The sequence below is a fragment of the Somniosus microcephalus genome, chromosome 24 (genome assembly GCF_052327205.1).
Source record: "Somniosus microcephalus isolate GS21.2 chromosome 24, FLI_Smic_1.0, whole genome shotgun sequence".
NCBI lineage: Eukaryota > Metazoa > Chordata > Chondrichthyes > Squaliformes > Somniosidae > Somniosus > Somniosus microcephalus.
The window spans coordinates 48,599,318-48,743,496 of record NC_141010.1 but is presented as its reverse complement, the minus strand read 5'-3'; the positions used below and the strand labels follow the sequence as shown (position 1 = coordinate 48,743,496).

General features: G+C 49.2%; 2 protein-coding genes across 2 annotated transcripts in view; both read right to left on the bottom strand.

The window, feature by feature from the left end:
- mettl2a (methyltransferase 2A, methylcytidine) overlaps positions 1-10,589 on the bottom strand; it is a 34,784-nt gene extending 24,195 nt beyond the window's left edge. Inside the window, exons 1-3 of the mRNA XM_085966613.1 lie at positions 10,448-10,589; positions 8,086-8,177; positions 6,212-6,651 (exon numbers count right to left, since the gene is read on the bottom strand). Of these exons, the coding sequence (XP_085822739.1) occupies positions 6,212-6,651; positions 8,086-8,177; positions 10,448-10,563 (648 nt within the window). The 5' untranslated portion in view covers positions 10,564-10,589. The remainder of the gene's footprint in view (positions 1-6,211; positions 6,652-8,085; positions 8,178-10,447) is intronic.
- A 12,257-nt stretch (positions 10,590-22,846) lies between these two features.
- On the bottom strand, positions 22,847-143,501 carry LOC147101474 (integrin beta-3-like). Its single transcript, XM_085966612.1, has 15 exons — positions 143,295-143,501; positions 129,987-130,072; positions 107,100-107,301; positions 81,799-82,051; positions 74,539-74,701; positions 70,225-70,386; positions 69,078-69,173; positions 61,348-61,437; positions 60,664-60,798; positions 51,227-51,659; positions 42,904-43,123; positions 41,780-41,880; positions 29,738-29,857; positions 27,768-27,934; positions 22,847-26,382 (listed from the first exon to the last, which is right to left on the bottom strand). Exons 1-15 carry the CDS (start codon positions 143,362-143,364, stop codon positions 26,311-26,313), a joined length of 2,370 nt encoding a protein of 789 aa, XP_085822738.1. The 5' UTR covers positions 143,365-143,501; the 3' UTR covers positions 22,847-26,310.
- Positions 143,502-144,179: the final 678 nt, after the last annotated feature.

Sequence of the window (144,179 nt, the reverse complement as noted above, 5' to 3'; positions counted from 1 at the left end):
GAATTAAAAATCTGCCTGAAGTACTGGCTCAGTTGAGGAAACTCAGACTGTGCTAACGTTATTATAAAAAGACACAACTATTTTGTTAGGAAGGAGATCGAGAGCCATCGGGACAAATACAGGCAAAGATAATCAGACTGAGGGGAGCTGCTGGGTCCTTCAAGTTGAAGGAGGACGACTGTTCATGGACAAACATTGCAGGATGGAAGGTGATGGGGATTTGCTGGATCTACCTTTAGGGTCAGTCGTGAGAAAACTTAGGGAACCTTTGCCCAGGAGATTAAATTGGCTAGGTAGCGTCTGTGATAAAGCAGATTGCGTGTGAAATGTGCGTTTGATGGGCTGAATGGCCTTATCTATTTGCATGCTTTCGTCCAGCTCCTCAGGGTGTAGGGATGAGGCACAGGAGAAGCTCGTCGCACTTTGGGATTTTTTTTTGTGTGACCATTTTTCCTCAGAAAAGATTTGGAAAAGAATCAACGAATGAGGCGTTGAAGTTGTTTCCCCAAAGACTGTAAACAAGAAGCAATTTATTGTATTGGGAGGTCCCTGATCCTGGACGCCAGATAGGGCTTGTCTGGCATAGGCCCCATAGGTCTTTAGGATGTGAACACAGTGAGATAAAGAGAGAGATAGAGACACACGCAGTCAGTCAAGTTTTTAAACAGGAGGGTGTAAGGGTATCTTTCACCAGCTCAGAACGTTAGAACACTGGAGGGTACTAGCAGTTATTTTGTTCAAGTAAAGAAAGATGACCCACTGATGTGTTCACTATTTTGTATTATTAAATAAAGACATATTCTAATGACTGCACCGAGTCCAATCTTTAATGTTGCTCTCTATGTTTATTTACCATGAAATAAAGCAGCTTAATGATTCCTATCTGGCCTCATGGTTTTCCTTCAAAAAGATTGGACAGGCGTTATGTGGTGACAGGCATGAATGGCACAGATATCTGGTTTATGTCACAAGGGGCTACTAATGTTACACCCCGGCTTACACTATCGTATGGTTAAGCACTGGGTAGTATGGGCACACCTCAGACTGCTAACGAGAGCGGGCACACCTCAGACTGCTAACAGGAGCGGGCACAACTTAGACTGCTAACGAGAGCGGGCACACCTTAGACTGCTAACGGGAGCGGGCACACCTTAGACTAACGGGAGCGGGCACACCTTAGACTAACGGGAGCGGGCACACCTCAGACTAACGGGAGCGGGCACACCTCAGACTAACGGGAGCGGGCACACCTTAGACTGCTAACGGGAGCGGGCACACCTTAGACTAACGGGAGCGGGCACAACTTAGACTAACGGGAGCGGGCACACCTCAGACTAACGGGAGCGGGCACACCTTAGACTGCTAACGGGAGCGGGCACACCTTAGACTAACGGGAGCGGGCACACCTTAGACTAACGGGAGCGGGCACACCTCAGACTAACGGGAGCGGGCACACCTCAGACTGCTAACGGGAGTGACCACTGCTGGAACTCAGTGCATATTTGAGGCAATCCCAAAGCGGTGTGGCTGTGCCTTTACTGAAACGTACACACTGCATTAGGGAAAAGGAAGAGATGAGAGGGAGTAGATGCCAAAAGCACATTTGATTTGGATAAACATGATGGTCAAAGACCAAACCTCCGTCAGGAGCAGGGACATCCAGAAGGTTAAAGGTCAAGATGGGGACACTCGAACTGCTCTGCATCTCTTTAAATGGTGCCCTGCAATTTTTACTGTCCATCAGAAGCAAGCTGGCCATGGTGGAGAGGAGCAGGGAGTGCTCCTAGTGTACTGCCCAACATTCCTCCCCCAACCAACACCACCTCGACACATTAACCAGTCATTCATCTTATTGCCGTTTCTAGGATCTTACTGTGTGCAAAATGGTTGCCGACAGTGATCACAGTTCAAAAAGCAATTAAGCGTTTGGAAATAACAACAGAAAATGCTGGAAAAACTCAGCAGGCCAGGCAACATCCGTGGAGAGAGAAACAGAGTCAACGGCCCCGATTTTCGGCTTGTGTGGGAAATGGTCGGATTTCCCCGAATGTGGGGTTTCTGGCACACATAAAAAAGTGTCAGCCAGCCCCATGCAATTTTCCCTCAATTGGCCAATTAATTCCCAGTATGTGGGAAGCCTTGCTAATTGTCTAAATCGAGTCAGAAATCCCCACAGTATGATATCATCATTCGTGGTGCTTTCAAGGTTCATGGCAAGCATTGCATCCTCTGAAGGCTTCCAAATGAACCATACAGGATGGCAGAGGAGCCTGCAGCAGCTGTGGGCAGTGCCAGACCCCGAGCTGCCTTCAAATTCGACGATGCTTCACTGCAAGCATTATTGGATGGGGTTAGGGCCCACAGGGAGGTCCTCTTCCCTAGGTCAGGGAGGAAGAGGCCTCCCACTGAGACCAATGCTGCATGGATGCAGGTGTCAGCAGATGCCAACTCGCTGGGAGTCACCAGAGGAACCTTGGCATTACATCTGTAACTCCTTCCTTTACTCCCCCACAGTACCATCCAGAGCCCCCGTCCTCACTGTGGAGGAGGAAGAGGCTGTGTAGCCAGACTCCTCAGAGGAAGCTCCAACCTCTGAGGGTGCAGCGTCAGCAGAAGTAAGCGCAGCCAGCACCAGCGCAGACACTCACACCTCGGGGGGACCTTTGGGACATAGAGTAGTGTTGTCACCTGGTGTTTCACAGCTGACAAGTGAGCCTCAGCAGATTCTGGAGACAGGGACAGCAGTGGAGAGTCCTCGTCGGAGGGCGCAGGGCTCTGCCAGCTCAGCTCAGCTGTGCTGCATCTCGACCCTCTGCCTCTGGGTCCATCCGCAAGAGAAGAGGTGATGTATCTCCATGCACAGATGCAGGAGTCTCTGGCAGGTTTTGTCTCCAGGGTCGCTGCAAGTGTGGAGCGAATGGAGGAGTCCATAGCGACCATGAGCAGAGCCTTTGTGGAGTCATTGGTGCATGACCGCAGCACCATGGAAAGGTTGGCAACCTCCATGGAGGAGATAACTCGCCAGCATACGGAAAATATGGTGAGTGCTCATAAGAGAATGACATCTCTTGAGGAGCGTTGGCCATCTGTTGAACAGAGAAACCAGATCTTCATGGAAGTCCTTCTGAGTAGGACTGCCAGTGCAGAAATGGGTCCCACTGGCCCCCTAAAGCACAGCAAGGTGCTCTCAAGCCACTTCCAAGCGCTGGCCCCTTCTGGTTTGTGCAGCTTCAGGTGAGTGATCAGCAGCCTGGTGCTCCTGGTAATCATCCTGCTGTTCTTGGTTCTGCTGCTGCCACCTCTGCTGTTGGAGATCCTCTAATGCCAGGAAGGGAAGGTGCCAAAGGCCTCCCATGCTTCTAGCAGATGCCTCGGTTGAGGAGGTCCTGAGTTAGGGTGGTGAGAGGGGCTTCCCAGGAGCTCACACTGAAGAAGTGTGTGAGGCTCCAACTTTCTGCAGCTGCTCCTAAAGCTTCAAATAGTTCCCCCAAGCCTTGATCAACAAGGTCCTGCAGCCTGCAAATGCTGCCTCTTTAAATCTCTTCAGCCCTCAGCGACCTGCTGCTGCAAGCAAGCAAGCCAGCTGTTTTCACGCCAGCTCTCATCGGCGGGGTTCCCCGCAGGCGGGTTTCAGGTGGGGAAAGCCCCAAAGTCGCAACGGCACGGGAAAATCGTCCTTAACAAGGTGATCATTGGTGATTAGTGCTCCGACGAGCAGTCCCGCCAGCGGCGGGCGGGACTGATGCGGGGCGCGTGGAAACGGCGGTCCGAAAGTTGGACGGGGCGGGGAATCAGGTGGGGGGGGGTGGGGGGGGGGTCCCGACCCGCTTTTTCTGCGATTTTCGGACCACGGCCGCATGAAAAGCCGCCCGACAGCTGCCCGAAAATCGGGGCCAACGTTTCAGGTCGAAACCCTTCGTCAGGACTGAAAAAGCACAGGAAATGAAACAGATTAAAAGGCCAGTTTGGGGGCTGGGAAATGGGGATGAAAGAACAAAAGAGAAGTGAAGAGACATTAAGAGGTATTCAAAACCAGACGAGATGGTGATAGGATTAGTGGAGACAAAAGACGGCTCTAGATTAGGTGTGAAATGCGCTGGCAGAATGGGAGACAGCTGCCATGTGGGAGAGAGAAAAAGGGGGAAGGACCAAAACAAAGGAGTGGATAAAAAATATATATAAAAATGTAATAGGGTTTCGACCTGAAACGTTGACTCTATTTCTCTCTCCACAGATGTTGCCTGGCCTGCTGAGTGTTTCCAGCATTTTATTATTTCGGATTTCCAGCATCCGCAGTATTTTGCTATCGTAAGCGTTTGGAGATGTGTGTCAGAGAAGTGTCAAGAGTCTGAGAGACTCTTTCATCTTGCTTGGCCCCCCCAGCCGGGTATAATCTCGTCCTCATCTGATCTCCACACGCACGCACTCTCCAGCAGAGGTTGTTTGATAATGACGGGCAGGAACCTGGGCTAATTCCCCTTGTCCAAGCCAAGGACAGAGATCCGCAAGTGTAGCACCTAAACTGTCATCCCAGCTCAGAGCAGCTAACTCAGTGCTACACAGGAACATAGCATCAACAGGACTGGAGAAGACCATTGTGGCTCATCTGCCAGTCCTAGTGTTTAGAAAATATATCCCGATATCGGATGCTTATAAAATCTTTCTCCAACTTATCCAACTATCTTCAATCTGATAATACAATCAGTCCGCTCTGCCCCCCTGGGAAGTCTGTCCACCATCTGCGCAAACTAGTTAAATCTACTTTTCACTCTCCCTCTTCTAATGTTTGAGCTGTGCCCATGTGTTGTGAAATCTGTGACTGCGTTAATGCAGATGTTTATCTTGTCAATGCCCTTTTGGCTCTTGAATAGTTCAATACTGAAAGAACTTGTATTTATATAGCGCCTTTCACAACCTCAGGACGTCCCAAAGCGCTTTACAGCCAATGAAGTATGTTTGAAATGGAGTCACTGTAGGAATGTAGGAAACGCGGCAGCCAATTTGTGCACAGCAAGGTCCCACAAACTCCAATGACCAGTTAATCTGTTTTTAGTGATGTTGGTTGAGGGATAAATATTGACCAGGAGAACTCCCCTGCTCCTCCTCGAATAGCGCCGTGGGATCTTTTACATCCACCTGAGGGGGCAGACGGAATCTCGGTTTAACGTCTCATCCGAAAGACGGCACCTCCGACAGTGCAGCACTCCCTTAGTAAGTTTAAACAAAAGTTTAAAATATCTTCTTCAGAGTGCATTTCTTGCACAGACTGAAGATCTGAAAGACTTTTGTAGCAAACAGTCTTTCATAGATTTCTAGAAGCAATGTTTGTCCTTTGATCAGCTGATGTTCCTCTTCACTACATTTAGTCCAAGTGTCAATTCTGGAAACTGAAACCATAGTTGAGTAGCTTTAGCAGTGCCTTTACGTCAAAAGAGGCCCTTCATGTTGATATTAATGGGTCAGCTTTGAGCGATAATGAATTTGTCTACTTCTTCAGCCTACAAACTAGCATAAATTAAGTATCTGAAAGAACGACCCAGCCACCAAATAAAGCTACCCAATAAGATAAGCACCTACATCCTGGCTAATCTACATAGCAAAGGATCTGTCTGTGTTCTTGGAAATAGCTGAGCTCCGATCGCCAGCTCAGAGTTCGACAAGGAAAGGCAGCTTCTCTCTCTCTGAAAATGTGCACGAGCTGGAACAGCTTTGCCTACTGGCCATTTCCCTGACAGACAAAAGAAGTCTTCAAAATGCAAAGCCAATTTTGAAATTCAGATTGCTGTGTGTGTCTGAAGTCCTGTTTAAAAGAAAGGTACAGAGTACGTCCCTATTAGACACTGGATGAAACCTCTGCTTCCTTCACAGTTAGCACAGACCAGTGATGCCATCTGGGACCCTCTTGGCCGCTTTGGTGCAGTATTACAACCCGCAGCACAGACACCCACTAAGTAATTGTTCTTTCCTCCAGCACCCTCCTCTCTTTCCCCGCCTCTGTACTTGCTTAAAACCTGTTCAATCTCTTAACCTTTTCCAGTTCTGACCAAGGTCATCGATCTGAAACTTTAACTCTGTTTCTCTCTCCACAGATGCTGCCTGACCTGCTGAGTATTTCCAGCATTGTCTGTTTATATTGACATAGTTGGGTAAGCTCAGTTGCTTTATTTAACGGGCATTACCTGTAAAACAATGCAAAACATTCACATATTACCTCAAGTATACGGAATGTTGCAGAGGCTCCTGCGTAGTCTGTGTCCGATAGTTCCGTCTCACACAACTTCGTGGGCTCCTGGGGCGTACCCACTGAAGACAAGTCCACAAGTCCGTCTGTTCTTCGACCGCCCTGCAGATGGGCGGCATCAACTGGCAAACCATTCTGCTCCTGGACACACATGGCTGGTTCTTCTTCACATATCCGGGGTGGGTGGGAGCCGTTCTCAACGGTCCCGTCAAGGCAGCTCCCGGGGTCAGCATTGCCACGATGGTCCGATGCTGCGGCAGTAGGCGTGGATTTATTCAACAGGAAGGATTTACAATTGGGAACCAGCTCGGGGAACTCTGTGAAGAGCCAGTGACGGTCTTTGAAAAACCGGTTCTCGTGGATTTTGTAGAAGTCATTCCAGTAGCCATTGGCCTTGCTCTCGTATTCCGCTGTTTGGAAAGCGAGCCAAATTTGAAAAAGATACTTAAATCATTTTAACTATAGCCTAAGGTGTCCCAGCAGCACACTTTACCACACTGTTAACTTACACAATTTGAGATTGTAAATGCTACATTTGTAACATCACTCGAAAAGAGACACCAAGCTCGAGTCTTAAAATCTTTTAGGTCAACAGAGAAAGACTGAGGGAAGCGAGGAGTTAAACAGGTTTGAGATCCTGGGAAAGAATGAGTTTGAGACAACGTGCCAAGTCTCACGTGCAACACAGTGAAAATGCAATAGCTTAGGAGGAACAATAGAGGGACACTGACCACTGATAAAATAGAGAAAAGCAAATAGAGAGAGAGACACACACAGACAGACAGAGAGTAAGACACAGACAGTGAGAGAGAGACACACAGACAGACAGTGAGAGAGTGAGACACAGACAGAGCAAGAAAGCTTATGGAATCACAGGTTTTTTCTAGTACCCTGTCCAGAGTAAAATGTGGGGATCTGTGCACTAATTGCACAGCTTCATTCACTCTGGAAAGATGGGTCTAGAATTTGCTTTAAATGTTGTGTAAAATCATGCACTCTGCACCAACATTAATATGCTTTAGGCACTGGCTGCTAGTTAGTTGGATGTATAAATCTTTTGAGATTCTGGACTTCAAGTCACTGGTTTGGTTTGTTGGTGAGGCTGAATGGTGAGTGATAGTTTGGACCATGGGAGGATCAGTCCAACCGTCGGCACCATGCTTTCTCTTGTGATTTTGTCGTCCTGTATATCTCACTGCCGGAGGACTATGACCTAGTCAATGAGATACCAATAGTTTGTGCAAACATCCAAGAAATCTCTCACTTTTTGGAAGATTATGTTCATTCGTAAGCACAGATGTCAAAAATGGAATGTTAAAAAATATCAATGATAAGTGGGACAATAAGATGTGTCTCAATAAAGATCTGTGGAGATTTGAGCACAAAAATCTAGGCCGACACTCCAGTGCAGTACGAAGGGAGTGCTGCACTGTCGGAAGTGCCGTCTTTCAGAGACGACGTCAAACCGAGGCCCCGTCTGCTCTTTCAGGTGGACGTAAAAGATCCCAAGGCACTATTTCGAGGGGAGTTATCCCCGGTGTCCTGGCCAATATTTATCCTTCAACCAACATCACTAAAACAGATTATCTGGTCATTGTCACGTTGCTGTTTGTGGGAGCTTGCTGTGCACAAATTTGGCCGCTGGTTCCTGCATTACAACAGTGACTCCACTTCAAAAGTACTTCATTGGCTGTAAAGCACTTTGAGACGTCCTGAGATTGTGAAAGGCGCTATATAAATGTAAGTCTTTCTTTTTATTGCACTGATTTAAAAGCTGTGACAGGTCTCCCTTTGAACTGGCGTCAGCCTGTGGAAGGAAAGGAAAGCTGCTGTGATTCACTCACCTCGTTTCTCTGAAGATACAAGTTGGGTACAGTTTTCCTCAACTTTCTTCCTGGCTGCAGCCTCCTGTTCTTCAGACCACTCCACATTATCCCTGCGTGAGGAGAAAAGGAATGCAATTCACCTCAGTAATCCGTCTAATGGAGGAGAAGTCACACATGGATTCTGTTTCTGATCGCTAGCAAGTGGAACCTACAGGACAGTTAATGATGTCCAGTACTGTACTCACTATGGTACTGGACTAGCAATCCAGTGGTCATGACTTTAAATTTCACCATCGCAAATTATGAAACTAAATTCAATAAATCTGGTAACTTGTTCACTGGAATCAAATAAATGACCATGAAAGCATTTGGATTGATGTAAAAAAAAAAACTTACATCCTTCAGGGAAGGGACCCTGACATCTCTGCCCAATCTGGCCTACAAGTAACTCCAGGTTACACTACACGGTTGGCACTTAACACCCTCCGAATACAAACAATTGGTAAAAGTCTGACTACCCTTTTATTATTAATGAACAATAATGGCAGCCTCCCTCCCAGGAAAGAATATAAAAGTGTGTGGGTGGATGTCATGAGGGTGGAACTTTGGTCAACTGTGTGTGTTGTTAGAAATTAGGGGTACCTAAAATGTATATGGGTGTGTGAACGAAAGTGAGACGTGAATAATAGTGTTTAAATGATTGTATTAGACCTTGAGACAAGGGGTTAATGTATAAGTTGTGTTTTACTGGAACTGCTTAAGTTTCATTTTCCTGGAAACTTGTATTAGAGCTTGAGATAAAGTGTCTTTAGACTAGTATCAGATTAGATGGATAGATGCTTAAAATTTGCCCATGTTTTCAGTCCCCTGCGGATGTTATAGCATTCCAACAGTGGCAGTCACATATGGCCTTGCTTCCCAGGCTAGCTGTCTGCTGCTTGTGTGCTAGGAAGGCCGCTATCTTTAATTTGGCCATATGTTTCTCCCATTACTGCTAACAGAACTACTTGCGAAGATATGTAGAAGTTAATTAAGTAAAGAACATAGAATAGAAAGAATTTATGGGAGTTAATGTATCATCTCAGGATAGAATAGTCTGTTAGATTAGGAGAAAATAGTTTGGAGAGCAGCCAGTTGAGTAGACAGCTCTAGCATGGGTGATTAAAAGGCCCAAGGCTGTGCCTGGTACACGCACTGACTGCACCAGGGAGGACAAAGATGAACGAGATAAGAGGAATTTAGATGGATTGGCCTTCAAAATGTATAAACAAGAAAGACATGTGAGGAAAAGCACAAGACCCCTTAAGGGAGGGTTCTTATCTGTAAGTTTAGACAAAGAACTCAACATGCCAATGGGCACTTTGTTTTAAGGGGAACCTCTATAGATGAAATGGTCTTGTCAATATTCTACCCCATGTAAGCCCCTAAAAAGTATAAAAGGAGGAGCTGAAAAGCCCCTAGCACAGACGGTGGAGTGAAGAGCTTCCGAGTGGATCGATGGTCTAACACTCTTCTGAGAGTGGACCCATGCTGACCCTAGTCTAACAAGCTTAGTGGTTCTAGAAGAGAGACGGAGAAAAGCCATAAGCCTAAGAGCTGTTCGCGTACGCCAGCCGTCTGTCCAATCTGGACCGGTACTTGCTGCTGTCACGGTTGTACGTTTTTGCTGTATAACTGGTGTGTTATATCAGTCTGTAACTCTGATTAAACACAACATAGCCACCATATTGGTTTGCACTCAAAACTTGATTATTTGAAAGTGTGTTTAATTTGGAAAAGTGCAGTGGGTATGGTGAATGCGGACATACGTCCAGCCTTCAGGGAAAAGCATTAAAGCAGGCGGAGAAATAGTGTGATCTGGGCATTCTAGTGCATAGATCTCTAAAGGTTCATGAGTACTTTTGAAGTGGAGTCACTGTTGTAATGTGAGAAACGCAGCAGCCAATTTGCACACAACTCCCCTGCTTTTCTTCAAAATGGTGCAGTGGGATCTTTTACGTCCACTTGAGAGAGCAGAGGGGCCCTCGGTTTAACGTCTCATCTGAAAGACGGCACCTCCGACAGTGCAGCACTCCCTCAGCACTGCACTGGGAGTGTCAGCCTAGCTTTATGTGCTCAAGTGCCTGGCGTGGGACTCGAACCTACAACCTTCTGACTCAGGCAAAGTGCGCTACCAACTGAGCCACAGCTGACACTGGGTGTTGGGGTCTATTCATAGCAGAATTGACTATTTAACAAGACCTTGGTCAGACCCGAGGGGGGCCTAGCTGGCCAGGTGGTGGCTGGGTTGAGAGCGGGGAGCCGGAGACGCTGCTCCCTCCCTCTCGGGGTGTGCGAGCTCCATGTCCCAGGCCTGCCCGTGTGTCGCGCGTACTCTCACCAGGCATTGTGCTGAAAGACCCGGCCCGGGTCAGTCAGGTAACGGCTCCCGAACTGCGGTCTCAGCGGAGCCGAGTCTGTCTCAACGGGCGCGGCCATGACAGAACGGCGAGGCATGCCGGGACGGTGGAGGAACAGGCGGTCCTCCGAGCTCGGCGCGGAGGCATGCCGGGATACTGGAGGAGCTGGTGGTCCTCCGAGCTTGGCGGTGGAGAAGGAAGCGCAGTTGGCTCGGGCGGAAGGGGGCGCTGCAGGATGGCGGGAGCCGGCTCCGGCCTGTAACCCTTGAATTGTCTCCTCAGCTCATCTTTTGACCATTTCAGAACTGGACAAAGGGCAGATCAGAAGCTCTCAGATTTTCTCTAGCGTGAAAATCCATTGAAAAACTTTAATAACCTTTCAATCCTCACAGAAAATGGGAACAATTAACATAACTGAAACCCAGAGTGGTCAACTGACCATTTTACCTCTCCCTGTACCATCCGCACCAACCTGCCACCCTTCCATCAGTCTCTGCATCTCCTTTCTCCTCTTTCCCCCTGTTAGCAGTGGGCAAGGTTTGGCCTTGATCTGAATTTCAGTTGCCTTTAGAAACTATTTTTTTCTCTGTGCATCTAGTTGTTCTTCCTTTGTTCTGTGTTCATTCCTCAGTGACTTTCCTTCTCATGACTCCCCAGCGCTGCCCAGTGAGCCATGCAGTCTCCAGAAGGCAGACTTCAATCCTGGTTTGTGCTGAGTTACCTCAACTGCGAGAGGTTGACCTGAAATAATTAGAGTAGCTTAGATGGGGAGCTTCTAGAAGCTAAGGGGGAAAAGTTCGGTTGCTTTGCGCCTCCCGTTAGCAGAGGGCGCGGTGATGTTTGCACCGCTCGCGAAATTGACCAGACATTTTGCGGCGGCGCTAAACATTACCGCCATGATCTCCTGCGCCTGCAGATCGTGACATCGGTCGAGCGTGAAACGCCCCGGACCGGTTATTGAGTGGCGCCCCCTGCCTTTCCGCCTGCCGCTAGCAACAACAGGTTGAGGGGAGCGTTTTGCAGTCGGGAAGAGACTGGGGGAGCACTATTTAAAGGTGACCGCTTCCTGCCTTTTTTTGTCGGCGACATTTTTGCACCAGGCATTCTGAGAGAGAGAGAGAGAGAGAGAGACTTCTGGAGAGATTCAACGCTGTGTGAAGGAGTTCTGGGTACTGAGCAGCACTTTGCAGGTTCATTTTGATTTGACTTTGCATTGATTTAGAAGAGACTATGGGGGCTGCACTCTGAGCTCTTTCCCTGGGTCTCTCCATTGTTCTTTCCAGCAGATTTGATGTACAGGTCTCTCCAGGCTGAGATTCAAGGCTGCAATGAGCAGGGTGTGGATGGAGAGCAAGATCGACCCTCCCCTTTAAGAACTGGCCGGCGCCAGTGTGTCTGTGTTCCATTGCTGACTGACATCACATGAGCTTCGCCAGCGCTCTGAGGTAGAACCTCGCTCCTCGGCGTTAGCGCCTTAAGCGAGGTGTGTAGCGCCTGATTTAGCGCTCCAATCATCTCCAGGGGCGATTGAAACCAAGTTTGCAGTTGGAGGCGATAATTAGCGCCAGGCGCTAAACTTTACACCCAGCCGATAATTGCGCCCCAAACGGGCCGATACCGAATTTCTCCCCCTAAGAGTTTCCAATGCATGAAGTATATTCAAGGCTGAGAAATATAGATTTTTGGACTCGTTAAGGGAATCAAAGGGATATGGAGATAGTGCAGGAAAGTGGATTTGAGGTCGAATATCAGCCATGATCTTATCTTCGCAGGCTTGAAGGGTCATATGGCCTACTCCTACTCCTAATTCATATTTACTTATGTGACTCCAGGGTGGACTCATTTGAGCCCCAGAAACAATGGGAGACACTGCAGTATACAGGAGCAGGAAGGGTTCCTCAGATACACATTACAAGAGGTGGCTACTCCACAGCTGGAGAGGAATAATGAGGCAAAGGATGGGAAAAGGAGGCCATCTTTGGGATGGGGGTAAGAATTCAGAAACTTTTGGACAAAACCCCTGGGGGTCTGAAGTTGGCTGGTGGATATACAATGCTGTATATTCAGGTAAGAACAGTGATCCAGGGAAGGGAAATCACAACAACCAGGCTCAGCGATGTAAGTGCTGATCCAGGGGGAAGGGAAGAAGAGGTACTGTCAAGAAAAAGGGGTATTGAGTCATTAGAGGGAGAGGTAGCCATTTCCACAATGACCAGAGGTCCCAGTGGTTTGTAGTGTGGCTAGAGTTAGAGTGTGTAGAGCGGACTGGGTGTAGCATACATAGAGTGTGGATAGAGTGGAGTGTGCATACTGTATAGTGAGCATGGAGTGCATGTAGAATACAGTGCGTATCGAGTGGATTGAGTGTACAGTAATGTATGTAAGAACACGAGAACATAAGGGGGAACGAGTGGATGTGGTGTATTTGGATTTTCAGAAGGCATTCGATAAGGTGGCACACAAGAGGTTATTAAACAAAGTTAGGGCTCATGGGATTGGTGGTAATATACTAGAGTGTACTATAGGCCCCCAAACAGTCAGGGGGAGATAGAGGAACAGATATGTAGGCAAATCTCAGAGAAGTGTAGAAATAATAGGGTAACTATAGTAGGGGATTTCAACTTCCCCAATATTAACTGGGATAGTCAGAGTGTGAAAGGCTTAGAGGGTGCGGAATTCTTAAAGTGCATCCAGGAGAGCTTTTTGAGCCAGCATGTAGAAAGTCCTACAAGAGAGGGGGTGGTACTGGACCTAATTCTCGGGAATGTAGCCGGGCAAGTGGTAGAAATGTCAGTAGGAGAGCATTTTGGTGACAGTGACCATAATTCGGTGAGATTTAAGGTAGTCATGGAAAAGGACAAAGATGGACCGGAAATAAAGGTTCTAAATTGGGAGAAGGCTGATTTAAATATGATAAGGCAGAATCTGGCCAAAGTGGATTGGGATAAGCTACTTGTAGGAAAATCCACATCAGAGCAATGGGAGTCTTTCAGAGAGGAAATAGAGAGAGTACAACGCCAACATGTTCCCGTAAAGGTCAAGGGTGGGACCAACAAGCCCAGGGAACCCTGGATGTCAAGGGATATACAAGAATGGATTAGGAAAAAAAGGGAGGCTTTTGGCAGATACAAAGGACTAAAAACAGTGGAAGCCCTAGAGGAGTATAGAAAGTGCAGGGGGGGGGGGGTACCTAAAAAAGAAATTAGGAGAGCGAAGAGGGGGCATGAAAAAACACTGGCGGGCAAAATAAAGGAAAATCCCAAGGTGTTTTATAAGTATATTAAGGGCAAGAGGATAACCAGGGAAAGAGTAGGGCCCATTAGGGACCAAAGTGGCAATCTGTGTGTAGAGCCGGAAGATGTGGGTGAGGTTTTAAATGAATATTTTGCATCTGTGTTCACTATGGAGAAGGACGATGTAGGCATAGAAATCAAGCAGGGGGATTGTGATATACTTGAACAAATTAGTATTGAGAGGGAGGAGGTACTAGCAGTTTTAGCGGGCTTAAAAGTGGATAAATCCCCAGGCCCAGATGAGATGTATCCCAGGCTGCTGTGTGAGGCAAGGGAGGAGATTGCAGGGGCTCTGACACAAATTTTCAGAACCTCTCTGGCTACAGGGGAGGTGCCAGAGGACTGGAGGACAGCTAACGTAGTACCATTATTCAAGAAGGGTAGTAGGGATAAACCAGGGAATTACAGGCCAGTGAGCCTAACATCAGTGGTAGGGAAATTATTGGAAAAAATTCAGAGGGACAGAATTAATCTCCACTTGGAGAGGCAAGGATTAATCAAGGATAGTCAGCATAGCTTTGTCAGGGGGATATCATGTCTGACCAATTTGATTTAATTTTTCGAGGGGGCGACTAGGTGTGTGGATGAGGGTAGTGCAGTTGATGTAGTCTACATGGACTTCAGTAAGGCTTTTGACAAAGTCCCGCATGGGAGACTGGTCAAGAAGGTAAGAGACCATGGGATCCAGGGCAATTTGGCACATTGGATCCAAAATTGGCTTAGTGGCAGAAGGCAGAGGGTGATGGTCGAAGGTTGTTTTTGTGACTGGAAGCCTGTGTCCAATGGTGTACCACAGGGATCGGTGCTGGGTCCTTTGCTGTTTGTAGTGTACATTAATGATTTAGATATGAATGTAGGAGGTATGATCAGTAAGCTCGCAGATGACACGAAAATTGATGGAGTGGTAAAGAGCGAGGGGGGAAGCCTGAGGCTACAGGACGATATAGACGGGATGGTTAGATGGGCAGAACAGTGGCAAATGGAATTTAACCCTGAAAAGTGTGAGGTGATGCATTTTGGGAGGACTAACAAGTAAAGGGAATACACAATGAATGGTAGGATCCTAGGGAGGACAGAGGATCAGAGGGACCTTGGTGTGCATGTACATAGATCCCTGAAGGCAGCAGGGCAGGTAGATAAGGTGGCGAAAAAGGCATATGGGATACTTGCCTTCATTAGCCGAGGCATAGAATATAAGAGCAGGGAGGTTATGATGGAGCTGTACAAAACGCTAGTTAGGCCACAGCTGAAATACTGTGTGCAGTTCTGGTCGCCACACTAGGAAGGATGTGATTGCATTGGAGAGGGTGCAGAGGAGATTCACCAGGATGTTACCTGGGCTGGAGCGCTTCAGCTATGAAGAAAGACTAGACAGGCTGGGGTTGTTTTCCTTAGAGCAGAGAAGGCTGAGCGGGGACCTGATTGAGGTGTACAAAATTATGAGGGGCATAGATAGGGTAGATAGAAAGGAACTTTTCCCCTTAGTAGAGGGGTCAATAACCAGGGGGCATAATTTCAAGGTAAGGGGCAGGAGGTTTAGAGAGGATTTGAGGAAATACTTTTTCACCCAGAGGGTGGTTGGAATCTGGAACTCACTGCCTGAAAGGGTGGTAGAGGCAGGAACCCTCACAACATTCAAGAAGCATTTAGATGAGCACTTGAAACACCATAGCATACAAGGCTACGGACCAAGTGCTGGAAAATGGGATTAGAATAGATAGGGCTTGATGGCCAGCGCGGACACGATGGGCCGAAGGGCCTCTTTCTGTGCTGTATAAATCTATGACTCTATAACTAGCATGGACTGAGGACAGAAAACAGAGAGTAGGAATAAACGTGTCATTTTCGGGTTGGCAGGCCGTAAATAGTGGGGTACCGCAAGGATCAGTGCTTGGGCCTCAGCTATTCACAATCTATATCAATGATTTGGGTGAGGGGACCAAATGTAATATATCCAAGTTTGCTGATGATACAAAGCTGGGTGGGAATGTAAGTTGTGAGGAGGATGCAAAGAGGCTTCAAGGGGATATAGACAGGCTAAGTGAGTGGGCAAGAACATGGCAAATAGAATATAATGTGGAGAAATGTGAAGTTATCCACTTTGGTTGGAAAAATAGAAAAGCAGAGTATTTTTTAAATGGTGAGTGATTGGGAAATGTTGGTGTTCAGAGGGACCTGGGTGTCCTTGTACACGAATCACTGAAAGTTAACATGCAGGAACTTTTCCCCTTAGTAGAGGGGTCAATAACCAGGGGGCATAGCTCCATCTACAAGGCACAAGTCAGGAGTGTGATGGAATACTCTCCACTTGCCTGGATGAGTGCAGCTTCAACAACACTCAAGAAGCTCGACACCATTCAGGATAAAGCAGCCCGCTTGATTGGCTCTCCATCCACCACCTTCAACATTCACTCCCTCCACCACCGGCGCACTGTGGCTGCAGTGTGTACCATCTACAAGATGCACTGCAGCAACTCGCCAAAGCTCCTTCAACAGCACCTTCCAAACCCGCGACCTCTACCACTTAGAAGGACAAGGGCAGCAGACGCATGGGAACATCACCACCCACAAGTTCCCCTCCAAGCCACACACCATCCTGACTTGGACCTGTATCGCCGTTCCTTCACTGTCGCTGGGCCAAAATCCTGGAACTCCCTTCCTAACAGCATTGTGGGTGTACCTGCACCATATGGACTGCAGCGGTTCAAGAAGGCAGCTCACCACCATCTTCTCAAGGGCAATTAGGGATGGGCACTAAATGCAGGCCTAGCCAGCGACGCCCACATCCCATCAATGAATAAAAATTAAAAAAAATAAGAGTAAAGGCATCTTACTGCAATTATACAGGGCCCTGGTGAGACCACACCTGGAGTATTGTGTACAGTTTTGGTCTCCTTACCCAAGGAAGGATATACTTGCCATAGAGGGAGTGCAACGAAGGTTCACCAGACTGGTTCCTGGGATGGGGGGGATTGTCCTATGAGGAGAGATTGAGTAGACTAGGCCTATATTCTCTAGAGTTTAGAAGAATGAGAGGTGATCTCATCAAAACATACAAAATTCTTACAGGGTTTGACAGGGTAGATGAAGGGAGGATGTTTCCCCTGGCTGGGGTCACTGGAACCAGGGGTCACAGTCTCAGAATAAGGGTTCGGCCATTTAGGACTGAAATGAGAAATTTCTTCACACTGAGGGTGGTGAATCTTTGGAATTTCTCTACCCCAGAGGGCTGTGGAGGCTCAGTCGGTGAGTATATTCAAGACAGAGATCGATAGATTTTTGAATATTAAGGGAATCAAGGGATATGGGGATAGTGCAGGAAAGTGGAGATGAGGTAGAAGATCAGCCATGATCTTATTGAATGGCGGACCACGCTCAAGGGGCCGAATGGCTGACTCCTGCTCCTATTTCTTATGTTCTTATAAGAATTCGGAGCAGGAGTCGGCCATACGGCCCCTCGAGCCTGCTCCGCCATTCAATAAGATTACGGCTGATCTTTGACCTTAATTCCACTTTCCTGCACTATCCCCATATCCCTTGATTTCCCTAGAGTCCAAAAATCTATCCATCGGAGCCTTAAATATACTCAACGACTCAGCATCCACAGCCCTCTGGGGCAGAGAATTCCAAAGATTCACAACCCTCTGAGTGAAGAAATTCCTTCTCATCTCAGTTTTAAATGGCCTACCCCTTATCCTGAGACTATGCCCCCTAGTTCTAGACTCTCCAGCCAGGGGAAACAACCTCAGCATCTACCCTGTCAATCCCCTTCAGAATCTTGTATGTTTCAATGAGATCACCTCTCATTCTCCTAAACTCCAGAGAGTATAGGCCCATTCTACACAATCTCTCCTCATAGGACAGTCCTCTCATCCCAGGAATCAGTCTAGTGAACCTTTGTTATATATATTGGGTAGACAGTGCTATCAAGTGGCACTTACCAATAACCTGCTAACCGATGTCCAGTTTGGGTTCCGCCAGGACCACTCGGCTCCAGACCTTATTACAGCCTTGTTCCAAACATGGACAAAGGAGCTGAATTGCAGAGGTGAGGTGAGAGTGACTGCCCTTGACATCAAGGCAGCATTTGACCGAGTGTGGCATCAAGGAGCCCTAGTAAAACTGAAGTCAATGGGGATCAGGGGGAAAACTCTTCACTGGCTGGAGTCATACCGAGCACAAAGGAAGATGGTTGTGGTTGTTGGAGGTCAATCATCTCAGTCCCAGGACATCACTGCAGGAGTTCCTCAGAGCAGTTCCTCCAAGGCCCAACCATCTTCAGCTGCTTCATCAATGACCTTCCCTACATCGTAGGATCAGAAGTGGGGATGTTCGCTGATTGATTGCACAGTGTTCAGTTTCATTCACAATTCCTCAGATAATGAAGCAGTCCGTGACCACATGCAGCAAGACCTGGACAACATTCAGGCTTGTGTTGATAAGTGGCAAGTAACATTCACGCCACACAACTGCCAGGCAATGATATCTCCAACAAGAGAGTCTAACCACCTCCCCATGACATTCAACGGCATTACCATCGTCGAATCCCCGAACATCAGCATCCTGGGGGTCACCATTGACCAGAAACTTAACTGGACCAGCCACATAAATACCATGGCTACAAGAGCAGGTCAGAGGCTAGGTATTCTGCGGCGAGTGTCTCACCTCCTGACTCCCCAAAGCCTCTCCACCATCTACAAGGCACAAGTCAGGAGTGTGATGGAATACTCTCTACTTGCCTGGATGAGTGCAGCTCCAACAACACTCAAGAAGCTCGACACCGTCCAGGACAAAGCAGCCCGCTTGATTGGCACCCCATCCACCACCTTAAACATTCACTCCCTCCACCACCGGCGCACTGTGGCTGCAGTGTGTACCATCTACAAGGTACAATGCAGCAACTCGCCAAGACTTCTTTGACAGCACCTCTCAAGGGCAATTAGGGATGGGCAATGAATGATGGCCTTGCCAGCGACGCCCACATCCCGTGAATGAATAAAAGAAATAAAGTGAGGGGATAGTACAGTCTATGTGCGCTGATGACACTCAGCTCTACCTCACCACCACCCCTCTGACTGGTCACTCTGATATCCAGTCCTGGATGAGCAGAAATTTCCTCAATTAATTATTGGGAAGACTGAAGCCAGTCTTTGGTCCCCGCCACAAACTCTGTTCCCTCGCCACCGACACCATCCCTCTCCTTGGCTGCTGCCCTTTGGTCATTGACCAGAAACGTTATCTCTGTTTCTTTCTCCACAGATGCTGCCTGACCTGCTGAGTATTTCCAGCATTTTCTGATTCTATTAAATGCAGGTTGTTGTACAATGTATAGAATGAGTGTATAGTATAGTGGGTTTCGAGCGAGTGTACAGCAATGTTCCTGTTACGATGGAGGTCCCGCGCAGGCCGCTCAACGGCGTTACAACTGAAATAACCGCACATGCGCAAGAAGTTGAATGGGACGCGCAGCCAAAGGAAATTAGTGGGAACATTGGTTTACAGTACAGTGCGTATCGAGTGGAGTGAGCGGTCTATACGCACTGAACTGTACAATGTATAGAGCAGAATGAATAGAGTGGAGGGTGTACAGAGTAAGTTGTGTGTAGATTGGAATGGGTGTGGAGTATTTTGCGAATGGAGAGAGCAGACATTCGAGCAGTTTACCTGATTCTGCTTGGCTATCATTAGCGAATGCAGGAATATCTGGCTCTTGTTTTTTTTTTACTTTATTTTAACTTGCAGAGACTGTGAAAATCTTGCTGCATTTTGTCTCAGCTATTTGACTGTTGTAGTTCCAAGGTTCAACCCCCACACTGTGTAATATTAACCAGGCACAACTAAAATTAAAAACCAGCTGAGGCCAGACAGAGAATCATCGGTTAGTATGGAATGTTCACAAGCCCCATCGCTGAACATGCTCTGCTCGAGCGACACCAGAGGGAGAGGAGCGTACTTCAGATAAATTCACACTTGCGTAGAGAAATGATAAAATTAGTATCTTTATTACATCAGCAGTCACAATGTGTTACAGTTTTAATAATAAAAAATAAAGTAGAAATCCCCAGAAAATGAGATTGAACTGTCCTGATGTTTGTCAACACTTTGTAGAATTCAGAAATCAAACACTTTTCAGATGCAGGTACTTTCCTCCCAGCAGAGACGAGAACTGAGCCCTCGATTATTGTGGAAGCACTGCTCACACTCTAATCATCCAGGGCAGTTTGTAAACCCCCCACCCCACCCCATCCCTGGCTCACTCGGAGGTTCAGTTGCAATCCACGTGTCGAGACATCTTGTTGGTGCCGGTCACATTAGTGACAGAGAGACACAAGAGTTGGGCAGGGAACGCAGACCGGGCTGAGCGACCTGATGAATTCCACATAACAACAGTAAATGCTGGAAAAACTCAGCAGGCCAGGCAACATCCGTGGAGAGAGAAATAGAGTCAACGTTTCGGGTCAAACCCTTTGTCAAGACTGGAAAAGCACAGGAAATGAAATAGATTGAAAGGCCGGGCTGGGAGAGAACAAAAGAGAAGTGAAGAGACATTAAGAGGTATTCAAAACGAGACGAGATGGTGATAGGACTAGTGGAGACAAAAGACGGCTCTAGATTAGGTGTGAAATGCGCTGGCAGAATGGGAGACAGCTGCCATGTGGGAGAGAAAAAAAAGGGGGAAGGGCCAAAACAAAGGTGTGGATAAAAAAAGAAGCAAAAATGTAATAGGGGCCGAGGTTATGATCTGAAATTGTTGAACTCGATATTGAGTCCGGAAGGCTGTAAAGTGCCTAATCGAAAGATGAGGTGCTGTTCCTCGAGTTTGACCCGAAACGTTTTTTTCTCTCCACGGATGTTGCCTGGCCTGCTGAGTTTTTCCAGCATTTTCTGTTGTTATTTCGGATTTCCAGCATCCGCAGTATTTTGCTATTGTACTGATGAATTCCACCATTAGGGGAAATTTGGCGAGGCTCAAATCCCGGCACGGAGCCTCTCTGGAGCGGGGGCGGCAGGTTCAGTGGGCTGATCCCCGTGCTCGATTCCCCAATCCATCTTCCCGTCCAGCGGGGCTCTCTGGAATGACCCCGGCTCTGGTTTTTAACCCGTTTTGCTCTGATACGGGGGTCTGTTTAGTGACGGAACAATAAATGGCGTAGTTAACCCCTGTTGGGTTGCCAACTCTGCTTGGATGCATTCCTGGAGGTTTCGTCACATGACCTCAGCCCTCCAACTGCCCCGCCCCCACACTCACGCTATTGGTCGCCCAACACGCCCATCATCGCGGTGCCCCGCCTTCCCACCGCCGATTGGAAAGCAGACTCTTAATCACCTGATTGGATGATTCGTGACTGTCAGTCAAACAGCCTTTTTAAAAAAAAAATCTAATTTCTAATATTTTTATAACTAATAAATGAAAGTGTTCAAAGAAAATGGAAAACTCACAATTTGTTTCAACACCCCTGTGATTTTTCTCCCGGGTGTTGCTCGCTGCAGTGTCCCAGAGATTAATCTTCAATTTCTAGAGGCTCCAGGGCAATCCTGGAGAGTTGGCAACCCTACATACCAAGTCCAGCTCAGACACTGGATTCATGTTGAGTAAAATATCTGCCACAAATATGCCAAGTTGCTTATCGCTTAAAGATGGTTGAAAATTTTAAAATAAAAGCTCCTGCAGTAACCAGGGTTGATCAGAAGGTGGCGCAAAGCCACAAACCAGGACTTGACAGATGGCAATATTGCATTCGCAGGAGATGAACGCAGGCAATAAATGCTGGCCTTGCCAGCGACGCCCACATCCCATGAACAAATATAAAAAAAAGATGCCTGTGATTAGTGAGAGTTTATGGTTTCCTTTTCTCTTTCTCCCCTATTCTCCCTTCCTTCTGAGATGTCAGTCCGAGGTGTCTGCTCTCTTAGGCGGGTGTATAAGATCCCATGGCACTATTTCAAAGAAGAGCCCGGGAGTTCTCCCCGGTGTCCTGGCCAACGTTTATCCCTCAATCTACATCACCAAAACAGATTATCTGGTCATTTATCACATTGCTGTTCGTGAGAGCTTGCTGTGCACAAATTGGCTGCCGCGTTTCCCACATTACAACAGTGACCACACTTCTCAAGTACTTCATTGGCTGTAAAGCGCTGTGGGACGTCCCGAGGTGGTGCAAGGCGCTATATAAATGCAAGTTCTTTCCTTTGTGTCCTGCAGGCACTGCCTGACACAGGATTGGGTTCATCGGGCGCCTAAGTGCCCATTCTTCACCTGTGAGCGCCAACAGGCTATTCGACATTGGAAGGCACCACAGCCCAGGCCGGCCCTGCCCTCATCCCACGACCACACCCGCGCACACCTCCCAGCGGGAGGCACCGGGCATTGACCAGGAGCAGGTGTCCTGGCTGAGTGACCGCAACCGCCCCCCAACCCTGGGACACTGAGGCCAAGTAGCATCTCAACTGATGACCCCAGATAAGATGAGCCGATTCAGCACAGCCAGGGATTGAAGCTGGGCTGTCTTGGGTGGTTTGACTCCATATCACATCCTGCTTTCTGCTCGTGGACGGGATGGTGACATCAGAGCTTTTGTTTCCTATTTTCTACATTATATTGGCCCAGAAATTCGGGTCGGAGGCTTCCCGCGGGTGCAAGCCTCCGACCTGCGCTTACCTAGCGCGCCGGCCATTGAGCTGTGGGTCTGCGTGGGATTCCGATCCGGGGCCTCCTCCAACTGCCGGCGCGCAGTGCTTGCGTATCCCAGGGGCGCAGTTAGTTCGATGCATCCCCTGGGATCACGTGGGCCATGGAGAGCCAATGGTAGCAGGGAATGCTCCATTCATAAGTTTGACAGGAAGACCTATAAATACTATAAGCCCCAAAACATCACAAAATCTTCAAATACATTAAAAAAAAAAATCACATTTTTAAAATAAACTATAAATTACATGAAATAACTATTTTAAACAATAACTTAAATTTTTGAAAAAAGTAATTTTATTTTCTAACAGGGCTAAAAATAAACTTACCTTTCTTTAAAGTATTTAAAAATAATAAACCTGTGGAAAAAATGTTTTAATTTGAATTAATTCACCACTTACCTTGTTAAAACCAGGCCTTGCGACTGCTTTTGTGAAACACTTCATGCCCCTGCCAGCAGGGGGAGCAGGCCACACACTCCGGGCTGCGCCCCCTTGTAACTTCAGGAGAGGTGAGTGAGTGGGTGGGGCATCATTCACATTCTGATTCACCCCTTCCTTGGGTGTGCTGGCTGTTTGGTAACCCACAGCCTACTGTGGCGGGATAGTAGAGATCCGACTCGCAACAACTGCAGTTAAATTAGCCAGTTTCTACACAGCCGGTGCCTGTAAGTACCTGCCGGGTTGTGCAATCACTCCCAGTTCCCAGTCACAACACGAGGAAGCCACGTGCACAAGACAACATGCCGTCTAAGGGAGAGCCCTCCTCCCACAAGGGCGCAGTGCATGCCACAGATTAACTTGTGCCGATTTCAAACACTTTCAGATGCCAGTTGCCGTGGCTGCTCCCTGAGTTAACCTGAGTTTACCTGCGGAGACGCGAGACTCTCCCTCCATCTCCATCTCCTGTCTCTCAACTCTCCGCCAAGAAACCGCAGCCAGCTCTTGCTCATCCGCCCAACGCCCCTCCCTGCTGCTCTGAGACGCAGCAAAATGAAGTCTGACTCTACAACCTCGCGCTGATCGTATTTTAAAAATGTGGTTCCAAGAAGATAGCACCACAAAATACTAAAAATAAAGACTGGCTTGTATAGCCCCTTATATCTCAGACACAGGACACTTCACAGACAGTGAATTACGGTGAGCTGCATTCAGTCAATACGGTGACATTGGAGCACAGGAACTGCCAGATGGGGAAAGATCGAGCTCCATCTAGTTCGCCTTCCATCATCCTGGTAGTCACAGAAAGAAAACAAAGAAAGACTTGCATTTCTATAGCGCCTTTCACGACCACCGGACATTTCAAAGTGCTTTACAGCCAATGAAGTGGAGTCACTGTTGTAATGATACAACGATAATGGAGTTGTTGACTAATCACAGCAATCAATCTCTATCAATGAGTCTACAACAGACCCAGACATGAGGTGAGGAAACCCCCAGTGGTGGAGAGCTTTGGGAACCACAGGTCCAAAGTCACCTCTTCCTCCCGAGCTCGCTACACTCACCACACGCCATGTCTCAAATTACTCATACACCGGATCCCAAAATATAATTTTTCAGAAAGAAATCGATCTACTTTGCATTTGAATGAGTTAATACTGACTGCTTCCACCGCCTCCCTGTTCCATAGATTGACCACCCGCTGAAACGTTGGTTCCTACAGATTAGTTCAGAATTTACCCCACTTCAAGCGCGGGCCTAACAAACCCCCCAAACAGCAGCGACAAATGACCAGTGAGTCTGTTTTGGTTGAAGGGGCCACGACTGTGCCGATCAGCACCTGGGCCCCAGGCTCTGGAATGCCCTCCCTCTGCCCCCTCCGCCTCCTCCTTTTGGGATCTTTGTCAAAACCCACCTCTTCGACCGAGCCTTTGTTCAACCTCCCTCCTCCCCACCCCCGACATCTCCATCTTTGGCTCAGCCTCCATTTTCTCCACTTACGCCTCTGTGAAGCGCCTTGGGATGTTTTTCCCGGTTGAAGGTGCCGTGTAAACACAACTTGATGTTGTTGGTTAGCTGTTGGGTGGTAATTCTTTCCGCAGGGAGTTGTTAAACTCTAGAACGAGTTGTCTGACCATGGCTCCTGATACGGGAAGTAATTATCAGTACTGTGCTGACACAGTGTCTGAGGTGAATGACTCTTGAGCTATGTTCAGTGCGTGCAATTAGGAAAGGTCAATAAAATGTACCAACAGTATTCCTTCACCCGCCCCCCAGGTGATTAGGAAGCTATATACACAAGACACAAGACATTTTAACGGCATATTACACAAAGGCCAATAAAAAGGAATTAAAAATAATCTACTATTATTGTAGAACTTGCTCACATTTCTTTCTGGTTTCTGTCTCTTGTGTCCGTAGCAACGTACTGGGATTTAGAGTGCAGGGGCTTCGGGGAAGTAATCAGGAGTGGGGATCCTGGTTGATTCTCCCGCTCCCTCCCTTCGCCCTCGTTAGCCCAAGGGGTGACGGGTGAGTGAGACCAGCGCCGAGCTGCCATTGCCACCCTGACCCCAGCTAACTCATTGAACCCGGGGCCTTGTGGTCTCCATGGCTCGGTTCCAGCCTGGGCAATGCGGTCAGCCTCCGAGCCACCAGGATGAATTTGGAGGGAGCAGGGGTTCAGCGAGTCACCCCGCGGAGCGGGGAAACACTCCCGGGTGGAGCTGGACAATCTCCCGTGTTTGGAAAACGGGGATAGACGGACTCAGTCGAACTGGCGTGAAGTACGGGGTACCTACAATGGCCAAGCAGGCAGTTCCCACTGTATCTGCAGGATATGTTCGATCTGAACGGAATCAGGCTAAAGTCACTCGAGCTTCTGGAGTCTCAAAGATTAAAGCTGCATCCTTCGCTTTCTGCTCTTCCTTTCCTACAATTGCCAACCGCTGAGATCAGGCTCCACGGACACTGGGACCTCCCCCAAGTGACATCAGATTGGAGCGTGGTCCTGCCCGCACCCGATTGAACGGCCACACATGTCCACTTCCAGCGGCAGCAGTGGGAGGCCAGTCAGGAGCTGGTTATTTCCTTCTCCTCCCTAAACCCAGGATGCCGAGGCCCAATTGTGACGCTCCAACTATCATCGAACTCAACACTCAGCAGCAATCAGCCTCTGGTCTGTACGTAGAATCAGAGAATCTTACAGCACAGAAGGAGGTCATTCGGCCCATCGTGCCTGTGCCTCTTTGAAAGAGCGATCCAATTAGACCCACTCCCCCCGCCCATTCCTCGTAGTCCTGCAAATTTTTCCCCATCAAGTATTTATCCAATTCCCTTTTGAAAGCTACTATTGAATTTGCTTCCACCGCCCTTTCAGGCAGCGCGTTCCAGATCACAACAACTCGCTGCATAAAAAAAATTCTCCTTATCTCCCCTCTGATTTTTTTTACCAATTATCTTAAATCTGTGTCCTCTGGTTACCGACCCTCCTGCCAGTGGAAGCAGTTTCTCCTTATTTACTCATCAAACCCCCTCATAAAGGGGTGCGTGCTACAGTGCATTTCCCCATTGGGATTATCAGAGACACCATTCAGATATCATGAATCCTCACAGACAGCCCTGCCGTTAAGTGCCTGAGGCACTGGTTATGATGCAGGTTCAAACACCCACTGGTAAAAGGGACCGACACCACCTTGCCGTGGCTCAGTGCGGTTTCGAGGTTGAGCGACCCAGTGTCGGGGGAAGGTAGGTTTTACAGACTGAAGTTGCAGCTGTGTGTAGCTCGACACAGGCTAGTAAAAAGGAATGCCATCTCATTGTAAAAAAAATAAATCCCCAAGCCCCTTGGTTTGTGTGCCCAGCATAGCCCATTGGAAGCTGTCTGGTGCCGGGGTTTGCGTAACCCTCTCCTGCCGACGCTCCCCTCACTCTGCGTTGCCGCTGTAGGTGAGATTTGTGAAGGTTGATGTCGGCCCTTTGTACAGCGGGTTGTTGGCCTGAAATGAGAAATGGTTGAAAGCTCGGTGAAGCTGCATGTCCTGATCACCGAGCACGCTTACTTACAGAACTGTGGCCCCGTCACGCTGCATCAAGCCGATGGAACAATTGTGGTGAATTGGTGACAGGAACTGCGCTGCAGCCACGGTAAGCTGAATGCAATTCGGTCTGCAGCAGGAGGGCATCTGAGGTAGGCACCAGCTGGCACTGGCTGTAATGGAACTGAAACTGGTGCAACGTCAACTTCTGAAGCTCCTATTGGCTGCCGCATTCCCTCCAATACAAAACTGACTACACTTCGAAAGTACTTCATTGGTTGTGAAGCACTTTGGGACGGTCTGAGGTCGTGAAAAGTGCTGTAGAAATGGAAATCAATCTTTCTTCCTCTCTCGCGCTTTCGTTCTTTCCAATCTTAAACAAGTTTTTTTTTTGATGGTCAGGAAGGATGAGCCGGGGGTCGGGAATGGGAATGGAGGCGGGAGGGGGGGGGGTGGGGGGTGCGGTTTGGGTCAATGCTGGAACAGGCAACATAGGAACAGGAGGAGGCCATTGAGCCCCTCGAGCCTGTTCTGCCATTCAATGAGATCATGGCTGATCTGTGACCTAACTCCATCCACTCGCCTTGGCTTCACATTCCTTAATACTCGTGGATCAGTCTCAGATGTAACATTATTAAGTGAACTAGCATCTACTGTTTTTTGAGTTCCACATTTCTACCGCCCTGTGCAGGAGAAAGTCTTTCCTAACTTCTCTCCTGAATGTGAGAAGTCACACAACACCAGGTTATAGTCCAACAGCTTTATTTGAAATCACAAGCTTTCGGAGCACTGCTCCTTCGTCAGGTGAAGTGAAGAGATGCATATAGGCACAGCATCTCTTCGCTTCACCTGACGAAGGAGCAGCGCTCCGAAAGCTTGTGATTTCAAATAAAGCTGTTGGACTATAACCTGGTGTTGTGTGACTTCTCACATTTGTCCACCCTAGTCCAACACCGGCATCTCCACATCTCTCCTGAATGGCCTGGCTCTGATTTTAAGGTTATGTTTTCATATTAGAAAACGCATTGGCACTTAACCAACAACGGGCCAAATTTCACCATCATTTGGACACTGGTTGACGGGCACTGCGTGTCCATTCACATATGCATGCACAGAACTCAGCTTTCCCTGATGCGGAGCCAGCAGTATAGCTCAGTGTGCAACCACACACCAGTCAATACCATTCCTTGCAATAAACAGGGACGCTGGAGTGTCTATAGTAATAGAGGCACAAGAGATGGATGTCTTTGAGTTGAACACTAAGGTAGTTTCTGTCAGTTTTTGGGCAGTGTGTGTGTAATCCCCGTGCTCTGTGCCATGGTCAGTGAATGCAAACCCTTCCTTACCGTGTCCCACTTTGCCTTGGCGCGCTCCGCCTCAAACTTCGCAAACTCCCGCCGGTCGTGGACGGTGACCAGCAGCTTCCAGATCAGCAGTGCCAGCAGGCCACACAGCAGGATAGCAGCCATCAAAGGCAGGATAATGATCAGGAGATTCAATGGTGTCGCGCATTCTGTGAACAAAAGAAAGAACTTGCATTTATATAGCGCCTTTCACGACCTCGGGATGTGGTCTATCTCCTTCGCACTGTTTGGAGCTCTATAAAAAAAACAGGATGAGGGGAACCAGAAAATAGAAAGGAGCAGCAATGAGATCAGAGGACAGAGATATATAAAACAGCAGTAAAATTAGAAATATCCCCAAAATTGCTGGGACCAGATTGAGGAAAATAGCAAAAAGAGACGAAGGAGGCATTAAATTGTATGTACATCACTGTCCGTAGTGTGACTAATAAGGTCAGTGAGCTGCAGGCACAAGTTGCCACATGGGATTATGATTGGATTAATATAGTTGCATTAACAGAGACATGGCTCAAACTAGGCCAGGAATGGGTTCGTAATATTCCTGGTTACCAAGTATTCAGGAATGATAGAGACGGAAAAGGAGGGGAGTGGTGGCAGCATTGATTAAGGATGATGTTACAGTTCTAAATAGAAAGGATTTACCAGATGGTTCTAGGACTGAATCTATTTGGCTTGAGTTAAGGAACAGAGGGGGAGCGGTTACATTGTTGGGAGTTTTTTTTATAGAGCTCCAAACAGTGAGAAGGAGATAGATGAGCAAATTTGTCAACAAATTTCAAAGGAGTGTAACAAAAATAGAGCAGTAATATTCGGAGACTTTAATTACCCAAATATAGACTGGGAAAAACATAGTGCAAAGGGTAGGGAAGGAGAGGAATTTCTGATATGTGTACAGGAGAACTTTCTCGAATAGTATGCCTCCAGTCCAACAAGGAAGGAAGCAGTGTTGGATCTGGTTCTGGGAAATGAAGTAGGACAAGTGGAGGGTGTTACAGTAGGAGATCATCTCGCAAACAGTGACCACCACTTAATTTGGTTTAGAGTGATTATGGATAGAGACCAGTAAAAATGCTCAAATGGGGAAGAGCTCATTTCAGTGATGTAAGAAGGGACCTAACACAGGTAGATTGGAAGAGGCGATTGCAGGGTGAAGCACTAACAGAGCAATGGAGAGCATTTGGGGAAGAGATAGTTCAGGTACAAACTAGGCAGATTTCTTTGAAGGGAAAAGGTCGAGCTTCCAAAGCTAATGTGCCCTAGATGACAAAAGAAATAAAAGTTAAAATAAAACTGAAAATGGAGGCTTATGACAAATGCCAGGAGCAATATTCAGTTAGTAACCAGGAAAATTATGAAAGTACAGGAGGGAATTGAAAAAGGTAATATAGGAGTCAAAGAGAGGATACGAGAAAAGATTAGCAGGCAACATTAAATTGAACCCTAAAACCTCCTACTCAGTTATGTGGAGAGACTAGAAAAGCTGGGATTGTTCTCCTTAGAGCAGAGAAGGTTATGGGGAGATGTAATAGAGGTGTTTGAAATTGAGGGGAAGGTCAGTAACCAGAGGACACAGATTTAAGGTAATTGGCAAAAGAGCAAGAGGGGGAGATGAGGAGCAATGTTTTTACACAGCGAGTTGTTGTGATCTGGAATGCGCTGCCTGAAAGGGCGGTGGAAGCAGATTCAATGGTAACTTTCAAAAGGGACTTGGATAAATACTTGAAGTGGCGAAAATTGCAGGACTACGGGGAAAGAGCAGGGGAGTGGGACTAATTAGATAGCTCTACCAAAGAGCCGGCACAGGCACAATGGGCCGAATAGCCTCCTTCTGTGCTGTGCGATTCTATGCTACTCCCTCTTTGTATTTATTACCAGCAGAACTGAGGAAATACAACTAAATAAACACATAGAATACAGCAAACAATTCAGCCCAAAGAATAACTGCTTCAAACCTGGTTCTTTAATAACTGACAGAATGGATTTTCCATTTGATTCTTCATGATAACGGAAACGAACAATGCAGTCATTCTGGTCCTTGTAGCTACAGATGACACCATCCTTGGCTTCTGTGTCTACAGAGAGAGGGGCAGGGCAAAGAATCAAAAAGTGTAATTCAGAATGAAATGGAGAGGCGACCAAAACTCAGCAGACAATTCCTCATTAGTCACTGCAGCGGCTCGCCACAATGTTCATAGCATGTCCTCAAATCAATCTCTACCTATCAATGCCTGCAATCCACCTCATGAGGAGCTCGCGTTATCACTTTTCACCAGAAGCTTGGTAGACTGTGAGCACAGTTTCAAATTAATACTTAATACTTTTGTATCAAATTCCACACTTCGCTTTTTAAACTGTGGTGTTAAACTAAGTAAAATAAATGCAGTGAAAGTAACAGAGAGGAGTTGATACAAGTGTGTTAAGTGTTTATACGATAACATCAGCCATTGTCATTTACAGACCGAACTGTGATATTGAATGTAATGTACTGAACCTAAAAATAATGTACTGAACCCATTGAATATAATGTACTGAACCTGAATATAATGTACTGAACCTGAATATAATGTACTGAACCTGAATATAATGTACTGAACCCATTGAATATAATGTACTGAACCTGAATGTAATGTACTGAACCTGAATATAATGTACTGAACCTGAATATAATGTACTGAACCTGAATGTAATGTACTGAACCTGAATATAATGTACTAAACCTGAATATAATGTACTGAACCTGAATGTAATGTACTGAACCTGAATATAATGTACTAAACCTGAATGTAATGTACTGAACCTGAATATAATGTACTGAACCTGAATATAATGTACTAAACCTGAATATAATGTACTGAACCTGAATATAATGTACTGAACCTGAATGTAATGTACTAAACCTGAATATAATGTACTGAACCTGAATATAATGTACTGAACCTGAATATAATGTACTGAACCTGAATATAATGTACTAAACCTGAATGTAATGTACTGAACCTGAATATAATGGCCTAGAAATTCAGTTAGGGGCGCCCAGCTCGCCTGGGCGCCGGAATTACCGCTGCGCGCGGAGCCACTTGCGCCAGCGGGATATTCAGTTTCAGCGCCCCAAGTGGAAGCCGGCCGCTAAACAAGGGTTTCGGCGCCCCGCTTGGGGCGCTGACACTGAATATCGGCGCGCAAAGTGCCGCAGCGCCACCCGCTGCGGCGTGGCAGCCTGCGGTACTGCAGGCCTTCCTCTCAGTCTTAAGGGGGAGGTGCCTGCAACAGCGCGATCCCCGCTCGCGAGTGCCGGCAAATGAGCCCGGCACCAAGGAGAAGTGCCGGCCTCTTGGGAAACAGCCGGCAATGCCGCGGGGGGGTGGTGAAGGAGGCCGGGGACGGAGGTGCGGGCAGGCGGCCGCCGAAAAAGCGGTCGGCCGCACCTCCACCTTAACTCGCCCCACTACCGCCACAGGTAGGCCCCTGTGTACCGGTCGCTGTTTGCGGCCGGCGCGGAGGAGGCGGCAGCGACCAAATATGGCCAGCGGGGCAATAGCGGGGCGCTGCGCACACCGATGACGTCATCGGTGGCGGCGCAGCGCTACAGGCTAACGCCGCCATTAGCGCCCCGCTAAATATCGTGGTGGTTGTGGCCAGAGGCGCAAAAGCCCTCTTTGGGCGCAAACTGGTGGCGCAGGCCACTGAATTTCTAGGCCAATGTACTGAACCCATTGAATATAATGTACTGAACCTGAATATAATGTACTGAACCCATTGAATATAATGTACTGAACCTGAATATAATGTACTGAACCCATTGAATATAATGTACAGAACCGGCAGCTGGGCCAGGCCCCGGAGCGGAATTCCACGGGCCCTACAGCTCAACTGCCGGCGCGCAAGGTAAGTGCAGGTCGGGGGCTTGCACCCGCGGGAAGCCCCCGACCCGAATTTCTGGGCCATTGTGTAACTGTGCCCGGGGGAGGGGTTATTGGGTAACACTATGCCTGGGGGAGGAGCTATCAGGTAACACTGTGCCTGGGGGCGGGGTTATTGGGTAACACTGTGCCTGGGGGAGGAGTTATTGGGTAGCACTGTGCCCGGGTGACTGGTTATCGGGTAACACTGTGTCCGGGGGAGGAGTTAATGGGTAACACTGTGTCCGGGGAAGGGGTTATTGGATAACACTGTGTCTGGGGGAGGAGTTATTGGGTAACACTGTGCCCAGGGGAGGGGTTATTGGGAAACACTGTGCCCGGGTGACTGGTTATCGGGTAACACTGTGTCCGGGGGATGAGTTAATGGGTAACACTGTGTCCGGGGGAGGGGTTATTGGGTATCACTGTGTCCGTGGGAGAGGTTATTGGGTACACTGTGCCCGGGGGAGGGGTTATTGGGTAACACTGTGCCCGGGGGACTGGTTATTGGGTAACACTGTGCCCGGGGAAGGGGTTATGGGTAACACTGTGTCCGGGGGAGGAGTTATTAGGTAACACTGTGCCCGGGGAACTGGTTATTGGGTAACACTCTGCCTGGGGGAGGGGTTATTGGGTAACACTGTGCCCGGGGAACTGGTTATTGGGTAACACTGTGCCCGGGGGAGGGGTTATTGGGTAACACTGTGCCTGGGGGAGGGGTTATTGGGTAACACTGTGCCCGGGGGACTGGTTATTGGGTAACACTGTGCCCGGGGAAGGGGTTATGGGTAACACTGTGTCCGGGGGAGGAGTTATTAGGTAACACTGTGCCCGGGGAACTGGTTATTGGGTAACACTCTGCCTGGGGGAGGGGTTATTGGGTAACACTGTGCCCGGGGAACTGGTTATTGGGTAACACTGTGCCCGGGGGAGGGGTTATTGGGTAACACTGTGCCTGGGGGAGGGGTTATTGGGTAACACTGTGCCCGGGGGACTGGTTATTGGGTAACACTGTGCCCAGGGGAGGAGTTATTGGGTAGCACTGTGCCCGGGGGAGGGGTTATTGGGTAACACTGTGTTCAGGGGGAGGGGTTATTGGGTAACACTGTGCCCGAGGGAGGAGTTACTGGGTAATACTGTGCCTGGGGGAGGGGTTATTGGGTAACACTGTGCCCGGGGGAGGGGTTATTGGGTAACACTGTGCCCGGGGGAGGGGTTATTGGGTAACACTGTGCCCGGGGGAGCGGTTATTGGGTAACACTGTGCCCGGGGGAGGGGTTATTGGGTAACACTGTGCCCGGGGGAGGGGTTATTGGGTAACACTGTGCCCGAGGGAGGAGTTACTGGGTAATACTGTGCCTGGGGGAGGGGTTATTGGGTAACACTGTGCCCGGGGGAGGGGTTATTGGGTAACACTGTGCCCGGGGGAGGGGTTATCGGGTAACACTGTGCCTGGGGAAGGGGTTATCGGGTAACACTGTGCCCGGGGGAGGGGTTATCGGGTAACACTGTGCCCGGGGGAGCGGTTATTGGGTAACACTGTGCCCGGGGGAGCGGTTATTGGGTAACACTGTGCCCGGGGGAGGGGTTATTGGGTAACACTGTGCCTGGGGAAGGGGTTATTGGGTAACACTGTGCCTGGGGAAGGGGTTATTGGGTAACACTGTGCCCGGGGGAGGGATTATTGGGTAACACTGTGCCTGGGGGAGGGGTTATTGGGTAACACTGTGCCCGGGGGAGGAGTTATCGGGTAGCACTGTGCCTGGGGGAGGGGTTATTGGGTAACACTGTGCCTGGGGGAGGAGTTATTGGGTCGCACTGTGCCCGGGTGACTGGTTATCGGGTAACACTGTGTCCGGGGGAGGAGTTAATGGGTAACACTGTGTCCGGGGAAGGGGTTATTGGATAACACTGTGTCTGGGGGAGGAGTTATTGGGTAACACTGTGCCCAGGGGAGGGGTTATTGGGAAACACTGTGCCCGGGTGACTGGTTATCGGGTAACACTGTGTCCGGGGGATGAGTTAATGGGTAACACTGTGTCCGGGGGAGGGGTTATTGGGTAACACTGTGTCCGTGGGAGAGGTTATTGGGTTACACTGTGCCCGGGGGAGGGGTTATTGGGTAACACTGTGCCCGGGGGACTGGTTATTGGGTAACACTGTGCCCGGGGAAGGGGTTATGGGTAACACTGTGTCCGGGGGAGGAGTTATTAGGTAACACTGTGCCCGGGGAACTGGTTATTGGGTAACACTCTGCCTGGGGGAGGGGTTATTGGGTAACACTGTGCCCGGGGAACTGGTTATTGGGTAACACTGTGCCCGGGGGAGGGGTTATTGGGTAACACTGTGCCTGGGGGAGGGGTTATTGGGTAACACTGTGCCCGGGGGAGGGGTTATTCGGTAACACTGTGCCCGGGGGACTGGTTATTGGGTAACACTGTGCCCAGGGGAGGAGTTATTGGGTAACACTGTGCCCGGGGGAGGGGTTATTGGGTAACACTGTGTTCAGGGGGAGGGGTTATTGGGTAACACTGTGCCCGAGGGAGGAGTTACTGGGTAATACTGTGCCTGGGGGAGGGGTTATTGGGTAACACTGTGCCCGGGGGAGGGGTTTTTGGGTAACACTGTGCCCGGGGGAGGGGTTATTGGGTAACACTGTGCCTGGGGAAGGGGTTATCGGGTAACACTGTGCCCGGGGGAGGGGTTATCGGGTAACACTGTGTCCGGGGGAGCGGTTATTGGGTAACACTGTGCCCGGGGGAGCGGTTATTGGGTAACACTGTGCCCGGGGGAGGGGTTATTGGGTAACACTGTGCCTGGGGAAGGGGTTATTGGGTAACACTGTGCCTGGGGAAGGGGTTATTGGGTAACACTGTGCCCGGGGGAGGGATTATTGGGTAACACTGTGCCTGGGGGAGGGGTTATTGGGTAACACTGTGCCCGGGGGAGGGTTTATTGGGTAACACTGTGCCCGGGGAAGGGGTTATCGGGTAACACTGTGCCCAGGGGAGGGGTTATCGGGTAACACTGTGCCCGGGGGAGGGGTTATTGGGTAACACTGTGCCCGGAGGAGGGGTTATCGGGTAACACTGTGCCCAGGGGAGGGGTTATCGGGTAACACCGTGCCCAGGAGAGGGGTTATTGGGTAACACTGTGCCCGGGGGAGGGGTTATTGGGTAACACTGTGCCCGGGGGAGGGGTTATCGGGTAACACTGTGCCCGGGGGAGGGGTTATTGGGTAACACTGTGCCCGGGGGAGGTGTTGTTGGGTAACACTGTGCTCAGGGGAGGGGTTATTGGGTAACACTGTGCCCAGGGGAGGGGTTATTGGGTAACACTGTGCCCGGGGGAGGGATAATTGGGTAACACTGTGCACAGGGGAGGGGTTATTGGGTAACACTGTGCCTGGGGGAGGGGTTCTTGGGTAACACTGTGCCCAGGGGAGGGGTTATTGCGTAACACTGTGCCCGGGGGAGGGGTTATTGCGTAACACTGTGCCCGGGGGAGGGGTTTTTGGGTAACACTGTGCCCGGGGGAGGAGTTATTGGGTAACACTGTGTCTAGGGGAGGGGTTATCGGGTAACGCTGTGCCTAGGGGAGGGGTTATTGGGTAACACTGTGCCCGGGGGAGGAGTTATTGGGTAACACTGTGTTCAGGGGGAGGGGTTATTGGGTAACACTGTGCCCGAGGGAGGAGTTACTGGGTAATACTGTGCCTGGGGGAGGGGTTATTGGGTAACACTGTGCCCGGGGGAGGGGTTTTTGGGTAACACTGTGCCCGGGGGAGGGGTTATTGGGTAACACTGTGCCTGGGGAAGGGGTTATCGGGTAACACTGTGCCCGGGGGAGGGGTTATCGGGTAACACTGTGTCCGGGGGAGCGGTTATTGGGTAACACTGTGCCCGGGGGAGCGGTTATTGGGTAACACTGTGCCCGGGGGAGGGGTTATTGGGTAACACTGTGCCTGGGGAAGGGGTTATTGGGTAACACTGTGCCTGGGGAAGGGGTTATTGGGTAACACTGTGCCCGGGGGAGGGATTATTGGGTAACACTGTGCCTGGGGGAGGGGTTATTGGGTAACACTGTGCCCGGGGGAGGGTTTATTGGGTAACACTGTGCCCGGGGAAGGGGTTATCGGGTAACACTGTGCCCAGGGGAGGGGTTATCGGGTAACACTGTGCCCGGGGGAGGGGTTATTGGGTAACACTGTGCCCGGAGGAGGGGTTATCGGGTAACACTGTGCCCAGGGGAGGGGTTATCGGGTAACACCGTGCCCAGGAGAGGGGTTATTGGGTAACACTGTGCCCGGGGGAGGGGTTATTGGGTAACACTGTGCCCGGGGGAGGGGTTATCGGGTAACACTGTGCCCGGGGGAGGGGTTATTGGGTAACACTGTGCCCGGGGGAGGTGTTGTTGGGTAACACTGTGCTCAGGGGAGGGGTTATTGGGTAACACTGTGCCCAGGGGAGGGGTTATTGGGTAACACTGTGCCCGGGGGAGGGATAATTGGGTAACACTGTGCACAGGGGAGGGGTTATTGGGTAACACTGTGCCTGGGGGAGGGGTTCTTGGGTAACACTGTGCCCAGGGGAGGGGTTATTGCGTAACACTGTGCCCGGGGGAGGGGTTATTGCGTAACACTGTGCCCGGGGGAGGGGTTTTTGGGTAACACTGTGCCCGGGGGAGGAGTTATTGGGTAACACTGTGTCTAGGGGAGGGGTTATCGGGTAACGCTGTGCCTAGGGGAGGGGTTATTGGGTAACACTGTGCCCGGGGGAGGAGTTATTGGGTAACACTGTGCCCGGGGGAGGGGTTAATGGGTAACACTGTGCCCGGGGTGGGGGGGGGAGAGGTTATTGGGTAACACTGTGCCCGAGGGAGGAGTTACTGGGTAATACTGTGCCTGGGGGAGGGGTTATTGGGTAACACTGTGCCCGGGGGAGGGGTTTTTGGGTAACACTGTGCCCGGGGGAGGGGTTATTGGGTAACACTGTGCCTGGGGAAGGGGTTATCGGGTAACACTGTGCCCGGGGGAGGGGTTATCGGGTAACACTGTGTCCGGGGGAGCGGTTATTGGGTAACACTGTGCCCGGGGGAGCGGTTATTGGGTAACACTGTGCCCGGGGGAGGGGTTATCGGGTAACACTGTGTCCGGGGGAGCGGTTATTGGGTAACACTGTGCCCGGGGGAGCGGTTATTGGGTAACACTGTGCCCGGGGGAGGGGTTATTGGGTAACACTGTGCCTGGGGAAGGGGTTATTGGGTAACACTGTGCCTGGGGAAGGGGTTATTGGGTAACACTGTGCCCGGGGGAGGGATTATTGGGTAACACTGTGCCTGGGGGAGGGGTTATTGGGTAACATTGTGCCCGGGGGAGGGTTTATTGGGTAACACTGTGCCCGGGGAAGGGGTTATCGGGTAACACTGTGCCCAGGGGAGGGGTTATCGGGTAACACTGTGCCCGGGGGAGGGGTTATTGGGTAACACTGTGCCCGGAGGAGGGGTTATCGGGTAACACTGTGCCCAGGGGAGGGGTTATCGGGTAACACCGTGCCCAGGAGAGGGGTTATTGGGTAACACTGTGCCCGGGGGAGGGGTTATCGGGTAACACTGTGCCCGGGGGAGGGGTTATCGGGTAACACTGTGCCCGGGGGAGGGGTTATTGGGTAACACTGTGCCCGGGGGAGGTGTTATTGGGTAACACTGTGCTCAGGGGAGGGGTTATTGGGTAACACTGTGCTCAGGGGAGGGGTTATTGGGTAACACTGTGCCCAGGGGAGGGGTTATTGGGTAACACTGTGCCCGGGGGAGGGATAATTGGGTAACACTGTGCCCAGGGGAGGGGTTATTGGGTAACACTGTGCCTGGGGGAGGGGTTCTTGGGTAACACTGTACCCAGGGGAGGGGTTATTGGGTAACACTGTGCCCAGGGGAGGGGTTATTGGGTAACACTGTGCCCGGGGGAGGAGTTATTGGGTAACACTGTGCCCGGGGGAGGGGTTAATGGGTAACAATGTGCCCGGGGTGGGGGGGGGAGAGGTTATTGGGTAACACTGTGCCCGGGGGAGAGGTTATTGGGTAACACTGTGCCCGGGGGAGGGGTTATTGGGTAACACTGTGCCCGGGGGAGGGGTTATCGGGTAACACTGTGTCTAGGGGAGGGGTTATCGGGTAATGCTGTGCCCAGGGGAGGGATTATTGGGTAACACTGTGTCTAGGGGAGGCGTTATCGGGTAACACTGTGCCCAGGGGAGGGGTTATTGGGTAACACTGTGCTCAGGGGAGGGGTTATTGGGTAACACTGTGCCCAGGGGGAGTGGTTATTGGGTAACACTGTGCCCAGGGGAGGAGTTATTGGGTAACACTGTGCCCGGGGGAGGGGTTATTGGGTAACACTGTGCCCGGGGAAGGGGTTATGGGTAACACTGTGTCCGGGGGAGGAGTTATTAGGTAACACTGTGCCCGGGGAACTGGTTATTGGGTAACACTCTGCCTGGGGGAGCGGTTATTGGGTAACACTGTGCCCGGGGAACTGGTTATTGGGTAACACTGTGCCCGGGGGAGGGGTTATTGGGTAACACTGTGCCTGGGGGAGGGGTTATTGGGTAACACTGTGCCCGGGGGAGGGGTTATTGGGTAACACTGTGCCCGGGGGACTGGTTATTGGGTAACACTGTGCCCAGGGGAGGAGTTATTGGGTAACACTGTGTTCAGGGGGAGGGGTTTTTGGGTAACACTGTGCCCGGGGGAGGGGTTATTGGGTAACACTGTGCCTGGGGAAGGGGTTATCGGGAAACACTGTGCCCGGGGGAGGGGTTATCGGGTAACACTGTGTCCGGGGGAGCGGTTATTGGGTAACACTGTGCCCGGGGGAGCGGTTATTGGGTAACACTGTGCCCGGGGGAGGGGTTATTGGGTAACACTGTGCCTGGGGAAGGGGTTATTGGGTAACACTGTGCCTGGGGAAGGGGTTATTGGGTAACACTGTGCCCGGGGGAGGGATTATTGGGTAACACTGTGCCTGGGGGAGGGGTTATTGGGTAACACTGTGCCCGGGGGAGGGTTTATTGGGTAACACTGTGCCCGGGGAAGGGGTTATCGGGTAACACTGTGCCCAGGGGAGGGGTTATCGGGTAACACTGTGCCCGGGGGAGGGGTTATTGGGTAACACTGTGCCCGGAGGAGGGGTTATCGGGTAACACTGTGCCCAGGGGAGGGGTTATCGGGTAACACCGTGCCCAGGAGAGGGGTTATTGGGTAACACTGTGCCCGGGGGAGGGGTTATTGGGTAACACTGTGCCCGGGGGAGGGGTTATTGGGTAACACTGTGCCCGGGGGAGGTGTTATTGGGTAACACTGTGCTCAGGGGAGGGGTTATTGGGTAACACTGTGCCCAGGGGAGGGGTTATTGGGTAACACTGTGCCCGGGGGAGGGATAATTGGGTAACACTGTGCACAGGGGAGGGGTTATTGGGTAACACTGTGCCTGGGGGAGGGGTTCTTGGGTAACACTGTGCCCAGGGGAGGGGTTATTGCGTAACACTGTGCCCGGGGGAGGGGTTATTGGGTAACACTGTGCCCGGGGGAGGGGTTTTTGGGTAACACTGTGCCCGGGGGAGGAGTTATTGGGTAACACTGTGTCTAGGGGAGGGGTTATCGGGTAACGCTGTGCCTAGGGGAGGGGTTATTGGGTAACACTGTGCCCGGGGGAGGAGTTATTGGGTAACACTGTGCCCGGGGGAGGGGTTAATGGGTAACACTGTGCCCGGGGTGGGGGGGGGAGAGGTTATTGGGTAACACTGTGCCCGGGGGAGGGGTTATTGGGTAACACTGTGCCTGGGGGAGGGGTTATCGGGTAACACTGTGCCCGGGGGAGGGGTTATTGGGTAACACTGTGCCCGGGGGACTGGTTATTGGGTAACACTGTGCCCAGGGGAGGAGTTATTGGGTAACACTGTGCCCGGGGGAGGGGTTATTGGGTAACACTGTGTTCAGGGGGAGGGGTTATTGGATAACACTGTGCCCGAGGGAGGAGTTACTGGGTAATACTGTGCCTGGGGGAGGGGTTATTGGGTAACACTGTGCCCGGGGGAGGGGTTTTTGGGTAACACTGTGCTCGGGGGAGGGGTTATTGGGTAACAGTGTGCCTGGGGAAGGGGTTATCGGGTAACACTGTGCCCGGGGGAGGGGTTATCGGGTAAAACTGTGTCCGGGGGAGCGGTTATTGGGTAACACTGTGCCCGGGGGAGCGGTTATTGGGTAACACTGTGCCCGGGGGAGGGGTTATTGGGTAACACTGTGCCTGGGGAAGGGGTTATTGGGTAACACTGTGCCTGGGGAAGGGGTTATTGGGTAACACTGTGCCCGGGGGAGGGATTATTGGGTAACACTGTGCCTGGGGGAGGGGTTATTGGGTAACATTGTGCCCGGGGGAGGGTTTATTGGGTAACACTGTGCCCGGGGAAGGGGTTATCGGGTAACACTGTGCCCAGGGGAGGGGTTATCGGGTAACACTGTGCCCGGGGGAGGGGTTATTGGGTAACACTGTGCCCGGAGGAGGGGTTATCGGGTAACACTGTGCCCAGGGGAGGGGTTATCGGGTAACACCGTGCCCAGGAGAGGGGTTATTGGGTAACACTGTGCCCGGGGGAGGGGTTATCGGGTAACACTGTGCCCGGGGGAGGGGTTATCGGGTAACACTGTGCCCGGGGGAGGGGTTATTGGGTAACACTGTGCCCGGGGGAGGTGTTATTGGGTAACACTGTGCTCAGGGGAGGGGTTATTGGGTAACACTGTGCCCAGGGGAGGGGTTATTGGGTAACACTGTGCCCGGGGGAGGGATAATTGGGTAACACTGTGCCCAGGGGAGGGGTTATTGGGTAACACTGTGCCTGGGGGAGGGGTTCTTGGGTAACACTGTGCCCAGGGGAGGGGTTATTGGGTAACACTGTGCCCAGGGGAGGAGTTATTGGGTAACACTGTGCCCGGGGGAGGGGTTATTGGGTAACACTGTGCCCAGGGGAGGAGTTATTGGGTAACACTGTGCCCAGGGGAGCGGTTATCGGGTAACACTGTGCCCAGGGGGAGGTGTTATTGGGTAACACTGTGCCCGGGGAGGCGTTATCGGGTAACACTGTGCCCAGGGGGAGGGGTTATTGTGGAGCACTGTGCCCAGGGGAGGAGTTATTGCGTAACACTGTGCCCAGGGGAGCGGTTATCGGGTAACACTGTGCCCAGGGGAGGGGATATCGGGTAACACTGTGCCCGGGGGAGGGGTTATCGGGTAACACTGTGCCCAGGGGAGGGGTTATTGGGTAACACTGTGCCCGGGGGAGGGGTTATTGGGTAACACTCTGCCCAGGGGAGGAGTTATTGGGTAACACTGTGCCCAGGGGAGGAGTTATCGGGTAACACTGTGCCCAGGGGAGGAGTTATTGGGTAACACTGTGCCCGGGGGAGGGGTTATTGGGTAACACTCTGCCCAGGGGAGGTGTTATTGGGTAACACTGTGCCCGGGGGAGGGGTTATCGGGTAACACTCTGCCCAGGGGAGGAGTTATTGGGTAACACTCTGCCCAGGGGAGGAGTTATTGGGTAACACTGTGCCCAGGGGAGGAGTTATTGCGTAACACTGTGCCCAGGGGAGCGGTTATCGGGTAACACTGTGCCCAGGGGAGGAGTTATTGGGTAACACTGTGCCCAGGGGAGGAGTTATTGGGTAACACTGTGCCCAGGGGAGCGGTTATCGGGTAACACTATGCCCAGGGGAGGAGTTATTGGGTAACACTGTGCCCGGGGGAGGTGTTATCGGGTAACCCTCTATCCAGGGGTAGGAGGTATTTTTGGGTAACACAGCAAGTTAATCTGCATCATTTACACAGAAGAGCTGCAGATCCAGAACAAATCAGGACTTGCAGCTCGGGGTTAACTGGCTTTCAGTCAAACTGCTGTACAGGTTCCATTTGATGAGCGGAGACAGCCCTGAATGGGACTGATGGGAACTGGATGGAAGGCACTGCCTAATCGTGGTCTGTTCAGACAGCCAAGGGGCAGAACCGCTGGTAGTTTAACCCGATGTGCCAGTCCGTGCACTTACCCAGCTTCTCCACGAATCGGATCTCGTCTCTGCACACCTTGTCACAAGTACCGTCATCCTTCCACTCCCCGGTGTCAAACACCTTGCACTCGACGCAGCCCCTGTGAGGGACGGGAGCAGAGAGATTGAACAAAAACAGACACTCCACACTTCTGTGAAACTCAACTAACTCTTTTTAAAGTAAATTATTGTCACATTTCCTCCCCTCCCCCTCCTGGCCCTTGCTGGTGCTGGCCGTGATTGGGTGATAGGGTTGACAGTTGAGCATGGCAGGCTATTGGACTGTGGCGGGCATCACGGCCACGACCTGGTCCATGGGCTGAGCTTAGATATTTGTTACCTCTTTAATGGGCTTTTCAGGTAAGCTTCCTCTTCATTTGTTTGTTTGACCTGCCTGGCGTAAAGAAAAACTTGCATTTATATAGCACCTTTCACCATCTCAGAACGTCCCAAATCGCTTTACAACCAATGAAATACTTTTGAAGTGTAGTCACTGTTGTAATGTAGGAAATGTGGCAGCTAATTTGTGCACAGCAAGCTCCCACAAACAGCAATGAGATAATGACCAGATCATCTGCTTTAGTGATGTTGCCTGAGGGTTAAGAACGGGCCAGGGCACCAGAGAGAACTCCCCTGCTCTTCTTCGAAATAGTGCCATCGAATCTTTTACATCCACTTGAGATGATAAATGGGACCTCGGTTTAATGTCTCATCTGAAAGACGGCACCTCCGACAGTGCGGCAGTCCCTCAGTACTGCGCTGGAGTGTCAGCCTAGATTTTGTGCTCAAGTCTCTGGAGCGGGAATTAAACCTTCTGACCCAGAGGCAAGAGTGCTACCCACTGACCCACTGCTAACACAAAGGCCTCTCTCCAAGCCTTTGGACCACTTTGCCCTCCACTTTCGGATGGCCTCAACTGAGATGGGCAAATTCCACCCTACCTCCTTCAAAGGAAATCCCGAGTGTGAATGCCAGTCAAGCCTGCGATTGGAAAATCCAATGGAGTCCAACATTGAAAAGCTCCAGCTACCAGACTGACCAAACAAGCAGCAGACTTTCTTCCAAGGTGCTTGGCGTGTTGTCGGGGGGGGGGGGGGGGGGGCGTTGGGGGGAGCCGGACTCACTTTTTGAGGGCGCAGGCATCGGGGCAGGTGGGGCATTTCTCACACTGGTCTCCGTACGCCCCACCTGTGCAGACACACTTCCCGCAGTGACAGTTGCCTCGCCCGTGGCAGATGAACCCGACAGCGGGCAAGCAGTTGTCGGTCTTTATGGTGCAGTTGCAGTAACGGTCGGTCCAATCTGGGTAACAGCTACACTCACCGCACTGGCACTTGCCGTTGTCTGTGGTGAATGGAAAAACAGCGGTGAGACTCAGAGCTCCGAACATTGCACACACCCTGAACGTTAACTTCACCCCCACCCCCATACCCTCTTTCACCAATATAAGGGGTTCAGGATGTGCAGGGAAAAAACAATATTAAACAGACAATGCAACTGAGAATCGGAAAGTGGGCTGGAACTGTCCGTCTATTGGAAGAGAAGGAACGTGATAGAGAGAATGAGCAAGAAAGAATAAGACAGACAGAGAAGAAAAAACAGGAGAGAAAAAAGGGAGAATGTGAGAGAGTGAGAGATAGAAAGAATACGGGGTAAGAAAGAGAATACAAGACTGGAAGAGAGCATGAGAGAATGAAAGAAAGAGAACATAGGAATTGTTAGACGAGAAAAGACTGAGGTCCGTCTAGTTGGCCTTCCACCATCCTGGTAGTCACATGATATAATGGTAATGATGTTGTGGACGATCCTAGCGATCAATCTCTATCAATGAGTCTACAACAGACCCAGGCATGAGGCGAGGAAAACTCCAAGTGGTGGAGAGCTTTGGGAACCATGGGTCCAAAGTCACCTGTTCCTCCTGAGCTCGCTACACGTACCACACATTGGGCCGTATTTTGCGACCCCTGCGGGCGCGTACCCGCCTGTAGGGACCACACAAGCTCCGGGTTCAGGAGTGTGAAGCGAATGCACGTAAACCCAGAACTTGCGATCTGTCAAGAATCCTCTGGACAGATCCTCTGCATCCCCGGGAGAAGGGCCTCTGCGGGTGGAGAGTCGCGCTATTTGCCCAACTTCTGCCCGCTGAATGCCCGTGAAATTCTTACGCCCGGTAAAAGCTGGCGTAAGGCCTGCTTTTCCCAGCATAAGAGTTTTAAAAAATAGAAAAATAAAATGTTATCATTTTCAGGTAAGTTTATTTTTAGCCCTGTTGAAACATATAGGGGGAAAAATTCGGTTGCTTTGAGCCTCCCGTTAGTGCCCTACCGCTAACGGGCGCAAAGCAACTGGCACCCGGCAGTGGCGCCGCCAACGCCTCCCGTGAAATTCAGCGTGATGACGTCATCGCCTTGCGCAGCGCCCCGGCCACAATTTTCGGTAGTGCCCCCTGACTTACCGCCAGACGTTATGTCCGAAGGGGTCAGAGGGGCCTACCTGCGGCCGGGGCGGCGCAGATTAAAGGCGAGGTGCCGGGCGGCCATTTTTGTTGCTGGCCGCCTGCTAGCACCTGCCTCCCGTTGCCGTCCCCGGCCTCCTGACCTGCCCCTCCGCGGAGTGCCAGCTGCGCTCCGTGAGCCCGGCACTGCTCTTGAGTGCCGGGCTCTTTTGCTGGCACTCCGATCCCTGGTGGCCCAGCTGGGCCCCGGGTCGTGCTGCGCAAGGCCCCTCCCCTTTAAGAAGGGGAGGAAAGCCTGCAACACCGCGACGAGCCGCAGAGCGTGGCGCTGCGGCATGTAGTGCCGCGATATTCCCTCACAGCACCCCTAGAGGGAGGCAGGGCGCTTCCAGTAGCATCCCACTTCCCTCTTGGGGCGCTACCGATGAATTTCAGCCACGGGGACGCTAATTTTTTCGGGTCGCTAACAGTGAAGTTAGCGCCTCAATTTTTCCCCCAAAAATTACATTCTTGTTTAATATATTTAATTAAATGGAATTTTAATTAATTTAAAATATGTATTAAAAAAAAAATTATTTCATGTGTTTGTGTATTTTTTAAGTGATCCCCATTCATACTGATGAGAGTTCTGAACGTACGGAACTCCCATAAGTACGAATGGGGATTCCCTTCTTTTATTGGTTGGGCTGGCCCACGTGATCCCAGGAGCACTTGCGAACCGCCTGCGCCCCTGGGATACGTGGGCCTCTGCCCGCACGGACCCGGAGAGGCCCAGGATCGCCAGTCTCTGTACCATGCGCCCCTGGGATACGTGGGCCTCTGCCCGCGCGGACCCGGAGAGGCCCAGGATCGCGAGTCTCCGTACCATGCGCCCCTGGGATACATGGGGCTCTGCCCGCATGGACCCGGAGAGGCCCAGGATCGCCAGTCTCTGTACCATGCGCCCCTGGGATACATGGGGCTCTGCCCGCACGGACCCGGAGAGGCCCAGGATCGCGAGTCTCTGTACCATGCGCCCGAGATACATGGGGCTCTGCCCGTGCGAACCCAGAGATGCCCAGGATCGCGAGCCTCCGTACCTCCCGGACCACCAGGTAAATGCGAAGATATTTTACAGGTTGGAGGCATCCACCCGCGGGAAGCCTCCGATCACAAATGTTGGGCCGTTCTGTCTCAAATTACTCATATGCTTTGTCGCAAAATGTTATTTTCTGAAAGGAATCTATTTAAAGAAAAAGACAGAGTAAAAGAGAGAAATGAGAGACCACTCGCAGCCGTGCTTCAGTACTCTGAGTGAGTGATGATTCTGCTCTAATGCACCCGGTTAGACACACTCAATGTGACTCGGCGTCTCTCCTTGTAGAACACCAGAGAAATGCCCTTGGGACCAGTCCACCCACCCTCCTTCCCAATCCGGGAATGTTGTGTGATGTGGTGGTTACGGAAGATAATTATTTTTTTAAGAATCATTTAATTTGGGTGTCCCAAAACCTCGGCTGTCACCAAGCAGTGACTAAGTTCTCTGGTTTTAGCTCAGGCGGGGGGCGGGGGTGTGTCTCCATGGGGAGGTGGTGTGCACTGTGTATTGGGCAAATAGAAGCCCTACTGGTAAACACGGAGAGGGTTTCACCATGTCAGATTCCTGGGCTGGCCAAAAAAACACCGCAATATTACTTGGCATCCCCGACCCACGACCTTTGCCCTTTGTTCCTTCCCCGCCCCTTTCTTTTGGTCAGCTCTGTAAAGCAGTTGTCCTAACTTTCCCTTCCCAGTTCTGATGCAGGATCTCTACCCAAAACACAAGCCTGCCTTCGCTCTCTCCTCAGATGCTGGCAGAGCCACCGTGCGTTTCCAGAACTTTCTTTTTCGGATTTCTGGGGCTGACCTTCCGAAGGCTCGCAACCCGGCCTTTCAGCGCACCGGGAAATCGCAGGTGCCCGGTAACAGATGGACAACCATGGCCAATCGGCTTGCGGTTTCTTGCTACGTACGGTGGGTCTCCCCGCCAATGGCGCGCGTCCGTTAAATCAGTCCGTTTGTCTCAGTTACTGCTGGGAAATGCAAGCCTCTGGCCACTGGATGGGGACAGGACTGGGCTTGGCTGTGTATAAACTTGGCTCGTATTCCCTTGAGTTTAGAAGGTTGAGGGGTGATCTGATTGAGGTGTTTAAAACGATAAAAGGATTTGAGAAGAGTAGATACAGAGAAACTCTTTCCTCTTGTGGGGGAGTGGAGTCCAAGGGGGCACAATCTTAAAATTAGAGCTAGGCCGTTCAGGGGTGAAATCTGGAAGCACTTTTTCACACAAAAGGTAGAGGAAATTTGGAACTCGCTCCCCCTAAAAGGCTGTGGATGCTGGGGGTTGAGACTGAGATTGACAGATTTTTTTTTTAGCTTAAGAGTACCAAGGGACTTGGAGCAAAGGCGAGTTGAGGTACAGATCGGCTACGATTTGATTGAATGGCCGAACAGGCTCGAGGGGCTGAATGGCCTCCTCCTGTTGCTATGTTCCTAGGTTGGCTCCGAGTGATACAGTGCTTAAACTAAACTCTGGATTCCCATTCCGAGAGAGGTGTATGTATACCTTTAAGTCCTCACTCATTTTTATTTTTAAAACATTTTGCTGTCTTTCACTTAAAAAATAAATAAACACAGCTTCAATGGGATGTCAAATTAGAGTCAAACATGGGTCAGAGACTGGACTAGGACACTAGCGCTATTCTCTGAGTCACACTCACGCCCACTTTTAGCAAGACTCTTCACCGGCATTGGAGTCTCACAGTTTTGACCTAGATTATTATATAGATCTTACTGCACAGAAACAAGCCATTTGGCCCAACTGGTCTATGCTGGTGTTTATAGGAACATAGCAACTGGAGTAGGGCATTTAACCCCTCGAGCATGTTCCGCCATTCAATGAGATCATGGTTGACTTGCGACTTAACTCCATATACCTGCCTTTGCCCCATATCCCTTAATAGCTTTGATTAACAAAAATCTATTAATCTCTCTGATTTAAAATTAACAATAGAACTAGCATCAATTGCCATTTGCGGAAGAGAGTTCCAAACTTCTACCACCCTTTGTGTGTAGAAGTGTTTCCTAACTTCACTCCTGAAAGGCCTGGCTTTAATTTTTAGACTACGTCCCCTAGTCCGCGACTCCCCAACCAGCGGAAATAGTTTCAACACCGACCACTAGTCACATCCTGCCAGTTAGAGTACCTGCCCATTATCCCTACTCTCTGTCTCCGGCCACTCAGCCAATTTTCTAATCAGGTCAATTATTTGTCCTCAACTCCAAGAGCTTCAACTTTAGCTAACAGTCTCTTATGTGGGACTTTATCAAATGCCTTCTGGAAGTCCATATAAATAACACCATAGACATTCCCCAGTCCACTACTTTAGTCACCTCCTCAAAAAATTCTATCAGGTTTGTCAGGCATGACCTACCCTTTACAAATCCATGCTGGCTCTCTCTGATCAGCTAAAAATTTCACGCTGTTTAGTCACTCTATCCTTAATTATAGACTCTAGTAATTTCCCGGCAGCAGATGTTAGGCTAACTGGTCTATAAATCCCTGGTTTCCCTCTCTCACCATTCTTAAATAACAGAGTGACATGTGCAGTTATTCAATCTAAAGGGATCGTTCCTGAATTGAGAGAACTTTGGAAGATTATAGTTAGGGCATCTGCAATGTTCTCACCTAACACCTTTAAAACCCTGGGATGGAAACCATCTGGTCCTGGGGATTTGTCACTCTTTAGTGCCATTATTTTCTTCATTACTGTTATTTTCCTTAAGTTAATTTTGGTGAGTCCTCATCCCTGAGCCAATATTAGTTTCTTTGAGATGTCTGGCATGCTATCCTCATCCTCTACTGTAAATACTGACGCAAGTAATTATTCAACATGTTCACCATTTCCTTATTTTTATTTACAGTATCACCGCTATCAGTTTTCAAGGGGTCCACAGTGCTCCTGACCACCCTCCTTTTCCTAATATAATTGTAAAGATGTTTTGTGTTGATTTTGATATCCCTTGCAAGTTTCTTTTCATACACCCTTTTATAGCTCTATTTTGTCACCATTTGTTGCTGTTTGTATCTCTCCCAGTTGCCAGGATCTGTGCCAGTTTTTGCATTTTTTGTATGCTTTTTCTTTTAGCTCTACCTGTTTTGTCATGCATTTTTTGTCAAATAGAACTCTTGCCTCTTAGGGGTATAAACTGGTTCTGTATCACATTAAATTCTTCTTTGAACAACTCGTATGCTCCACACGAGCCTCCTCCCACCCCTCTTCATCTAACCCCATCTGCATAACCTTCCAATCCTTTCTCCCTGATGTGTTTATCTAGCTTCTCCTTATTTTAAATGGGTTAGTAATCTGCTTCACTCAGTTTTCATCAACAGATGGGTTCCTCGATCCTGACAGTTAGTGCGGACCAACTAAACGGAGGGGAGAAAACACATTATAAGTGGATTAAGAAAATAATTCTAAAAGTAGGGCTGAAGGAATTCTCTTTCTGCTAAGTCTTTACATCTTAGTGTTGAATCATATCGCAATTATTTTAAGTTGGAGCAGTCTCCAGCCCACACACCCTAATAATTAAGTCTTCTGATTGTGACATCATGGGGGTGGCACCGTTGACTGTAATGGGAACTTGCTCTTCTGATTCACTTGGGTGCCAGTGAGTGTCAGAGCACCCCAGGTAAACATAACACTGGTGGGCAAGCTTCACAGGGGGTCTGCCAGCTCTGGGTCACTTCTCAGGCCAGTGTGAGGTGCCAGCTCCCATTAAAGTGAATGGAGTATCTCTACTCCCATAAGATACATTGTGGAGGGGGACAGAGACTCAATATAATGGGCTTACTTGAGGATGCTACAATGAACATATATATTTTTTGGATCAGCATGGCAACCCTTCACCGTGTCGGACTGTCCCCAATTCAACTTATTGAGAACTCCACACACACCTTTTGATTTTTGTTCGCTCAATATGGACTGCACACTCTCTCCTTAAAGGGCCACCTCCCACTTACTCTTGGCAAAGCCAAGGCTTAGGGGCCTCCAACTATGCACAGGGTTATGTTTCCTGCTACTTGTTCGGTCCTATCCATTTGGCTAATGGCTTCCATGGTTACCTGGCGCGGAGTGGGAGGATCCCTGGCCTGACTCTCCAGGTTAGCTGGTCAATCATAATGTGCGGACCTGCCTAGTTCAGGTATAGGATTACTGAGTACAGGACTATAAGAGGTCAACTTGGTTCTGAGCTCCAATTGCCAGGTGTATCATCTTGAAGCCACCTTGACCCCAAAGAGACCCTACTCACTTCTCTCCGAAGGAGAATAGCGATTGGTATAATGCTTTTGGAGAGTGATCAGATAAGATTCTTTTCAGATGGACATTGGATGAGGATTTTGAATAGAAATTTGTTCCCCTAGACTTTCCATCCTCTTTGAAAGGGAGCTTGAGTGAAACCGCTCTAAATTCAGACTGGGGGAAAATGCCGAATGTACGGAATCTTGGAGCTGAGCCTAATTCTTACTGGAATCTTTTCCACTAACTTCTTTGGTTTGACCCAGGTTCCAGTCTGGCGAATGGGGCTGCCGGGGAAGGTATAACTCCAGTCTGATTGATAAAAGGAATAAACGGAGGCTTGGCTGACTGATGTCTACAGACTAGAGGCTTTCTGAAAGCATGAGCTTCAGGAGTTGGACCATGGCGGACTGCCTGTGTACCTCAGCTCTGGGGCCCTGGAGTTTGATGAGTGTTGTGAAACTCTTAATTGTCTCTGATCGTTAATTAAAGTCATTTCATATAGAAAGACCACGCCCACGTGTCGTGTGTGGGATCAGCGTGAGGCAATGTCAAACATTCCACTCGGAGGAGTACAGGTTGGGTAGCTGCACTCTGCCCAGATGTAATGTTCCAGTCAGTCGGATTGGGATTGCCAGCCCAGCCTGCATACTCATATTCACGAGGGAGCTTGAGTGAAGCCGTTCCAAATTCAGATTACAGGGGGCCTTTAGTGCAATATTGCCAAATCAGGATTATATTTTCCCAATAGGCCATGTATTTTCTGAGAGATTTCCCCAAATTCGACAAGACTGGAAACATAATAAAGTACGGAAATTATCTCATTGTTACGATATCTTGAATGTACAGATATTACTGGGTTCGGTCTGGTACAGTGCAATGGGCTTTGTATGGTGCTTCGCCAATGGATTTAACATTGCTGGCTTGGTGATGCCTGGTTACACCTCCATTTAGCATCTACTTATCCTATCTGAGATGCTTCAACATGCCATGGAATGAGGAGATTCTTATGCTGTTGGGAGCCAGGGCAGGAGGCACATTGTCTGCACAGTGCAACAGGCCAAACTGTGGGGGATGGTCCACAGTTGCCCATTTCGGAGTGGACAATGTTTTCTTCCGCCCCTGTTGCCACTGGTCGTGTGGGCTGCTGATCTGTGGTGAATTGAACCTGCCCCATAATCAATCATGGCTCACCTCGTCTGTGCGTGCGTGCGTGATGTTTCAGCACATGTGCAGAAGAGGTAAGCCCACGAGGTAGCGAGTTCAACCAGCGCAAGGTTAGCCGTTTTCATAGCTCCATGAGTAGTGACATGAATCAGTCATTCATGAAAGAAAGACTTATGAAATAATACTAAGCGGCCTGTGGGTGGCGCTGTCCAGGGAGAGTATAAATACTCGGGCACGGGCCCAGCTTGCGCAGGACATTCTTAACAGGAACTAGTGAAGGACACAACTAGACCTCCATGTTGTAAAACAGTTGATTAAAGCTTTGTTTAACGCTTAGACCAAGTGCCTAGTAGTTTTCTTACGTCAAGTAGTGTGCGCAGGGCTGGAAGCAATTGGTAGGTATGCAATGACTGCCGCACTCAACTAGCACCTCCTCCTGGCCAGTGATGGACAAGCATTGAGACTGCCGGCAAACACTTTCAAGCAGCAGAGTGTTATTCCACTCACCTGAGCACAGCTTCCCCTTGTAGCGTCCACAAGAAAAGTCATCGCATTCGCAGAACTTGCCGGATATGGTCCCGACGTCACTCCTGTGGCAGACACACTGTCCACAAATGCACTCCCCACGGCCACTGCAAATGCGGTCGCTTCCATTTTGGGAGCAGGTGTCCTGATTGGTCACTGAGTAATCCCCGGCCGTGCACTCACAGTGAGGTCCAAGGCGCCCTGGGTGACACTTGCACACTGCGCACTCGTAGGTCCCATTGCCATTGGTGCACTGAGTGCTGTTCTCCACTGCGTCGCTCTCGCAGTCGCAGGCACAGCTGAAATTGACGGTCACCTCCAGGGTATCCTTAAACCGAATCGGCTTCAGCGTAAATGTCTTCACTTTCTCATCCTTTGGACACTCTCTGGCCTCCAGTTTCACAGTAAAATTCACCTGGAGACAAAGAGAGGAGAGAACTTTCATTTACATAAAGCTCAAGATGTGCCGAAGTGCTTTGCATCTAATGGACTACTTTGAAGCGTTGACACTGCTGTTGTGTAGGTGATTGTGGCAGTCAATTTATGCACAGCAAGCAGCAATGAGATGAGTGACCAGGACTATTTCGGGTGGAGTTGATTGAAGGAAGAATGTTGGCCAGGACACTCTCTACTTTTATTCAAGCAGTGCCGTGGGATCCTTAATGTCTATCTGAACAAGTAGCGTAATAATTCATAGCTTGCTATTGCTCTTTATTCTATGGGCTGATATTAATAATGACTGCGATTATTCTATAGATTGCTATTCCTCTACGGGTCGATAGTTCTGTGCGCTGCTATGGGTTTTCCAGCTGAGACATTTGATTTCATATTTGAATATTTTTTTTAAATGTGTGTTTTATTTTTAAATAACTTGGGGGAAAAATTCGGTTGCTTTGCACCTCCCGTTAACGCCCTAAGTGCAGCTAGCGCCCGGGCGCGGCGATGTTGGCACCGTTCGCAAAATTGACCAGTTGTTTTCTGGCGGCGCTAAGCACTACCGCCACGATCTCCTGCGCCCGCAGATTGTGACATCAGTCAAGCGTGCAACGCCCCGATAGCGCCCCGGACTGGATATTGAGTCACGCCCCCTGCCTTAGCGCCTGCCGCTAGGAACGACAGGTAGAGGGGAACGTTTTCAAGTTGAGAAGGGGCTGGGGGAGCGCCATTTAAAGGCGGGCGCGTCCTGCCTTTTCTTGTCGGCAAAATTTTTGGTTTTAACGCTGCCCTAAGGAGTTTTGGCCCTCAGCACCACTTTTGAGGTTCCTAAGTGCCGAGCTCTTTCCGTGGGCCTATCCATTAGTGCTCCCAACACAATTGCTTTTGAGGTCTTGTGAAGGAATAAGCCATATAACCTATTCCGAAAAATACACTATCTTATGAAAGAATTCTGGTCTTATTAAAACAGGACAAACTGGGTTTGGGAAATTTAGAAACTTAACAATGAAAAATCTGTGAAAGCATTCTGGCTATTGAGATAAGATAGTTGTTGACCCTGAATAAATAACCTTATTGAAAAAGAAGGTGAAGGGCTCCAACAGGCTGACCTTTTGGGAACAAAACAATGGTTCACGCTGGATAAGGTGTTCTAATTTAATCTTTGTAAAGATGACATAAAGTAAGGAACGCCTGCCGTCACACCGTTTTTATATGGTAAACTTAGAACACCTAGAGATGAGACAAGATTCTGGCTGAGGTGGCAGTAAGAGTTGCAGAGCTCGGCAGAAAAATGACTAGAGATAATTAGCTTGCATCAGCAGAAAATCTTAAAGGAAATACCACTGGAAAATGGTATAAATATTGAACTCTCAAATGGGATAACAGACTCGCTTTAATCGGGCAAAGTGATTCTCGGCTTCAGAGGTGGCTCTGTAGTACTCTTTGTACCTCGGGGATCCAAGGTATTTGATATTGATGGATATCCTGTATAGAGAACTTTAAGAACTGTAATACTGTAGCAAAGTTAAGATTTAAAAGTAAGATTCTCTGTTAATAATAAGATAGCATTTTTTCTCTTTTTAGAACGGTTAATGTTGCAATTGACTGATTCACCAACTGTAAATTGCATGTTGGTTCTTCAATAAATCTATATATTTTTAGAATTGTCTCACATAAGACTTCTGTATCAAAAACTCGTAAACTCCATCTCTGTACACTCTTTGCTGAGGAGTTGCAGAATTCTGAGGGAGTTTTCTGGACCCTCATAATATCTGGGACATTACAGTCTAACTAAACTTATTAAAAGCGCTATCTGGAGAATGGTAACATTCTCGGGTTGTTCCTTTCCTTTAGGGAGAGATAGTCCGGACCTTTAGACCCAATTAAACATCTTTAGGATTCGGCTACCTCAAACTTTAGTTGAAAGTGAACGTCTGAGAAATACGCCTGATCCGGGGTAGCCCTAAAGGGGCTAGGACTAGTAAATATCCCTCCAGTCTCTCCAGGCCGAGATTCAAGGCTGCAATGAGCAGGGAGTGGCTGGCCAGCAAGATGGCCCCTCCCCTTTAAGAACTGGACGGCACCAGTCTGTCTGGCTTCCATGGTAACTGACATCGCCTGAGCTTTGGTAGCGTTCTGAGGTAGCGCCTCGCTCCCCGACGTTAGCGCCTTAAGAGAGGTGTGTAGTGCCTGATTTAGCGCTCAAATCACCTCCAGGGGCGATAGAGGCGAATTTTGCAGTCGGAGGCGATAATTAGCACCGGGCGCTAAAATTTGCGCCCGGCCGATATTAGCGCCCCAAACAGGGCAATACTGAATTTTCCCCCCTTGACCAATAGATATAAAGTAAGCCGGCACCATCAAAGGTAGATATAAAACAGGGACACAATCATTCAAAATATGGAACAGAATGCAGCAAAACAAGGTTGGACGGTACATTAGAGCAGGATGGAGCCTGGGCACATGCGATGTGCAATTCAGAAGAGGAACTAAACACAGAGGAAGCGTTAGCTGAACTGATGCCTTGTCCCTACACACATGGTTTGCTAAACACTGGCAATAATATAGGCCAGGTGCCTGTCAGCCAATGTTTTTATTCGAGTTTTAAATTACTAGCAGAACTTAGTGTTACGAAGTGGGAAAACTGGAAACAGATACATATGGTAGAGTGAGTTATTGAGACCATCAGAGCGCTTTAATTCATTCACAAGCTCACAAGATAAATCATGGATGGGGGAAGCAACTCATCCCACTGCACCTCAGCTGGATTTTCCTGCGTTACACTGCCCGGAATCAGAGGAAAATCAAGGAAAATCAGGAAGAGAGGACGACCACCCCATCTTAGCCCATCCTGTATTTTTCCTCCATCTCCCCAGCAGGGAAGACCAGCTGCCCCTTCACCACCCGGCCGCATGGAAATCACGGCGGATGGGGAAGGGCCTGGTATCCGAGCTGATTTACACGCCATGCATCACCAACGCCAGGGTCTCCCAGGAGGGGGTTGTGTGCGGTGGGGGTGGGGGAGGGCGTTAGTCCCATGGTCAGTAGAAGCAGGCTCTTTTGGAGGGAGGGGGCTTAGTAGCGGGCTCTTCTTCCTCTCCTCAGGCCTCACAACCAGAACAGTTCTAGGCCTTGACTCGGCCCTCTTGGTGGCAGGGATCCCACTGGGACGCTGCCCTGCCTAAATAATGACCCATGACCCAGCAGGGTCAGGGTCACAGCAGGGTCAGGGCAGCGGGCAGAAGCCCTCCACTAACTTGCCGTCAGTGGGAGGAGGGAAATACAGCCCACAGCTGCCTCCCACCCTGCACAACATCCCCTCCCCATCTGAAGGTGCTGATTCAAGTTGTCTCTAAAATGATTCCAGTGCTTTTGCCTCCACTATTCAATCCGAAGTTTCGTTCCATGTGTTGATCCTTATGTGAAGGAGGACATCCATACATTAGTCCTAAACTTGCCTTTCTCCAGTTCGAACTGGCTCCTCCTGGTCCATATCAGAGTAATATCGTGAAACACAAGAGAAAAGCATCATCCTCCTCTTCCTCAGGAGACGTCCGCCTTCCATTCACTGTCCGGTGACTGAGCTGATTCTAGGGCAGCCCCTGTGGACTTAGTCCCCGCAGTGAGGGCAATGGCAAGGTTCTCTGATGGAAGCTTTGAGGGGATTTAAGCTCTGTTCAAGGGGGTGGGAGGAGGCTCGTGTGGAGCATAAACACCAGCATAGACCTGTTGGGCCGAATGGCCTGTTTCTGGGCTGTAAACACTTTGCAATACTTTGAAGTGTTGTTGGTCAAACCAAGACAAAGTCATCAGGCTTAAAAAAGAGCCTGGTACAGTAAACGTTAAGATATTTTGTTAATCTTGATGGAATGAAGGCTTGTTCAAACTTCCTGTAGCCTTTCAATTATATTAATTAGTCACTGGCTTGAGCATGAGGATACTGATTTAATTAATCTCGCCTTTGCAGTTTGGGAAATGCTGCAATTATACCTTGAATAATTCCTTATTGCGAAGGAGGAATTTAAGGCCTGACTGCACTTGTTATCTGAGGAATGTGATGTCGTAGCTGATGCTGTTCTTTGAGCAACAGTGCTCGAAGAGTTTCAGTATCAGCTGCTTACTCACAGGGCGACAGGTGGGTGCTATGCCGTCGCTTGCTAAGGTCAGTTAGTAACAAACAACTAAGGGCCTCAGAGCTTAAAAACATGTAGGCCCCGGCCAGATGGGTCCTGTTGTTGCGGACTGTCGGCAGAGGGTGAAGAATATGGGGCAGACTATAAAGTGATCTAAACAAGGAAGATACGTCCCACGACATATTTTCCTCATTTACAATGCTGCAAGTCAGAGGTCTCACGTTGCTAGGGCTATCGGCGGGTTGGGGGGGGGGGTGGTGGTGGGCGTGCGGGAGCAAGGGGGAGAACTTAAAAGTCTGCTTCTTCCTTTTCCCCTCCCTCCCAGAAGCCCTCAGGACCACCAATGCTATCGCGTCGCAGCAAAATTGCTCCCCCGGGTCTTGCGGGGGCCCCGGTTGTGCTACAAATGGCGGGGAATAGCGGGGGGGGGGGCGGGGCGGGGGGTGCCCGCCTTTAATATTTAAATTACCGAGAAGTCTGACAGGCTCAGGGACTTCAGCACAGGCCGGGCTGCAGTTCTTCCCTGACCCAAATCTTCCCCCTCCTCCCCCCCAAGGTATTTCCAGGAATATCATGCACCTCGTCAATCATACAAATACTTCCAGGTCGAGCAGACATTCCAGGGATCCTCCTGTATTTCTCTAAGGAGACACCAATATCCACTGTGGTACCGAACAGCACCACAGGCGATGCTCTACCCCAACTAGTGAAAGCAAACAAACTTATGGTTGTGGCTAAAAAGAAGAGGTTTTTGTTTGTTGTATTTGTTGAAGAATTGAGTTCTGACTACTGTTACATAGAATTTACACCACAGAAACAGGCCATTTGACTCAACTGGTCTATGCCGGTGTTTATGCTCCACACGAGCCTCCTCTCACCCTACTTCATCTCACCCTATCAGCAAGTAATCTCCTATTCCTTTCCCCCTTGCGTGTTTATCTAGCTTCCCCTTAAATGCATGTATACTATTCGCCTCAACTACTCCATGTGGCAGTGAGTTTCACATTCTATCCACTCTCTGGGTAACGATGTTTCTCCTGAATTCCCGATTACATTTATTAGTGACTATCTTATATTTATGGTGCCTAGTTCTGGACTCCCCCACAGGCGGAAACATTTTCTCTACATCTACCCTATCAAACCCTTTCATAATCTTAAAGACCTCGATCAGGTCACCCCTTCTCTGTTCTACAGAAAAGAGCCCCAGCCTGTTCAATCTTTCCTGTTAGGTATAACCTCTCAGTTCTGGTATCAGTTCTTGTAAATCTTTTTTTGCACCCTCTCCAGTGCCTCTATATCCTTTTTTATAATATGGAGACCAGAACTGTACACAGGACTCCAAGTGTGGTCTAACCGAGGTTCGATACAAGTTTAATATAACCTCCCTGCTTTTCAATTCGATCCCTCTGTTCAACACCATTTGGAAAATACAGATGTGTGTGTTTGCTTTTTGGAATCTCGCCAGGTCCCAAGTAATTTCAGGCACCACTATCATGGTGGATATCATTTTAGGCTACGATACAAATGAATGGAACTCGGGAGAGAGCAGGAGGGGGAGACAGGACTGGGGAGGGAGATGGAGGGAGATGGGACTGAGGAGGGAGATAAGACTGAGGAGGGAGATGGAGGGAGACGGGACTGAGGAGGGAGATGGAGGGAGACAAGGGAGACAAGACTGAGGAGGGAGCAGCCCTGGGAGACCTGGGACAGAGGCTGGAAAGACTGACTGTGCTTTTCCTTAACAGCTGGAACACTGATCCTCACTTTAATCAGTGTGAAAACATGTTTGCGGATAAAGGCAGTGCTGCTCTACAAGTATGTAAAAAGGAAGAGAGTAGCAAAAGTAAACGTTGGTCCCTTAGAGGCTGAGACAGGAGAAATTATTATGGGGAAAAAGGAAATGGTATAAACGTTAAACAAATATTTTGTATATGTCTTCACAGCAGAAGACACAAAAAACATACCAAAAATGGTGGGGAAACCAAGGGTCTAATGAGGGTGAGGAACTTAATGTAATTAATATAAGTAGAAAAAAAGTACTAGAGAAACTAATGGGACTAAAAGCCGACAAATTCCCTGGACTGGACGGCCTACATCCTAGGGTTCTAAAAGAGGTGGCAGAAGAGATAGTGGATGCATTGGTTTTGATCTTCCAAAATTCCCTAGATTCTAGAACGGTCCCAGCGGATTGGAAGGTCGCAAATGTAACTATTCAAGAAAGGAGGGAGAGAAAAAACAGGGAACTAGAGGCCAGTTAGCCTGACATCAGTCGTCTGGAAAATGCTGGAATCTATTGTTAAGGAAGTAGTATCAGGGCACTTAAATCATAACGTGATTAGACAGAGTCAACAGGGTTTTATGAAAGGGAAATCGTGTTTGACAAATTTATTAGCGTTTTTTGAGGATGTAACCAGCAGGGTAGATAAAGGGGAACCAGTGGATGTAGTGTATTTGGATTTCCAAAAGACATTCGATAAGGTGCCACATAAAAGGTATTACACAAGATTAGGGCTCATGGGGTTGGGGGTAATATAGCAGCATGGATAGAGGATTGGTTAACGGACAGGAAACAGAGAGTAGAGATAAACGGATCTTTTCAGGTTGGCAAGCTGTAACTAGTGGGGTGCCACAAGGATCAGTGTTGGGGCCTCAGCTATTTACAATCTATATTAATGAGCTAGATGAAGGGACCGAGTGTAATGTATCCAAGTTTGCTGATGATACAAAGCTAGGTGGGACAGTAAGCTGTGAGGAGAACACAGAGTCTGCAAAGGGATATAGATAGACTCAGTGAGTGGGCAGTAAGGTGGCAGATTGAGTATAATGTGGGGAAATGTGAGGTTATTCACTTTGGTAGGAAGAATAGAAAAACAGACTTTTTTAAATGGTGAGAAACTTTCAAATGTTGGTGTTCAGAGAGATTTGGGTGTCCTTGTGCAAGAAACACAGAAAGCTAGCATGTAGGTACAGCAAGCAATAAGGAAGGCAAATGGCATGTTGGCCTTTATTGCAAGGGGGTTGGAGTATAAGAGTAAGGAAGTCTTGCTACAATTGTACAGGGCCTTGGTGAGACCACACCTGGAGTACTGGGCACAGTTTTGGTCTCCTTATCTAAGGAAGGATATACTTGCCTTGGAGGCGGTGCAACGAAGGTTCACTAGACTGATTCCTGGGATGAGAGGGCTGTCCTATGAGGAGAGATTGTGTAGAATGGGCCGATACTCTCTGGAGTTTAGAAGAATGAGAGGTGATCTCATTGAAACATACAAGATTCTGAAGGGGATTGACAGGGTAGATGCCGAGAGGTTGTTTCCCTCTGGCTGGAGTGTCTAGAACTAGGGGGCATAGTCTCAGGATAAGGGGTAGGCCATTTAAGACCGAGATGAGGAGGAATTTCTTCACTCAGAGGGTTGTGAATCTTTGGAATTCTCTGCCCCAGAGGGCTGTGAATGCTGAGTCTTTGAGTATATTCAAGGTTGAGATAGATAGATTTTTGGACTCTAGGGGAATCAAGGGATTGGAAATCGGGCGGGAACGTAGTGTTGAGGTCGATGATCAGCCCTGATCTTATTGAATGGCGGAGCAGGCTCGAGGGGCCGTATGGCTGACTCCTGCTCTTATTTCTTATGTTCTTATGCTCCTATCTGGGGTTGAAGAGTGAAGGAGCCCCAAGATATTACAGAAGGCCATTGAATTTAAATGGTCCTGTAGCACTTAGGGGCACTCAGGGGGCAAAATTGCGTTGCGTCCCCTTTGGGGCATTAACTTCACCGTGGAAATTAGCGCCCCCCGCGCCTGTAATTCATAGGTAGCGCCCCAAGAAGGAATCGGGGTGCTACTGGAAGCGCCCCGCCTCCCTCTTGGGGTGCTGCAAGTGAATATCGCGGCATTATATGCCGCAGCACCATGCTCTGCGGCACGTCGAGCCACGGTAATGCAGGCCTTCCTCCCCTTATTAAAGGGGAGGGGCCTTGCGCAGCGCGACCCAGGGGGCCAGCAGGGCCACCAGGGTTCGGAGTGCCGGCGAAAGAGCCTGGCACTCAAGAGGAGTGTCGGGCTCATGGAGCGCAGCCGGCACTCTGCGGAGGGGCGGGTCAGGAGGCCAGGGACGGCAGCGGAGGCAAGTGCTGGCAGGCGGCCAGCAACAAAAATGGCCGCCCGGCACCTCCCCTTTAATTTGCGTCGCCCCAGCCGCAGGTAGGCCCCTCTTGACCCTGTTGGACCTAGCGTGCAGCGGTAAGTCAGGGGGGCGCTACAGAAGATCGCCGCCAGGGCGTGAGCGGGGCGCTACGCATGGCGATGACATCATCGCCGGAGGCGCAGCGCCGCTGGGTGCTAACGGTTATCACCGCTGCTAACCTCCCGCTGAATTTCACGGGAGACGTTAGCGGGGCGCCAGTTGGTTTTCGCCCCATCAGCGCCCTCTTAGGGCGCTAACGGGAGGCGCAAATCAACCGAATTTCTCCCCCTCAGCATTTTGACCCAGATGTGATGTGATTTATAAATGTTGTGAAAAATCAACTGGGACAATGTGACAATAACATTGGCCCATTCTATGGATATTTTCATTCTGTAATAATGACACATAGCACATAAGATTCAGTTTATAAAGCAAGGACACAAAGGTACGGATTGACTGCATAAGGGCTAGAACCTCACAGAACAAACCCCAGAATGTGGTTTAGGACACTGGGTGCGTTGCGCCTTATTGCAGCAATGTGATATTTCTGATGTAAAACCAGCTGTCCTATGGCCTCGTGGACGTTGAATGAGCGACTAACTGTGGACGGGTTTCCTTGCAAGCAAGCCCGTGCCCAGCTCAGCACCCCGAGATGCTTTTACGGTACTTACTGTGTCTCCAATCTTCAGTCCCGTGCAGAATTTCTGTCCTGGTACAAATTCGTTATTCCCACAGACAGCATCGAAGGACAATGACAGTTCCTTCGGCAGATCCAAAACCTCCAATTCCACCTGGGAGCGGATTTGCTGAAGATAAGGAAAAAAGAACATGCAAAAACCAGTTCTGTTCTTAACTGCATGTCAGTTGTTGTCCCTGGTTTTTCATTGCCTGATCTATGGTTCCCTGGCCCGAAGTTCCCTGGCCCAAAGGTCCCTGGCCCGTGGTTCCCTGGCATGTCGTTCCCTGGTTTATAGTTTCCTGATTTATAGATTCCTGGCCCATATTCCCTTTCCCTAGCTTCCCCTGACTTATCTCTTTCCCTTTTCCTGAACAGGGTGTAACACTTCCCACCCTCCAGTCCTTGGTGGCACTTTGCCCAATTCCAAACATTTTTGGAAAATTCTGGTTGGCGCCTCCTTCCTAGCCTCCTTCAGTAACCCAGGATGCGTGCCATTCGGGATAGAGGTGGGTCAGGAGTAGGAGTTGGAGCTGCAGCCAGGTCTGGAACTGGTGCAGAGATCGGAACTGGTGCAGGAGCAGATATTGGAGCCAGAATCATACTTCCTCCTCAAGTTAATGATACCGCCGATTCGAACAAATGCCCGAGTTGCTCACCGAGCTTTGTTCACACTTACCTGATAAGCATCCACGATGAGCCCCAGGACATTGCTGGAGTCCTTGGAAATAGTCCCGACTGTAGTACCACGGATCATGCTGCTGTACTTCTGTGGAGACAGCAAGATTACACAACATTAATCTGAAACCTTGAAAATACCCCCCCTCCCCCATTGACAATCAACCCAGCCGTTCACATCACGCCTTCGACACTGATTTTACTGTCGACTAGCTTTAATCATTTGGCTATTTGTTCACCAATCTCCAAGTTAACCCTTTATGTTGATACATTCTCTGATTCGAGGTTGTTGTTAGTGACCTGCAATGGTAATAATGTGAGCATTTATAGACGTTTCCTTACTTCAGTAAGCGTTCCTGTTTCCCAGAAGTTTGGGTGTGTAATTTAGACACATTCATTTAACAATCTGTATCCAGCAATGTGTCAATTAGGCAACTGGTTTGATGGAAACTAGCCGGCAGAAGCCTGAAGATGGAGTTTGGTACAAGAGGCTGAACTTCTGAATGCTGCTGTAAATAATGTTGCTTTAAGGCTTAATGAAATGAATCCCTTTTAATCAATCTTGAACTACGGAGAATGCTCAAACAAGCTCAAAATAAGAAGGTTAATGCACTAACTCCAGGTAGATTCCCCGCTCAGGCCTGAGTTAAAATTACAGTCGGGTCTCAATGATGTCATCGGGCCGCACCATGCCTGTGTAAAGAAGGACCCTGTTGGCTCCGGGCGTCTGTCCTTGCTGCCTGCTCAGGAAAGCAGGTTAAAACTGCAGATGTTGAGATCGTGGCGGCTTTCAGACCGGTAAGAGCCCGGGCGATTTTAACCGCCCGGGCGATTTTAACCGCCCACCCACCCGCCAGGCTTCTACTGAGCGAGTAGGGTTAAAATCGCCCCCAATTTTGCAGTGTTGAATTTCTTGAAATAAAACTTTAAACACAAAAGAATAGGTTACGTTAATGTTGAAACTTTATTGTGGTAGAGTAAGGGTCGTAATATAACGAGAGAGCTACAGCTGGGATTGGGTGAGTTTTATCCCTAAAATTAGTGTTTGCTTCCGTGGCCAGAATTTTCCGTACCTGGGCAGGTCGGGTCAGGTGCGGGCAGTCACCGTGGCGGGTCGCGACCCCGTTTCAGATTCCATCCCACTCCTCAGAGCGACTTTGCATTAATGAGGCCTATCGAGGCCGCCCTGCGCGTTACCCGGCCCAATTAAATGGTGCGGGTCTGAGAACGTCAACGATGACACGTTTTTAGCCGGGATATTTAAAGCAGCCATGGCCACATTGCATTTGAAGGTTCATCCAGGCTAGTGCAGTCCAGTGCACTACAGCATTGGAGTGCTGCAAACACTTTGTAAATGACTGCACGGAGACGGAGGGCTGCATCTAGGTTCTCCGATGACTCCCTCCATATGCTTGTGGAGGGAGTCAGGGCACACAGGGAGGTCCTCCTCCCTTCCAATGGGCGGACGAGACCTCCCCAGGAGACCAAAGGAGCCTGGCCCCAAATAGCAGAGATGGCCAACAGCGGGGACGTGGTACGGAGGACCTGGGTGCAGTGCAGGAATCGTTTCAATGATCTCATTAGATCAAGAAAGGTGAGTGCAAAGCCACACTCAACTTCACCCTGCTGTGCCTCTCATCACATCCCCATCACTCTGCCTTCCCAACCCTACTCCTGCCCATCCTTACTCACACCAACATATCTTGCACATCCACCCATCCCTCTCTCTCTATCTTCTTTATCACATCCCCATCTGACTAACCACCCCTCACACTCACCCTCATCCTAATGCAATCCTCATCCTAATGCAATCATACCAACTAATAAAACACAAGGAGGCCACTTGGGTTTGGCACCCTACTCCATCATAGTCTCCCTCTAAAGATGTAACCCACCCATTCCTTACACTCATTACATCACCCTCAGTCAACCTTCTCTTCTTTCACTCCTTGCAGGAAAAGAGAGCCCACAATAAGAGGGAGAAAACCAGAGGTGAAACGCCATCATTGGCCACCTTAACAGCAGCAGAGGAGGCTGCCTTGGAATCGGAGAGCAGTTGGAGGTGGGAGACGGAGAGAGGGGGCACCTCAGCAACCTGGTGAGAGAATGACATCTCGTACAGCCACATGGCATACAGCAGTCACTCATACGGGGACTGATGTCAGCAGCCACTGAATGTTCATCATGTGCATAATGGTATCTGTAGCCATTCTTCATATGGCAGATCTAACTCATCTCTTTACTCTCCCAAAGGTCCATCACGAGTCTCCCCCCCCCGCCACTGTCCAGGAGCAAGAGGAAGACGACTCCTCAGAGGAGCCTCCAGCCTCTGAGGGTGCACCGTCACCAGACATAAGTGCACCCAGCACCAGCGCAGATACACACACCTCGATGGGTCCCGCGCGAGATAGAGTAGTGTTGTCACCTGGTGTCTCACAACTCACAAGTGAGCAAGTGCTGATGGTGAAGACAGGGACAGCAGTGGCGACTCCTCGCCGGAGGGCACAGGACTCTCCCGGCTTTGCTCAGCTGCATGCAGAAGCTGAGCCTCGGGGGCCAGCAAGAAAGAGGGCGATCCTGGAGCTGCAGAAACAAGTGCAGGAGGCTCTGACAAGTTTTGCAAGCGCGATGACTGCAAATGTCCAGAGAATGGAGGAGTCCATCTCCAACATGAGCACCACCTTGTCGCAGGCGAAGGTGACTGTAGGCTCTTCCATGGCTAGGATGGCCACCTGCATGGAACAGCTAATACACCACTTACAGGAGCATGGAGAACAGATGGCTATCTATGGAGAACAGATGGCTATCTATGGAGAACAGATGACAGACGCTCATAAGACCTCCTGTCTAGGAGGGATGTCTACATAGACATGGGTCCTCATGGCCCCACTGCTGTGTAGCAAGGTGCTCTCCAGGGAAGTGCGGGTGGTCCATGAGAGGGATGATGGTGAGAGGGGACATGGAAGTGGGAGCTCCTCTCAACATGCTCACACTTCTCCCCCATTACCTCCCCCTCAGTCAGAGCCCCAGATGCCTCCTCGGATCATGATGGCCGAGTCTTCCCCTGCACAGTCGCAGGAGGAGCAGACGTTGGCGGGGCCCTCACAGGCTCCAAAACCCAGAGGACATCCGCCAAAAGTGTCTAAGCAGTCGCAGCAAGGAAGTGAGCAGGCTGCCTCTACCTCTGCTGATGCTACAAGGGCAGCATCTTGTAGAAGCACATGCAAGAGAAAGGTGAAACACAAGTAGATGCACAAGGGTAGCCACTTGGGTGTTTTGTTAAATGATTCGGTAAAGTTTCCGTTACTGTAATACCACATATAAAAATCTTTATTTTCACCAATTTGTGTGCAGCTTTGGAAGTGGCTTAGTGAGTTGGAGTGAATGGTGAGGCATAACGTTACCTCCAGCAATGGTGGTCAGTGTGAAAGGAATGGCCTGGTCATTGTAGGGATGCTCTATGGTGTTGCTGTGGGTGTTGGGAGCCTGGCGCAGCATGTGGTAGCCATACGGGTGAAATGCCTGAAGTTAAGTAAATCTGGTCATGATGAGGCCACCCCTGGCCTCCCGGGCAGCAATGTGCTCGGGTGCTGGTGGGACCTGGACCGCAGGTTCCTCCTGCTCCCTCTCCTCTGAAGAGGCTGTGCGCTCAGTGCCTTGCTCAATATCCAGCGCTAATCCTCTCTGCTGCGCTATGTTGTGCAGGGTGCAGCAGACCACGATGATTCTGAAGACCCTGGCTGGTGTGACTGAAGGGCTCCTCCAGATCTGTCAAGGCATCTGAAGCGCATTATCAGCATACCTATTGTCTGCTCTCTGACACATCTGGCGGAAATGTGGCTTTCATTGTATCTCTCCTGGGCCTCAGTACTTGGCCTCCTCAAGGGCCACGTCTTCAGTGGATAGCCCTTGTCTCCAAGCAGCCAGCCGGAACATCTGTTTGGAAGAGCTGAGGGAGGGTGGACTGACACAGCACTAAAGAGTCATGGCAGCTGCCAGGGAATTTGGTGCACACATGTATGATGATCTTCCTATGGTTGCAGACGAGATGCACATTGAGGGAGTGGAAGCCCTTGCGGTTCACAAAGACTCCTGGATGATGATGGGGCGCCCTGATGGCTACATGTCTGCAGTCGATGACGCCCTGCACCCGTCACCAGCGCCTGCTCAGTAACACTGGCTTCATCAATGGCAAAGTTGATGTAATTGGCTGACTTGTCAAAGAGGGCATCAATTACCTGTGTGATGCATCTGTGGGTGGCCGACTGTGAGATGCTGCAAATGTCTGCTGCAGATCCCTGGAAGGAGCCTGAGGTGAAGAAGTTGAGGGCGCTGGTGACTTTGACAGCCACTGGTAAGGAGTGTCCACCAGGTCCTCTGGGCTGCAGGTCTTGCTCCAGCAATCTGCAAATGTCTGCGATGACCTGGCGTGATAGCCTGAGCCTCCTTTGGCACTGCTGCTCCGACATGTTGAGGAAGCTCATCCTCTGCCTGTATACCCTGTGTTGGGGGTATCGTCTCCGGCGCAGTGCAGCCCTGCGCTGTTGCCCTCTCTCCTGTGCAGCATCAGATGGTTGAGGAGAAGGTTGATGGTGGTGTTGTTGGTGCTGCTGGTGTGCCTGGTGCTGCTGGTGTTGGAGCTCCTCGTGGTCCCATACTAAGGACCAAGGTGAGACCGTATAAATGGCACCCATGCTGATGGAATAGATGGCAGGTCAAGTAGAGATGAGAGAAGTAATCTGTCAATGAGGTGATAGGTTCTAACAATGAGGTGAGACTGGATGGTGACTTCGCTGGAAACACTTGCAGTCTGTAGAAAGCTCAATCTGTGCTGGGAATGCAGTCAGCAACAGTTTCTGCCTGAGGAAAGTGATCAGCTGTGAGGTGGGAGTATTTATTGTACTTTTCATGCTGTGCACTTATCAGCTGGATCAATGGCCACTCAACTCCTGCCTCAGGTTGGCAGACATGGTTCCCGAGCTGCGTGATTCCCGTGGTCATCCAGGGAAATTTGAAAGGTAGGGTTAAAAAGTTAAAAAGAGTCTGACAAGTACCGGATAATGATTTAAATTAGCTCGCCCGCCTCTGCTATTCGGGTCGCTGCCGCGCCGGCAAACATGCCCGAGGGAAAGGCGCGTGGAGTGGGGGGGGGGGGCGGGATGACGGCGGGTTCCCGACCCGCTGCAAGATTTTTCAAGTTTCCCAACTGACCCGCCTCCGATTGCGCCCACACAGACCCCAGAAAATTCCGGCCTGTGTCTCTGAAAATCCGAGTCAGCTCGGGATTCCAACACTCCAGGATTGTCCTTCAATCTCCAGGAAGATGAATCTCCCGGACACTGCTGCAAGCAACCCGGGAGAAACACCGTGTGGGCATGAAAAAAAATGGGGAATTTTTAACATTTCCTTTGAACACTTCTGTTTATAAGTTATACAAATATTGATGATGGGAAAAAGGCTGTTTTGAATGAGGGTGAAGAATCATCCAATTGGGTGATAACGAGTCGTCTTGCTTTCCGATTGGCTTAGGAAGGTGGGGCATCACGATGATGGACCTGTTGGGCAACCAATGGCAGGAGCGCGGCAGTTGGAGGTAGCAAGTCATGTGACAAAACCTCTAGGAATACATCCAACCAGGGTTGGCGACCCTACAGTCAGCCCGGGGAGCTTGGGGTTCTGCGGAGCTGCTGGTAATCAGAGTTCACGAGCATTAGCCCAACATGGCTGACTGGATGAAGCGTTTAATTACAGCAACAAAAACCCCAGCCTGATATCTCCTGGTGTGATGTCATTCACTCTTTAGACAGAAAGTTTTGAGTTCAAGGCTCCGGGCTGCCTCTCACTCAATCGGCTCACCTGGATGGGCTTTGTCAGTTGTGCCCCAGGTTGTCATATTTCTATGGGTAGCCACCCAATCCCCCATCCCCCGGTACATAGAATTTAAAGCACACACTCAGGCTATTCGGCCCAACTGGTCCATGCCGGTGTTTATGCTCCACATGAGCCTCCTCCCACCCAAATTCATCTAACCCTCTTAGCACATCTTTGTATTCCTTTATAAAAATAGAATCATAGAATCTTACAGCACAGAAGGAGGCCATTCTCCCGACTTGCTCTATCACAACCCCTCATAATTTTGATCATCTCTATTGAGTCTTCCCTTAACCTTCTCTGCTTTAAGGGGAACAATCCCAACTTCTCCAGTCTCTCCACATAACTGAAGTCCCTCATCCCTGGTATCATCCTGATAAACCTCCCTGTACCCTCTCCAAGGCCTTGACATCCTTCCCAAAGTGTGGTGCTCAGAATTGTACACAATACTCCAGCTGAAGCCTAACCTGTGATTTGTAATGGTGTCAATGCCCCTATTTACGAAGTCAAGTATCCCATACGCTTTCTTAACTGCCTTATCAACTTGCCCCGCCACCTTCAGGATTAGTGAGTGTGCACCCCCAGGTCCCTCTGCTCTTGCACCCCCCTCAAAATAGTACCATTTAGATTATACTGCCTCTCCATGGTGTTACTCCCAAAGTGCATCACTTCACATTCATCTGCATTAAATTGCATTTGCCATGTGTCTGCCCATTTCACCAGTCTGTCTGTCCTCCTGAGTCTGCTACTATCGTGCTCACTATTTACCACATAGTAAAATCTCCACTCGATCTCCGCTATCCTGGATGTCATGGCAACCACACACTTCAGTGAAGGTTCTATCAGCCCCAGGGCTGATATTTGTAGGGCGGTTTTCTTTTCCTTTTGTTTTTGAATGAAAATCCACTGCAGTGTTACTCATCTGTTTAAAGGCCCAATCACAGTTTTAGTAGTTCTCACCCTACCTGGCAACAGAGGCTATCCTTAGATCGAATACTCTCCATGTGCCTGGATGAGTGCAGCTCCAACAACACTGAAGAAGCTCAACACCATCCAGGACAAAACAGCCCGCTTGATTGACACCCCATCCACCACTTTAAACATTCACTCCCTCCACCACCGGCATACTGTGGCTGCAGTGTGTACCATCTACAAGGTGCACTGCAGCAACTCGCCAAGGCTTCTTCGGCAGCACCTCCCAAACCCACGGCCACTTCCACCTAGAAGGACAAGGGCAGCAGACGCATGGGAACACTACCACCTCCAAGTTCTCCTCCAAGTCACACACCATTCTGACTTGGAAATATATCGCCGATCCTTCATCATTGCTGGGTCAAAATCCTGGAACTCCCTCCCTAACAGCACTGTGGGAGCACCTTCACCTCACGGACTGCAGCGGTTCAAGAAGGCGGCTCACCACCACCTTCTCAAGGGCAATTAGGGATGGGCAATAAATGCTGGCTTTGCCAGCGACGCCCGGATCGCAAGAATGAATAAAAAAAACACGGGAGAGGCCTGAGAGTGGGCTGGTACTTTTTGGCTGAGGATGGTTGATTGTGAAGGGAAATGAATGAAGGGGAAAGGAGAGAAAAATAAAAAGACCTGAGAGAAATAAATAAACCAAGATAAACCAATGTAACGAGCCTGAACTGGGGGTGTGTGTAAATAGACCTGAACTGGGTCAGACTTGAGATTTGGAATTCACCTCTGCGCCCATCTCCTGTTCTAATCTGCCAGCCTTACTTTTTGTGACAGAAAATAATTTTCTGAACCCTTTAACAGGAACAGCGGTAGCTACATAGACCTCGAGGCATGTCGGTTCTTGCTTGCGTGAGGCTCTTTCACTTCTCGGCAGCCTACCTTGTAGATCTCAGTGACAGGCTCGGTTACTGCAAAGATCAGGTAGATGTTATTCTCCGAGAGTTTTTCAGTCAGCAGGGCAAGGGATGGGTAATCCTGAAAAATAAAACATGTGGAGATGAGAGTATTTTTTTAGACACTTAAAAAGCCTGTCTGTTTAATCCTGGTTTAATTTTAATCTCATTATTGGACCTCGAGAAATTGAAAGGCTGATCGACTTTGTTTGCCAAGTCTGGTTAGACATAATCCAGGAGGTTTGATCACATGACTTTCTCCCTCCAACCACCCACCCCCGCCTTTGGTTGCCCAACAAGTCAATCCTCACAGTACACCGCTTTCCCACACCAATTGGAAAGCCAACAGCCTCTTTGTTATCTGACTGGATGATTCGTGACTGTCACTCCAACAGCAAACAGCAGTGAACTAAATGACCAGAGCATCTGTTTTTTAGGTGTTGGTTGAGGGATAAATGTCGGCCAGGGCTCCCGGTGAACTCCCGTGCTCTTCTTCGAAATAGTGCCATGTCCACCTGAGAGGGCAGACGGGGCCTCGGTTTAGCACATTTCATCCGAAGGACGGCACCTCCGAAAGTGCAGCAGGAGTGTCGACCTGAATTGTGTGGAGTAAGACTTGAACCCATGACCGACTCAGAGGCGAGAGTGCTACCACTGAGCCAAGGGTAGTTTGTGGATCTTGATTTAGGGTCATGTCACCCACAGAACACTGACATATCGGATACTGTGGAACGCACAGTTAACTCCCTCAAAAAGGAGCCAGATACAGATCGGGTAGGGAATGGGGTTGTGAGGGTTCCAGGAGTAGGTATAGACAGAAGGTCAAATACTTGATGGGGTGCGATTTTGTGCTGTTGGGAGTTTGGGGGGCAGGAGCGGTGGTTGGGGGGAAGGGAATTTTGTGGGAGGGGGCTGGGGGCAGCAGACTAGGAGATGTCAGACTGGATAAATATTCTTTGGGAATCAGGGTGTATTTATGCAGGATTTTCACCCAAGCGATTAAATGGGTGAGGCTGAGTATGTAGTTGGGAAGATTATGGACTGTCTGTGGAAGGATGGACTTGAGGGGACCAATGGCCTTTTCTTGTTCCGTGCTCTCGTGTCGCTAGAACTATGTTCCTTTATGAACGTACCAGGAAAGCTGAGGCATTGTAATGGTTGTACAGATCCATGTGGCACTGCCCGTCGTTGGGGCGAGTGATGCCAGCCAGCCTCCCGTCCAGTGCGAAGTGCGAGGTGGCATCAGTGACGAAGACCAGCATGTGTGTGGCCTCTTGACGCCAACCAATCTTCTCCTGAAGCAAACAAGAGATTCATTAGAGCCATTTAAAGGAATGCTCCTCACACACAGTGAAACGTCGCAAACATTCTGAAAAATATAGTAAATAGAAGAGCTCTATATTACTTTGTTCATTTAAGACCTTGTGGATTATGGATGTCTCACACTTGTGAAATTGACGCTCACAAAATGGACACGGTAATCACAAAATGGATGCAGGTCCAATCTGTTCCATTTAAAATAATTAAAAGAGATCGATAGATTGTTGTTGGGTAAGAGTATCGAGGAATAAAGAGCAAAGGCAGGTAAATGGAGTTAAGATACTGATCAACCATGATCTCAGTGAATGGCAGAGCAGGCTCGAGAAGCTGAATGGTCTACTCCTGCTCCGATGTTCCTATTCCTTTGATTTTTTTTTTCTCTCCTCACGGTTCCTTCATCACCACAGGTCTTTCTTGAACCAGAAGTGTGAGGTAATCTGACTCACAGAGTCCCCATCATCAACTGCGATCAGCTGTACAACGACAGTGACATAGTGGGAGGGGGCCAGGCGTTGTCAGTTTATCCTGTCGCTCCTGACATTGCCAACGTACAGATCCCACCTCCCCCCCCCCATTGGCCCCACTGACAACAGACGCAATCTCCGGCATCTACTGCTGGTATCGCACCTCCCCCGCCATCAGTTTAGGTTAGATTCAAACCCAAGGTCTGGGGCTGAAAGGACAGTGCCCTCTTCACTGGGCAGACCCTCGGCTGGTTATTTACTCGCTGGTATTTACTCGCTGGGTATTTACTCGCTGGGCATTTACTCGCTGTGTATAATCTAAGAATGTCCCTAATTAGAAGATTCTAAATTGCAAGCACATTGAATATATGAAGGACGCAGTGGGACAGTCGCCGAGGCAGCTTTCACTGAGCTCCATGTTGCTGCACTATTGTAACTAATAAATAAAGTCATTTACAAGCAGAGTAAAATTTGTCCGGGAGTTTCCACCAGTCCTCCTGGTGGATTTATTGGGGAATCCTGCAACCCCTGCCTGTGATTTTCCATCCATTAATGTTTCCTACATTGCAACAGTGACTGCACCTCAGAAGCTCTTCACTGACTGTAAAGAGCTGTGGGATGTCCCGAGGTCATGAAAGGCGCTATAGGAATGCAAGTCAATCTTTCTTTCTTTAGTTTTCGTGGCTGTAAATCAGGGGCTGCGGATAGGGACTTTCCTGATATACGTTCCCAGCATAGGCCAGGAGCACTGCCACGGAATATCCTGCCCACTATGTCAATACAATTTCTTAATATTTATTTCCTAACAATTTCTTTAGTCAGAAATTTAAAAATCCATAACCAGTCACAGACATTGTTTCCCAGCAGTGGTTCACACCTCGGAACTACTTTCATCTAATTTTGCTGCCAATTTTGCCTCTTGGTGCAACTTAACTCCCAGTAACTTTCATGTTCATGAAGACTTGATAAAGAAACAAATTGAAACAGTTTCCCTATGAATGAAATATGAAAGATTTCACCCTACGAATCTTGGGGGTAAAAATTGGGGAGCTAGTGCCCCGAAAAAGTTAGCACCCCCGCGGCCGATTTTCCTAGGTAGCGCCCCGAGAGCGAGGAGGGGCGCTACTGGAAGCACCCTGCGTCCCTCTTGGGGCGCTACGAGTCAATATCGCGGTGCAACATGCCGCAGCACCACACCGCGCACCGGTACTGCAGGCCTTCCTCCCCTTATTAAAGGGGAGGGGCCTGGCGCAGAGCGTCCCGGCGCCCAGCTGGGCCACCAGGGATCGGGTGTGCCGGCAAACGAGCCCGGCACTCAGGCGCAGTGCCGGGCTCACGGAGAGCAGCAGGCACCCCGCAGGGGGAGCTTCATGGGGGCCGGGACAGCAACGGGGGCAGGTGCTGGCAGGCGGCCAGCAACAAAAATGGTCGCCCGCCACCTCCCCTTTAACTAGCGCCGTCCCGGCCGCAGGTAGAGCCCCCTGACCCCGGTGGACAGAGCGTCCGGTGGCAAGTCGGGGGGCACCACCCAATATTACAGCCAGGGCGCGAGTGGCGCGCTGTGCACGGCGATGACATCATCGCCGGCAGTGCAGCACCACGCGGCGCTAACGGTTAGTGCCGCCGCTAACCTCCCACTGAATTTCGCGGGAGGCGTTAGCGGCGCCGCGCCCAGGCGGTAGTTAATTTGCGCCCAGTTAGCGCCATCTTAGGGCACTAATGAGAGGTGCAAATCAACCGAATTTAGTCCCCTTGGTCTCCTTGATGGTCTCATAGTCAAAGGCAACCCCACACAGACTGAGGTGGTCCCAGGTTCAATTCCTGCTCTGTGTAGAGTGAGCTCACCTCCATCGGGAGGGACATTGGGCTTCTACTATTGAACTCAGTGCCTCGGGATAGCGAAGGGGAAAGCAATCAGCTCGGGTCCACATTCCTGATTGCATTTCAGTGACCCATCCTGTTTAATGTGGAAATGGAATCTGGGTGACTGTGATACTCCCTGTGATCAAATAACATGCCAACACTCAGGGTACCAACACTGATGTTGCCAATATTCAGGCGTGCCAACATTCAAGTAGGTGGGGAACATGGGATTTGAACTAGAGCACACATGGAGGATAAATGGCAACACAGACTGGTTGGGCTGAATGGCCAGTTTCCGTGTTGCAATTTCTTTATAATTCTACAGGTAGGTGGTCTCTGTTACTGGTCTGTCCAGAGGAGTGTGGGATTCCCCTGCCCAGCCGAGTGTGGGATTCCCCTGCCCAGAGGAGTGTGCGATTCCCCTGCCCAGCCGAGTGTGGGATTCCCCTGCCCAGAGGAGTGTGTGATTCCCCTGCCCAGCCGAGTGTGCGATTCCCCTGCCCAGCCGAGTGTGCGATTCCCCTGCCCAGCCAAGTGTGGGATTAACCTGCCCAGAGGAGTGTGCGATTCCCCTGCCCAGCCAAGTGTGGGATTCCCCTGCCCAGAGGAGTGTGCGATTCCCCTGCCCAGCCGAGTGTGCGATTCCCCTGCCCAGAGGAGTGTGCGATTCCCCTGCCCAGAGGAGTGTGCGATTCCCCTGCCCAGAGGAGTGTGCGATTCCCCTGCCCAGAGGAGTGTGCGATTCCCCTGCCCAGAGGAGTGTGGGATTCCCCTGCCCAGAGGAGTGTGCGATTCCCCTGCCCAGCCGAGTGTGCGATTCCCCTGCCCAGAGGAGTGTGCGATTCCCCTGCCCAGAGGAGTGTGCGATTCCCCTGCCCAGAGGAGTGTGCGATTCCCCTGCCCAGAGGAGTGTGGGATTCCCCTGCCCAGAGGAGTGTGCGATTCCCCTGCCCAGAGGAGTGTGCGATTCCCCTGCCCAGAGGAGTGTGCGATTGCCCTGCCCAGCGGAGTGTGCGATTGCCCTGCCCAGCGGAGTGTGCGATCCCCCTGCCCAGCCGAGTGTGCGATCCCCCTGCCCAGCCGAGTGTGCGATCCCCCTGCCCAGCCGAGTGTGCGATCCCCCTGCCCAGCCGAGTGTGCGATTCCCCTGCCCAGCCGAGTGTGCGATTCCCCTGCCCAGAGGAGTGTGCGATTCCCCTGCCCAGAGGAGTGTGCGATTCCCATGCCCAGAGGAGTGTGCGATTCCCGTGCCCAGCCGAGTGTGCGATCCCCCTGCCGAGCCGAGTGTGCGATCCCCTTGCCCAGCCGAGTGTGCGATCCCCCTGCCCAGCCGAGTGTGCGATCCCCCTGCCCAGCCGAGTGTGCGATCCCCCTGCCCAGCCGAGTGTGCGATCCCCCTGCCCAGCCGAGTGTGCGATTCCCCTGCCCAGCCGAGTGTGCGATTCCCCTGCCCAGAGGAGTGTGCGATTCCCCTGCCCAGAGGAGTGTGCGATTCCCGTGCCCAGAGGAGTGTGCGATTCCCGTGCCCAGCCGAGTGTGCGATCCCCCTGCCGAGCCGAGTGTGCGAGTCCCCTGCTCAGAGGAGTGTGGGATTCCCCTGCACAGCCAAGTGTGCGAGTTGGGTGACGGCGGTGTAGGCCTGGCCATGACGGTAGCAGCAGCATCGGGAGAGGGGCGGTGAAAGCCGGGGTGGTGGAAGAACAAGGAATGGAACTGCGCTGAGGTGCAGGCGTTTCCCTCCCACAACCCAGTCCAATGGCAGCCCTGCCACACGGGTGGGGAAGATCTTGCTCCACTCACCTTGCACACTGAGACCTGCAATATGGCATCCATCCCACCTTCTGGCGTATCGCGGTTTCGTGAGTAGCCCTGTTTGGTCACTTCCTCATTAAACCGGCTCACTTCTTCTGTCAGCTTGAGCGCATTTTTAAATCCAAACATGGGTATACATGAACTATCAATTCTTTAAAAAACAAATCACAAAAATCTCAATAAACAGTGGTCTTGGATCACGATTTACACTTAGAATCATAGAGCACAGAAGGAGGACACTTGGCCCGTCGTGCCTGTGCCGGCTCTCTGAAAGAGCAATCCATTTAGTCCCACTCACCCCGCTCTTTCCCCATAGCCCTGCAAACATTTCCTTTTTAAATATTTATCCAATTCCCTTTTGAAAGTTACTATTGAACCTGCTTTCACCGCCCCTTCAGCCAGTGCGTTCCAAATCATTATGATTCGCTGCATAAAAAAACAATCTCTTCATCTCCCCCGGTACTTTTGCCGATTATCTGTGTCCTCTGATTACCGACACTCCTGCCAGTGGAAACAGTTTCTCTCCATCTATTCTATCAAAATCCTTCATAATTTGGAACATCTCTATTAAACCTCTGCTTAACCTTCTCTGTTCTAAGGAGAACAATCACAGCTTCTCTAGCCTCTCCACATAACTGAGGTACCTCATCCCTGGTGCGCATCGGTGCCGAGGGCTGTTATGCTGGGGAGGGGACTTTTTTTCTGTTTCTGTGTGAATATTGAGCTCTCCCAGGCCAAATATAAAAAGGGCTAAATTGTATTTCGTTGCTGATTAAAACTCCCTCTACTCTGCCCCAAATAATGCGCCTGAATCCCAATCTCGAAAAAACATTCTAAGACTGGACCGAATGGTAGCTGTGGCTCCGTCGGTAGTACGCTTGCCTCTGAGTCTGAAGGTTGGGGTTTCAAGTCCCACACCAGAGGCTTTGAGCGCAAAAATTTAGACAGACACACCAGGTGACTAGCGTAAGAGTGATTGGTACCATTCAAACGAATCTTGGCCAATTAAATGGATGGGTTAAGGAAGGGCAGATGGAATTTAGTGTGGGCAAATGTATGGAAATGCACAATGAAACTAAAACCATGAAAGTGGACGTGAATCCCTATATCGGAAAAGGCCTGGAATTCCCTCCCTAAATCCTTCCACCTCTCCTCCTTCAATCCAAGCTTTTGGTCATCTCCTTCTTGACACGGCATCCATTTTTTTTCTGATTACGTCTCTGTGAAGCATCTGGGGCCATTTTTATCTGCGTTAGAGGTGTTATATAAATGCAAGTTACTGTTGATGAAGGGATGCCAATGAGCAAAGTTAAAGGTGGATGACCATTCACTGAGGCTGTCCAGTCAATGTGAAGCTACTCTATACTGGGTGCTTCTGAGCAGTGTTTGGCAATACATTGGAATGGGCTTATATATTCCTGTGCACCTCACTAGTATCGTCAATTTGGTGTCACACTGAGCAACCTTCCTTCAAAAGATTTGGAGAGAGTTAAGAGAAAGTGACAAGGATTACTCTGGGACCTCTGGCTCTATGGTACAAATGGAGATCTGAACTTGGGCCAGGATGTGCAGACATAAACAGAGTTTAAACAGAGTGCTGCGAGTTGGGGGAGTCAGGTGAGGGGTGGAAGGAGGAACTCCCTTGCTTCGCCTTTGTTTTTCCTAACTTTTCACCCTGTAGGAATTGGTTCTTACTTTACACCAAGGAAAGAGTCCGAGAGCGGGAGCAGTCAAACAACAACAACTGCGAAACCGCCAAAGTGACGACACAACCAGGGAAGGAGCTGATTGGTAAGTAGGACCTGGTGAGTATTTCTACAGTCCAGTCGTTAAAGTAAAAGTAAGGTCTCTAGTTTAGAGTAAGTAGTGTTTAAAGTGAAGTACGGTCCCTAGTGTATTTAATATTCTTTAATTTAAACGGAGTAAATTAAGGGTAGGTCATGGCAGGGCAGCTCGGCAGCGTGGCATGCTCCTCCTGTGCTATGTGGGAAGTCAGGGACACTTTAGGTGTCCAGGGTGAACACACGTGCAGGAAGTGTCTCCAGCTGCAGCAACTCGAAATCCGTGTTTCGGAGCTGGAGCTGTGGCTGGAGTCACTGTGGAGCATCCGCGAAGCTGAGATCTTCGTGGATAGCACGTTTAACGAGGTGGTCACACCGCAGGTAAAGAGTGCACAGGCAGAAAGGGAACAGATGACCGCCAGACAGAGTAAAAGAACTAGGAAGGTAGTGCAGGAGTCCCCTGGGTCCATCTCCCTCTCCAACAGATTTTCCATTTTGGATACTGATCGGGGAGATGGTTTCACAGGGGAATGCAGCAAGAGCCAAGTCCGTGGCACTACGAGTGGCTCAGCTGCATAGGAGGGGAGGAAAAAGAGTGGGAGAGCAATAGTGATAGGGGATTCTATCGTAAGGTGAACAGATAGATGTTTCTGTGGCCGCAGACGTGACTCCAGGATGGTATGTTGCCTCCCTGGTGCCAGGGTCAAGGATGCCACTGAACGGCTGCAGGGCATTCTGAAGGGGGAGGGCAAACAGTCAGAGGTCGTGGTTCACATTGGTACCAACGACATGGGTAGAAAGAGGGATGAGGACCTGCAACAAGAATTTAGGGAGCTAGGTAGCAGATTAAAAAGCAGGACCTCAAAGGTTGTAATCTCTGGATTACTTCCGGTGCCACGTGCTAGTGAGTATAGGAATAGGAGGATAGAGCAGATGAATGCATGGCTAAAGAGTTGGTGCAGGAGGGAGGGCTTTAGTTTCCTGGATCACTGGGTCTGCTTCTGGGGAAGATGGGACCTGTACAAGTCGGACAGGTTGCACCTGAACTGGAACGGGACCAACATACTTGCGGGGAGGTTTGCTAGTACTGTTGGGGGGATTTAAACTAACTTGGCAGGGGGATGGGATATGGAGTGGAGCTATAGTAGGGGGTGATGCACAGCCAAATATAGAGGAAAAAACAAGTCAGCCTGGAAGGCAGAGCAAATATCTAATGGCACAAGGGAGTATGGCAAGGCTGGATGGCATTTATTTTAATGCAAGGAGTCTTGCGAGTAAGGCAGATGAATTGAAGGTGTTGATGAACACATGGGAGTATGATATTGTTGCTATCACAGAGACATGGTTGAGGGAGGGGCAGGGCTGGCAGCTCAATATTCCGGGGTATAGAATCTTCAGGCGAGACAGAGGGGTGTGTAAAAGAGGAGGGGGTGTCGCAATATTAATCAAGGAGTCAATTACTGCTGTAAGGAGGGATGATATCTTAGCAGGTTCCTCTAATGAGGCCATATGGGTCGAACTTAAAAACAAAAAGGGGGCAAGCATTTTGCTGGGAGTGTACTATAGGCCCCCAAACAGTCAGGGGGAGATAGAGGAACAGCTATGTAGGCAAATCTCAGAGAAGTGTAGAAATAATAGGGTAATAATAGTAGGGGATTTCAACTTCCCCAATATTAACTGGGATAGTCAGAGTGTGAAAAGCTTAGAGGGTGCAGAATTCTTAAAGTGCATCCAGGAGAGCTTTTTGAGCCAGCATGTAGAAAGTCCTACAAGAGAAGGGATGGTACTGGACCTAATTCTAGGGAATGTAGCTGGGCAAGTGGTAGATGTGTCAGTAGGAGAGCATTTTGGTGACAGTGACCATAATTTGGTGAGATTTAAGGTAGTCATGAAAAAGGACAAAGATGGACCGGAAATAAAGGTTGTAAATTGGGGGAAGGCCGATTTTAATATGATAAGGCAGGATCTGGCCAAAATGGACTGGGATCAGCTACTTGTAGGAAAATCCACATCAGAGCAATGGGAGTCTTTCAGAAAGGAAATAGAGAGAGTACAACGCCAGTATGTTCCCGTAAAGGTCAAGAGTGGGACAAACAAGCCCATATACAAGAATGGATTAGGAAAAAAAGGGAGGCTTTTGGCAGATACAAAGGACTAAAAACAGTGGAAGCCCTAGAGGAGTATAGAAAGTGCAGGGGGGTACTTAAAAAAGAAATTAGGAGAGCGAAGAGGGGGCATGAAAAACACTGGCAGGCAAAATAAAGGAAAATCCCAAGGTGTTTTATAAATATATTAAGGGCAAGAGGATAACCAGGGAAAGAGTAGGGCCCATTAGGGACCAAAGTGGCAATCTGTGTGTAGAGCCGGAAGATGTAGGTGAGGTTTTAAATGAATATTTTGTATCTGTGTTCACTATGGAGAAGGGTGATGTAGGCATAGAAATCAGGCAGGGGGATTGTGATATACTTGAACAAATTAGTATTGAGAGGGAGGAGGCACTAGCGGTTTTAGCAGGCTTAAAAGTGGATAAATCCCCAGGCCCTGATGGGATGTATCCCAGGCTGCTGTGTGAAGCAAGGGATGAGATTGCAGGGGCTCTGACACAAATTTTCAGAACCTCTCTGGCCACAGGGGAGGTGCCAGAGCACTGGAGAACAGCTAACGTAGTACCATTGTTCAAGAAGGGTAGTAGGGTTAAACCAGGGAATTACAGGCCAGTGAGCCTAACATCAGTGGTAGGGAAATTATTGGAAAAAATTCTGAGGGACAGAATTAGTCTCCACTTGGAGAGGCAGGGATTGACCAGCGATAGTCAGCATGGCTTTGTCAGGGGGAGATCATGTCTGACCGATTTGATTGAATTTTTCGAGGGGGGGACTAGGTGTGTGGATGAGGGTAGTGCAGTTGATGTCATCTACATGGATTTGAGTAAGGCTTTTGACAAAGTCCCACATGGGAGACTGGTCAAGAAGGTAAGAACCCATAGGATCCAGGGCAATTTGGCACATTGGATCCAAAATTGGCTTAGTGGCAGGAGGCAGAGGGTGATGGTCGAAGGTTGTTTTTGTGACTGGAAGCCTGTGTCCAGTGGCGTACCGTAGGGATCAGTGCTGGGTCCTTTGCTGTTTGTAGTGTACATTAATGATTTAGATATGAATATAGGAGGTATGATCAGTAAGTTCGCAGATGACACGAAAATTGGTGGAGTGGTCAATCGTGAAGCGGGAAGCCTCAGGCTACAAGGACGATATAGACGGGATGGTTAGATGGGCAGAACAGTGGCAAATGGAATTTAACCCTGAAAAGTGTGAGGTGATGCATTTTGTGAGGACAAACAAGGCAAGGGAATACACAATGAATGGTAGGATCCTAGGACGGACAGAGGATCAGAGGGACCTTGGTGTGCATGTACATAGATCCCTGAAGGCAGCAGGACAGGTAGATAAGGTGTTTAAAAAGGCATATGGGATACTTGCCTTCATTAACCGAGGCATAGAATATAAGGGCAGTGATGGGCCTTCAATAACCACAAAACTAGAAGTTATAGACTTAAACAAGTTGGCTTTTAATCACTAAGATCAGAGCTAACATTTCAACATGCCGACTGGTTCACAGGAATGAGTCATACAGATCCTGGGATCTTTATGTAAGAGAAGTCAGGGGCGGAGCCAAGAGCCAAGACCTGGAACCTCCCAGGTTAGTCGGGAAAGAGGAAGTGAAACTATACACAGTGGGGGAGGGTAATATACATGAGTGCAAAACAAATACAGGATCAAGACAAACAGATTTCATTACAGGCAGGGAGGTTATGATGGAGCTGTACAAAACGCTAGTTAGGCCACAGCTGGAATACTGTGTGCAGTTCTGGTCACCACACTATAGGAGGGATGTGATTGCATTGGAGAGGGTGCAGAGGAGATTCACCAGGATGTTACCTGGGCTGGAGCGCTTCAGCTATGAAGAGAGACTGGACAGGCTGGGGTTGTTTTCCTTAGAGCAGAGAAGGCTGAGGGGGGACCTGATTGAGGTGTACAAAATTATGAGGGGCATAGAGAGGGTAGATAGAAAGGAACTTTTCCCCTTAGTAGAGGGGTCAATAACCAGGGGGCATAGATTCAAGGTAAGGGGCAGGAGGTTTAGAGGGGATTTGAGGAAAAACCTTTTCACCCAGAGGGTGGTTGGAATCTGGAACTCACTGCCTGAAAGGGTGGTAGAGGCAGGAACCCTCACAACATTCAAGAAGCATTTAGATGAGCACTTGAAACGCCATAGCATACAAGGCTACGGACCAAGTGCTGGAAAATGGGATTAGAATAGGTAGGGCTTGATGGCCGGCGCGGACACGATGGGCCGAAGAGACTCTTTCTGTGCTGTATAACTCTATAATTCAGTCCCCATTTTAAAGTCATAAATTTTCACTTATTTTTATATTTCCATTGTAAATTCCTATGTCCACATTTACAGTGAAAGCTACTCATGTAAACTTGTCACGTTGTAGTTCCACCCACCCGCTAGTGGTGGTGTTGCAGTACCTCCACTGGGGTCGGAGGGGGCACTGCAGTGGGCGGGTGTTACTTGTTTACATAGGAATTTTCCATTTGATATAGAGGAGTTACCAATGGCGAAAGTTGACAGGAAGTGCGTGCAGACATAAGTGACAGGAATCTCTAACTTTTGCAGAAGAATGGTGGAGTCCCTCAATACGTATGTAAACACAGTTTCCACCGATCTTCTGCCGAAGTTACAGTGGCTGATCGGGAGAACGCCCTCGGAAGATTTTTAGCGTATTAACAGATAGACGGGGATGCAATTATTCAAACACTACTTTCCAGACTGACTAGTTCTCTCCTGGCATGCTCTACAGATCTAACCATTTCATCAACTGTATATCAGTATCTGTTCGAATTAATATTTAACACAATACAACGCTGGAATTCATTCATAACCTGTAATCTACATCAGGAGGAGAGTTACACTGTGTCCCTATCCTACACCCCTCCTCTTCAGAAATGGGATAATCCCTTTATTGCCCTTATTGCCTCTTTAGGCATCATCTGTGGCTCAGTCGCATCACCCTCGCCTCTGAGTCAGAAGGTTGTGGGTTCAAATCCCACTCCAGGTACTAGGCTGACACTCCAGTGCAGTACTGAGGGAATGCAGGACTGTTGGAGGTGCCGTCTTTCAGATAAGATGTAAAAAAAACCCATTATTTTGAAGAAGAGAAGGGGAGTTCTCCCCATTTTCCTGGCCAAGATTTATCCCTCAACCAACATCACTAAAAACAGATGATCTGGTCATTATCTCATTGCTGTTTGTGGGAGCTTGCTGTGTGCAAATTGGCTGCCGCGTTTCCTACATTACAGCAGCGGCTACACTTCAAAAAAAGTACTTCATTGGCTGTAAAGTGCTTTGGAGTGTCCTGAGGTTGTGAAAGGCGCCATAGAAATGCACATCTTTCTCTCCTTACCTAACACAGGGGTTTTTGATTTCTTCCTCTGATGTCATATAAATATATGGAGAGATGGGCTTGTCCACAAAAACTCCAAAGCCCAGTTGCAGGTTGCTGGTCTGTTTGGCCATTTCTGCGGCCAATTTTGTGCCTAGTTGCTGGATGGTTAACAAATCGTCCTTCATGGAGTAAGAGACGTCCATCAAGTAGTAGATGTCCACGGGATAGTCGTCCACTTGACGCACCTGTACGGTGAAGGACCTGGATTCCCCTGTGGGAAGTGGCAAAGGAGAAGCTTATATAAAAAAACAGGAGTCACCATCCCCAGCGCAGGACAGGACCAGATCCTGCACCTGTATCAGCGGCAAAAGCACCTCTATTCTGCACAAAGCAGGAAACTATAGGCCAGTTAGCCTAACATCTGTCATTGGGAAAATGCTGGAATCCATTATTAAGGAAGTAATAGCAGGACATTTAGAAAATCATAATATAGTCAAGCAGAGTCAACATGGTTTTATTGAAGGGAAATCGTGACAAATTTACTCGAGTTCTTTGAGGATGTAACGAGCAGGGTGGATAAAGGGGAACCAGTAGATGTGGTGTATTTGGATTTCCAGAAGGCATTCGATAAGGTGCCGCATAAAAGGTTACTGCGCAAGATAAGAGCTCACGGGGTTGGAGGTAATATATTAGCATGGATAGGAGATTGGCTAACTAACAGAAAACAAAGAGTCGGGATAAATGGGTCATTTTCCAGTTGGCAAACTGTAACTAGTGGGGTGCCACAGGGATCAGTGCTGGGGCCTCAACTATTTACAATCTATATTAATGACTTGGATGAAGGGACCATGTGTACTGCAGCCAAATTTGCTGATGATACAAAGATAGGTGGGAAAGCAAGTTGTGAAGGGATATAGATAGGTTAAGTGAGTGGGCAAAAATTTGGCAGATGGAGTATATTGTGGGAAAATGTGAGGTTCTACACTCTGGTAGGAAAAATAAAAAAGCAAATTATTATTTAAATGGATAATGCTGAGGTACAGAGGGACCTGGGGGTCCTCATACATGAAACACAAAAAGTTAGCATGCAGGTACAGCAAGTAATTAGGAAGGCAAATGGAATGTTGGCTTTTATTGCAAGGGGGATGGAGTATAAAAGTAGGGAAGTCTTGCTACAACTGCACAGGACGCTGGTGAGACCACACCTGGAGTACTGCATGTAATTTTGGTCTCTCTATTTACTTGCATTAGAGGCCGTTCAGAGAAGGTTCACGAGGTTAATTCCTGAGATGAAGGGGTTGTCTTATGAAGAAAGGTTGAGCAGGTTGGGCCGATACTCATTGGAGCGTTAGCGGTTAGCGCCGCCGCTAACCTCTCGCTGAATTTCGTTGGAGGCGTTAGCGGTGCTGTGCCCAGGCGCTAGTTGATTTGTGCCCCGTTAGCGCCCTCTTAGTACTTAAAAGGTGCTATATAAATGCAAGATCTATCTTCTGTAACATCAATCCCTGCGGGACTCCACTAGTGACTGGCTCCCACACAGAACTGCTACAATTAGTAACCACCAAGGATTATTATTTTATGCAGGTTTGGAGATAAAAATCAGAAATCATAACAATCTAAGCAGACACAGGGCTGGTTAGCGCTAAGAATGTTGAGCAGCCAGTGATGATACTAATCAAGTTCCTTATTTGGTTACAAGTTGTGCATTACTCAAAGTGAGTCAAGTCACAACGCACTCACCGCACATTAAATGTTAGTAGGAAGCTGTTCTTGCTGACAGCAGTTATGAGGATTTCCTGATTAACACTTTAAGCTGTGATGAATTGTATGGGGGTAAAGGAAATGCCAATGAGCAATCTCCCCTCAGCAGTAGGTTACTAAGGACAATGTGCTTCCATTTAATTCACAGGGCGCAAAATTCAGTTACACCCCGTTTGGGGGTGGTGACCGAGTTAAGGCCGGACATTTAGCTCCCGGCACGGAAGCACCGCCCCGGCTGCTAAATTCGGTTTACCGCCCCGCACAGGAAGTGGAGCGCAATGTTGGGCGCTCCACTTCCTGGTGGGGCGGTAACCAAGGCGACGTCCGGGCGCGATCGGCAGCGCTCGGCGGAGTCTCCGCGTTTCAACGCCCCTCCCCTTCAGTTAAAGGGGAGGACCGCTGCGCACTCTGCAGGGCCTCCCATGGCCCCAACTAGGCCACCGGGGCGGCGTGGTGCTGCGACCGCAGCCCGGCACCGCGATGGCGGCCAGGACCAGGCCATGGCCCACCGCAGTGGGCCGACTCAGAGGTCGGCCATAAAAAGAAAATGGTGGCGCGGGTCGTGGCTGCAACTCCCTTTTAACTACCACCCCGCGAGCGAAGGTCGGCCCGGTTCACGACCCACAAGGCTGGCGCTCACACCACCCGCGGCAGCCTTGCAGGGCACAGCCAAATTTCTCCGCGGTAGGGGCCATGGTGGGGCGCTAAGGGGTTGCGGCGCATGGCGATGACGTCAATGCTGGCGGTGCAGTGGCCCGAGGCACAGCGCTATCGGGTAACGCCTCAGCAGCGCCCAGCCGAATTTCCCAGGAGGCACTTTTTTGCCCCCTGCCCGGGCGACAAGCCCTTTGTGCCGAGCTGAATTTCTAGCCCACAGAGTATCTATAATAACCACAGCATGTCACTGATTGTTATCAGCTGAACTGCGTAGGAGTTGTCAAAGTGAATGAGCTGCGCTTGGTAGAATTTTATATTAAAAATGGTGCATTCTAGCTAGCTTTAAGCACTTTCATGGTTAACAATTGGTAGATTTTTGATCTCAATAAAGGAAGTATGTTCAATCAAACAACCAGACCATCACTTCTCCAAAGTTACCTCAACAGCTGCTCACCCATGTCCAATCCCGCTCCGCTCCCCCCGGCCCCAGTTTACAGAGGTATGTTAACCCCTCTGGACCCAGTTCAAAAACACTGTACCCCAGCCAACACCCTACCCTTTCACAGAGACTCTGGGGGAGAAATTCGGTGGGCTGCGCCACCAGTTAGCGCCTAAAGAGTGCACTCAGTCGCTTTAGCGCCACTGGCCACGCCTCCCGTGATATTTAGCTGGGGCGCTAATGGCGGCGTTAGCCTGTTGCGCTGCGCTGCCACCGATGACATCATCGGTGTGTGCAGCGCCCCGCTACCGCCCCAATCGCGATATTTGGCAGCGACCGCCTCTGTATCGCCGCTCGCTAATCGCGCCCGGTTCACGGGGCCTACCTGTGGCGGCAGTGGCGCAAATTAAGGTGGAGGTGCGGGGCGGCCGTTTTTTTCGGCGGCCGCCTGCCAGCACCTCCGTCCCCGGCCTCCTGTTCTCCCCCTGCGGCATTGCCGACTCTTTTCTGAGAGCCTGGCACTTCTCCTCGGTGCCGGGCTCTTTTGCTGGCACTCGCGATCGCTCATCGCGCTGGTGCAGGCCCCTCCCCCTTAAGAATGGGAGGAAGGCCTGCAGTACCGCTGTGGCACGTTGCGCTGCGATATTCAGTTTCAGCGCCCTAAGAGGGACGCGGAGCGCCTCGAGCCTCGCCCCATGTCCCTCTTGGGGTGCTCAAGCTGAATTTCCGGCGATCGCTGCTGCTCCGATCGCAGCGCTAAATCTGGTGCCCAGGCGAGCTTGGCGCCCCGTTTGCGGCTCAACCCAAATTCTCCCCCTCTCTCTCCAACTCCAGCCCTCCCACTTCATACTGGCACACTTCCCCCTCAATTCACCTGGTATGCTTCTCCCCTCCAAGTTAATTGAAGTCGGTATTCTATCTCTATCCCATCAGTCAATGCAGGCATGCCTCCTCCACAGTTGCTGCCAGTTAATTCTGCCACTCTCCTCCCTCCCCTACCCCACAGCACCACTCCACTCTCCTCCCTCCCCTACCCCACAGCACCACTCCACTCCCCTCCCTCCCCTACCCCACAGCACCACTCCACTCTCCTCCCTCCCCTACCCCACAGCACCACTCCACTCTCCTCCCTCCCCTACCCCACAGCACCACTCCACTCTCCTCCCTCCCCTACCCCACAGCACCACTCCACTCTCCTCCCTCCCCTACCCCACAGCACCACTCCACTCTCCTCCCTCCCCTACCCCACAGCACCACTCCACTCTCCTCCCTCCCCTACCCCACAGCACCACTCCACTCTCCTCCCTCCCCTACCCCACAGCACCACTCCACTCCCCTCCCTCCCCTACCCCACAGCACCACTCCACTCTCCTCCCTCCCCTACCCCACAGCACCACTCCACTCTCCTCCCTCCCCTACCCCACAGCACCACTCCACTCCCCTCCCTCCCCTACCCCACAGCACCACTCCACTCTCCTCCCTCCCCTACCCCACAGCACCACTCCACTCTCCTCCCTCCCCTACCCCACAGCACCACTCCACTCTCCTCCCTCCCCTACCCCACAGCACCACTCCACTCTCCTCCCTCCCCTACCCCACAGCACCACTCCACTCCCCTCCCTCCCCTACCCCACAGCACCACTCCACTCTCCTCCCTCCCCTACCCCACAGCACCACTCCACTCTCCTCCCTCCCCTACCCCACAGCACCACTCCACTCCCCTCCCTCCCCTACCCCACAGCACCACTCCACTCTCCTCCCTCCCCTACCCCACAGCACCACTCCACTCCCCTCCCTCCCCTACCCCACAGCACCACTCCACTCTCCTCCCTCCCCTACCCCACAGCACCACTCCACTCTCCTCCCTCCCCTACCCCACAGCACCACTCCACTCCCCTCCCTCCCCTACCCCACAGCACCACTCCACTCTCCTCCCTCCCCTACCCCACAGCACCACTCCACTCCCCTCCCTCCCCTACCCCACAGCACCACTCCACTCCCCTCCCTCCCCTACCCCACAGCACCACTCCACTCTCCTCCCTCCCCTACCCCACAGCACCACTCCACTCCCCTCCCTCCCCTACCCCACAGCACCACTCCACTCTCCTCCCTCCCCTACCCCACAGCACCACTCCACTCTCCTCCCTCCCCTACCCCACAGCACCACTCCACTCTCCTCCCTCCTCTACCCCACAGCACCACTCCACTCTCCTCCCTCCCCTACCACACAGCACCACTCCACTCTCCTCCCTCCCCTACCCCACAGCACCACTCCACTCTCCTCCCTCCCCTACCCCACAGCACCACTCCACTCTCCTCCCTCCCCTACCCCACAGCACCACTCCACTCTCCTCCCTCCTCTACCCCACAGCACCACTCCACTCCCCTCCCTCCCCTACCCCACAGCACCACTCCACTCTCCTCCCTCCCCTACCCCACAGCACCACTCCACTCCCCTCCCTCCCCTACCCCACAGCACCACTCCACTCCCCTCCCTCCCCTACCCCACAGCACCACTCCACTCTCCTCCCTCCCCTACCCCACAGCACCACTCCACTCCCCTCCCTCCCCTACCCCACAGCACTACTCCACTCTCCTCCCTCCCCTACCCCACAGCACCACTCCACTCTCCTCCCTCCCCTACCCCACAGCACCACTCCACTCTCCTCCCTCCCCTACCCCACAGCACTACTCCACTCTCCTCCCTCCCCTACCCCACAGCACCACTCCACTCTCCTCCCTCCCCTACCCCACAGCACCACTCCACTCTCCTCCCTCCCCTACCCCACAGCACCACTCCACTTTCCTCCCTCCCCTACCCCACAGCACCACTCCACTCTCCTCCCTCCTCTACCCCACAGCACCACTCCACTCTCCTTCCTCCCCTACCCCACAGCACCACTCCACTCCCCTCCCTCCCCTACCCCACAGCACCACTCCACTCTCCTCCCTCCCCTACCCCACAGCACCACTCCACTCCCCTCCCTCCCCTACCCCACAGCACCACTCCACTCTCCTCCCTCCACTACCCCACAGCACCACTCCACTTTCCTCCCTCCCCTACCCCACAGCACCACTCCACTCTCCTCCCTCCTCTACCCCACAGCACCACTCCACTCTCCTTCCTCCCCTACCCCACAGCACCACTCCACTCCCCTCCCTCCCCTACCCCACAGCACCACTCCACTCTCCTCCCTCCCCTACCCCACAGCACCACTCCACTCTCCTCCCTCCCCTACCCCACAGCACCACTCCACTCTCCTCCCTCCCCTACCCCACAGCACTACTCCACTCTCCTCCCTCCCCTACCCCACAGCACCACTCCACTCTCCTTCCTCCCCTACCCCACAGTGCCACTCCACTCTCCTCCCTCCTCTACCCCACAGCACCACTCCACTCTCCTTCCTCCCCTACCCCACAGCACCACTCCACTCTCCTTCCTCCCCTACCCCACTCCAGTCGAGTATGTGGAAAATGGAAGCACCCATGACCTTTGCCCTCCCTCCCCCCGGCACCCCTGCCTCCTTTGCCTGGTGCCCCTCATTCCTCCCATGGCCTTCACCAACCTCGCCCAGTACCTGATGTCCCACCCCCAACACTGGGAAGGTGCCAGAAACATAAGAACATAAGAAAGAAATAGGAGCAGGAGTAGGCCATTCGGCCCTTCGAGCCTGCTCCGCCATTCAGTGAGATCATGGCTGATCTTCTGCCTCAACTCCATTCACCGGCCCTATCGCCATATCCCTTGATGCCCTTACTAGTCAGAAATCTATCGACTTCTGTTTTGCATATACCCAATGACTGAGCCTCCATAGCCCTCTGGGGTAGAGAATTCCAAAGATTCATCACCCTCTGTGTGAAGAAATTTCTTCTCATCTCAGTCCTGAATGACCTACCCTTTATCCTGTGGCTGTGGCCCCTGGTTCTAGACTCCCCAGCCAAGGGAAACATTCTCCCAGCATCCACCCTATCAAGCCCTGTAATAATTTTGTATGCTTCAATGAGATCCCCTCTCATTCTTCTGAATTCAAGAGAATACAGGTTTAGTTTACTCAATCTCTTTTCATACGACAGTTCCACCATCCCAGGAATCAATCTCGTGAACCTTCGTTGCACTCCCTCTATGGCAAGTATATCCTTCCTTAGGTAAGTAGACCAAAATTGTACACAGTATTCCAGGTATGGTCTCACCAAGGCCCTATATAATTGGAGTAAGATTTCTTTACTCCTGTACTCAAGTCCTCTTGTAATGAAGGCCAGCATACCATTTGCCTTCCTAATGGCTTGCTGCACCTGCACATTCACTTTCAGTGACTCATGTACAAGGACACCCAGGTCCCTTTGAGCATCTGCATTCCTCAACCTTTCACCATTTCGGAAATACTCTGCCTTTCTGTTTTTTCTACCAAAGTGGATAACTTCACATTTATCCACATTATATTCCATCTGCCATGTTCTCGCCCACTCACTGAGCCTGTCGAGATCCCCTTGAAGCCTCTTCACATCCTCTTCACAACTGACACTGCCACCTAGCTTTGTATCATCAGCAAATTTGGAAATGTTACATTTAGTCCCCTCATCCAAATCATTGATATAGATTGTGAATAGCTGGGGCCCAAGCACCGATCCTTGCGGTACCCCACTAGTCACAGCCTGCCATCCTGAAAAAGATCCGTTTATCCCTACTCTTTGTTTTCTGTCTGTTAACCAATTCTCAATCCATGCTAGTATATTACCCCCAATTCCATGTGCCCTAATTTTGTTCACCAACCTCTTGTTTGGGACCTTATTGAAGGCCTTCTGAAAATCCAAATACACCACATCTACCGGTTCCCCTTTGTCTACTCCACTAGTTACATCCTCAAAGAACTCCAATAATTTGTTAAACAGGATTTCCCTTTCATAAATCCATGTTGACTCTGCCCAATCTTAGTATTAGTTTCTAAGTGCCCAGTTATTGCTTCCTTTATAATAGATTCCCGAATTTTCCCAACTACTGAAGTGAGGCTAACAGGTCTGTAGTTCCCCGTTTTCTCTCTCCTTCCTTTCTTAGATAGCGGGGTTACATTTGCTATCCTCCAATCTGCAGGAGCCGTTCCAGAATCTATAGAATTTTGGAAGATAACAACCAATACGTTCACTATCCCAATGGCCACCTCTTTCAAAAACCTGAGGATGTAGGTCATCTGGTCCTTGGGATTTATCGACTTTTGGTCCCATTAATTTTGCTAGTACTGCTTTTTTACTAATAATAATTTCTTTAAGTTTCTCATTCTCCTCACACCCTTGGTTTTCTCGTATTTCTGGGAGGTTTTTTGTGTCTTCCTCCGTGAAGACATGTAGTGTATGTACCTTTAAGAGAGAACTACTTTTACAGCTCCTGTATACTGTAGTACCGGCAGTGACCACACCTGTATATAAGCCTTGAGCATGCCTCTGTACCCCAGTCTTGAGACTACCCTACTCCAGTAAATACCTGTTGATTGTTAAGTTACAGCATCCGTGTGGTTATTGAAAAACATCATACTCTCAGAATCACGGATCTAACAGTGGCGACGAGTGTCGATTCGAATCTACCTGCAACTCTGCATTTCCCTTCGAGGATTCGCTCCGGGAGGGCGGTGGAAGAAAGTCGAGGCCAGAAACAAGGGCGTCGACCACGAGCAACCGCCCAGTCGTCCGGCAGAGAGTGAACATCGCAGGGGAGGCTGTGGAGAGCCGGGCTTGGTTCCCCAGCCACGACAATCAGCAATAGACTGACGACAGGTACAGCGCAGACCCTTCCCGGACAGCGGCGGCTGGAGCTGACCGACGGCGGAGAGAAAGCCGAGCAGCGTCGACGGGGTAAGATAGAGGGTGAAGCGCACAGGGCGCAGCCGGGGGTTGAAAACCGAGCGGCGTCGAGGAAAAACAAAACGGAGAGAGAGAGGGTAAAGCAGCAGCCGGGTTCAGGACCGAGCGGCGGAAACGGGAAAGGCGCACAAAAAAAAAGAACGCGCAGAGCACAGCCAGGGCTCAAGGGCTGAGCAGTGTCCGAGGGGAGAAGAAGGGAGAGCGCGGGAGACACCACTGAGCCGCGGAGAAGAAGGAAGAGCACGGGAGACGCCATTTTTAGAAGCCGCAGCGGAGAAGAAGGGCGAGCGCGGGAAGGAAGGAAAGCGCGGGAGATGCCATTTTGTGCCAGCGGAGAAGAAGGGGAAGCGCGGGAGATGCCATTTTTGACAGTTAAATCACACCCAGGGATGCCAAAGAGTGGCAGTATCTCTACGTTCGACAATGAAGTCGAAGATTGGGCGACATATGTGGAACGTATTGAGGTGTACTGCAGGGTGAATGAAGTGCCAGATGCTAGGAAAGCACTGGTTTTGTTAAATTCCATGGGTGCAAAAACTTATGGGTTACTGCGAAACCTAATAACCCCAGAGAAGCCTGTGAACAAGAATTTCGAAAGCATAGTAGAAATCCTACAGGACCACTTAAACCCCACACCGCTGCTGATAGCAGAACGATTTAAGTTCCATAAAAGGAACCAACACAAAGACGAAAGCAATGCTGAGTACCCAACGGAACTGTGCAAGCTATCGAAACACTGCCAGTTTGGAGCGGGACTAGCAGATACGTTAAGGGACAAGTTTGTGTGTGGGCTGCAAAGTGAAGGAACCCAGAAATGGCTTCTATCAGAAAAGGATCTTACGCTGGACAAGGCTTTCAGTATGGCAGTATCACATGAAGTAGCCGCAAGGGGTGCTGCAGAGATACAACGGAGACCGCAAGAATATGGCACCAATGAAATGTCCTATGGAACAGGGAAGTGCTATCGCTGCGGCAGAACAACACACGGCCAGAAGGATTGTTGGTTCAAGGATCAAGTGTGCAGACAGTGTGGGAAAGCAGGACACATAGCAAGAGTCTGCAGGTCTGGGAAGAAAACCAACAGTAAGAAATCTCCACAGGAGAAGTACAAAAAGGTACACAAGGTAATGGACAGTAGTTCAGACGAACAGAAAAGTGACACAGACTCCGGAAGCAAGGAGCTGGGTTGTCTGAAACTACATAATGTAACCAAAATGGAGGATCACCAGACTATCTGGGTTACACTCAAGATAGACGGAGTCCAAGTGAAAATGGAATTGGACACAGGATCAGCCCTAACAGTCATAAACCAAAGGGACTACAAGCGGCTATTTTCACATATACCCTTGAAAGCTACAGGGATTCTCTTGAAGACATACACGGGGAAAAAAGTCTACCCCAAAGGAAAAATAAGGGTGAAAGTGATATATAAAGGCCAGGAAATACCTAAAATGGACCTATATGTATTGCCAGATGGAGGACCACCACTACTAGGACGTGAATGGATCCGGAAGATACAATTAGATTGGCATTCCATACAGGCCCTGAAGGTTGAGGCCAAAAAGGATGACGACGTCACACCTGGACGACTGTCAAAAATGCTAACTGACACAAAAGAAGTGTTCCAGGAGGGACTCGGAACACTAAAAGGCATAACAGCAACGATTAAAATAGAGGAAAATGCAAGCCCAAAGTTTCTTAAGGCCAGACCAGTACCTTATGCGATCAGACCAGCTGTCGAAGCAGAGCTGGAAGGGTTGGAACGTTCAGGAGTACTGTGCTGCCTCTCCCTCTAACTTAACCTCACTGTATGTATTTAACTTACTTATATATGTATAACCTACCTGTTGGGGCCGTTGCCCCTTTAACTTACCTTGTAGGGCCATTGCCCCTTTAAGACGCGCCTTAGCATGCTGACGTCACGTCACGTACGACGTAGTGTGCTGACGTCACGGCACGTACGACGTGACGTGCGGGAGGCGGCTGCCGGCCCGACTCGGCCTTCCAGAAAGGCCGCCGGCACAGCCTGGCCTAGCGTCTTCGGCCGCATCTACCAGCCGCCGGGAGCGACGCGATCTTCCGCTCCCGCGGCAAGCTCCGGCTCAGCCTGGCCTCCAGCTCCCGCTCCCGACTTCAGCCTCAACGGCCAGAAACGCGACCACGCGCATCACGTGACGCCCCAAGCGCAGACAACGCGACCGAGCGTGATGAGGCCATCACGCTCCCCACAGGACTGCTACGTAGTCCTCGTGGAGTCCTCGCTGGGACACAGACCTACACCACGGTGCTCCTACAGCAGCACAGGCTCCGGGCAGTTGTATTGTCCCCATGCTTGAGTCTTGGAAATTGTTTGTCTGTAAGTATTTTAGAATGCTATAGATGATTAGTGTACACTGTATGTTGTAGAAAATGTTTAGTTGTAACTTTTCTCTGTCTAGCTGATTAACTAGTAGCTGTATTTTGATACACTATGTACAGGGCTAATTTAAAGAGAATGCCTCCCAGTTTGCTAAATGTATATTCATTGCTAAATGTACTGTGTTGCTCAGGCGTACCTAAAATTGTGTATACATATCAGTTATGCACTTGTATACTAATGTGTGCTTCCATTTCTGTGTTGTATTTCAGTTTTACAATAATAAGAATCTTTCAGTAAAGCGTTACAAGAAAAGTCAAGCCTTGTGATTTATTGGAAGATATCAAGTTGTTCGCTATCTGTCTAGCTCTGCATAGGATCGCGTTGCGAGGGCAGAATAGTAAAAAGACAACAGCACAGCGGGCTCAAGCACAGGAAGATACCACTCAGCTACCATGAGTCTACGCTCGGGAAGACAATATACCATGGAGGACGTCGACCAGTCAAGCGAGAAGCATGAGCCTCTCCTAGCAAACGATGCCAAGTCACAGTCCTCTAAAGTATCCTCTAGGTCATCTCGGCGGTCCAGCAGACCGTCGTCATCGACAGCTTCTGCAGCCGCCAAAGCACGTGCCGAGGCAAAAGCCGCCCAGGCTCAATTGTCCTTCGCCGAAAAAGAAGCTGACCTCACGAAGCAGAGCGCCGACCTCGACGCGAGTATGATGAAGCAGAAAGCCGACCTTATGAAGCAGAGAGCTGACCTCGACGCTGGTGTGATGAAGCAGACAGCACAGTCCTCTAAAGTATCCACTAGATCATCTCGGCAGTCCAGCAGACCGTCGTCATCGATAGCTTCTGCAGCCGCCAAAGCACGTGCCAAGGTAGAAGCTGCCCAGGCCCAATTGGCCCTTGCTGAACAAGAAGCTAGTGTGATGAAGCAGAGAGCTGACCTCGCTGCCATTCTCCACATTCTCCAAAGCCAGAGAGCTGCCGCTGCCGCTAAAGCCGAAGCCGCAGCTTATGAAGAAGGCGAGGAGAGCGAAAGCGGGGAGCCCAGCCAGGAAACATATGATCTGGAACAGCCCCTCAGTCCAGTGCAACGTACAAGTGAGTATGTCCAACAACACTCCAAATTGTTCTCAAAGGAAACATTCAGGTATCTCGATGTAGAACCAGCCACTCACCACAGCAACAAACGGCCCGTTTTCGGAGACACTGAGCTTAAAAGAGAAGAAACAAGTAAGACTCACCTGCAGAGACCTCCACAACACCCGGCCAATCCAGCCAAGCAGTCCTCACCCGAGCCACAAGGTGCACAAGACCTCGCTAGGTACCTTACCCGTCGAGAATTGTTAAGTTCAGGCCTCCTAGAATTTGATGACCGTCCCGAAAATTATTGGTCATGGAAAGCGTCCTTCCTGAGTACCACCAAGGACTTGAATCTGTCAGCCAGAGAAGAACTAGACCTGATGACAAAGTGGCTCGGAGCTGAGTCGTCCAAACAGGCGAAGAGAATTCGCTCAGCGCTCGTCAGCAATCCCACAGCAGGCCTCAACCTGGTTTGGCAACGTCTCGAAGACTGTTATGGGACACCAGAAGTCATCGAACACGCACTGCTCAAGAAGATTGAGGACTTTCCGAAGCTAACCAACAAAGATAATATCGAGCTCCGAGAACTGGGCGACATTCTCCTCGAACTGAAGTGTGCCAAGGGAGAAGGTTACCTGACCGGCCTCTCGTATTTGGATACAGCTCGTGGGGTAAACCCAATAGTGGAAAAGCTCCCCCACAACCTTCAAGAGAAATGGATAGCTAAGGGATCCAAGTACAAGGAGGACAATGGAGTGGCATTTCCCCCCTTCTCTCTCTTCTCCAGGTTCGTCCAACAACAGGCAAAGGTGAGGAATGATCCAAGTTTCACTTTCTCCACCTCCAGCAGTTACGCTCCTTCGAGAACAGAGAAATCCACAAAGTACAGCAATAAAGGTGACCAAAAGGCAGGGTAAAGGCAGGAAGGTAGTGCAGGAGTCACCTGCGGTCATCTCCCTCCAAAACAGGTTTACCGTTTTGGGTACTGTTGGGGGAGATGACTTATCAGGGGAAGGCACCAGCAGCCAGGTTCAGGGCACCATGACTGGCTCTGCTGCACAGAAGGGCGGGAAAAAGAGGGATAGGGCTATAGTGATAGGGGATTCAATTGTAAGGGGGATAGACAGGAGTTTCTGTGGCCGAGACCGAGACTCCAAGATGGTATGTTGCCTCCCTGGTGCAAGGGTCAAGGATGTCTCGGAGCGGGTGCAGAGCATTCTGAAGGGGGAGGGGGATCAGCCAGTTGTCGTGGTACATGTAGGTACCAACGATGTAGGTAAAAAGAGGGAGGAGGTCCTACAAGCTGAATTTAGGGAGTTAGGAGCTAAATTGAAAAGTAGGACCTCAAAGGTAGTAATCTCTGGATTGCTACCAGTGCCACGAGCTAATAAGTTTAGAGAGAGTAAGATAGATAAGCTAAATACGTGGCTTGAGCAGTGGTGCAAGGGAGAGGGATTTAAATTCTTGAGGCATTGGAACCAGTTCTTGGGGAGGAGGGACCTGTACCAAGGGGACGGTCTACACCTGAACTGTGAGGGAGCCGATGTCCTCGGGGTAATATTTTCTAGGGCGGTTCGGGAGGATTTAAACTAATTTGGCAGGGGGATGGGAACCTAGGTAGTGGAAAAGAGGGAAGTCATATGAAGTCAGAAATAGATGGTAGAAAGGTGAGAAGCAATAAGCAAAGGAGAGAAACACAAAGGGCCAAACTAATTCATAATGAGAGTGTGAAAAAAGCAAGCCTGAAGGCTTTGTATCTTAATGCTAGAAGCATTAGGAACAAGGTGGATGAATTAGTTGTGGAAATAGAGGTAAACAAGTATGATTTGATTGGGATTACAGAAACGTGGCTGCAGGGTGGGCAAGGCTGGGAACTTAACATCCAGGGATATACAATATTTAGGAAGGATCGGCAAAAAGGTAGGGGAGGTGGGGTAGCATTGCTGGTAAAGGAGGGGATTAATGCAATGGAAAGGAAGGATATTAACTCGGATGAAACGGAATCTGTATGGGTAGAAATGAGAAATAGCAAGGGGAGGAAAACGTTAGTGGGTGTGATATATAGGCCTCCAAATAGTAATATGGAGGTGAGGGAAGGCATAAAAAGGGAAATTAGAGAAGCGTGCGATAAGAGTACAGCTGTCATCATGGGTGACTTTAATTTACATATTGATTGGACTACCCAAATTAGTAAAAATTCTGAGGAGGAGGAATTCCTGGAATGTTTTCGGGACGGTTATCTGGACCAATATGTCGAGGAGCCGACTCGAGATCAGGCCATTTTAGACTGGGTATTGTGCAATGAGAAGGGACTTATCAGCAATCTTCTTGTACGAGGCCCCTTGGGTCAGAGCGACCATAATATGATCGAGCTCTCAGTCGAGATGGAGAGTGAGGAAATTGAATCAGAGACTAAGGTCCAGAACTTAAATAAAGGGAATTACGAGGGTCTGAGACGGGAATTGGGTAAGATTGATTGGGTGGTGTTTCTGGGGGGATTGACAGTAGAGAGACAATGGCAAGCATTCAAAGATAGAATGGAAGAATTCCAGAACATGTTTATACCGGTTTGGCATAAAAATAAACCTAAAAAGGTGACTCAACCGTGGATAACGAGGGAAATTAGGGACAGCATAAAATCAAAAAAAAGGGCATATTAACTGGCAAAAAAAAGCACCAGACCGGAAGATTGGGGGCAGTACAGGATACAGCAAAAGAGGACAAAGGGATTAATCAGGAAGGGGAAAATAGAATACGAAAGTAAACTTGCAGCAAACATAAAGACAGACTGCAAAAGCTTTTATCGGTATATCAGGAGGAAAAGACTGGTAAAATCCCAAGTCGGTCCCTTGCAGTCCGATTCGGGAGAATATATAATGGAGAATAAGGAAATGGCAGACCAATTAAACTCATACTTTGGTTCTGTATTCACAAAGGAGGACACAAATAACCTCCCAGGAATATCGGCAAACATGGGGACTAATGAGAGGGAGGAGCTGACAGAAATTAGTATCTCTAGGGATATGGTGTTGGGTAGGTTGAGGGGACTGAAGGCCGACAAATCCCCGGGGCCTGATAAACTACATCCTAGGGTACTTAAGGAGGTGGCCCTGGAGATAGCAGATGCTCTAAGGATCATCTTCCGGAACTCCATTGACTCGGGAACAGTACCCGTGGATTGGAGGGTAGCTAATGTTACCCCAATATTTAAAAAGGGGGGTAGAGAGAAAGCAGGGAATTATAGACCAGTAAGCCTTACATCGGTTGTGGGCAAAATGCTAGAGTCCATTATTAAGGATAAAATAGCGGAGCACTTGACAAATGGGGAAAGGATCGGACAGAGTCAACATGGATTTACAAAGGGTAAATCGTGTTTGACTAATCTGCTGGAATTTTTTGAGGAAGTAACTGGTAAAATAGATGGGGGAGAGCCAGTGGATGTGGTGTACCTTGACTTCCAGAAAGCCTTCGATAAGGTTCCACACAAAAGATTATCATGCAAAATTAAGGCTCATGGAATTGGGGGCAAAGTATTAACGTGGATAGAGAACTGGCTGGCGGATAGAAAACAGAGAGTTGGAATAAACGGCTCGTTTTCGGAGTGGCAGGCAGTGACCAGCGGGGTGCCGCAAGGATCTGTCCTGGGACCCCAGCTGTTCACAATATATATAAATGATCTGGATCAGGGAATTGGATGCAATATTTCCAAATTCGCTGACGACACTAAACTAGGAGGAGGGGTGGGCTCTGATGAGGATGTCAGGAGGCTACAGTGCGATTTGGACAGGTTGGGGGAATGGGCGGATACGTGGCAGATGCACTATAATGTGGATAAATGCGAGGTTATCCACTTTGGGGGTAAAAACAGGAGGGTAGATTATTATCTAAATGGCAATAGATTGGGAGATGGGGAAGTGCAGAGGGACCTGGGTGTTCTTGTGCACCAGTCACTGAAGGAGAGCATGCAGGTGCAACAGGCGATTAAGAAGGCAAATGGTATGTTGGCCTTCATATCAAGGGGGTTCGAGTATAGGAATAGGGATACCTTACTACAGCTGTACAAGGTGCTGGTGAGACCGCATCTGGAGTATTGTGTACAGTTTTGGTCGCCCCATCTGCGGAAGGATGTTCTTGCCATGGAAAGAGTGCAACGGCGATTCACCAGGCTGATACCTGGAATGGCGGGAATGACCTACGAAGAGAGATTAAATAGTTTGGGCTTGTACTCACTGGAGTTTAGAAGATTGAGAGGGGATCTCATCGAAACATATAAAATTATGGCAGGCCTGGACAGGCTGAATTCAGAGAGAATGTTTCCAATGGCCGGGGAGCACAGAACCAGGGGCCACAGTCTAAAAATAGCGGGCAAATCATTTAAAACAGAGATGAGGAAGAATTTCTTCACTCAAAGAGTGGTGAGCCTGTGGAATTCCCTGCCACAGAGGGCTGTGAAGGCTAATTCAATAAATATTTTCAAGAGAGAATTGGATATATTTCTGAAGGCTAAGGGGATTAAGGGTTACGGAGAAAAGGCGGGGACGGGGTACTGAACTGGTAAGATCAGCCATGATCTCATTGAATGGCGGAGCAGGCTCGAAGGGCCGAATGGCCTACTCCTGTTCCTATCTCTATGTATCTATGTAAAGCCTCTGTGAGTGTGCACAAAACAGATGTTCCAGCCGAACCCTCAGTCAACCAATCCAGTTCTGCTGGGAATGAAGTGGATGACCCGGATCGTCAGTGTCCAATACACAAGAAGCCCCACCCACTCAAAAAGTGTCGAAGCTTTAGAGACAAGCCTATTGATGAGCGCACATCATACCTGAGAGAGAACCGCATCTGCTTCAGGTGTTGTGGGTCGACTACGCACATGGCAAAAGACTGCAAGGCGACAATCAAGTGCTCTGAGTGCAACAGCGAAAAACACATCGCAGCCCTGCATCCAGGTCCTCCTCCGTCAACCACCGAGAGTGCCGCGGTTGACAAAGAGGATAGCGGGGAGCAAACCGAAAGCACATCTTCAGTCACCTCCAAGTGTACAGAGGTTTGTGGAAATGCAAGCAGCCCACGCTCATGCTCCAAAATCTGCTTGGTTAAAGCATATCCTGCAGGGAGAAAGGAGAAGGCAATCAAAATGTATGCAGTGCTCGATGAGCAAAGTAACAAGTCTCTAGCGAAGACAGAATTCATCAATCTCTTTGAAGTCAAGGCCAGCGCCGCTCCGTACATGCTAAAAACCTGTGCAGGGACAACAGAGACTCCGGGTAGGAGAGTTGGGAACTTCATGATCGAGTCCATGGATGGGAAACTACAGCTTCCCCTCCCCACCTTGATTGAGTGCGACATGATGCCAGAGGATAGGACGGAAATCCCCTCCCCAGAGGTCGCACGCCATCAGCCCCACCTACAGCCAATTGCCGACAAGATTCCAGCTGTGGACCCGGACGCTCCAATCCTCCTGCTCTTGGGAAGAGACATCTTAAGGGTGCACAAGGTGCGTGAGCATATCAATGGGCCCCACGATGCTCCTTATGCACAGCGGCTTGACTTGGGATGGGTCCTCGTGGGTGGAGTTTGCCTGGGAACAGACCACAAACCAGCGGATGTCAGCGTCTATAAAGCAAACGTGCTGCACAACGGTCGCACATCCTGTCTCAGCCCAGGCCCAAACAGGATTCAGGTAAAGGAGGACTACTATGACATGACGCAGCATCATAGGTCAACCTCCTCTGCCTGTGAGGAAGAGGCAGGCCCCACTGTGAGCACAGATGGCCTAGGATGCTCAGTGTTCGAAAGGTCCAAGGACGATGGACACAGCTGGGTGGCACCCCTGCCGTCTCGCTCTCCTGGACGCCGTCTTCCGAGTGGCGGGGAGCAGGCCGCGGGGCGCCTCTGCTCGCTCAGGAGAACCCTGGTGCCGGTGTCCACCGACCCAGACATGCCTGCAGTCCTCACCCCAGCGATGCTCCTGACTCAAAAGATGAGTGCTATTTCAGCTCCCTCTGGAAACTTCGACATGGCCGAGCTGCACGGGAAGCAGCGGAGGCAAGTACAGTGTCTTGCAGACACTTCTTGGAAGAGATGGAGAGGAGAGTATTTGTCCACCCTACAGAGCCATAGGAAATGGACAGAAGACAAGCCAAATGTCAAAGTGAGAGATGTCGTCTTGCTGAAAGACAGCCAAGCACACAGAAACGAATGGCCAGTGGGACTGGTCGTCAAAACTCTGCCGAGCAGGGACAAGAGGGTCCGCAAGGTGGAGGTGAAGGTCGTCAAGGAGGGACTGTCAAAGTGTTTCTGAGGCCAGTCTCAGAGATCGTAGTCCTCCTTTCCGAAGTAACCTAGAGAACGGACTCTGAGTATGTTGCAGCCAAAGGACGTTTTCTTCAGGTTTATTTTGTATCTGTAGTGGTACAATGGAATTGTACCAAGCGGGGAGTGTGCTGCCTCTCCCTCTAACTTAACCTCACTGTATGTATTTAACTTACTTATATATGTATAACCTACCTGTTGGGGCTGTTGCCCCTTTAACTTACCTTGTAGGGCCATTGCCCCTTTAAGACGCGCCTTAGCGTGCTGACGTCACGTCACGTACGACGTAGTGTGCTGACATCACGGCACGTACGACGTGACGTGCGGGAGGCGGCTGCCGGCCCGACTCGGCCTTCCAGAAAGGCCGCCGGCACAGCCTGGCCTAGCGTCTTCGGCCGCATCTACCAGCCGCCGGGAGCGACGCGATCTTCCGCTCCCGCGGCAAGCTCCGGCTCAGCCTGGCCTCCAGCTCCCGCTCCCGACTTCAGCCTCAACGGCCAGAAACGCGACCACGCGCATCACGTGACGCCCTAAGCGCAGACAACGCGACCGAGCGTGATGAGGCCATCACGCTCCCCACAGGACTGCTACGTAGTCCTCGTGGAGTCCTCGCTGGGACACAGACCTACACCACGGTGCTCCTACAGCAGCACAGGCTCCGGGCAGTTGTATCGTCCCCATGCTTGAGTCTTGGAAATTGTTTGTCTGTAAGTATTTTAGAATGCTATAGATGATTAGTGTACACTGTATGTTGTAGAAAATGTTTAGTTGTAACTTTTCTCTGTCTAGCTGATTAACTAGTAGCTGTATTTTGATACACTATGTACAGGGCTAATTTAAAGAGAATGCCTCCCAGTTTGCTAAATGTATATTCATTGCTAAATGTACTGTGTTGCTCAGGCGTACCTAAAATTGTGTATACATATCAGTTATGCGCTTGTATACTAATGTGTGCTTCCATTTCTGTGTTGTATTTCAGTTTTACAATAATAAGAATCTTTCAGTAAAGCGTTACAAGAAAAGTCAAGCCTTGTGATTTATTGGAAGATATCAAGTTGTTCGCTATCTGTCTAGCTCTGCATAGGATCGCGTTGCGAGGGCAGAATAAGTACTGTCCAAAGTAGACTGGAGCGAGTGGGCTACACCCATCGTTCCTGTAATGAAGAGGTCGTTGAGTAATACGTCTGGGGAACCAAAGAAGGTCCGCATCTGTGGGGATTTTAAGGTGACAGTGAACCCAGTTCTTCACATGGTACAATATCCGCTTCCACGAATTGAGGATATTTTCGCCTCGCTATCTGGAGGTAAACGCTTCACCAAAATTGATCTAGCCCAGGCGTACTTGCAAATGGAGGTAGAAGAAGCCTCGAAACAATACCTTACGATTCACACTCATAAAGGTCTCTATCAATACAACCGGCTGGTGTTCGGGGTAGCATCGGCTCCGGCTATTTGGCAAAGGGCGATGGATCAAGTCCTGCAAGGGATTCCAGGGACCCAGTGTTATTTGGACGACATCCTGGTCACGGGCAAAAATGACAGTGGTCACCTCGCCAACTTGGAGAAGGTGCTCACCAGATTAAAGGAATATGGGCTACGAGCTAATCGTCACAAGTGCGAGTTTTTCCAGAAGCAGATCTCGTATTGTGGCCACGTCATCGATGAAGAGGGGTTACATAAGTCCCCTGAAAAGATTGAGGCAGTAGTCAAGGCTCCAGCACCGGAAAATGTGTCACAACTGAGGTCGTTCCTCGGGCTGGTAAACTACTACCATAAGTTCTTACCAAATTTGTCCACGGTATTACACCCACTGAACACCCTACTGCAAACAGGGGTACCATGGAAGTGGAATGACGAACATAGACGAGCTTTCCAGAAGTGTAAAGAATTGATCACATCAAAAGAGGTGTTGGCCCATTTCAACCCAGCACTACCAATTCGTTTGGCATGTGATGCATCACCTTATGGTATTGGAGCGGTGCTGTCGCACAAATTCCCAGACGGGTTGGAGAGGCCAGTAGCCTTTGCGTCTCGGTCACTAACCTCAGCCGAGCACAACTACGCCCAGATTGACAGGGATGCCCTCAGCCTATTATGGGGAGTAAAAAAATTCAACCACTATCTGCATGGGCAGAAGTTCGCCTTGCTGACTGACCACCAACCACTTGTCTCCATCTTTAATCCTAAGAAGGGCATTCCAGTGATGACTGCACAACGGTTACAAAGATGGTCCCTGTTTCTAGGGGCGAATCAATATGAAATAGAATATGAAGGCACGAAACAGCATGGAAACGCTGATGGGCTATCGCGCCTGCCACTGCCTACTGTGGAGGAAGCACCAGCAGTGGATCCTATCGAGATATTTTATTCGTCAATAATTGAGCGATTGCCAGTAACAAACGCGGATATAGAGAAGGAGACCCGCAATGATCCGACGCTGTCTCGGGTATATGATTTGACGGTGAGGGGATGGCCAACACATGGCAACTCACTGTTGCCAGCATTCTCATCCAGAAGAGAACAGCTGTCAGTATGCCAGGGGACAGTGATGTGTGGATCCAGAGTGGTGATTCCACCTAAGTTAAGGGAGAGAGTGCTAAATGAGCTTCATGAAGGTCATCTGGGGGGAGTGAAAATGAAAAGCCTTGTTAGGGCTTATGTGTGGTGGCCGGGAATCGATCAACAAATCGAAGACCTAACCAAGAGCTGCTCAGGATGCCAGAAGGTCCAAAATGCACCACCACATGCCCCTCTACACCCATGGGAGTGGCCCTCCTCTCCATGGCAACGGGTGCATATTGATTTCGCTGGTCCATTCATGGACTCAATGTTCTTAATAGCAGTGGATGCTCATTCGAAATGGCCTGAGGTGATAAAAATGTCCTCAACCACTACAGAGAAGGCGATTGCAGTCCTACAGACCATATTTGCCAGGAACGGCTTGCCAGAGCAGATTTGCTCTGATAATGGGCCGCAGTTTGTGTCAGAAGAGTTTTGAAAATTTATGAGAAGGAATGGGGTAAGGCATTACACATCCGCCCCGTATCATCCAGCCACCAATGGATTGGCTGAGAGGTTCGTACAAACCTTTAAGAAGGCGATAAAGGCCATGTGCGACGATGAAATTCCACTACAGCATAAGGTGGACAATTTCTTATTGGCCTACCGAAACGCGATACATGCAGTTACCAACCAGACCCCGGCCTTGATGTTCTTTAACTGAAGGTTGAGATCTCGTCTGGACTTGCTCAGACCAAATGTGCGAAGAAATGTTGAAGATAAACAATTCCAGCACATCAATGAGAAGCCGACAAGGAGCTTCAACGTAGGACAACCAGTCTTGGCCCGTGACTACCGAACAGAGAAATGGCAACCCGGAACGATATGCACAAGGCAGGGGCCATTAATGTACACAGTGGATGTCGGGGAGAACATTGTAAGACGCCACGTCGATCAGATCTTAGCATCACAGAAACGAGTCAACCCCATGTCTCGCGTCCCTGGGGATGAACCCGACATACCGGTAGCATCTACCTCAGAAACAGTAGCAGTGGAAACGGATGAAATAACCGACAAAAAGGGGCCAGAATCGCCTCCGCACCAAGAATAAGAACCTCAGGAAAGGCGCTATCCCGAAAGGATCAGGAAACCACCCCAAAGACTGAATCTATAAATGGACTATTGTTGTTTAATGTACATGTTAAAGTGTTAATTGTTATTTGAATATTATGGTACTACTAATCTAAAAGGGGAGGAATTGTAGTGTATGTACCTTTAAGAGAGAACTACTTTTACAGCTCCTGTATACTGTAGTACCGGCAGTGACCACACCTGTATATAAGCCTTGAGCATGCCTCTGTACCCCAGTCTTGAGACTACCCTACTCCAGTAAATACCTGTTGATTGTTAAGTTACAGCATCCGTGTGGTTATTGAAAAACATCATACTCTCAGAATCACGGATCTAACAAGACAGAAACAAAGTATTTATTTAATTTCTCTGCCATTTCCTCATTCCCCATTATAAATTCTCCCATCTCTGACTGTAAAGGACCTACATTTACCTTTGCCAGTCTTTTCCTTTTCACATACCTATAGAAGTTTTTATAATCCGTTTTTATATTTTTCGCTAGTTTGTGCTCATATTCCATTTTCCCTTTCTTTATCAATTTCTTGGTCCCCCTTTGCTGATTTCTAAAAAGATCCCAATCCTCAGGCTGACCGCTTTTTCTGGCAAATTTATAAGCTTCCTCCTTTGACTTAATACTAGCTTTAATTTCTTTTGTTTGCCATGGGTGGATCACTTTTCCTTTTGGGTTTTTATGCCTTAGAGGAATATATGTTTGTTGCAAATTATACATTATTTCCTTGAATGTTAGCCATTGTATGTCCACCTTCATACCTTTTAGTGTAGTCTCCCAATCTACCATGGCCAACTTGTCCCTTATATCCTTGTAGTTTCCTCTGTTTAGATTGAAGACCTTAGTTTCAGTTTGGACGACATCACTCTCAAACTTAATGTAAAATTCAATCATATTATGGTCGCTTGACCCTAAAGGCCCCTTTACCACAAGATTATTGATTAGCCCTTTTTCATTACACAGTACCAGATCCAGAGTAGCCTGTTCCCTGGTTGGTTCTTCTGCATACTGATCCAGGAAACCATCTTGCATGCTTTCCAAGAATTCGTCCTCCACACCATTAGTGGTAATTTGATCTGCCCAGTCAATATGTAGATTAAAGACCCCATGATTACTGTATTGCCCTTGTTACACACACTTCTAATTTCTTGATTGATACTGTGCCCTACATTACCACTACTGTTTGGTGGCCTATACACAACTCCCACCAATGTTTTCTGCCCACACAACACAACTGACAGCCAGGAGGCCTTTAGCCACTTCATGAAAGATGCAACTGCAGTGCCAACAGACTGCTTTATACGACACCTCAGACAAGGCATGTGGGCTGCATGCTCGGCCCAGTAATCTTGTCCATTGCTACTAAGCAGGTTGCAGGTCAATCAACCCATTAACTTGCTCTCCCTGATTGGATCTGTTGTTTCTTTCCCTCCATTTCTTTGCTTTTTTCCAACCCCACTAAAATGCTTGTTTATCTTTCAGCTCTCAGTTCTGATAAAGGCTTGTACTCGACATGTTAATCTGTCTTCTCTCTGCAGTTGCTGACTGATCTGCTGTGGGTGTCCATCACTTTCAGTTTCGGCTTTCCATCGTTTGCAGTCCTTCTCTTCCCTGTGTCTGTACAGTGGGTAGTCTGCTACAGGAGCTGGCGGAGGGAGAGTGCAGTGACACAGTCTTGTGGCTCCTAAAGCTGTCATTTAGTCAGAGAAACCAAAGATCTCGCTTTGCCACATGGTGAAGTCCTGAAGCAGAATGGTAGCTAGCAACTCGCAGAGCTGTACCTTGGTGTCAGCCATGGCTTAGTGGGTAGCACTCTCCGCTCTGAGTCAGATGGTTGCGGGTTCAAGTTCCCACTCCAGAGACATGAGCACAAAATCTAGGCTGACACTCCAGTGCAGTACTGAGGGAGAGCTGCACTGTCGGAGGTGCTGTCTTTTGGTTGAAGATGTTAAACTGAGGCCCTGTCTGCCGTCTTAGGTGGATGCGAAAGATCCCATGACTCTGTTTTGATGAAGGGTGGGGCAGTTCTCCCCTGTGTCCTGGCCAATATTTATCCCTCAACCAACATCGCTAAAACAGATTATCTGGTCATTATCACATTGCTGTTTGTGGGACCTTGTTTCCTACAGTACAACAGTGACTGTACCTCCATAGTACTTCATTGGTTGTAAAGCACTTTAGGATGTCCTGAGGTTGTGAAAGGCGCTATATAAAGGCAAATTCTTTCTTTTCTTTTTGGACAGTGGAATGCCACACCACTGCATTGAGTGTTCATCCACCACTATCACCGAGAGGAATTTCCAGCTGTATTGGCCTCACTGGCACAAGTGCTGTGATCCTGTTGTTTAGGGGAGAACCAAAGATCGTGGCTGCCACTTTACACAGGAAGAGCAGGGAGGTTATGCTAGAACTGTATAAAACACTAGTTTGGCTGCAGTTCTGTGTGCAGTTCTGGTCACCACATTGCAGGAAGTCTGTGATTGCGCTAGAGAGGGTGCACAGGAGATTTACGAGGATGTTGCCTGGGCTGGGGAATTTTAGCTATGAGGGAAGATTGGATAGGCTGGGGTTGCTTTCGTTGGAACAGAGGAAACTGAGGGGAGACTTAATTGAGGTGTATAAAATTATGAGGTGCCTTGATAGAGTGGATAAGAAGGACTTATTTCCCTTAGCAGAGCGGTCGATAACTAGGGTGCACAGATTTAAAGTAATTGGTAGGAGGTTTAGAGGGGAGTTGAGGAGAAGTTTTTTCACTCAGAGGGTGCTGGGGGTCTGGAACTCACTGCCTGAAAGGGTGGTAGAGGCAGAGACCCTCATCACATTTAAAAAGTACTTGGATATGCACTTGAAGTGCCGTAACCTACAGTGCTACGGACCAAGAGCTGGAAAGTGGGATTAGGCTGGATAGCTCTTTGTTGGCCGGCACGGACGAGATGGGCCGAATGGCCTCCTTCCGTGCTGTAAATTTCTATGATTCTATGAAGACAAAGATAGATTTACTAATCACAAATTCTGTTGCAGTGTCGCTTACATTAGAAATGTAACACACAGTCTCCAAGCTGCTAAACAGTGTAAGGGAAGTTCTGGACCACATTGGATGTGGGAGGCTGGGGGTCGGGGTGGAGGGGGAGTGGGAGAAACAGGGTCCCCCAGAGGGAGAGATGAAACTGGACACACAGAGACACATGACACGGCCCTTGTGTGTTCCATACCTCGACGCAAGTTGATGGCGATCTTTTGAGGAGCTAATTGCACAATCTGGTCTGCTTTGCCACTCGATCCTTTCTCGCTGAGAGGCAAATTCTTCAGAATTTTGAAGGAGCCCTGGGGAAATTCGGTCGAATTCTCCCTGCAACCTTTTTGAATTAAATTCTCCTTTAAGTCGCATCTTGAAGAGCTGCTTCCACTGAAATCCTGAAACAAATCACAACAAAACATTCCTTTTTCAATTAAAAACGTAATCTTGTAGCAGTCACTCTGTGAGGTGAGGCTCACTAGAAAGAACATTTATGAATAATGGCAGGGGACTTGCAGGGGTTGCACTCTGGTTCTTAGACGTCAGTGGCTTGACGATTGGTCAGATTTACCAAAGCCTTTAGAGTGGGCATTGCTCTCAGTACCTGTTTAGATTGAGGCATCACTATTAATATCCCTACAGAGACAGCCTATCACTATTAATACCACTTTAGAGTGGGCACATTCATTAGTACACCTTGAGAATGGGAGACCATCATTAGTACCCCTTTAGCGTGGGCACCATCAAAATACCCCTTTATAGGCTGACGAGCACCCTGAATACCCCTTAAGACTGGACACCATTACTAATACTTCTTCAGAATGGGAGACCATCATTAATACCTCTTTAGAATGGAAGACCATCATTAATATCACTTTAGAATGGGAGACCATTATTAATACCTCTTTAGAATGGGAGACCATCATTAATACCTCTTTAGAATGGGAGACCATCATTAATATCACTTTAGAATGGGAGACCATCATTAATATCGCTTTAGAATGGGAGACCATCATTAATATTGCTTTAGAATGGGAGACCATCATTAATATCGCTTTAGAATGGGAGACCATCATTAATATCGCTTTAGAATGGGAGACCATCATTAATATCGCTTTAGAATGGGAGACCATCATTAATATTGCTTTAGAATGGGAGACCATCATTAATATCGCTTTAGAATGGGAGACCATCATTAATATCGCTTTAGAATGGGAGACCATCATTAATACCTCTTTAGAATGGGAGACCATCATTAACACCTCTTTAGAATGGAAGACCATCATTAATATCACTTTAGAATGGGAGACCATCATTAATATCGCTTTAGAATGGGAGACCATCATTAATATTGCTTTAGAATGGGAGACCATCATTAATATCGCTTTAGAATGGGAGACCATCATTAATATCGCTTTAGAATGGGAGACCATCATTAATACCTCTTTAAAATGGGAGACCATCATTATTCAGCTGAACCAACATAACGGTCGATGGATGGGTGTGTGGGGTTCAGGCCAGGGACATGGCTTGTAATTCCCCAGAACTGTCTTTAAAGTGTTTTATATTGGCCCTTTTACAAAGCATCAAATTTTGATATGCGCACGTGAGTGGCAGGTCCACTCTGCCGTATTTTCCGCACTCCAATGGGTGCCTATATTGGTGCAGTAATGCGCCTTTTAAAGTATTTAAAAGAGGTGACCCTGCCCTGACCCAGGAGCAGAGGTCAGTAGTGGAGTGTGTCCAATGATTTTCAACCTCTGTGTAAGAGGAATGAGTGTGTGCACCAAGATGGGGCTGCTGTTGTTGATTCAGCCAACGGCAATGTGGTGAATGCTTGTAATTCTTAAAACCTGACCCGTTTCTGTTTTAATAGTTGTTGTACCTAGTCAATTAGGGGCCGGAATGTAAGAGTCATGAAAGTTTAAGAAAGTGTAAAGAAGAAAGAAAATACCTTAAAATATTGGTTAAATATTATGGTATAGTATGTATGTACATTTGTTTATTATTGATGCATATTCTAGTATAATATAGTTAATTTACCTGACTGACTTATTGTATTGAGAAACCCCCTCTTTTCTTGTTCCAATAGTATAGTCTGGGAGACCCCCTTTATTCTTGCTCCAATGGTATAGTCCTTAAGCTTGTCACATGATATATCCAGCCATTTTTACAGTTCAAGCACCACGAGGCTAGGAAAGGTAGAAGCGTTGATGGCTGTGGAGCAATACAGTTTCTGACCATGTTTAAACGTGTTTTACTTTGAAATCCTGTTTGAAATGTATTACAGTAAACAGTTAAAAGACAAAGTTACGTTTTGGAACATTTTATTTCGACACGCGTCTACTCGTTGCTAAAGGCCTCAAAGCTAAAGCTCAGTGGCTGCATATTGAAAACTACGGAGCGCCATTACATTAGTCAGAAACTAGCTCCCTATGAAGGAAAGGACGGAATTGTCGGCGAACGTATGTACAGGAATGGTCACGGAGCCAGACGGCAATATAAGAAAGCAAAGGTACAGTGACTGTTACTTGCGTTGTTCATTCTATTCAGAAGCTAGATAAGAGCTGCGGGTAAAATGGCCGAGGCCTTATGGAGCCGTGAGGAGCTTTCCCCAACCAGAAGGATTGTTGGCCAAAAGAGGGAAGTAAAGCTCACCCCAAAGGCAATGGAAGAGAAGTTACAAAGACGCATAGGTGCAAGGAGGGCTAAATTAGCTCAGATAACTGGAAAAATGAAGGTAATTGATTGTCTCATAGAAGATAATGCTAATATTGAGAAAGTTGAAGACATAATGTATTATGATTTCTCCAAGTTGTATTAAGAATTTACTGTACTCAATGAAGATGTATTAGCACTTTTGTCTGAAGATAAGGGAAACGCTGATCAGCACAACTGGTTTGATCTTAAATCATCTAACATTAAGGACTATGTCAAGGCCACAGAACAGTGGATGTTAAAGATTCGTCAAGATGCTGATACAGCAGAGAAAGATAAAGATGACGATGAAGTCGGACCAGATGACAGCATTTCAGAGATTTCAGCCAGACTGAGCAAAAATCGAAAAGAAGGTAGCTCCGTTACTGGACACAGGTCAGTCGCTTCTACCACATGCTCGTCGCAGCGCATGAGAGAAGAGGTTGAACGGGCAGCATTGATGGCGCGCGCAGCATCTTTAGTGGAGAAGCAAGCTCTTGAACGGGAAGAGGCCAAACTGCAGGCCCAACAGGCCCAACTGCAGGCCCAACAGGACCAACAGGCCCAACTGCAGGCCCAACTGAAGGCAAAGAAAGAACAGTTGAGCTAAAAACAGCTATTGCGGTCTCAAATGCCAAGTTGAGAGTGTTTGAAGATTATGAAGGCTCACAGGATGGCATGAACGACTACTGCCAGTCAATGGTGTCACACAGAGTTGGATCCAGGGCACCTTCAAGAGTTAAAAGAGAGTCTGAAGACCATCTCCTGGCATTACAGCGTAGAAGAGAGGCCTCTCCACTAACAGGAGCACGTGCTGCTGCCCCAGACATCAGACGGTCTAGCCAAGACCCTGCTGATGACCACCAGAGGCCTGAAGACACACAGAGAAGCCTATACCGAGTGATGCAGCGTCAGAATGAAATTACAGAGATGCTTGTAAAACAACAGAATCTGTTTCGACTCCCTCAAAGAGACATACCAGTGTTCCAAGGCGACCCACTCAAGTATAAGTCCTTCATCAGATCCTTCGAACAAGCCATTGACTCCAAAACAGAGAGCAGCAGTGATAAGTTGTACTACCTGGAACAGTACACCAGTGGTAAACCACAAGACCTGGTCAGAAGCTGTGAACACATGAGACCGGACCGGGGATACATAGAAGCCAGGAAGTTGCATCAGGAGCACTATGGTAACGAGCTGAAGATAGCCACTGCATATATTGAAAAGGTTATTAAGTGGCCACAGATCAGATCGGAGGATGGGGAGGCATTGAACACATATGTTCTTTTTCTCATAGGATGTCGCAACACCATGGAGGATGTTGAATTCATGGAAGAGATGGACAATCCTACGACTATGAGAATTATCATCTCTAAGCTTCCTTACAGGATGAGAGAACAATGGAGAGGAACAGCCTTTGAGATAATGGAGAGATGGAAAGGTAGAGCCAGGTTTGCAGACTTAGTGAATTTCATAGACAAACAGGCTAAAGTTGCTATGGACCCATTGTTCGGAAACATCCAGGATGTCAGCCCAACTACTGATGGAAGAGTGAAAGCCAAGCCTGCTGAATCAAAGACTCTGAATCAAAGACTCTCAGGAAAGGTGGTTCCAAGGGAAGCAGCTTTGCAACTATCGTCACTCAAGCTGGAGAAGAAAAGTCTCAGAACTCATCTCCCAAAAAGAGCAGCACAGTGACGCCTGCTAATGCCTTTTAGAAGCCATGTTTATTCTGCCAGAAGAATCACACATTGGATTTCTGCAGTGACATCAAAGCACAGCCACAAAGACAGAACTGAATTTCTGAAGTACAATGGCCTATGTTTTGGATGTCTTTCTCAGGGGCACCTGAGTAGAAACTGTAAGCAAAGAACAACATGCAGAGAGTGCACTCGGAAACATCCCAGTCTGCTGCATATCCATAAAGAAGAACAAGTCTCTAAGAAGAGTGAAGAAAACAATACCGACGAGAAGGTTGTTTCAAGTGCTCTGGTGTCGCTAAAACAAGAGACTTGTGGATTCACTGGGGCCGGTGACAGTGATTGTATTCTTGCCATCGTACCTGTAAAGATCAAGTCTAAGAGGAGTGAGAAGTTTGTGGAGACTTACGCCTTCATGGATCCAGGTAGTTCAGCAACGTTCTGCACAGAAACACTCATGCGACAGCTGAACGTTAGAGGCAGAAGAACAGAAATCCTATTACGCACCATGGGTCATGAGAAGTCAGTGCAAAGTTACATCCTGTCAGACTTAGAAGTGTGTGGACTTGAAGAGAAGGACTTCATAGACCTGCCTAATGTTTTCACACAGAGGGAGATTCCTGTTAAAATAGGGAACTTAGTCCTGCAGAAGGATGTGGAGAGATGGCCTTACCTGGGAAAGGTGCGTCTCCCATACATTGAAGCAGAAATTGGCCTATTAATTGGAACCAATACCTACAAAACTATGGAGCCATGGCAGGTGATAAACAGCAAGGATGACGGACCCTACGCCATCAAGACAGCCCTTGGATGGGTAGTCAATGGACCGGTAAGGAGAGATGATGGCAACAAGTCGAACAAGGAGGAACAACAAAATGTCACAGTTAATCGTATCTCTATTGCAAGCATTGAAGAGCTGTTGATACAGCAGTTCAACACAGACTTCTCAGAACGCAGCTGTGAGGAAAAGACAGAGATGTCACAAGAAGACAATCAGTTCATGGATTTGATGACAAGGTCTACACAGTTCATTGATGGCCACTATCACATTGGTTTGCCACTGAGAAGACAGACCGCGAAGATGCCGAACAATCGCTGCATAGCAGAGCAGCGCGCCATCAGTCTAAAGAGAAAGCTGAACAAGAACCCCGACTTTCACGAAGACTACAAAGGCTTCATGGGAAACATCATAGCGAAAGGCTATGCTGTAAAAGTGCCCGAGGAACAGTTGAACAGAGAAGATGGAAGGGTCTGGTACATTCCTCATCATGGTGTGTATCACCCAAAGAAGAAAAAGATCTGTGCAGTGTTTGACTGCACCGCTTCATTCAGAGGAACTTCACTGAACGACCAGCTGCTTCAAGGTCCTGATCTTACCAACACCCTCATTGGTGTCTTGACGAGGTTTAGACAAGAGCTCGTTGCCATGATGTCAGATGTAGAATCAATGTTCTACCAAGTCAGAGTCCCTGATGAAGATGCTGATCTTCTGCGTTTCCTTTGGTGGCCAGATGGCGACGTTAGTCAAGCTATGGTGGAATGTAGAATGGCTGTACACTTGTTCGGAGCCACATCATCTCCCAGCTGTGCAAGCTACGCTCTCAGAAAGACTGCAGAAGATGGCAAAGGCAAGACACCATCAGAGGCTGTGGAGACAATCTTCAGAAACTTTTACGTCGATGACTGTCTGAAGTCCGTGTCAACAGAAGACGATGCCATTGCACTGTCAAGAGACCTTAGAACTCTGTGTTCGAATGGAGGATTCCATCTGACTAAGTGGATAAGCAACAGCAGAGCAGTTCCAGCTTCTATCCCAGAAAAGGAAAGAGCCACTGAAGTCAAAGATCTGGACCTGAGCCACGATGTCCTTCCTATCGAGAGAGCTCTTGGTGTACAATGGTGCATTGAGTCAGACACGTTCAACTTCAGAATAATGGTGAACGAAAGACCATCCACAAGACGAGGGATTCTCTCCGTGGTCAGTTCCATCTACGACCCTCTTGGATTCCTGGCACCACTCATTCTGCTGGTGAAGCTGATCCTACGAGAGCTGTGTAGAGACAAGAGAGGCTGGGATGAAGATATCCCAGAAGGTCAAGCTCAGAGATGGCTCAGATGGTTGACAGATTTGCAACAACTTTCTAGCTTCAACGTCAGCAGATGCATCAAGCCTGTGAGTTTTGGAATTACAAAGACCGCTCAACTTCATCATTTCTCGGATGCCAGTGAGGACGACTATGGCATGGCTACTTACCTCTTGCTGACAAATCCATAGGGCCAGAAACATTGTTCCTTCCTCATGGGGAAATCCAGGGTGGCTCCGCTGAAGCAGGTCACCATCCCGAGGCTGGAGTTGACGGCAGCGGTTGTTGCAGTTAAAGTTGACAAGGTGATGCGGAAAGAGTTACAGTTCCCACTAGAAGAATCTGTCTTCTGGACAGATAGCACGACAGTGCTGAAGTATATAGAGAATGAGAAGATATGCTTCAAGAACTTCGTAGCAAACAGAATCTCATCCATTAGAGAAGCTACACAACCATCTCAGTGGAGGTATGTGATGCGCTATCAATTACTCATAAAAGACTGAGAGTTAAGAGAGTAACTAAAGGCTTTTATTAACAAAAGAATGAAGGTCTGCCTCGAGTGGTTGACCGGTCCAGAATACAAAGGGGCTGGGGAGCAGTCACCTTTATACTAGGACTTGTGGGAGGAGTCAGCCGAGGCATGTCCAGGCATGTACACAGTGGAATACAAACAGTGGTCTACCACATTCACCCCTTGTTTAAAATTGAGTCCGACGGGGTGAAGTGTATTAAAAGTTAGTGTATTGGAGTCTCTCCGGAGGTCTTGTCTGCCGCTGTGATCGGCGTGGCGACGGCAGGGGTAGTGGAGCTTCCGGTGTCGAGTCCCGCGTAGGCTGTGGCACAGGCGTGTCGTTCTCGTAGATGTCGAGCGGGTCGCTGGGCCCAGGCCTGCCGTCTGCTGGGGCTGGATATCGGATCGTGGGGGGGAGTGGTAGTGAGTAGTGGGTTACTGCGGCCCCCGAGGGCGCAAGGTCTCTTATGGAGACTGTGTCCTCCCGCCCGTCCGGGTATGCAATGTAAGCATACTGGGGGTTGGCGTGGAGGAGGTCGACCCTCTCGACCAGGGGGTCCATTTTATGGGTCCTCACGTGCCTTCTCAGTAGGACCGGCCCTGGGGACGTCAGCCATGGCTGTAGCGATGTCCCCGATGTGGACTTCCTTGGGAAGACAAACATTTTCTCATGAGGGGTGGCGTTAGTGGCAGTGCAGAGCAGTGACCGAATAGAGTGGAGCGCATCGGGGAGCACATCCTGCCAGCGGGAGGTTGGAAGGCCCCTAGACTTTCAGGCTAGCAGGGCGGCCTTCCAAACTGTCGCATTTTCTCTTTCCACCTGTCCGTTCCCCCGGGGGTTGTAACTGGTGGTCCTGCTTGTGGCAATACCCCTAGTTAGCAGGTACTGACGGATTTCGTCGCTCATAAACGATGAGCCCCGGTCGCTATGGATATAGCTGGGGAAACCGAACAGGGTGAAGAGGTCGTTCAGACATTTAATGACCGTGGCACTGGTCATGTCCGGGCAGGGGATGGCGAACGGGAAATGGGAGTACTCATCAATAATATTGAGGAAGTACACATTGCGGTCGGAGGAGGGGAAAGGCCCTTTAAAATCAACGCTCAGGCGCTCGAAGGGGCGAGTGGCTTTTATCAGGTGGGCCCTGTCTGGTCTATAAAAGTGCGGTTTGCACTCAGCGCAGACTTGGCAGTTCCTGGTCATGGTCCTGACCTCCTCAATAGAGTAAGGCAGGTTGCGGGCCTTGATGAAGTGGAAGAACCTGGTGACCCCCGGGTGGCAGAGGTCATTGTGGAGGGCCCGCAGTCTATCGATCAGTGCGCTGGCGCAGGTGCCACGCGATAGCGCATCCGGGGGTTCATTGAGCTTCCCGGGCCGGTACAAGATCTCGTAATTGTAGGTGGAAAGTTCGATTCTCCACCTCAAGATCTTGTCATTTTTGATTTTGCCCCTCTGCTTGTTGTTAAACATGAAAGCAACTGAACGTTGGTCAGTGAGCAGGGTAAATCGTTTTCCGGCCAGGTAGTGCCTCCAATGATGCACAGCCTCCACAATCGCCTGGGCCTCCTTCTCAACAGCGGAGTGTCTGGTCTCCGGGCCTTGGAGGGTTCGTGAAAAGAAGGCCACGGGTCTCCCCGCCTGATTGAGGGCAGCGGCCAGGGCAAAGTCGGACGCATCGCTTTCCACCTGGAAGGGGATGGATTCGTCCACTGCATGCATGGTGGCTTTGGCAATGTCTTCCTTGATACGGTGGAAGGCTGAGCGGGCCTCTGCCGTCAAGGGAAAAGAGGTGGACTTGATCAGCGGATGGGCCTTGTCCGCATAGTAGGGGGCCCACTGGGCATAATAGGAGAAAAACCCTAGGCACCTCTTCAGGGCCTTGAGGCAGTGGGGCAGTGGGAGTTCCATAAGGGGACGCATCCGGTCGGGGTCGGGGCCGATGACTCCGTGTTCCACAACGCAGCCAAGGATGGCGAGGCGGTTTGTGCGGAATATGCACTTCTCCTTGTTATATGTCAGGTTCAGGAGTTGGGCGGTGCGGAGGAATTTTTCGAGGTTTGCGTCATGGTCCTGCAAGTCACGGCCGCAGATGGTCACATTGTCCAGATATGGGAAAGTGGCCTGCAACGCATTTTGATCTACCATCCGGTCCATCTCCCTTTGGAAGACGGAGACCCCATTGGTGACGCCAAAGGGAACCCTAAGGAAGTGATAGAGGCGGCCGTTTGCCTCAAAGGCAGTATACTGGTGGTCCTCAGGGCGGATAGGGAGCTGGTGGTATGCTGATTTCAGGTCAATGGTCGAGAAGACGCGATACTGCGCGATCTGGTTGACCATATCAGCTATGCGGGGGAGTGGGTAGGCGTCCAGCAGGGTGTAGCGATTTATTGTCTGGCTGTAGTCGATGACCAGGCGCTGCTTCTCGCCGGTCCTAACGACCACAACCTGGGCTCGCCAGGGGCTGGTGCTGCCCTCAATAATCCCTTCCTTCAGGAGCCGCTCCACTTCGGTTTTAATGAAAACCCTGTCCCCGGCACTGTATCGCCTGCTCTTTGTGGCGATGGGCTTACAGTCGGGGGTGAGGTTAGCAAACAGTGGGGGGGGGTGACTCTGAGTGTGGAGAGGTTGCACCTGGTGCGCGGCGGGCAATTTGGGAGCTGCTGGCTGTGGACTGTGAGTGGGGGTAGGGGTCCACCGTACGCCATCGTAACACTTTTAAGGTGGCACTGAAAATCTAACCCCAGCAGGACGGCAGCGCAGAGGTCGGGCAGGACCAGAAGTTTAAAATGATCGTACACGGTCCCGTCTACTACGAGTGTCACTACGCAGTAGCCGCCGATGTCCGCCGACTGGGACTCGGAGGCCATAGAGATCCGCTGGTGCGCAGGCAGGACTGGGAGAGAGCAACGCCGCACCTTGTCGGGGTGGATGAAGCTCTCCGTGCTCCCAGAGTCAAAAAGGCAGATTGTATCGTGGCCATTTACCTTAATGTCCATTGTGGAACTGGCCAGCTGGTGCGGTCTCGCTTGGTCCAGTGTAACGGATGCCAGCGTAGGGGTCGGTGTGTCGCTGCGGGTATCAGATGAGGCGGTGTTGGGGGCCTGCTGCGTTCCGGCTGTCGTCCAAGATGGCGGCGTCCATGATCCCCATGTGGCTGGAGGCGTCCAAAATGGCTGCTGTACCGGTGGTTCGCACATGGCTGGGGAGGCCCAAGATGGCGGCCCGCATGGCCCACACGCGGCGCTGCTGGGGTTCGGGGTGGCTTTGGCCCTGCAGATGTTAGCGTAGTGTCCCTTCTTCCCGCAGCCTGAGCAGATCGCGTTTTTCGCCGGGCAGCGCGCTCTGGGGTGTTTTGCCTGGCCACAGAAGTAGCATTTCTGGCCTTGGGGCACTGCTGTCTGGCCTTGGGACACTGCTGCGGTAGTTGGGCCGTTGCTGGGGTGTGGCTGGGGTGGCACGGCGCTATGAGGCGGTCCTACCGTGTCTCAGGCTGTCATTCCCCGCGGCGCCCACGGTGCAGAGGAGTAGGCATCCATGCCCCGGTAGGCTGCATCCAATGATAGTGCGAGTTCAGAGGCCTTGTTGAGGTCGAGGTCACTCTGCTCCAACAGTCGCTGTCGGGTGTAATTGGATCTGTGGCCCGCTACAAAAGCGTCCCGGATAAGTTCCTCTGTGTACACGGCGGCCTTTACATCCTTACAACCACAGGCCCGGCCAAGCACAGACAGTGCCTGAAGGTATTCCACGGTCGATTCCCCAGGTTGTTGTTTACGACTCCCCAGAAGGTGCCTGGCGTACACTTCGTTCACTGGGCGCGTGTACTGGTCCTTGAGGAGCTTGATAGCGTCCGCGTACGAGGTCGCGTCTTGGATGACCGAGTAAACTCGGTGGTTCACTTTGGAGGTCAGGACATCCAGTTTGTCCTCGTCCGATTTGATTGCTGCGGAGGCGGTCAGGAATTTTTCAAAACACTTAAGCCAGTGAGTAAACTTGGTGGATGAGTCCGCCTCCCGATGATCTAAGTCCAGGCATGCTGGTGTGAGGATCTTCTCCATTATAAAAATTTTGTTAATAAAATTGATGCGCTATCAATTACTCATAAAAGACTGAGAGTTAAGAGAGTAACTAAAGGCTTTTATTAACAAAAGAATGAAGGTCTGCCTCGAGTGGTCGACCGGTCCAGAATACAAAGGGGCTGGGGAGCAGTCACCTTTATACTAGGACTTGTGGGAGGAGTCAGCCGAGGCATGTCCAGGCATGTACACAGTGGAATACAAACAGTGGTTTACCACAGTATGTAAACACCTCATTAAACCCAGCAGATCAAGCCTCACGGGGATTGAAAGCTGAAAACTTCATGAGGAGCGAAACTTGGATACAAGGCCCAAGTTATCTGCTGGAAACAGAGAGATCATGGCCAGAAAGACCAGATATGCCAAGTCAGATTGCTGAAGATGACATCGAAGTCAAGAGATCAGTCACAGCAAATCTCATAACTACGAAAGAGAACTTTGACACAGTGAACAAGCTTGTTAACCATTTCTCAGGATGGCACCAGTTGAGGAAAGCAGTTGCATGGTTTCTAAGGCTGAAAGAGTTGCTGCTACACCTGAGCGGTAAGAGAAAAAAGTATCGAGTCACTATCAGTCAGTCTGAAAGTAACCCTGATAAGCAGAGAATGCTTCTACAGCAGTATATGCACCAGCACAAGACCACATTGGGTAAGAATTCACTGACCGTGGAGGATTTGGCCAAGGCTGAGATGGAGATAGTTTGCTTCAGTCAGAGACAAAGATATCCAGAAGAAATCGAAGCTTTGCAGCGAAATACTCCAATCATGAAAGGTAGTCATATGTACAAGCTGGACCCTACACTCCAAGATGGAGTACTGAGGGTGGGAGGGCGACTAAACAAATCTGCTATGCTAGAGGAGGCCAAGCATCCTGCTATCCTTTCTAAGGACCTCTGGGTTGCTACTCTCATTCTTCAACATATACACCAGAGTATTGGACACAGTGGGAGGAACCACGTGCTTGCGAAGCTAAGACAAAGATACTGGATTCCAGGAGCTAATTCTGTAATAAGAAAAATACTCTTTGAATGCATTGTTTGCAGACGGTTACACGCTAGAGCTGGGGAGCAGAAAATGGCAGACCTGCCTGAAGACCGTTTGTTACCAGACAAGCCCCCATTTACAAACGTAGGGGTGGACTATTTCGGGTCTTTCGAGGTAAAGTGAGGACGGAGCCTTGTCAAGAGATATGGTGTGCTTTTCACTTGTTTGACCATCAGAGCAGTTCATATTGAGGTGGCACACACGCTTGACATTGATTCCTGTATTAATGCCCTGCGGCGCTTTGTCTGTAGAAGAGGACAGGTGTCCATTATGCGTTCTGATAATGGCACTAATTTTGTCGGGAAGCTATTGAAGGTTGGAATCAGCTCAAAATACAGGAAGCCATGATGCAAACAGGAATTAAGTGGATCTTCAATCCACCGGCTGCATCCCACCATGGAGGTGTCTGGGAAAGACAGATACGCACCGTAAGAAAACTACTCAGTTCTGTACTGAAGCTGCAAATGCTTGACGACGAGGGACTTCAAACCGTTCTGTGTGAGGTTGAAGCCATCATTAATGACCGACCGATAACTAAGACATCTGATGATCCTAATGACCTCGAAGCCCTGACCTCGAACCACCTGTTCTTGTTGAAAACACAGCCAGTCATGCCCCCGGGAGTCTTCAAAAAGGAAGATCTGTATGCACGTCGGAAGTGGAGGCAAGTTCAGTATATGTCAGACCTTTTTTGGACCAGATGGACAAGAGAATACTTACCTCTGCTACAGGAGCGTCAAAAATGGTCCAAAGTAAAGAGGAACTTCATTGCCGGAGACATCATCTTAATCGTGGATGATTCAGCCCCCAGGAATTCTTGGTTGATGGGAAAAATAATTAAGACCATGCCAGACTCCAGAGGCGTTGTTCGTCGCGTTTGTTTGCAAACCAAGACCAGTACCCTGGAAAGACCGATCACAAAGCTCTGCCTGCTACAAGAAGCAGCGTGAAAGGTTCCCGAACAAAAAAAGGGGACATTTATATTGTAAAATATGTTGAACTCATTAGTTTATGACTCTTAAGAATGTTTGAGTAATTGCTATGCTTCATGTGCCTAGTCAATTAGGGGCCGGAATGTAAGAGTCATGAAAGTTTAAGAAAGTGTAAAGAAGAAAGAAAATACCTTAAAGTATTGGTTAAATATTATGGTATAGTATGTATGTACATTTGTTTATCATTGATGCATATTCTAGTATAATATAGTTAATTTACCTGACTGACTTATTGTATTGAGAAACCCCCTCTTTTCTTGTTCCAATAGTATAGTCTGAGGCCCCCTTTATTCTTGCTCCAATGGTATAGTCCTTAAGCTTGTCACATGATATATCCAGCCATTTTTACAGTTCAAGCACCATGAGGCTAGGAAAGGTAGAAGCTTTGATGGCTGTGGAGCAATACAGTTTCTGACCGTGTTTAAACGTGTTTTACTTTGAAATCCTGTTTGAAATGTATTACAGTAAACATTTAAAAGACAAAGTTACATTTTGGAACGTTTTATTTCGACACGTGTCTACTCATTGCTAAAGGCCTCAAAGCTAAAGCTCAGTGGCTGCATATTGAAAACTACGGAGCGCCACTACAGTTGTCAACATCTGTCCTATTCATTGGCAATAAAAAGGGAACATTATTACTCAATGTATTGTTTTGCAGTCTGGCTATTGAATCTGTTTGAAATTCCGAGATTTTTTAATACTCTACCAACGTTCAACTGGACTAAAGAAATATCTCCAAAATTGACAACCTGTCCAAAATGCCTCAATAATTCTTAACAATACAGGTCTGACTCATTCACTGTTTGGGCAGGAATAAATACATTTTCATACAAATTCCCGGGCATATTCATTGAACCTGCTGATTTTTAAAAAATTAATTTTCGGGGTGTGGGCATCACTGGCAAGGCCAGCATTTATTGACCATTCCTAGTTGCCCTTGAGAAGGTGGTGGTGAGCCTTCTTCTTGAACTGGTGAAGGTGCTCCCACAGCTAGGGAGTTCCAGGATTTTGACCCAGCGATGATGAAGGAATAGAATCATAGAATCATAGAATGGTTACAGCACAGAAAGAGGCCATTCAGCCTGTCGAGCCCATGCCTGCTCTCTGCAAGGGCACTTCAGCTAGTCCCACTCCCCCGCCCTTTCCCCGTAGCCCTACAATTTTTTTTCCTTCAGGTACTTATCCAATTCCCTTTTGAAAGCCACGATTGAGCCTGCCTCCAGCAGGTAGTACATTCCAGATCCTAACTACTCGCTGCAAAAATATTTTTTTCCACATGCCGCCTTTGGTTCTTCTGCCAATCACCTTAAATCTGTGTCCTCTGGTCCCAGACCCTTCCGCCAATGGGAACAGTTTCTCTCTATCTACTCTGTCTAGACTCGTCATGATTTTGAACACCTCTATCAAATCTCCTCTCAACCTTCTCTGTTCCAAGGAGAACAACCCCAGCTTCTCCAGTCTATCAACGTAACTGAAGTCCCTCATACCTGGAATCATTCTCGTAAATCTTTTCTGCACACTCTCTAAGGCCTTCACATCCTTCCTAAAGTATCGTGCCCAGAATTGGAGACAATACTCCAGTTGAGGCCGAACCAGTGTTTTATAAAGGTTCATCATAACTTCTTTGCTTTTGTACTCTATGGGCTCGATTTTGTCAATGGGGAGCTTTTGGAGGCGGGACTCCCACTTTTTGGGTTGTAGTCCCGCCTCCATCGACTTGTGGCCAACCCACGCTACTGTCCCATGATTGACCTTGTTAAGCCTGCCCAGCGGGCTCAGCAGGCCAATTAAGGGGCACCTGGTTACTGGTGACGTCAGCGATTGACATTTCATCTGTCAAGAGCTTTTGACAGATGAAAAATCAGCATTTGACAGCTCTGTGAAGCTGTCAAACACTGACAATCTGTCTTCTAACTTGAGTCCTTCTACTCAGACTCAGTTAGAAGATCTCCAGGCCAGAAAGCAGAGGCTGCAGCTTTTGACAGTTCAGCGGCCATTCTGCTTTCTGTGCCGTTGAGCTGAGGGACTCCCGAGAACTGAAGGAAGGAAGCCTGCAGGAGAAAGTAAAGGTAAGTAAAACTTATTAAAACACTTACCTCACACACTTACCTCTGCACACATGCACCCATCACTCACCTGCACAATGGACATCTTGACCCCTCCAACCCCTGCAGACCGACGGTCCGCCTCGCTAACTTGGCGTGGTTCAGAGCCGTCGGACAGCCCACACTTCAGGGCTAAAAATAGGGATTAGGCATAAAACTGCCTGTTAGCTACCTGTTAACAGGCAGTTAATTGGCACTAATCCCCTTCCCGCCTCGGGGAGGCGGCTCCTAGCATGGGCCGGGTACCTGCCTCCTGGGACATTGGCACGGAGGCGGGTTGGGGGCAGGATGGGTTCCTGCCCCCCGATTCTGCAATTTTCCCACCACTCCCGCCTCCAAACCCGCCTCCTCGGGGCTTGGAAAATCCAGCCCTATACCTCTATTTATGAAGCCCAGGGTCCCATATGTTTTTTTAACTGCTTTCTCAACCTGCCCTGCCACCTTCAACAATTTATGCACATATACCCCTAGGTCTCTCTGTTCCTGCAACCCCCTTTAGGATTGTACCCTTTAGTTTATATTGCCTCTCCTTGTTCTTCGTACCAAAATGTATCACTTCGAATGGCGATATATTTCCACGTCAGGATGGTGTGTGACATGGAAGGGAAGTTGGAGGTGGTGGTGTTCCTATGTACCTGCTGCCCTTGTCCTGCTAGGTGGTGGAGGTCACAGGTTTGGGAGGTGCTGCTGAAGAAGCCTTGATGAGTTGATGCAGTGCGTCTTGTAGATAGCACACACTGCAGCTAGTGTGCTGGTGTTGGAGGGAGTGGATGTTTAGGCTAGTGGATGAAGTGCTGATCAAGCGGACTACTTTGTCCTGGATGCTGCCGAGCTCCTTGAGTGTTGCTGAAGCTGTACCCATCCAGGCAAGTGGACAGTATTCCACCACACTCCTGAATTGTGGCTTGCAGGGTGTGGAGAGGCTTTGGGAAGTCAGGTGAGCCTTTCAGCGTAGAATACCCGGCCTCTGACCTGCTCCAGTGTCACGGCATTTATGTGGCTAGTCTAGCTGAGTTTCTGTTGATGGTGAAGGTAATGCCATTGAATGTCATGGGGAGGTGGCTGGACTCTCTCTTGTTGGAGATGGTCATTGCCTGCCATTTGTGTGGCGTGAATGTTACTCGCCACTGAGTTGAATTTACAAGGACAGTATTTGCCCCTGAGCACGGAGCATGTGCCCAGTTTACAGGTATACGGTACTGTAGGCGACACAACTAGCAATCTGCACTTCCACATACAGCAAATAATGGCTTGGATGTTGGAAACATATAGGACAATGAAAGACCAGTGCAGTCAAACTGACGGTTACAGTGTCTCGAAAATGCAGGTGAATCTTTTCCTCAATTTTGTTTTCCACATTGCCAAATGAAACTGAACATTAGATAAGATGTCTTAAGCAATATTCACTTGTTGCATGAGAAACTTGACATGTTGCTTTCTGTGTGATGGGAACCTCCAATTGAAAATGACCGCCCCAATAGATAATCTCTTGAAATAGAATTATTTAAATCGGGAAGTACCAAAAGCGAATGTAGCTTTCGGGTATCACCTCAGCCTGTGAAATCCTCTGCTAGCAACTAATTGAAGTAATCGAACTGAGGCCATTTAGAGACAGTCACTGTTAATACCTCTTCTAGGTGGCCCAAGGGGTTAAACACTGTCCTTCCATTACACTAAGATATATAGTTAATGCAGAGTTCTGGGAGCATTGCTTTATAGCTAGCCCATGATGCTCTGGTTTATCTGTGTGTTGAGATAGGCGGCCTGAAATGGAAACGAGTTCAATTCCACGACAATAAGATCTTTCACGATGGTGAGCCAAGAAAATACCCTGGACAGCCTGATCTGACAGGTCCCCACCATCACAGAAGCCAATCTTCAGCCAATTCGATTCACTCCACGTGATATCAAGAAACGGCTGAACGCACTGGATACAGCAAAGGCTATGGCCCCCGACAACATCCTGGTTGCAGTGCTGAAGACTTGTGCTCCAGAACTAGCTGTGCCTCTAACCAAGCTCTTCCTGTACAGCTACAACACTGGCATCTATCCGGCAAAGTGGAAGAATGCCCTGGTGTGTCCTGTCCACAAAAAGCAGGGCAAATCCAATCTGGCCAATTACCGCCCCATCAGTTTACTCTCAATCATCAGCAAAGTGATGGAAGGTGTCATCATCAGTGCTATCAAGCGGCATTTACTCACCAATAACCTGCTCACCGATGCTCAGTTTGGGTTCCGCCAGGTCCACTTGGCTCCATCTCATTACAGCCTTGGTCCAAACATGGACAAAAGAGCTGAATTGCAGAGCTGAGATCAAGGTAGCATTTGACCAAGTGTGGCATCAAGGAGTTCTAGTAAAATTGAAATCAATGGGAATCAGGGGGAAACTCTCCACTGGCTGGAGTCATATCTAGCACAAAGGAAAATGGTTGTGGTTGTTGGAGGTCAATCATCTCAGCCCTAGGTCATCGCTGCAACTGTTCCTCAGGGCAGTGACCTAGGTCCAACCATCTTCAGCTGCTTCATCAATAACCTTCCCTCCATCATAAGGTCTGAAGTGGGGATGTTTGCTGATGATTGCACTGTGTTCAGTTCCATTCGCAACTCCTCAGACAATGAAGAAATCTGTGCCCGCATGCAGCAAGACCTGGACAACATTCAAGCTTGGGCTGATAAGTGGCAAGTAACATTCGCGCCACACACGTACCAGGTGATGACCATCTCCAACAAGAGAAAGTCTACCACTGCCCCTTGACATTCAACAGCATTACCATAATTGAATCCCCTACCTTCAACATCCAGGGGGTCACCATTGAGCAGAAACTTAACTGGACCAGCCACATAAATACTGTGGTACAAGAGCAGGTCAGAGGCTGGGTATTCTGCGGTGAGTGTCTCACCTCCTGACTCCCCAAAGCCTTTCCACCATCTTCAAGTCACAAGTCAGGAGTGTGATGGAATACTCTCCACTTGCCTGGATGAGTGCAGCTTCCACAACACTGAAGAAGCTCGACACCATCCAGGACAAAGCAGCCCGCTTGATTGGCACCCCATCCACCACCTTAAATATTCAGTCCCTCCACCACCGGCGCACCGTGGCTGCAGTGTGTACCATCTACAAGATGCACTGCAGCAACTCACCAAGCTTCTTCGGCAGCGCCTCCCAAACCCGTGACCTCTACCACCTAGAAGGACAAGGGCAGCAGGCACATGGGAACACCACCACCTCCAAGTTACACACCATCCTGGCTTAGAAATATATCGGCCGTTCTTTTATCGTCGCTGGGTCAAAATCCTGGAACTCCCTCCCTAACAGCACCCTGGGAGTACCTTCACCACACGGACTGCAACGGTTCAAGGCGGCGGCTCACCACCACCTTCTCCAGGACAATTAGGGATGGGCAATAAATGCTGGCCTTGCCAGCGATGCCCACATCCCATGAATGAATATAAAAAAATAAATCGACGGTGATTCTAGTTGCAGGACCCTCGATAACTCATTAGTTTGAAGATCCCGCTGCCCCTTCCAATTTGATATCATCTGCAAATTTGACCATTTTGCGTTGAGATCTACTGAACATTTTCTTTCCAAGTGTGAACAATCCTAGTTTCATTAGCTCCCTTCACAGCCCAGCTATCAATTCAGTCGTTTTCACTGTCCCCGCCCAAAGTGACTGGAATAATACACAGTACTCTCGATGGGTCTGATCAAGTGTGTGTACAAACTCAGTGTCACATGCTGGGACCGATAATCTCATCACTGCTGTCAGTGGTTCCATTGACTATTCCACCGGTATCACCAGACTCCGCTCCTATGCGCTGTCCTGTAGACTAGCATTATCTGCCCTCGGCTTATTCCTCTTCTCCAAATCTCATCAATCTGCCTTGATCCATACTCAGCAACGTTTGTCACTCGTACAAATCTCTGTATATTTTCTGAAGTATGGACTTCCCAGGAAATATGATGGCCATACAATCATTATGAACATTATGAATTTGCAAAGAAATTACAGAGAAGTGCAAGAACTATAGAGCAGTAATAATGGGGAACTTCAACTATCCTAATATAGACTGAGATTGCAATAGTGTAAAGGACAGAGAAAGGGAAGAATTTCTGAAGTGTGTTCAGGAGAACTTTCTTGATCAGTATGTTTCTGGCTCGACGAGGGAGGAGGCATTGCTGGATCTGATTCTGGGGAATGAGGTAGATCAAGTGGAGCAAGTGTGAGTAGGTAAACATTTAGGGAACAGTGATCATAGTATCATAAGGTTTAGATTAGCTATGGAAAAGGACAGGGAGCAATCTAGATAAAATGTTTAACTGGGGGAAGGACAATTTCAGTGGAATGAGAATGGATCTGGCCCGGGTAAACTGGAATCAAAGATTGGCAGGCAAAACTGTAATGGAACAATGGGCTGCCTTTAAAGAGGAAATAGTCCAGGTACAGTTGAGGTACATTCCCACTAGGGGGAAAGGCAGGGCAACTAAAGTCAGGGTTCCCTGGATGACGAAACAGATAGAGAATATGATGAAGCAGAAAAAGAGTGCGTATGACAGATATTAGGTTGCAAATACATCTGAGAATCAGGCTATATATAGAAAGCTCAGAGGAGAGGTGAAAAAGAAAATAAGAGGGTATGAGAATAGAATGGCAGCTAACATAAAAGGTAATCCAAAAGTCTTCTATAGGCATATAAATAGTAAAAGGGTAGTAAGAGGAGAGGTGGGGCCAATTAGGGTCCAAAAAAGAGACCTATGCATGGAGGCAGAGGGTATGGCTGAGGTACTAAATGAGTACTTTGCATCTGTCTTCACCAAGGAAGGGGATGCTGCCATAGACATAGTGAAGGAGGAGGTAGTGGAGACACTTGATAGGATAAAAATTGATAAAGAGGTATTAGAAAGGCTGGCTGTACTTAAAGTAGATAAATCACCAGGAGCGGATGGGATGCATCCTAGGATGCTGAGGGAATTGAGGGCGAAATCATAGAGGTAGTGACCATAATATTCCATCTTCCATAGAAACAGAGCACTGGAGAATTGCAAATATTACACCCTTGTTCAAAAAAGGGTGTAAAGATAAACTCGGTAACAACAAGCCAGTCAGTTTGACCTCGTTAGTGGGGAAGCTTTTAGAAACAGTAATCAGGGACAAAATTAACAGTCACTTGGATAGGTGTGGATTAATTTAGGAAAGCCAGCAAGGATTTCTTAAAGGCAAATCGTGTTTAAGCAACTTGATCGAGTTTTTTGATGAGGTAACAGAGAGGATTGATGAGGGTGATGCAGTTGACATAGTGTACATGGATTTCCAAAAGGCTTTCGACAAAGTGCCACGTAATAGGCTTGCCATCAAAGTTGAAGCCCATGGAATAAAAGGAACAGTGACAGCATGGATACAGAATTGGCTAAGTGACAGGAAACAGAGAGTCGTGGTGAACGGTTGTTTTTCGGACTGGAGGAAGGTGGTGTGCCCCAGGGGTTGGTTCTCGGACCACTGCTTTTCTTGATATATATTAATGAATTGGACTGAGGTGTACAGGGCACAATTTCAAAATTTGCAGATGTCACAAAACTTGGAAGTATAGTGAACAGTGAGGAGGAGAGTGATAAACTTCAGGAAGACATAGACAGGCTGGTGAAATGAGTGGACATGTGGCAGATGAAATTTAATGCAAAAAAGTTTGAAGTGATACATTTTGGTAGAAAGAATGAGGAGAGGACATATAAACGAAATGGTACAATCATAAAGGGGGTGCAAGAACAGAGAGACCTGGGGGTATGTGTGCACAAATCGTTGAAGGTGGCAGGGCATGTTGAGAAAGCAGTTAAAAAGGCTTACAGGATCCCGGGCTTCATAAATAGAGTTATAAGGCTGGATTTTGATACTGGAGGCGTGTAGGAGGCGGGACTACAACTTTTGGGGTTGTAGTCCCGCCTCCATCGAGTTGTGGCCAACCCACGTGATTTTCACTTGATTGACCTTGTTGAGCCCGCCCAGTGGGCTCAACAGGCCAATTAAGGGCCACCCGGCAACAGGTGACATCACAGATTGACATTTCATCTGTCAAGAGCTTTTGACAGATGAAATATCAGCGTTTGACAGCTCTTTGAAGCTGTCAAACACTGACAATCTGTACACTAAGTTAATTCCTTCCTCTCAGGCTGATTTAGAGATCTCTCCAGAACAGAAAGCTGAATGCTGCAACTTTTGGCAGCTCGCGGCCATTCTGCTTTCTGTGCCGGTGAGATGAGGGACTCCCGAGACCTGAAGGAAGGAAGGCTGTAAAGGTAAGTAAAACTTATTTAAACACTTTACACACACCAAACACACTTACCTCTGCACTCATGCACCCATCACTCACCTGAACACCGGACATCTCGAACCCTCCAAGCCCTTCAGCCCGACGGTCCACCTCGCTAACTTGGCGTGGTTTGGAGCCGTCAGGAATCCCACACTTCAGGGATAAAAATAGGGATTAGGCTAAAAACTGCCTGTTAACTACCTGTTAACAGGCAGTTAATTGGCACTAATCCCCTTCCCGCCTCGGGGAGGCGGGTCCCAGCACAAGTCGGGTATCCGCCTCCTTTGAGACTGGCATGGCGGCGGGTTGGGGGCGGGATGGGTTCGTGCCCCCCGATTTCGCAATTTTAACCCCCCACACGTCTCCAATCCCGCCTCAACGGCCCAATGAAAATCAGCCCATAGAGTACGAAAGTGTGGCAATTATGATGAACCTGTATAAAACACTGGTTCGGCCCCAACTGGAGTACTGTGTCCAATTCTATGCACCGCACTTTAGGAAGGATGTGAAGGCCTTTAGAGAAGGTGCAGAAAAGATTTACGAGAATGATTCCAAGAATGAGGGACTTCAGTTACGTGGATAGACTGGAGAAGCTGAGGTTGTTCTCCTTGGAGCAGAGAAGATTGAGAGGAGATTTAATAGAGGTGTTCAAAATCATGAGAGGTCTGGACAGAGTAGATAGAAACTGTTCCTATTGGCAGAGGGGTCGAGAACCAGAGGACACAGATTTAAGGTGATTGGCAGAAGAACCAAAGGCGACGTAAGAAAAAACTTTTTTACGCAGCGAGTGGTTAAGATCTGGAATGTACTGCCTGAAAGGTGGGTGGAGGCAGATTCAATCTTATCATTCAAAAGGGAATTGGCTAAGTACCTGAAGGATTTTTTTTTTTAGGGCTACAGGGAAAGGGCGGGGGAGTGGGACTAGCTGAGAGTCGGCACGGGCTCAACGGGCCGAATGGCCTTCTTCCATGCTGTAACCATTCTATTCTATTCTACCCTAGCATACGGAAAATGACGGGCAGGAAATACCTATCAGTCCATCAAGCCTGTCCCGTACAGTTGTGATGCCTTGTGCATCCCGGTATCTACACTCCCCACCCACTTGGAGCCATGCAATCTCCTGAGAGAGGCGGAAAACTAGACAAAAACCCAGGCCAATTGGGGGGACAAAATCTGGAAAATTCCTCTCCAATCCCCTTAGGCAATCAAAAATAGTCCAGGAGACCACCCTGACCCTGATCAATGTTACAAGGTACCTAATTCTTGTACGAGGTGATCTCCGCCCCAGCCAGAAACAGGTCCAGCTCTTGCTTGAAGGAATTCAGCGAATCAGTGTTCACCGCACGAGCCCAAGACCAAACTCAATAAACCCTAGTGGTTACTCACGTTAACAGGATGTAGGGAAGTCATTCATCTGAAAATTGCGCCAGTGAGTTAATCAGGTAGTTTTACCAGAATAACTATTAATAGTTTCTCCATTGACAGTGGACCGCACAATCCAGAGCTCAATGAAGAATGAAGCTATGCAGGGCTATTAAAAACTGAGATGGTATCACTTTCATTCCTCTTACCTCTTGTGAACACCAGGCGCACTTAGGTTCTATTTCCAGGCACTCTGCACATGTCGCTGCTCCTCGTGATTGGCATTTATTACTACCTGAGAGAAAGACAAGAGAAATCGTCAACAAAATGTACATATATCTATAAATCCCCCATTTCGACCCGATCCTGGGGGAAAAAAGTACCCAACTCCCACCAAAGCCAAAGAACAGCCTGAAATGACAAGTGACAACCAGGAAAATTGCTAGAGGACAACTGGTGTGTGTCTACCCAGCATCAGACTGGTTGGTGGCTGTGATGGACAGCTTTGGGCACTCGGTAGTTTCCCTTCATGGCCTGTTTATATACTGAGGCGAGTTTCAATCATGTACTTTCTGTACTGTTGTCACCATGGAAACAAAATAAAATGGTGACATTGGAATGGTGAAGGTAAAAAAAAAATCTGTGACCTTCATATTATCGTATTCATTCAGCACTTCCCTTTTTGAGGAATCTTAACCCCACCTACCTGGCTTCTCACCATATTTCTCAATCTCTTCCAACTCCAGAAACACATTGGGCTGGATTTTGTCAATGGGGACGTGATGGAGGTGGGACTCCCACTTTTTAGGTTGTAGTCCCGCCTCCATCGATTTGTGGCCAACCCACGCGATTTTCCTTGATTGACCTTGTTGAGCCTGCCCAGCGGGCTCAGCAGGCCAATTAAGGGACACCCGGTTACAGGTGATGTCAGGGATTGATATTTCATCTGTCAAAAGCTTTTGACAGATGAAATATCAGCGTTTGACAGCTCTGTGGAGCTGTCAAACACTGACAATCTGACTTCTAACTTGAGTCCTTCTCCACAGACTCAGTTAGAAATCTCTCCAAAACAGAAAGCAGAATGCTGCAACTTTTGACAGCTCGCGGCCATTCTGCTTTCTGTGCCGTTGAGATGAGGGACTCCCGAGACCTGAAGGAAGGAAGCCTGCATTAGTAAGTAAAGGTAAGTAAAACTTATTTAAACACTGTACACACACCAAACACACTTACCTCTGCACTCATGCACCCATCACTCACCTGAACATCGGACACCTCGAACCCTCCAAACCCTTCAGCCCGATGGTCCGCCTCGCTAACTTGGCGTGGTTTGGAGTTGTCGGGCAGCCCACACTTCAGGGCTAAAAATAGGGATTAGGCCAAAAGCTGCCTGTTAACTACCTGTTAACAGGCAGTTAATTGGCATTAATCCCCTTTCCGCCTCGGGGAAGCGGGTCCCAGCACAGGTCGGGTATCCGCCTCCTGGGAAATGGGCATGGAGGCGGGTTGGGGGCGGGAAGGGTTCGTGCCCCCCGATTCTGCAACTTCCCCCCCACTCCTGCCTCCAAACCCGCCTCCATGGGGCTTGGAAATTCGAGCCCATTCTGTTGCCTCTTGAACCCAGTTATACTGCCCGCTCCAGTGCCTTGCCATGGTCATTTGTTTCATGAACCTTCTACACTTCATTGAAAAAGTTTTGCCTGACTCCCTTTTTTATTCCCAATGCCCTCATTTTTAACTTGTGCCCATTGGAATCCATCTTGGCGCTGAACAAGTTCCCTGGCTCAACTTTGCCAATTCCATTCATAATCATGAAACCATCACTTATGTTACTGTAAAATCTTCCTTTTTCAAAAAAGGGACAAGAACCAATCCCCTTAAATGTTCCTCAGAATTTCTAACTGCTGAAAACCGGAACCTTTTTCATTGTTTGCCTTCATACCCTCTCAACACCCGTCATTGTAAGATGATGGGATTAAAGGCTCCTGTCTCTATGGCAATGGCAACTCTTTCAACTGAGTCTGGCTATACTTGACTCAGTACCTCAGTACAAAACTGCTCCTTAATTTGGCACCAGTTGGCAATCTTACTCTCAGAGGCCACAAGGTAGCCGGCATTGGACCTACAGATACCCCACACAGGTGGAGTAGGGCATGCTCTTGTGAAGCTGAGGCTGAGGCCTGTGATCAAAGCAGTGTTGAGGGAGCTTTCTTCTGCCTCTAACTCCACCAAGCCTGTCCTGGGAGTGCTTGATACTGACACCGCAAGTCTGAAATGTGATAGTGTTCCACTCTCCAGTGCTCATACACCTCACCCTCACAAGCATGAAAAAAATCAGCCTAAAGGGTAGCAAATCATCCGCTCGCTCCTAACACAGTATCAACTAAACAAACGGGCTGATTTTTAGTAAAGCTCTATTCATTTAAGTACAGGAAGCTTATCTCTTGCTACAGTGAGCCACCTACTGTGGCAAAACAATAGAGAACCAACGAATAGAGACAGTTCCAGTCTCCATATAACAAAAAGAATGTAGAAGCACTGAAGTGCAAAAAAGATTTACAAGGATGATAGCAGAACGGAGAGGTTATAACTATCAGGAAAGACTGAACAGGCTGGGGCTCTTTTCTTGAGAAAAGAGAAGGCTGAGGGGGGGTGACTTGATAGAGGTCTTTAAAATTATGAAGTGGTTTGATAGGTTAGATGTAGGGGGGTGTCCAAAACTAGGGTCATAAATATATAATAGTCACTAATAAATCCAATAAGGAGTGCAGGAGAATCTTCTTTACCAAGGGAGTGGTTAAAATGTGGAGTGGTTGAGGTCAATAGCATAGATGCATTTAAGGGGAAGCTAGATAAACAAATGAGGGAGAAAGGAAGTCCATGTAACTTATATTGAAATTCGCAGGTTTCACTGAGCCCAACATGTATCGTAGATTGCTGAACCAAAGTAACTGAGCCCACAACCTGCCCACGGTCCGCAAAAAAAGATTGAAACTTATCACCTAACTACCGCTTCCTGATCAACCTTTGCCCTCTCGGCCTTGGTGGCCAATCAAACGGTGCGTGTGCTCTGTGTTAGAAACTGTTCCCCGAGCTGAAGCTCCGCAGAGAGATTTCCCAATTACAAATTTTTAAAAGTCCTGTCCGTTTCTCACATTCTACCTCATCACGAAAATCATCCACCACCTTAAACATTCACTCCCTCCACCACCGGCGCACCGTGGCTGCAGTGTGTACCATCTACATAATGCACTGCAGCAACTCGCCAAAGCTTCTTCGGCAGCACCTCCCAAACCCGCGACCTCTTCCACCTAGAAGGACAAGGGCAGCAGACGCATGGGAACACCACCACCTCCAAGTTCCTCTCCAAGTTACACACCATCCTGACTTAGAAGTATATCGGCGATCCTTCATCGTCACTGGGCCTAAATCCTGGAACTCCCTCCCTAACAGCACGGTGGGAGTACCTTCACCATACGGACTGCAGCGGTTCAAGGAGGCGGCTCACCACCACCTTCTCGAGGGCAATTAGGGATGGGCAATAAATGCTGGCCTTGCCAGTGACGCCCACATACCAGGAACGAATAACAAGAAAAGAAAAAAAATCTCTGCTAAAATGAGCGTGTAATAAATCTGATTTTGCAGCTTTGATGGGCCTGTGGTGTTCACCAGGTTAATCCACCCGGGCCATATTCTGCAGCAAGCTGGAATACACAGGGGCAGCATTCACTCGGGTCAAAAGCTGCTGCATTGACGGCCTTTGACAGCAAATTGAAGAGAGAAATGAGGAATTTAGCTCCTGTTAGTCTGCATTTTTCCCTTTCCCAACACCCCAAGGATACTGAGTTGGCAAGTCAAGACACCCCCAAGCCGCCGGCACTTATACTGCCTCTTCTCCAGCTCCCTACTCGCTCACACACGCTTTCTGATGCCTGCACCTGTGTGATTCTTTACTCCATAGTGATCGCTGCTCTGTTTAACCCCTTGATTGCTGGTAGGATCAGGGAAGCTCCTGCTTGAGAGTGAGACCCAATTTAGAAATATTCTGGATCACTTTCTGGGCGATCTTCACAGCAAGACCAACTCCACAACCCCCATCCACTCCCACAGATGGCGAGACAAGGTATTACAAGAGGGAAGAGGGGGGTACATCAGCATCCAGTCTAGGCCTGCGACCTCTTCCACCTAGAAGGACAAGGGCAGCAGGCGCATGGGAACACCAGCACCTCCAAGTTCCCCTCCAAGTCACACACCATCCTGGCTTAGAAGTATATCGGCCGATCCTTCATTGTCGCTGGGTCAAAATCCTGGAACTCCCTCCCTAACAGCACTGTGGGAGTACCTTCACCACACGGACTGCAGCGGTTCAAGAAGGCAGTTCACCACCACCTTCTCAAGGGCAATTAGGGACGGGCAATAAATGCTGGCCTTGCCAGCGATGCCCACATCCTATAAGTGAATTTAAAAAAAGGCAGCACAAGAATAGTGACACAACCCAACAGCACTCAGACAAGGTGGAGTAGCTCCTGATCTCCCCTGTCTGACACCCCCTCCATCTGCCATGGCCACTATCAACAAAACACCCACAATCCGATCCTCGTATGACTTGAGAGTGCTAGATACTGAGACAGGATGGCTGAAATGGAATCTGTTCTATTCCCCAGCACTTGACCAACTGGAGGTGAGGCTCCTTGATGGGGGGAGGTAAATAGGGTCTCTTTGGATTTGTGTTGTTTCCAAGATGCCTGTCGAGGGAAGATTAGAACTGGGCCAATGCTCCTTGCCAGACTCAGTGATCTGATACTGGAGCCAGGTGGGCCTGCAGTGCTCCACAGCACTGTTACTGATTGATCAAACTACCTGGCTTACTGATGGGACTGGAGGCGCAGGCCTGTCACTGGAAGCTGAGATTCTCCCCGCTTGGCTCCAGGCAACCCTGAAAGTCAATGCCCTAATAGGGGGTTGGGCATTCTTGGCTGACTAAGCAGTGTAAAGCTTACCAGTGCGCTGTCCTAGTAATCTGTGAGCAATTTGTTGCTTAAAGTCTGACAGTTCCCTTGGAATCCCTAAGCCATGGCTCTTAATTAGTTAAGATTTTGATTTAGGTAAGCGGGGTGTGTCCCTCCAGGTAAAGAGTGCACACTCCGTATCAAACAAACAGAAGCTCTATAGCTGTAGACGTCTCGTTATATTTGGTTTTAAGACTCTTGAACATGGTGATGGGTTTCTGCATGTGTCAGACACTTGACGGACCAGAGAAAAGCCAAAGGCCCCATTATGAACATCCCTCACCTCGACAGACGTGTGTTAAGATGAACAGCAGCAGCAACAATCCAACATGTTACAAAAGACAACAGCAACAAGGGGATATTCCGCTCGGCAAGAAGCATTTTAGACAGTTACAATGGCAGGATTTGCTAGGGGGAGTGTTACAACTACCAGTGACGAGCCATGGCAGCCTTGGCTCAGTGGGTGTACTCTCACCTCTAAATCAGAAGGTCATTGCTTCAATATGGCCATACTGGTGAAGGCTCCTCCATAGGCGTATGCCTAAAGCAGGCGTTTGGCCCACTGCACATGTAAACAGGGAGCCTACCGCCGGTTTGAGGCCCCCTTTAAAAAACTGGATTGCGCATGACCGCTGTATGTGGAGATTGTGCTGTGGTCAGTATTCTCTGGCAGTCAAACCAGAGGTCATTAAAGTGACCGTTGGAGGCTGCCACTGGAAAGATACATTTTCATTTTTCTACTTACCTTATTGTGGAGCTGGGAGGAGGAGCAGGAGGACTTCTCCAGGCTCCACGTTAAAGCAGCGGACTGCTGACGGCCATCGCTTCCCCCTCCCTCCCCCCTTTCCCGATTGGCTCCCCCCGCCAGACTCTCCTTACCACCTTGGCTGGCATCCAAGCCGGCCGACCTTGGCACCTCCTGGAGCCGGCGAGTTGCCCCTGGGGCCTCGACTGGTGCCTGCTGCTCACCAGTAATTAAAAAATGGGACCAATTTCCCGTGGTCCTGCCACTGACCTCATTAGGCGCAAGCAGCGTGGCCCTATTCGCACGCCATCCAATTTCTAGGTGTCTTTCTTTAGAATCCAATGGCGACTGTCACTCCACAGAAACAGTCCTAAACACGCTTGCAATAAAAGCACATTGAACACCAGGACTGCGAAACACGTTATGATCGGGACCACTATGTTCACAGTGACTGAATAAAGTCACACTTGGCTTTTTATCTCATGGGAATGCGAGTATTTGTATCGCCGTTTTAAAGGATCGAATTCCACAATTCTGCCCATTTTTCTTCCCTAACAACTGAAAATCAGTGGCTTTGTTGGCAAGAAAGAATGGTGTGGAGATGCCGGTGTTGGACTGGGGTGGACAAATGTAAGAAATCACACAACATCAGGTTATAGTCCAACAGCTTTATTTGAAATCACAAGCTTTCGGAGCGCTGCTCCTTCGTCAGGTGAAGTGGAGAGATGCATAAAAACACAGCTTATATAAGAAGATTGACTTGAGATGCTCGAAGGTTCAATAAGCAGGCTCGGTCTCAGCGAAAGAATATACTCGTCACCCGAGGACACGGAAACAAGACAGGGAAATGACATCTCCCACATCTCAGCAGTTATGCAATCTGACAATACTTAAGATACGTTGAGCATATATCATGCTTTAAGCAGAATGCTTTGTTAGTCCACCTTCACAAAGTCCTTTGTAAATTATCCACAGCTGCACTTCACCTGTGTGTGGGATTGTCTGCCTACATGGCGACTGCAGCAGCCCATCTCAACCACTGCACTACCGTACTCCTTTCTAAGGGGTATGCTAGCGTGGTGGTTCTGTTACTGGCCTAATGATCCAGAGAAAGAGTTCAAATCCAGCCGTGGCAGTTTGAGAATTTGAATTCAGTTTAAAGATAAAAAAGTCGGTATCAGTAAAAGTGACCAGGAAGCTGTCGGACTGGTGTAAAAACCCAACTGATTCACTAATGTCCTTTCGGGAAGGATGCCTGCCGTCATTTCCTGGTCTGGCCTATGTGCGACTCCAGTCCCAGAGCAACGTGGTTAACTCTTAGCTGACCTCTGAAATGGCCGAGCAAGCCACTCAGTTGTATCAAAATCCACTACAAAGCGGTTCAAGAAGGCGGCCCACCAGCACCTTCCCAGGACAACGAGGGATGGACAATAAACGCCCGAGAATTAATAAATACAACGCTTCTCCACTTCCAGTGCATGTGTACGCTCGTGTCATAAAAGTTCTTCTTGTCTTCATCCAGCTTCACTACACCCTTTCATGACGGCAGCAATGAGGCACTGGAGGCCAAGAAATCTACCGGTGAGCAGGAGCCATCTACAGCTGCTACTCAGAGAGAGGAGTCCGCATTGTACTGTTGAGAGGTGGGAAGATTGTCGCAAAGTTCTCCACACAGCCAATATACGAGAGTCAGTAACAACTGAGTAAAGGGACTGTACCTGAACATAAGAACATAAGAAATAGGAGCAGGAGTAGGCCATTCGGCCCCTCGAGCCTGCTCCGCCATTCAATAAGATCATGGCTGATCTGATCTTGGCCTCAACTCCACTTTCCCGCCCGCTCCCCATAACCCTTGATTCCCCCATTTTTCAAAAATCTATCTGTCTCTGCCTTGAATATATTCAATGACCCAGCCTCCACAGCTCTCTGGGGTAGAGAATTCCAAAGATTCACAACCCTCTGAGAGAAGAAATTCCCCCTCATCTCCATTTTAAATGGGTGACCCCTTATTCTGAAACTATGCCCCCTAGTTCTAGATTCCCCCACGAGGGGAAACATCCTCCCTGCATCTACCCTGTCAAGCCCCATCAGAATCTTATGTTTCAATAAGATCCCCTCGCATTCTTCTACACTCCAATGAGTATAGGCCCAACCTGCTCAACCTTTTCTCATAAGACAACACCTTTAAATCAGGAATCAACCTAGTGAACCTTATCTGAACTGCCTCCAATGCAAGTATATCCTTCCTTAAATAAGGAGGCCAAAACTGTACGCAGTACTCCAGGTGCGGTCTCACCAACACCCTGTATAGTTGTAGCAAGACTTCCCGACTTTTGTTAACCTGTCTCTTCTTTTCAGATTGACCAACCAGGGATGAGGGACTTCAGTTATATGGAGAGACCAGAGAAACTGAGATTGTTCTCCTTAGAGCAGAGAAGGTTAAGGAGAGATTTAATAGAGGTGTTCACAATTATGAAGGGTTTGATAGAGTAAATAAGGAGAAACTTTCCACTGGCAGGAGGGTCAGTAACCAGAGGCCACAGATTTAAGGTAATTGGCAAAAGAACCAGAGGGGACATGACAAATTCTTTTTATGTAACGAGTTATGATGCATTTAAGGGGAGGCTAGATAAACATATGAGATGAAGGGAATCGAGGGTTATGCTGATAGAGTTAGATGAGGAAAGACGGGAGGAGGCTCGAGTGGAGCATAAACGCCGGCATGGACTTGCTGGGCCGAATGGCCTGTTTCTGTGCTGTATAATCCTATGTAATGATGTTCTGGAATGCTGTGCCTGAAAGGGCGGTGGAAGCAGATTCAGTATTAACTTTCAAAAGGGAATTGGATAAATACTTGAGAAGGAAACATTTACAGGGCTATGGGGAAAGAGCAGGGGGAGTGGGACTAATTGGAGCGCTCTTTCAAAGAGCCGGCACAGGCACGATGGGCCGAATGGCCTCCTTCTGTGCTGTATGATTCTATGACCTGTTGTGTATTTTCTGTTTTTACTTCAGATTCCCAGTGTCTTTTTATTTGCTCCATGATTTAGCCTGTTGGAGCTTCCTCAAGTTTAACCTGCCGCTGTTCCACAGTTTAGGGCAGAGTCTACTTTGCCTGTGACTTTTCCCACTGAGTGTCACCATGGCTAAAGTTAATTAGATCCTCATAATCATAATAATCATAATCAACTTTATTGTCATTGTTAGTGCACAAGTGCAGTACAACGAAATGTAGGCTTGCGGCTCCCGAGAATGTACATTTAGATTAAGACATTTAAACATTCAACATTCATTTGGCTTGTAATACATTAACATAAACATAACCATAATAAAGTGCATTGGCAGATGTGCAGGCTTTAGAGTTTATTTGTGGAGTTCAGTAGGATGACAGCCCTGGGAAAGAAGCTGTTCCTAAATCTGGTCGTTCGGGTGCGAATGCACCTGTAGTGTCTCCCAGATGGCAGGAGGGCGAACAGACTGTGGCTGGGGTGGGTAGGGTCTTTGATGATGGTCCGTGACCTCCGTAAACAGCGTTTCTGGTATATGTGCTCTATGGTCGGTAGCCGGGTGCCGGTAATGCGTTGGGCAGTTTTGACTACCCGCTGCAGGGCTTTCCGGTCATAGTAGCTACAGCTGTCATACCATACTGTGATACAGTTCGTCAGGATGCTCTCTATTGTGCAGCGGTAAAAGTTAGAGAGGATCAGGGGTGACAGGTTACATCCCTTCAGCCTCCTTAGGAAATATAGGCGCTGCTGGGCCTTCTTCACCAGAGAGGAGGTATTGAGGGACCAGGAGAGGTCTTCCGTGATGTGGACTCCGAGGAACTTAAAGCTGTCCACCCTTTCCACCACAGCCCCATGGATGTGGATGGGGGTGTGACTTCCGCCTTTAGACTTCCTGAAGTCCACAATGATTTCTTTGGTTTTCTTGATGTTAAGGGCCAGGTTGTTATCGGCGCACCACTTCACGAGATGCTGGACCTCCTCCCTGTAGGCTGACTCATCGTTGTTGGTGATCTGGCCTACTACCGTGGTATCATCCGCAAACTTGATGATGGTGTTGGAACCATGAATAGCCACACAGTCGCGGGTGAAGAGGGAGTAGAGGGGGCTCAGCACACATCCTTGTGGGGCCCCCGTGTTCAGGGTCAGGGGGGGGGGGAGGTGTGGTTACCTAATTTGACAGACTGGGGTCTGTTTGTTAGGAAGTCCAGGGTCCAGTTGCAGAGGGAAGTGTTCAGGCCAAGAGTGTGGAGTTTGGTGGCCAGCTTGTTGGGGACGATAGTGTTGAATGCTGAGCTGTAGTCTATGAACAGCATTCTGATGTAGGTCTCTTTACCATCTAAGTGATTCAGTGCAGAGTGTAGAGCAGTTGTGATTGCATCCTCCGTTGATCTGTTTGCACGATAGGCAAACTGGTGTTGGTCTAGAGAGGCGGGAACACTGGCTTTGATGTGAGCCAGGACCAGTCTCTCGAAACACTTCATTATGATGGGTGTGAGTGCGACAGGTCGATAGTCGTTCAGGCACGTCACAGCCGTTTGCTTTGGCACAGGAATAATGGTAGCGGTCTTGAAGCATGTAGGAACTACTGCCTGGGCCAATGACACTCCCCCCTCCCCCACCACCTGCCCCCTGATAATTGGCTAAATTTCTGTTTACTCACCCAGCAAATATTCCCACTCTGTTCAAACAAATTATACGTCCTGGTATAAATACCGGCCAAACGCCAGTGTGATAGGAACAGAAATTCGTGCCAGGCAGAGCATTGCCCCTATTGGATATGCTGCAAAGTGTAGCAGACTATCAGCCTATCTCAGGCATTTCCAGGGTTTTTAGCAGTTGAAAAACTCCCCACCACTGTGTCAATACTGAGGTGTCCCAACACTGACTGGACACCTCCCCGCTCCCGACCCCTGCAGCTGCTGGATTTCAATGGCACAAAGGTGAGTGTACCATTAAAAATGATCTGAGCTGGTGAGTCAGAAACACGATAGGGCAGTTTTCCACACAGTACTGAGGACTGTGGTAAAGTCAGAAACTCAACTCAACCTGTCCAGGCACATACAGATACCAGCAAACCTGCAGTGATGCGGTCACTGTTACTGATACTCCAGTCTTTCGCCATTATGTGTCAGAGATGCAGAACGCACTGACAGTTGACGCCTATGCACGAAAACGTACCACAAACTGGATAATATCTACATGTCAAATGACAGCATTAACTATTACAAACAGCAGACAGCGGGGTGTGAGTTTAAGGATGCAATATAGTCTTGTGGTTCCGACCTGCATCATCATCAGCAGCTTCATCAACATCATCAACAACAAGAAGCCTTTACTCTAACATATAAAAAAATCCCAAGCTGCTTCACAGAAGTGTAATGAAAGAAACGGACGCTGATATTTAGATGGGTGACCAAAAGCTTGGTCAAAGGGGTAGGTTTTAAGGAGGATCTTGAAGGAGGAAAGGATTAGTGGAGAAGCAGAGGTTTAGGGAGGCAATTCCAGAGCATGGGAACAAGGCACTAGGCAGCTGAAGGCACGGCCGCCAATGGTGGGGCGAATGGAGGGGGCGGATTCGTTAAGAGTCAGGAGAACGGAGACTTTGGGTAGGGGGGCGGGGTGGGTGTGGGGGGTGGTGTTGTTGTAGGGCTGGATGAAGTTACAGAGGGAGATGGGGGACCACGAAGGGATTTAAACACAAGGATGATAATTTTAAATCTGAAGCTTTGGGGAACCAGGAGTCCATGCAGGTCAGTGAGGGTGGTCTGACGGGCGAATGGGGCTCAGTGATAGGATACAGGCAGCCGACCTTCACTCTTGTAGTCTATGTTTCGGTCTCCACTCTAGGGATTACAATCGTGCACTTTATCCAATTATTCTCCAACTATTTTCACAAATGTGTTACAAATATAATTCCACATTTGTTACAAATTTTGCTTTTGCAAGCATTTAAACAAAGATCAGCAGGAACAGGAAGGTTATTCTGGGACAGGGACATAAACTTTTCAGATACATTTGGAGACAAGTGTGCTGTTGAGACAATAGCGGCACTTCTGTGTGTAGTTTACCCTATAGTTAAATAAAGTGCACAAATGGAAGTGGGATATTTAAAAGTTATATTTACAACCATTATTTTTTTTCTCTTTCTTGAAACCATGTTGCCTAGTTGAAATTAGCAAGAATTCATACATTGTAACCCAGTGAAGGTGGAATTACCCCCAGGGAATACACAGAGTAAACATCTCTTCCCAGAGCTTACAACAAAGAGGAAATCACCCCCTCCCATGTGTTCTAAACAGGTTTGCAATTATAGAATCATACAGTCATAGAATCACAGAACAGAAGGAGGCCATTCGGCCCATCAAGTCTGCGCCGGCTCTTTCGAAGAGCAATCCAGATAGACCCACTCCCCCCCCCCACCCCCACCGCTCTTTCCCCATGTCCCTGCAATTGTTTCTCCTTCAAGCATTTATCCAATTTCCTATTGAAGGCTACTATTGAATCTGTATCCACCACCCTATCGGGCAGTGCACTGCAAATCCTAACCACTCGTTGCATAAAAAAAGTTTTTCCTCATGTCGCCTCTGGTTCTTTTGCCAATGACCTTCAATCTGTGCCCTCTGGTTATCGACCCTTCAGCCATTGGAAACAGTTTCTCTTTATTTACTCTATCTAAACCCTTCATGATTTTAAACACCTCTATCAAATCTCCTCTTAGCCTTCTCTGCTCTAAGGAGAACAACCCCAGCTTCTCCAGTCTATCCACGCAATTGAAGTCCCTCATCCCTGGAACCATTCTTGTAAATTGTCCTGGGGCCAATATTTATCTGTCAATCAACATCACTAAAACAGATGATCTGGTCATGATCACATTGCTGTTTGTGGGAGCTTGCTGTGCGCAAATTGACTGCCGCATTTCCTGCATTACAACAGTGACAACACTTCAAAAGTACTTCATTGGCTGTAAAGCGCTTTGGGACGTCCTGAGGTCGTTAAAAAGCTCTACATAAATGCAAGTTTTTCAAGTCTTTCTTCTGAAATCTTCCCGCACTCTCTCCAAAATCCATCGCGTCCTTCCTAAAGTGTGGTGCCCAGAATTGGCCCCAATACTCCAGCTGGGGTCAAACTAGTGTTTAGCACAACTTCCTGGCTTTTGTACTCTATGCCCCTGTTTATGAAGCCCAGGATCCCGTATGCTTTTTTAACTGTTTTATTAACCTGTCCTGCCACACCCAGGTCTCTCGCTCCTTGCACCATTGAGCATGTATTGTCTCTCCTCATTCTTCCTACCAATATGTATCAGCTCACACTTCTCTGGGTTGAATTGTGTGTCCGCCCACTCCACCAGCCTGTCTATGTCCTCTTGAAGTCTATTACTACCTTCCTCACTGTTCACTACACTTCCAAGTTTCCTGTCATCTGCAAATTTCGAAATTGTGCCCTGTACCCCCAAATGCAAGTCATTAATGTATATCAAAAACAGCAGTGGTCCCAGTCTCACTTACTTTAATTTTAAAATATGTAAGTTTCTACTGATGCATCTCATTCTTAAAATTAAAAGCCCTTGGCAGTCTGGTACTGGTGTTGATTAAAGGAATATAACAGAATCTTTAAAACAACGGGGTTGCGCCAGTCTCGCTATTTTTGATCAGATATCTCACTCATGGCATTGGTCCGGTAGCCAGCCCAAGCTGGGGCTCGCTGACACCCCCAGGGAACACTGGCCCTCCTCTGACCCCCAGGGTTTCTGACACTTACCCCGGGCCGCGGGGATGCACAGGACGGCGATCAGTGCGATGTGCCCCCAGCGCAGGCTGTGTCTTCCCATCGCTGCCGCTCCCAACGACGCGCCCGAGTGTCAGCCGCTCGCAGACTGTGACCGGAGAGTGAAGGAAGCAGCCGCCGAGACAGGGATCTCTGAAACACTGAGCACCGAGTCAGAGAGCAAAACTTTCACAAGTTAGAGCCCGGGTTGAACCCCGCCCCAACACCGGCAGCGAGAGAGAGAGAGAGCAGGGGAGCGCCGCCTGGGGACCACAGACACACACTGAGCCAGTGTACACACAGCGAGTGTACAAACATACACACATACACACAGAGAGCTAGTGTACAAACACACACAGAGCGAGTGTACACACAGCGAGTGTACACACAGCGAGTGTACAAACACACACATATACACAGAGCGAGTGTACACACAGCGAGTGTACAAACACACACATATACACAGAGCGAGTGTACACACAGCGAGTGTACAAACACACACATATACACAGAGCGAGTGTACACACTGTCAACAAGGGCAGACTTCGACGATGAAGTCGAACACCGCCTTCAGTGTGCCAGTGCAGCCTTCGGTCGCCTGAGGAAGAGAGTGTTTGAAGACCAAGACCTCAAACCCAGCACTAAGCTCATGGTCTACAGAGCAGCAGTGATACCCGCCCTGCTGTATGCCTCAGAGACATGGACCATGTACAGCGGGCACCTCAAAGCACTGGAGAGGTACCACCAACGCTGCCTCCGCAAGATCCTGCAAATCCATTGGCAGGATAGGTGGACCAACATCAGTGTTCTCGCTCAGGCCAACATCCCCAGCATCGAAGCTCTGACCACGCTCGATCAGCTTCGATGGACAGGTCACAT

What these genes read in the sequence shown, in the direction of transcription:
- LOC147101474 (XM_085966612.1), bottom strand. Translation starts at nt 143,364, where the DNA reads ATGGGAAGACACAGCCTGCGCTGGGGGCACATCGCACTGATCGCCGTC. An exon ending in GTGCATCCCCGCGGCCCGGG is followed by an intron (nt 130,073 to 143,294) that starts GTAAGTGTCAGA and finishes TCTTTCTCTCAG; the next exon opens with GTAGTAATAAATGCCAATCA. An exon ending in TGCAGGTCTCAGTGTGCAAG is followed by an intron (nt 70,387 to 74,538) that starts GTGAGTGGAGCA and finishes TGTTTGCTTCAG; the next exon opens with GAGAAGATTGGTTGGCGTCA.